The 141,028-nt window shown below is 46.0% G+C and overlaps 10 protein-coding genes and 1 long non-coding RNA gene across 23 annotated transcripts in view; 1 reads left to right on the top strand and 10 right to left on the bottom strand.

Moving 5' to 3' along the window:
* map2 (microtubule-associated protein 2) overlaps positions 1-36,750 on the bottom strand; it is a 48,127-nt gene extending 11,377 nt beyond the window's left edge. The window contains exons 1-14 of the mRNA XM_057040286.1: positions 36,657-36,750; positions 25,580-25,632; positions 21,243-21,357; positions 15,886-16,152; positions 11,206-11,295; positions 10,621-10,695; positions 9,116-9,331; positions 7,316-7,594; positions 3,422-6,317; positions 2,711-3,129; positions 2,394-2,633; positions 2,110-2,244; positions 1,280-1,341; positions 75-213 (exon numbers count right to left, since the gene is read on the bottom strand). Coding sequence (XP_056896266.1) covers positions 75-213; positions 1,280-1,341; positions 2,110-2,244; positions 2,394-2,633; positions 2,711-3,129; positions 3,422-6,317; positions 7,316-7,594; positions 9,116-9,331; positions 10,621-10,695; positions 11,206-11,295; positions 15,886-16,090 — 4,756 coding nt within the window. The 5' untranslated portion in view covers positions 16,091-16,152; positions 21,243-21,357; positions 25,580-25,632; positions 36,657-36,750. The remainder of the gene's footprint in view (positions 1-74; positions 214-1,279; positions 1,342-2,109; positions 2,245-2,393; positions 2,634-2,710; positions 3,130-3,421; positions 6,318-7,315; positions 7,595-9,115; positions 9,332-10,620; positions 10,696-11,205; positions 11,296-15,885; positions 16,153-21,242; positions 21,358-25,579; positions 25,633-36,656) is intronic.
* Positions 36,751-37,847: 1,097 nt separating this feature from the next.
* kansl1l (KAT8 regulatory NSL complex subunit 1-like) lies at positions 37,848-47,374 on the bottom strand. Its single transcript, XM_057040137.1, is given in 15 exon segments — positions 37,848-38,716; positions 39,305-39,425; positions 39,597-39,709; positions 39,794-39,854; positions 39,961-40,073; positions 40,279-40,376; positions 40,726-40,878; positions 41,704-41,820; positions 42,212-42,377; positions 42,954-43,125; positions 43,496-43,596; positions 43,823-43,975; positions 44,100-44,238; positions 46,742-46,919; positions 46,922-47,374. Coding segments are annotated over 15 exon segments (2,148 nt in total). The 5' UTR covers positions 47,175-47,374; the 3' UTR covers positions 37,848-38,506.
* Positions 47,375-48,953: 1,579 nt separating this feature from the next.
* Positions 48,954-50,477, bottom strand: LOC130529731 (taste receptor type 2 member 10-like). The gene is given in 3 exon segments (XM_057040249.1): positions 48,954-49,578; positions 49,580-50,223; positions 50,226-50,477. Coding segments are annotated over 3 exon segments (945 nt in total). The 5' UTR covers positions 50,416-50,477; the 3' UTR covers positions 48,954-49,467.
* Positions 50,478-56,116: 5,639 nt separating this feature from the next.
* On the bottom strand, positions 56,117-57,599 carry LOC130529724 (taste receptor type 2 member 1-like). The gene has a single exon (XM_057040237.1). The coding sequence runs from the start codon at positions 57,574-57,576 to the stop codon at positions 56,629-56,631; it is 948 nt and encodes a 315-aa protein (XP_056896217.1). The 5' UTR covers positions 57,577-57,599; the 3' UTR covers positions 56,117-56,628.
* LOC130529704 (taste receptor type 2 member 1-like) lies at positions 57,056-68,224 on the bottom strand. Of its 5 annotated transcripts, none has more exons than XM_057040198.1 (3): positions 65,979-68,224; positions 65,236-65,628; positions 57,056-57,276 (listed from the first exon to the last, which is right to left on the bottom strand). In XM_057040198.1, exon 1 carries the CDS (start codon positions 68,193-68,195, stop codon positions 67,245-67,247), a length of 951 nt encoding a protein of 316 aa, XP_056896178.1. In that variant the 5' UTR covers positions 68,196-68,224; the 3' UTR covers positions 57,056-57,276; positions 65,236-65,628; positions 65,979-67,244. The 5 variants fall into 5 exon arrangements, with proteins under 5 accessions (XP_056896178.1, XP_056896194.1, XP_056896204.1 ...); XM_057040224.1 differs by lacking the exon at positions 57,056-57,276 and having other exon boundaries at positions 65,119-65,628; positions 65,979-67,892; positions 68,016-68,224; XM_057040214.1 differs by lacking the exon at positions 65,236-65,628.
* A 280-nt stretch (positions 68,225-68,504) lies between these two features.
* Positions 68,505-70,262, bottom strand: LOC130529740 (uncharacterized). Its single transcript, XM_057040259.1, has one exon. The coding sequence runs from the start codon at positions 69,433-69,435 to the stop codon at positions 68,509-68,511; it is 927 nt and encodes a 308-aa protein (XP_056896239.1). The 5' UTR covers positions 69,436-70,262; the 3' UTR covers positions 68,505-68,508.
* Positions 70,263-70,401: 139 nt separating this feature from the next.
* On the bottom strand, positions 70,402-78,836 carry heg1 (heart development protein with EGF-like domains 1). 2 transcript variants are annotated; one of them, XM_057040073.1, is made up of 14 exons: positions 78,375-78,836; positions 75,032-76,028; positions 73,861-74,339; positions 73,538-73,651; positions 73,330-73,452; positions 73,152-73,255; positions 73,017-73,072; positions 72,706-72,866; positions 72,267-72,401; positions 72,138-72,180; positions 72,013-72,050; positions 71,848-71,935; positions 71,578-71,755; positions 70,402-71,418 (listed from the first exon to the last, which is right to left on the bottom strand). In XM_057040073.1, exons 1-14 carry the CDS (start codon positions 78,646-78,648, stop codon positions 71,275-71,277), a joined length of 2,934 nt encoding a protein of 977 aa, XP_056896053.1. In that variant the 5' UTR covers positions 78,649-78,836; the 3' UTR covers positions 70,402-71,274. The 2 variants fall into 2 exon arrangements, with proteins under 2 accessions (XP_056896053.1, XP_056896048.1); XM_057040068.1 differs by having other exon boundaries at positions 73,861-74,342; positions 78,375-78,835.
* Positions 78,837-79,426: 590 nt separating this feature from the next.
* Positions 79,427-90,131, bottom strand: slc12a8 (solute carrier family 12 member 8). 2 transcript variants are annotated; one of them, XM_057040117.1, is made up of 14 exons: positions 89,976-90,131; positions 89,377-89,704; positions 88,821-88,967; positions 87,997-88,188; positions 87,700-87,931; positions 84,586-84,699; positions 84,374-84,461; positions 83,604-83,691; positions 83,064-83,210; positions 81,508-82,111; positions 81,329-81,417; positions 81,127-81,244; positions 80,502-80,562; positions 79,427-80,430 (listed from the first exon to the last, which is right to left on the bottom strand). In XM_057040117.1, exons 2-14 carry the CDS (start codon positions 89,509-89,511, stop codon positions 80,262-80,264), a joined length of 2,184 nt encoding a protein of 727 aa, XP_056896097.1. In that variant the 5' UTR covers positions 89,512-89,704; positions 89,976-90,131; the 3' UTR covers positions 79,427-80,261. The 2 variants fall into 2 exon arrangements, with proteins under 2 accessions (XP_056896097.1, XP_056896104.1); XM_057040124.1 differs by lacking the exons at positions 79,427-80,430; positions 80,502-80,562 and adding an exon at positions 80,569-80,948 and having other exon boundaries at positions 81,061-81,244.
* A 237-nt stretch (positions 90,132-90,368) lies between these two features.
* Positions 90,369-98,073, bottom strand: znf148 (zinc finger protein 148). 4 transcript variants are annotated; one of them, XM_057040085.1, is made up of 7 exons: positions 97,944-98,073; positions 95,787-96,094; positions 95,157-95,282; positions 94,946-95,069; positions 94,784-94,867; positions 94,584-94,702; positions 90,369-94,401 (listed from the first exon to the last, which is right to left on the bottom strand). In XM_057040085.1, exons 2-7 carry the CDS (start codon positions 96,069-96,071, stop codon positions 92,773-92,775), a joined length of 2,367 nt encoding a protein of 788 aa, XP_056896065.1. In that variant the 5' UTR covers positions 96,072-96,094; positions 97,944-98,073; the 3' UTR covers positions 90,369-92,772. The 4 variants fall into 4 exon arrangements, with proteins under 4 accessions (XP_056896065.1, XP_056896071.1, XP_056896086.1 ...); XM_057040091.1 differs by having other exon boundaries at positions 95,787-96,129; positions 97,944-98,072; XM_057040106.1 differs by lacking the exon at positions 97,944-98,073 and adding an exon at positions 97,704-97,810.
* Positions 98,074-106,459: 8,386 nt separating this feature from the next.
* On the top strand, positions 106,460-121,871 carry LOC130529683 (dehydrogenase/reductase SDR family member on chromosome X-like). 4 transcript variants are annotated; one of them, XM_057040149.1, is made up of 7 exons: positions 106,663-106,931; positions 107,887-107,994; positions 109,426-109,494; positions 113,288-113,389; positions 114,925-115,132; positions 115,513-115,720; positions 118,125-121,871. In XM_057040149.1, exons 1-7 carry the CDS (start codon positions 106,826-106,828, stop codon positions 118,302-118,304), a joined length of 981 nt encoding a protein of 326 aa, XP_056896129.1. In that variant the 5' UTR covers positions 106,663-106,825; the 3' UTR covers positions 118,305-121,871. The 4 variants fall into 4 exon arrangements, with proteins under 4 accessions (XP_056896139.1, XP_056896129.1, XP_056896155.1 ...); XM_057040167.1 differs by having other exon boundaries at positions 106,729-106,888; XM_057040159.1 differs by lacking the exon at positions 113,288-113,389 and having other exon boundaries at positions 106,460-106,931.
* Positions 121,872-134,907: 13,036 nt separating this feature from the next.
* Positions 134,908-136,754, bottom strand: LOC130531659 (uncharacterized). Its single transcript, XR_008952169.1, has 3 exons — positions 135,669-136,754; positions 135,292-135,357; positions 134,908-135,122 (listed from the first exon to the last, which is right to left on the bottom strand). It is a non-coding gene; the product is annotated as an uncharacterized LOC130531659 (long non-coding RNA).
* Positions 136,755-141,028: the final 4,274 nt, after the last annotated feature.

Genomic DNA, 141,028 nt, shown 5'->3' with positions numbered 1-141,028 from the left:
TGAGCGTCGATGCACGCAGCTCATGTGTGATATAAGCTGTAGTTGAGCAATCGACTTGAGCAGCTGCAGCTCACATGTGGGTCTGCGAGGAGCAGTGGATCCAGAGCTGGTGATGGAGGTGGAGCTCTCCTCGTGGTCATGGCACCCACGGCGACTCAGAACGGCGCCGTGCCGCGGCACCGACCTCTTGTCAGGGCTCCATGACCCACCGTCCTGTCGAAAAAAACAAACACCACAGAAAAATAAGGAAGATCCTCCAGCGAGGCCAGATAAAGATACCAGATAAAATTAAGGAAATACATTTTTAAGAGTGATGTTTATGTTTAGTGCGTCTGCACACAGACGTCCTGCAGCTACAGCGGCACGGAGCTGCCTACCTTAGATCTGAGTCTCTGCAATACCGGGGAGCCTTGGGGCTCCGCTGAGGATGGTCGATGTCTATCTAATGAGGCTGTCGCGCTGGATATGGAGGTGGGGATCTTTGTTAATGGTGACTGAGGGGACTGGCACTGAAATGGGATGATGAGGTGGAGGCCAATGGGTGAGCAGCGCAGCAGCAAAATAAAAGACAAGGCGACAAAACAGCAAATGTTTTTTCAACAAGCTTCATCACAGCACAAGACAGATGCACGAGGAGAATCAAACAAGAAATTAGCGTCTGGCTTCAGCCGCTATTCATCGCAACAGCCATTCGCGCACGTTCGGCGTGAAATCGCCGGTAAAGGAACAGAAAGAGGAACATCTAACAGCAAAAAGAATAAAAAGACAGAGCATAGTGGTCGCCGTTCTCAAGCAAGACTTTATGATGTGGTGCAGGTCACAGTCACAGAACTCTAAATTGTAACGCAATGTGAGCTCACGAACAGAACGCTCTAATGACATGACATTTAAAAAGACACAATACTCGTCATTACAGCGGCAGAGGAGCAAAATGGAGTCGCACGACCGTCGCTGGAAAAATGTCACACGGTGATTCACCGCCTACTCGCTAAAAACGGCCCTCTAAATGGATCTATCTCATCAGCGCGATAGCGGTGAAAAATCCATTAAATGATGTAACAATGGCAAACGCTGGACAAAAACTGCGGCGGGGTCCTGACAGAAGCGTTGGGGCAGAAAGTGAGTGTGAGTTTTGTCCCCTCGGGGCAGTGAAGCAGACGAGATTCTGCTTTCAGTGATGATGGAACCTGCTCAGTGATTATACTTGGAGATGTTTTAATGGTTTTAAATGTATTAAATATTCGGAGGCTCCATCTTTGGGCTGGTGGAGGATACTCACCGATGCTCTGTCGCGTGAATGTCTGACAATGCTGAGGGGCTGACGGCTGTCGGGTGGGGTCTCTGGAGGACAAAAGGACACCAAGTTAGAGGAAAACTATGTAAAATATGTAAAAATAATAAGCCCCATGCGCTGTATGCTTAATTAAATGTTCTAGGAGAATCTGAATGTGCTGCTGGTGCGGGCTGCTTCCTGCTTGCCAGCTACTCTCTGCCAGGACTTGGCAAGATATCACACAGAATTGGAAATGTTGTGTTTTAAAGGGAAAAGAGTCTAATTATGGCAATGCGGCAGGATATTAAGCTTTCATCGCCAGTGACACAGAATTCATTTTATCGGGGCAAAATTAAGCGCAAACATCCTCTGCGACAGAGCGACGTGACGTTCGCAGTACACGGGGGTAGCGGTTGCCTGGCAACTGCAGGTTAAAACAGTTCAAGTAGATAATTCTCGAAATGGCCTGAGAGGTCAATGGCAGACGGGTTTTCACAAAAATCGACTCGGCCGTTCTTAAGAGACAACTGCCGGGTCGATCGATATCAAACGTAACGGAGCATCAAACCATAGAAAACGGTACAAAATGGCAGCAGAAACAAAAGCAAAGGGCAAGTGAAAACAATAGGATTGGAAAACGGGCACAAAGAAATGAGATGAAACGTGACGATATGGGGGGATGTCAAAGTTTTATTGTTATGAAATGAAAGAAAAAAAACCCAGAGGAACTGATAAGTGAGGGTGGAGGACGGAGAAGATGAGTGGGTTTGGGTGCTTTGGCGGCTCTCTTGACCAAAGCGCCACCTGTGAGACAGACCAGGACGATGGTGGGTCACCTGTGGGTCTCCGTCTGGGACACGAGTGGTGAGCCGGGCGTGTCTGGCGCGCCGCCGGTTTCACCGCGCTCCTCTTGGATGGGGACTGGGACTGAGCGTCCATTTTACTGGTGAACTCGGTCTTTCTTATCACAGCTTCATCGTCAGAGGACACAGCAGAAGAGACGTGACGATAACATCAATAACATTAAATACAGTCATGCCGGTTTCCCTGTTCCCCAGTCAGCCGTCACATATCAACGCAAAGAATCTATAGCATGTTAGGTAAATAAAGTTGGGAGAACCTTTTTTCTTCTTCACTTCCTCCCTGGGGATGTAGATTGGTTCTGTGCGAACAGGTTTGCGCTCTGGTGTGGAGATTCTGCCTTTGGGTCTCATCCCTTTGGCCTTTGATTTGACCATCTTTTCCTGCTTCTCGGTCTTCTTCTGTTGTTGTTTTTTCTGGACCGCGGCGGGATTCTTGGCCGGGGTGAGGACCCTCGGCAGAGGCTCAATTTGCTCCGTCGCCATGCTCCTGTCGTCGTCTGGGAAACGTAAGCTGCAGTTTGAGTATGTTCAATGAAAGAGGGAGAAAAGAACCAGACCAAGATGGGGATCTCACCTTGAGTGTCCACCCAGGAGCTGTCCAGGATGGAGTCGTCCACGGTGGTTTCATCTCTGTCGTAGCTTTCCGTGGGTGCTTCACTTTCCGCAATGTGGACCTCCACCTGAGGAGCAGCAGGAGTCTCCAGAACCTCCTCCAGACTGGCAACCTCCACATCTGCTTCTTGGGCCAATTCCACAGAGTCTTCCTCCTCCTCTTCCTCCTCCTGTTGGGCTGCAACAAAAAGGTCTCCGGCTTCAGGCGGAGCAGAGAAGCGGACGCTGTGACCCGGCTCCTCCGCTTCGTCGATTGTCTGGACGACAGTGATGAAATCGTCCTCGACCGTCACCACTGACTCGATGGCAGCGCGAGTCTCTGGGATCTCCTTCAGAGCTCCTGGCTTCTGCTGGACGTCTCCCTCCTCGTCCTCTTCCTGTTTGGCGGCCTGTCTCTCAGCAGGCTTTATGGCTATTGCTTCCTCTTCAGGCAGGTCTGCAACCGCTTCACCCACCTCAGGTACTTTCTCTTTTAGGGCCTTTTCCATCTTCTCTCTCTCTTCCTTTTCTTTGAGTTCCTTTCCATTCTTTCCTTCTCTTCCTTTTCTTTGAGTTCCCTTTCCATTCTTTCCTTCTCTTCCTTTTCTTTGAGTTCCCTTTCCATTCTTTCCTTCTCTTCCTTTTCTTTGAGTTCCCTTTCCATTCTTTCCTTCTCTTCCTTTTCTTTGAGTTCCTTTCCATTCTTTCCTTCTCTTCCTTTTCTTTGAGTTCCCTTTCGATCTTTTCCTTCTCTTCCTTTTCTTTGAGTTCTTTTTCCAGCCGTTCCTTCTCTTCTTTCTCTTTGTGTTCCCTTTCCATCCTTTCCTTCTCTTCCTTTTCTTTGAGTTCCCTTTCCATCCTTTCCTTCTCTTCGAGTTCCCTTTCCATCCTTTCCTTCTCTTCCTTTTCTTTGAGTTCCTTTTCCATCCTTTCTTTTTCTTCCTTTTCTTTGAGTTCCCTTTCCATTTTCTCTTTCTTCTCCTTCTCTTTTAGTTCCCTTTCCATCCTTTCTTTCTCTTCCCTTTCTTTTAATTCCCTCTCCATCCTGTCTCTCTCTTCCTTTTCTTTGAGTTCCCTTTCCATCCTTTCTTTCTCTTCCTTATCTTTCTGCTCTCTTTCCAACCGTTCTTTCTCATCCTTCTCCTTTTGTTCCCTTTCCATCTTTTCTTTCTCTTGCTGCTCTTTGAGTTCCTTTTCAATCCTTTCCTTTTCTTTATGATCCCGTTCCACCCTTTCTTTCTCTTCTTTTTCTTTTAGTTCCCTTTCCATCTTGTCCTTCTCTTCCTTCTCCCTTTGTATCTTCTCTTTCTCTCGTTCCATTTTTTCTTTCTCTTCTTTTTCCTTTTGTTCTCTTTCCATCTTCACTTGTTGCTCTTTCTCTTTTCTCTCTGTTTCCTCCTTTTCAATTCTAGCGTTCTCTTTCTCAAGTCTTTCCCTCTCTTCCTTTTCTTTCTTCTCCCTCTCTTGCCTCTGCTCTTTCTCCTTTTCATTTTCATCCTTCTCCTTTTCTTTATCTGTCCTTTCTTTCTCTTCCCTTTCTTTTAATTCCCTCTCCATCCTGTCTCTCTCTTCCTTTTCTTTGAGTTCCTTTTCCATCTTTTCTTTCTCTTCCTTCTCCTCCTCTCCTTTCTTCTCAGAAGCTTCCTTCTTTTGTGCTTCTCTCAGTTTTCTCTCTGGCTCTCTCATCTCTCTCTCCTCTTTGTTAATTCCTGACACCGGAGGTGAAACTGCTCTTTTGGGGGAACCGTAAGCTTCTCGCTGTTTGAGTTTGGAAGGTGAAAGTACTGGGGAGAGCAGCTTGTCATCATCAATGTTGCTGTCCACAGATGAAGCAGGTGAAGTTTTGACAGGCCTGGCAATTCTGTCTTTAGCAACCCCGGTCAGCTGGTAAACATCTTCAGCATCCACTTCCTCATATGCCTCCTGGTGGACCAGCTTGACCTTCTCTCGGAGCTCCTGCAGTTCTCTTTCCTCTTCCAAGCTGAGAGGCCTGTCTTCCATCTCCAGTTTGCGGATCTGCCGCTCATAATCTGCGATCTCAGTTTCTGACACAGAACCTTCCCTACTGATGAGCTGTTCCGTCTCACTCGGTGACCTTCCGCCTTCTTCCAGAGTCACAGTGACCGTTGGAGTCACGAAGGACTCACATGTCTGAGCAGCGGGCGTCTCACTTACAGTTTTATTCAGTTGATCACCTGCAACCTCCTTGTCCTTCTCTTCTTTTTGCTCTAATTTATTCTGATCCTTGTCTTTAGTGATGTCAGAGGCTCCTAATGGAATGCTGTTGTCCTCCACAGATGTGACTTTAACAGCTAATTTCCGGGCCTGCTCGGCCACTTTCTCCTCTAGGACAGAAGGAGTGAACCCCCTCGAAGAAGTGTCTGTGGGGCTGAAAACATCTGCAGGGGAAGGCATGGGTCCGGAATATTCACTGAAAACACAGTAGCCCATCTCTTCTAGCTGGCTGTCACTCTTTCTGGGACTTGGTTCCCCTGAAACTAAGCTACCCATTGGGTCATCGGTGAAGGTGGGGACATCAGCTTGACTTGACTTTCGGTGGGTTATTTCGGGCTCGTTGTTTTCTGAAGAAAGTCTGGAAGGGCTTCCAACGAGATCCAACATCTCAGGCAGGTCTTGTGACATTACTGTACCATTTTTAAAGGTGCTTGTAAGGGGTTCTGGTGATTCTGGAGACTGTGGTTCGGGGCTTTGTTTGGAAACCACATCAGTGCTTCTAGGAGGAGATGAAGAATCTGAAACAACCGATGCCGCGGTCTCCAAAATAAGAGGAGGGAAGGATGGAGGCTTGTCCACAGAGGGTGTGGTGACTGGGAGGTAGTCTGCTGATTCATCTAGACTTCCACTAGTATATGACATAATATCTGTGGCCAGTGGTGAGAAGGTCCTGGATCTGCCTTGGCCACTTGGATCCAAAGATCCAATTGTGATGTTTAGTGAGTAGCTTCTCTGCTCTAAGGCAAGTTTACCTGGAGAAAGCCTGCATTCATTACTCCGGTCAGGAACTGTGAACTCTCTGGTGTCTTTTGCAGGACATTTTTCCGTTTCAGATTGACCCTGGGCTAATGCACTGTACCCCATATCCTGCAATCTTTGATCATCTTTGACCTTCTCTTCTCCGCCTGTGCTTAGTTCATAATAACCTTCACCCTTGCACGGGGGAGCGTCCTCAACTTTCATGGCTGACGTTTCAAAATACGCTGACATGCCAGACCTGTCTCCGGAATCTTGAGGAGCATCTCCTCCCTGAACCTTGGCTCCCACCGAAGAAAAATCAGAAGGAGAACCAATGCTGCTGAACTCCACCACCTCCACCGATGGCTGCTTTTCTGTCACTGTGATGGGCTCCCCATACGTTGGCTGAAGCGTGACTGATTTGGCACATGTTTCAGCTTGGCTGTGAGGTACAAATGAAGGCATATCCATCGTGGGGCTCTCCGGCACAACGCGCTCACCAGCAAAGAAACCTTGGACCGGCGGCTCAAATGATTCCTCCGGGCGTTTCTCGGACCCAATGCTGTCAGGACTCATGGATCCACTTTTCTCACTGCCCTGTTTGTCCATCTTCAAAGCTGAAAGGACATCTATAAGTTGGATGTTTGCTCGCAGTGGACATGTAAAGTTTTGACATGCTGGGAAATACAAATCTACGAAGCAAGAGACTGAGAGAAGGGCTATCAAAGAGACATTCAAAAGCTTTCCTCGGGAACTTACAGCACAATGATACGGCCATCAATGAAGGAGTACGGCGAGATTATGAAGTTCACCAAGATGGATGAGAGCATTGCTTAGGAATGTGACGGAATCGGCATGAGGCGACGATGTGGCTGATTTATGAGAAACAAGCAGTCATTGATGATGTGGATATCCATGCAACTCCTCACAACATTCCTTACAACTACAAATGCACGGCTGTCATTCCTTGCGAGTGTGATCAAATGTTATGGGAATTTGACCAGTTGGAAGGTTTCCTTGAGATCAGATTAATTTGCTAAAGAACCTTCCTGATGAATGACAGAGAAGAGAAAATGACAAAAAATAACCTAAAAAAAATGAACTGCAGTTTTCTACATAAACCAATGGAGTGGATGAGAATAATTCCGGACGATTAGAATGAACAGTCAAAACCTCTTGCAAACCATGTAAACAGGATTAGAATACGAATGTGTGCAGAACCGACACTCCAGCACAAAACCATTTGCAAACATAATGAGAAAACTGCAACAAAAAAAAAAAGTAGCAGCACTGTTGCATTCAACACTGTTTCAGCAGCTTCATCATTACAATACGAAATGGCCAGCCCCAAAACCCATAGCACGAAAACAGGATATAAGCACAAAAATAGCACACAATAAAAACCAGATTTGCTTAAAAGAACGTGGCTTTTTGTCACCAACAAGCCTGTGTTGCCTTGCAGCCACAGCAGAGCGCAGAGAGGATTACTTGCCATTCAACCTAGATCGTAGTGCTTATGTTATATGCTCATGGGTTCCTCTTAATACACTCTTATATGTTAGACAACGCATATACTGTAAGACATGCAATTGGGAGAGCAGAGGGCAGGACACACCTGTCTCCTCACCCTCTGCTTCCTCCTCCTCTCTGTCCAAAGAGATTTCTGCAGCAGCACTAACTGCTTCGGCCGGCTCCAGGTCTAGATCCTGGGCCATGTCTATGGCCTCTGCCTGCTCTAAGGGCTCAGCGTGAGGGCTGTCCAGCTCGGGCTCTTCCCCGCTCCACTGCTGCTCGTCAAGAGCAGCCTCGGACTCAGCTGCCTCTGTACTCTCCTCCTCATCCTCCTCTTCCACCTCCTCCTCGTATTCAGCTGTAAGAGCTTCCATGGTCTCTTCTTCTCAAAAAACAGGATGAGAGGGGGACACATTATGACTACAGGCAACACAGACTTGGGTTATGTGAGAACATAACTAAAGATGGGACAGTTTTAGCTCTGTGAAAATAATGTTTGTGTCAGTTCATAACCATCCATATATTGCAGACTGCTTTGTGTATGTAGTTTAAAATCCATTATCTGTGTCGTGGATTAATATGGGAGAAAAAAACAACCCATTCTATCTATTAAGGTATATTATTTTATTATTATGCAGTTGTTGACCTTCTATCGTGACACTGACATGGCCAAACATTGTTGCATCAGCTTAGAAGAATTGTATTGTTTTAGCGGTTATAAAAACTGAGGGTTTCCTCTTCCAGGCTTAATGTACATAAGTAAGTATTTTCTGGATTTTTGATGACTACTTCAGATATATATATATATATATATATATGGATTTATTCCCAATTCTGAATTTTACAATTATTTCTGCCTCAAGTTAATATAAATTCCCAGCAATTACCAATATAAGTGTGTAAAGTAAGCTCTTGAATAATTAAGTGTGAACATTTGTGACAGTTATGGTAACTATATTCCTCTCCTCTCCTCTCCTCTCCTCTCCTCTCCTCTCCTCTCCTCTCCTCTCCTCTCCTCTCCTCTCCTCTCTCTCCTCTCCTCTCCTCTCCTCTCCTCTCCTCTCCTCTCCTCTCCTCTCCTCTCCTATCCTCTCCTCTTGAAATACTACATTATCTAATAAAGATGTTTTTAAGGAATTAAGTCAAGTTCGTAGCACCACCAAGAATTTAAAACTAGTTTTAAAGCTGAATTAGCTGTGCTGGTTTAGAGAGTAGTTGCAAAAGGCTGTCAAAATAAATGTTAGATGAAAAGATTTATTTTTGGATTTAGAAACCGCACAACAGCGGTAAATAAATCACTAAATAGATAAACAAGTGCCTATTTTGGATTTTAGTTTTAAAGATATTAAAATCTAGGAGGCTTAATTTGGATACAATCCTGGATAGCAAAGTTGGAGATGATCAGTACACATTTCCTTAATGGTGGTCATCAATCATGCACAGTTTCCCATAGTAGTCATAAATACTATTTGGACCTTACTATAAAAAAGACTTGATTACTGATGGAATCTCTTTAAATCCACTGCTGACTCAGAAATAAAACATTGTTTTACACAAGAGACGTCACGGCTACATGTTGGCAACCACCGGCAATGGCTGGATGGGCAGAATAAACAAAACAGGTATGCCTACTCAACCAAACATGAACCTGCTCGGTGTGAGCAGACAAACATCACAAAGACACCAAAACACACAGACGGACGAGGAGACGAGGTGACGGACACAAAGTCAAACTGACGGACGAAGAGACGGAAGGACGGGAGGAGGGAGGGATGACGGGAGGAGGTCAAATCACAGAGGAACGAGGAGAAATTGGTGTTAAAGAGGAGAGAAAAAGTGAGAGGGAAAGAACGGGAGAGGAATGAAGGGGAGAAACGGCAAAGAGGAACCATGCGTGGTTCACCTTCGATCTGTCTAAAGGCCACAGCCTGCCCTGTGGGGCGAGAGCCCGAGTGCGTCCACTCTGGGCTGAACAAGGGGTGCTCATAGTACTCCTCGTCAGAGTGGTAGGGGTCGTCCTCAGGCACGGAAACTGAGATGGAGGGGGCGAGGAACTTGCACCTCTCCCGAGAATTTTGGAAGCGGCGGAGAGGCCCCGCCTCCTCCTCGTCCCCTACATCTACAAACAAGACAGACACAAGGAGAAGAACTGCAGGGAAATCTGGAGACACGAACTGAAAGAGAGGAAGAAGTGAAGAAGACAAAAGAAAAGGTATGACGGTAAGAGACGAAATAATGTCCAACTTGAAAGTCAAATTGGAACCGACGGAAAAAGGTCAGTATTATTTTGACTTCCTTTGCTGTTTAGCGTCATATATTAATAATGTTGTTTGCTGAGAAGGAACTTTTCAAGATGGACATTTCTGTAGGAGAGATTAAAAAGGTTTTTTTTAAAAAAAAGAAGAAAAGGCAACAAGAACAGTCAGCAGAGGAGGGGGAACAGACCTTGCTTAAGAGTTAGTGAAACACAAGGACATTGACATTCAGACAGTGACAAGCAACTCAAAGGCGACAATGTTGTGGAGGTCTGACCAAATTCAACAGACAACAGTCATACACAAACTAACTTCAATGAAAACATCTCCATATACAACGCAAAAACGAAAGTGACTGGTCACCATGACAGCTAGAACAATACTGCACGTGTTAAATAAAACTAAATAAACTGAGACTCACTCTCGTGGCATTCTTGTTGTTACCAAATACCAAAACAGACAGAATGTATACTGCATAGGTGACATGACTAAAAATGACTTATTTGGAGTATTTACGCTCATCTACAGACCTCTGAAGTATGGTACGCTCCCCTGGTCCAGTATGGTTTAAAGAGGGGAGCTCAAGAATGCTTAAGATTTACGTCTCAGATCATAAGTAACTGTCAGACACACAAAGACGACAGCGGACAATGACGAGAAAAACACCATGAATCAGTGTGTGAAACATAATTTAACAGAGGCCCAACAGCCAGAGGTTGGAGGGTTACCTAAACTGGCGAGTGGGAAGGAAGCTTTGTGTGGAGGAGCAGAAGAAGAAAGGGTTGTGTCTTTTGAAGACAAGTGCTCATGACGATGGAGGTACATGTTGTTATTGTTCTTCGTGTAAGATGAGGAGGAGGAGGCAGGATTTTATTAGGAATGGACCTAAAAATGGAGGCTTGTTGCTGTTTTTCAGCACGTCTGATGTGTACTGTTTTACTGACTTAGTCCCAATGTGTTGTCTGTCCCCTGTAAGTGAGACAGGTCCTGAGACGGGGGAGTCAAACCCCCACTCGGAGGGAAGCCATATCAGTACCCAGGTGTACTGGCAGTCGTAAGCAACTCCGGGAGCATCAGTTGTGGAAAAGAAGGAAAGCACTCTCTGTTCCATTAGAGATAAGCTGTCCTAAACTCACTTGTGCTCTCAGCCTACCTTGTTCTAGGGGGCCAAAGTGCTCTGCAGCAGGTGATGGGGGAGGAGAGGGTGGCAAATTCGTGGTGTCTTCAACTGCAAAACAACAAAGAGCATGGACAAGCTTAAAGCAGCAGAAGTGCTGATATGAATCTGAACACAGGTACAATGGAGACTTTCATCAGCTCCTCTTCCAAGCACAGATGCAGCGATCCACTCTGAAGACTAACTTCCTTTTTCCTGCTATCCGCAAATGACATGTTTTAAGTTTAGGATGGTCAGGCAGCAGTTAATTTAAGGAACTGTGTGTGTTTTGTACATGCTACATAGTGAGGACCAAACTGTGCAGTTTACATTTACATTTTAGAAATGTGAGGACATGTTTGAAAAGTCAGGGTATTGGCTGGTTTATAGTTCGATTTAGATTTGGAGTTAAGTTAGGGTAAAGGTGTGTGAGATGCAATAAAATTCCTGTCAAGGAGTGTCCTGGCAATGATATGAGTACAAGGATGTGTGTGTGTGTGTGTGTGTGTGTGTGTGTGTGTGTGTGTGTGTGTGTGTGTGTGGTGTGTGTGTGTGTGTGTGTGTGTGTGTGTGTTAGCCTACCTGATGGCAGCCTCTGAGACTCTTGTTCTCCCTTCAGTACTGCAACTGCCTCTGCCGTCACTTCCTGCACGATCCGGGCCGACACTTGTTCTGAACAAAAACACACAAAAACATCAAGGATTCGTTCTGGGAGCCTGTTAACAATGAATTGTTGTGCACAGACAAGGTGATCAGGCTAACAAATGCAATAACTGGAAACGTACTGAAGATTTGAATCAATTTTTGTTCCAGACATTAAAAAATAGTGAATTAACATCTGCTAAGAACAGTCTTGAGTGTGGCTCTTTATGCGATTAATCAATTATGCCCCAAACTGGGAGTGAGGGGCTCCACCCCTGTGTGTGTTTGTCTATGTTTATGAATCGGATACAAAGCCTCTAACAGCATAGTAACAGTGGGACTGAGTGATACTTTTACTGCTGTGGTTCCGGGACCGTTTTATCGCCAACATCGCCTACACATGGACAAAAACAGGCTGGCAGGCACTTACACAATGCAGTCACACAAAAACACACATCTTCAGGGAACACACGGCACGACCCACTCACAGGCACAGAGCAGCCATTTTCTACTGGCTGAATCTTTTCTGTCGGTGAAATGTTGTTGGTTTAAAAGCTGAGACAGTTTCCCATCTGCATCGTCCTCCCTGCCAAGACCCAGTCCTGCTGCTGAAGACTGCAGGTGGTTCTTCCCATCCTGGCAGCAGCATTTTACAGTAACAACACTTTCTATAAACACAATTAACCACATTCCTGTGGAGGTGTGGACTCCCTCTTAGTCCTCTGGTGGTAGGCTGCAATAAGTTGATATATATTTTCTTCCTTTCCTTGACCACTGGATCCCTTTTGGGGTCAGGGGGAGGGGGTTGGAGCCTATCCCAGCTGCGTATCAGCGAGCACACCCCTGAATAAGTCGCCACCTCACCGCGCGAGCATGTAGGGGATTGAAGGGTGCCTCGGCAGTGGTCTGAAGGTGTCCCTGCTCTTGTGGGGAGACAGAAACCTCCTCTGCTCAGCCCAGTCCCCTACAGTCTGAGTCCCTTATATATATCATTTTAATTCATAAAATTGATACCATAGACAGCTGCACTTTTTCACGGTGCTTTCCTACATTTACAGCTACTATAAATCCCTATAGTGGTCAATATGGCACCGAGGGCACACTCCTGTCTCCAATTTGCAAATGAAAAACAACTCAAGTGCTCCCAGTATTGTAAAATGTTTGCGCCGCATGCCTTGAGTGAATAAAAAGACAAAAGCGCGAAGAGGCATTCAGAGGCACTAAGGACGCAGACAGAGGCGAGTGAGGCTTCAGTTCAGTTCAAACCCTCAGAAATGCAGCAGTGTGTCCTTGTCATATCCACAAAGCGGCTGCCAGCCTGATCAGGAGGTCTCAGCATTTCTCTGAGAGACTGAATGAACGGCCTGTCTTCCACTGACTTTGACAGGAGGATAAAGCTCGGGCGCGAGAAGCTGCGTCAATAAACGGAAGATTTCCTTCAAACCAAATCTAACCCTGCGCTCCGTCCCACGCCCCCATCTCCATCCACACCCACACACACAATAAATGAAAGCATATATTACCTTCATGACAGGCGGATTGGGGCAGAGACGCTGCCTCCGTGAGCAGAGACTTTGACTGGAAGCCCAGAGTCAACACACACACGGACATACATGCACACAATCTCTCTCTCCTCTCTTACTCTATCCCTCACTCCCTCTCTCCGTCGGCAGGATAGAGAGGGCACGGAGAGAGCACAAGCACTGTTTGGTACCAGCCTGCAACCAAAAATGTGTTAAGCCTGGCGTTACCATAGCAACAGACTGATGGACCACTCTGGTTTTGGGTCCCAGTGTAATTTAGGAGCAGACCCTCTCCTTCTCTCTGCATGTAGCTTCCAGCATAAAGGAAATGCAACTCAGATAAAAGTCAAGGATCCTGAAGCCAAGACATTGAATATTTTAGCTAAAGATGATGCACTCGATGACCCTATAGCTCTTTTTTTCAATGCAGTAGCTCTTCAATAAATAATAATCTAATTTCCTGCATGTAGATTATGCATGTGCAGGTCAGGTGAGAAGGTAAGAGGGACTCAGCATGCATGTGATGTAGGTCTAACGTTCGGTCATCGCTCCACAAACAAAGATGCCGTCACTGTAAAAAACAGGGCGACTGTTTAAAAGCTTTGTCTGACACCTTCGAGGCATTTTGAGGATTTGGGACCAATAGTGAGAAAACCGCATCATTTAATTAGAAACTGCTGCTGCGCTTGTTTATTATATTCAAATGTCTCACTGAAGACAGAAGGACTCTTAAGCACTAGGTGGTTTAGTTCTGATACCGGCCTGGCTGGCTATTTCGACTTCTGCCACAAAGGAAAGTCAAGAGGGCAATTTTGTGCTTCATTGGCTCCTTGTGCCTGAAGAGCTTTTAGCAGGGGGAGAAGACTCGCTGAGTGCCAGCATCAGCCCTTCTGTCACCCATTCTGCCCCACTCACCATCACCCTGCCCTGCTCTGAAGCTAGGCTAATGTGCACTGACAAGGCTCAGCACGGCTGTGCATCCACAGCCCTGCGCGTGCTGAGCACCTTTTTCAAGCAAACGATGGGAAGTCGGTGTTTGTGTAGTCATTTTGTCAGTATTGCAAAGTATGGGGTGTAAGGGAGGGAGGCTGTCTGGCGCGGGGCGAATTTTTAAAATCATTTTAGTCCTTTTCAAACGATGTTGGCATCAGCTTACAGGCATCTCTCGCTTTCTGTCTGATTTCTGCTTCTAACAGACTTAATGTTTGATGCATGTTGGCAACACTTGTGGAGATAAAGACAAAAAAAGATGGGGATGAACATTTAAAGTATTTAAAGCATTGAGATCACTTTCAGTTTTTTTTACCTAATGGGAGGAGACCATTTAACTGGTCTCATGTCTATGATAATAACCTCCCTGGAGGAACATGTTGGAATTGCTAATTACAGTCTGTGTTTTTATGAGTTCAGTCAGACGCTACGGACTGGACCTGCTGCTTGCGGCTAATGTGCATCCCATGTGTTTGTCTTTAAAGTCCTGGGACGTTAGGAATGCAGGTGATTTTTTGGGCACACTAATGCCACATGTCAGAGGAACACGGTAGTGTGCTGCCCTCCCATGAGGAAAGCCCAGTGTGAGTCCCAGCGTGAAGAATGTGTGTTTTCTCCAAGATTGCCTGTGTTTCCTACAGCCGAGACATGCATGTTGGCTAATTTCCTGTCACCTTGACCATGACAATCAACAAGCTAAGCTAATTTTGAAGCTAAATATAATTAAAAGGATGCTGTGCTATTGAAGTGGTCATTAACCTTCAGAATTCTATTCTTCATTAAAAAAAACAACAACCGTATATTAATGAAACTACACATTATTAAGGGAAGAATGTTACAGGCGAGCAATGTAAGTTCTTTTGTCAGTATTTGGTATTACAACAGAGTCACAACACTCGGGAGAAATAACTGTTGACATTTCCAGGCGATATTTTTCTCTGGGTATACCTGTCGACACTTCTGTTATTATTGAAGAACATCAACAGAAAAGGCATAGATGCAGAAGTCTCAGAGCTAAAGCTACAAACTGGAAGGTTTACAGTTACAGGTCTAAATCAAAAACAATAAACTGACCGGACATGATCGTTTGGCCGTGTCATCAACACTGAATGATAGACAACAATTAAAGCCTCATCAGTCTAGCACATCGGTTAATAATGCTGCCCTGGGAGGTTAATTGTCTGGCAAAGTTGCATGAACCAATAGCAAAAGAACAATATAATAAGTCCTGCTAAAGTAAATTGTAGGGGAGCTGTTCCCATGGTTACGGCAATGGTAGATTACTGTCTCCAGGGTGAGAGTGTGCGTGCAATGGAGGCAAAAGGGAGGGATTTTATGTGTTAATTACAGTATTTAATAATGCGATTCTATTCAGTGACTTACACATCTGCAGGCATGAACGAGATGTAAGAACACATGATGCGCGTTATTGTATTAACATGCTTGATCTCAAAACTCAAAAAATTTCATGTTTTGGGGGTTTTATGTATTTTAGGGGTGTGCTTAAGCCAGCCCTATATGGGCCGCAGTCCTGCACCTGACCTAAAGGTTTGAGAAAACACGAGGATACTTCTGAATTTATAAAAATCCCAATCAAATTACTGGTGACGTGAGAATTGCGATTTTATTTATATTTATTCATTCTAATTCTTTTTTCCGTCCCTAAACCTGCTTCAAGGCAATACCACAATCCCAAAAATGAAAAGTGAACTCTGAAAATTCATTGCAAGATATATAAATTGTGCCTATCTTGGAAATAGTTCACTGCTTCCTATATGCTGCTTCCTATATGCTGCTTCCTATCTGCTGCTTCCTATCTGCTGCTTCCTATATGCACATATAGAACCATCAGAGAAAGACAACAGCTACGGCGGGGGCAACAAAAAGACGTTCACCTTCAGGATAATGTTTAATCATAGCATCAGAAGCCATTGCTCGTTGACAAGGAAGCTGTAAACTGATGACTTCTGGATCGTTCTCACAACATTCATCACATATTGGGAACCGGAATTTGAAGAACCCCGACTTGCACACCTGCAAGACCGGTTCTAAGCACCGAAGACATCTCGCCTCGTGTCTGAACGCTACCAAGGGGAGGTGCTCTTACCTGCCGTCACAGCGTGGGCACCAGTTAGTTCCCCGTTGAAGCCGTTCTCTCTGGTGGAGTAGGAACTGGTATCCACGTGGGCGGCGCTCGGCTGGCAGGTCCTGTATCCGGACGTAGAGTAGCCGTTTGCGTCGCGGTTTCCTGTCGGCTCCGATCCTCCTGATGGATCCCACTGGGGGTCTTCCGGCTGTCGACTGTCCGCCATGCTGGCGCGACCGTGGCAAGCGGCGGGGGGAAGGTGGGCAAAGGATAGAGCCTTTCCTTTGACTTGGTGGGGGGGGGGGGCAGAAGGTAACACAGTGAGCTGGTCAGCGACAATGTTAGTTTCAGTTTTTAACATATACATCTGCATCTTACACATCAATAACTCCTCTCAACAAAAGCCAAAACTTCTGACTGCAGCTTCTCCCACTTTAAGAGCACATGTGGACCGGTTAAATGGTGAACGTGGAGTTTAACAGGCAGGTGACAGAGGGGCCAGACCTTGGAGTTGTGCCGCTGATGCAAGGTGTTGGGGAGGTGATGTGGGCGGGTCCGGTGTGGCCAGAACAAGTTCTATCGCTCCCGACACAGGCCATCTTTTAGCTCTCTAAATAAAAGCCTAAAAAGGAATATTCCACTGGCAAAACATCAAATCTCCAGGTTTCTTACAGAAACCCAGGGCCTGGGCCCCAAACAACTCCCTTTAAACAGAAAGAACCCTTGACTAGGACCAGGCTCATATGGGGGAACCCTCCTGCTTATGACCAGCTAGGGAATAGAGGAGGAGAAGGGTGGAAAAAAGGACAACCGATGAGAAGGAGACAGCGGATGTGGACAAAAATTATTATATGAGGAAAGAAAAAACTGTAAGCCATGACAGAATATACATCTGCATAATCATATCTGGGTATTTGCAGGACATTTGGAAACAGAAGCTCTTCAAATTCTTTGAGGGGCAGACTGTAGTTTAAGAAACGATGTGTGAAGGACCAATTTGTCATTTAGCTCTCTGGTCCACAGAGACAGGAGTCAATAACAGCAGGCTGAGGCCAGCGTAGTGTAACTGTGAGCACTGGTCACAGCACTCACTAAACATTGAACACAACGGTTCACAGTCAACATCTGCAGCGTGCAATGAAATATGGAACAGAGAGAGGAACACTCTGGCTAAAGGCTAACGAAGGCAGAACCCAGGCAAGCTTATAAAACGTATGAAAGGTGCTTGATAGCATCAATGGATCAGGGGGAGAGGTCACATGACTCAACTCTGAAAGGAACGTCAGTGCCAATGGAGTATCCAGGGAGACCGCTATCCCAGAAACAGACCAAACGTCCTCGCAAAAAAAACCAAAAATCACAGCGAGTTTTCACATCAGCCCTTAAATGTCACTCCCCATTTTGTTGCATGTTGAATTACGTGCCCCAACTCAAGCAAAAGACATCTCAAATACAGCGATGAGACTGCTGTCCTGATGGTAAACCTCAGAGACGGTGAAGGTCACTTTCAGTTGTGGTGCGGGTTCAGACCCGGTAACACCACCCTGCAGGCCAGCCAGATTCAGACCATCTGGGACAGCCACCCAGAGAGGGCAAAATGTAGACAGCAGCACTGGAAAAGGGACAAGTTATGTCCAATTAACAGGCATCCTAAGACCATCTCAAGATGTCAGGCGTTTCCAGAGGACCACAGCGCTGTTGCACTTAGCAAAGTGTCAAAAACACAGAATCTGCAGCTGGTGCTATTCCTAAAGTACATCTGCTAACAGCTAAATTAGCAATGTTATTGCTTTAATGTCAAGCTGCGTTTTGTCTGTAGCGGTGTGTGTCACAGTCTACTGAAGGTCCAGTTTAACAAGATGGAGGAGGACAGCTAAACCGTCAGTGAACGCATCAGCTATTAAACATCTGCCCACACAAGAAAATCACTGACTTAATTAAGTAGCCCATTAGAGAGTCATGTGTCTCTTATGTGTGTCGTCTTTTGTCTGATTTCTTAGCATTTTCATACCTGAAAATCTTCCTCCCACACGTTTTTCCTTCCTCCCTGTTCACCTTCCACCACCACCACCTCCTCTCTCTCCTCCCTCATCCTCCACCTCCGCTTCTCATCAGTCTTTATCATTCCCTTCACTCCGCTCTCCACGTCCTCCCTCCCACGAGCTGAGCACTTACACGCGGCGGTGTGTGCGCGTTTTGGCGTGCATGCCGACGTGTTGGTGTGTCTGTGTGTGTGTGTGTGTGGGTGTGGGTGTGGATGCAAGTGTGTGCGTGTGTCTGAGTCACACAGATGCTGCATTGCAGGGCTCTCTCCTCAAGGCCGCCTCAGTCACAGAGAAGAAAAGGAGCAAAGTTTTCCAAAACTTATGAGCGTGTGTGTGTGTGTGTGTGTGTGTGTATATGTGACATACATGGATATGCTGTGGACATGGACATGGTCAGAGATGCCACAATGGGGCAGACACCTAAGCAGTTTTCCGGGGCCCTGAGCTGGAAGGGGCCCCGAGACACAGCTGATATTGACCCACATCAATGACACAATCCGAAACCACCACAGACTTTGCAACAACACGCCGAGAATCTCCCTAATGGGCCCCGACGAGCCGGCTTTTTACCTGTCAATCTGAAGCAAAAAAGGAAGCGTAAATATCCCTCAAATTAGGGAAAAAGAAAAAAAAAAAACAAGAGGTGAAGAAAAAAAACAATTTTAACATGCATCTGATGTATCTACATTAATGAATATAGATTCATAATTAACACTGATTCCAACAACAATTTGTAATTTAATAAGTTTCTGTATATGCTGTATAATGTACATAGCAATGTACATAATATAAGAGTCTTTTTATTAATAATTTAGTAATTTCCCCGATGTGGGATCAATAAAGTTTTTTATCCTTATCCTTATCCGTAATTTGAAATGAGATATTTCTGGGAGAATCATCTTCCTGGTGCTGCTGGGCTGGGAAGGCCTCTAACAAAAAATGGATCAGGTAATCAGGTTTCTCCCTCCAAGGGTGCTGGAATGCTGCTTCTACGGTAGCCCAGAAAATATTTTTAGAAATTTATTAAATTTAAATAAATCTAAAACAACAAGCATTTGAATTTGAATCCAGTTGTAAAAATGGATTTTGTTCCTCAGCAGCCACCATAGAGTTTCCATTACTAATGAAAAATGAATGTTTTAAAGGAACTTATTCAACACTCTTATATCGTCACAACTAGATTCTGCCAGATCTTTCAGGCTGGGGCTCCTTTGCAATATTGGTAAGAAAAGATTGTTAAACTAACATAAATAACCAGCTGCAGCTACATATTGACAAAGTATGCTTTACCAAGAATGAGTTCCTATGTTTTCAGGCCCTTTTGTCCATCTCTGTAATCTTTGAAAGCTCTACTGAAGGCAGGAGTTCCTTGTGAATAACTAAGTAGTTCAGGGTCAGCTAATTTTGCTCTCAACAGCTGGATAATAAAGTTCTGCCATGCTCTAAGCCTTACAAACGTCCTTCACAGCATAAGCACGGGGGCTTTCCGTGTTTTTCTGTGTCAGCACTTCTTCAAAGTAAATTTTAAAGGCTGAATTATGTAACAGGGTTTTAAAGTCTGGTTTTGAAAGTTCTTTAGTGCCGTGCTTTAATTCAAACGCATCCCCTACAAGCTTTAAAACGAGGAACTTATCAGAGCGGCTGTCAGCTCTGGTCGGGAAGGTATCAGAAACATGTGGCTTCAAGGCACTTTCACTGAAAAATCCTAATTTCTTTCATGAAAGAAATGAAAGCAAGATGATTTTATTTGTTTGAAAGAAGCACCGAAGCCAAAAAGATTATTTTAGACACAGAATCCAGGTTTAAGTACTGCTTCAAGTCCTGACACGAGACAATAGTTGTTTTATGTTTTATTATTCTGGAATTAATCTAAAATAATCATGTTACATGTTCTTCATCCAAAGCAATAATAATATGTATTAATGATTCAGACCCGACTGGCATATTAATCCATTTAAAATCAATATTGAATAATTTTGCAATAGCAATGACTTCATTTAGCTAATATATTTCTGCAGAAGAAAAGCAGAAGGTTGAGGCTGATTGTAGACTGTAAATATTCTGTGCATCCTTCTGTTTGCTACACATTGGGTACAAAAATAGTCTCTCTACCAGAGGGGAAAAATGAGGATATTTTCGTGAAGGGGCCATTTTGGCTGGTTGCTATAACTTCAAAGGACTGATGGTTATGACATGGGTTGAGGTTGGGGTTAGTTAATTATGTTGCTTTTAGTTATTGTCTGTGAAAGTCCTTACAAAAACAGAAACATAAGAATGTGCGTGTGTGTGTGAGCGCGCGCGTGTTTGTGTGTGCCTGTTTATTTTGCCTCTCACACAGATGCTAAGTGAGAGGCAAAGAGAGAAAAATACCGCCACCAGCCCACCACATCGGATCCAACAGCTCTTCACAGCCCGCTCACTTAATGGGCGTGGCCCAGCCAGCGCTTATTTTCCATCCTGTGTGGACCGTCTCCCTTCATTCCTCTGTGATAGCGCTGATGCATAATTCCCTGAATAGGACGCGCTGCAGGAAGCACTGACACCCACACTCGGGCGCCACATTTACTAATCCCATTTCACCAAGCAAGCGCAGACCCTGAAAAGCAGGCCTGAGTGTTCCAAAGTTAGAAAAGAGAGCATAAATCACGGCGCCGCTGTGCACGTCCTCGATGGTTCGTCCACTGAATAAAGCCACTGACATTGGCTTTATGTGGAGAGACATCAGTCGGGAGAATTGACCTGTCCAACAGCGTTCAAGGATAACTCCTCTTGTGTGGCTAACTTTAGCATTAGCATTTGATTTATCTTAATGGGGGACAAAAAATATCAACAAGGTGCAAGGAAAGGTCAGCCTTAAAGTTGTCAACGTGATCAGCAATCAATTCAATGTCGCTTGCGTCGACAGGTTAATTAAAAAATAATGATTAGTCCATTTCGCTCAGACAACGGCAGGGACGCATAACAATCCTCTTTCCCCACCATCGCCAACCTCGCCGCGTTCAAACAAGTGCGGCGAACAAAGCCGAGCCGGGGAAGCGTGACTGGCTCTCAGCGAGCCCCGGCGCTGATCGTCTCACTAAAGCAGCTCTTCTCCTCCCACTCAGTACCAACTTCCCACTCACAGCTCCTAGCAGCATGCACTCACATGTACATCAGCCCACGCGGCCATTTCATCTGCGGAGGTAACATTCATTCTGTCTGACACTTATTTTGAAATGTTTTTTCTGACAGGTATCCGGCAGATCTCGACGTTGGGTACGGTGAGCTGCTACAACCCCCACCCACCCCCTTCCATGATGCTAACTAAACTACAGGTTGTATGTGTGTGTTTACCTGGTTAGGTGTTCCGAGACTCGATGTTGCGTTGAGAGGAACGACAAAGTCTTCAATTCTCACAAGACTGACGTCAGAGGAAAAATGAAACAGTTGACGGCCAATTTTTTCACACCTGGAGGAAGAAAAAAACAACGTAACCATTTGATATTCTCTTGGTTTTGGTTGATGTACTGAATAAATGAGTACAGTCCATCAGCCGGCAGAAACGCCACCTCCACCACACACTCAAGAACAATTTGTTGTTTGTGAGCTGAATACAGATGGTGCTTTCTCCTGATTCCCTGCCCATGAGGTTGATCAGACAACTGGAGAATGGCGCCCTGTCCAGGCAGCGGCGCACCACCTGCGAGTGTTGCTACAGTTTCGATGATAATCGACTCGAAAACAGTGCCCGGCGTTTCGCTACGGAGCTCAATTGAAGGCAATTAATTTAGCGTCTGCAGGCTACAAATTTAAAGAGTACTTGGGGGCTAATTAAATTTGTCTTCTTGCATTTTAAGATATTTTATTTTCACAGCTTCAGGGCACCTTTAACAAATCCAGTCCAACACAAGTAGAATAATTGTTCTACGCGGCGTTTGATGATGAATCTAGGTCTTGGATGGGAGTTTTCACAACTTGCATGAGTTTTAAAATTCCAATTTACCAATTTCTCCTGTATGATATTGTAATGGTATGGATCTGTACATCTGTACAACATCTGTATGTTGTAATAAAATAATACCATTTATCGGTGGAGTGATCTTGAACAGGGCCTGAGTCCAGGTTTCACCATTGAGAACTACTGGACATCCAGTCAGATCCCTATAATCTGATATTTTTACACATTAGATCAGATATTTTTACACATTAACCTTTGTCATTTTGGTCCATTTTGGAGAGAGAGAGTAAATTGTTCTGTCTCTGAGGGGGGCTCATCCAGCATCCACCTGTCAACACATATTTAATGCACTCAGCAGGGGGTAAAGTGGAGGTGGGCTAAAGTGGAGGTGTTTGTGATTGTGTGTGTGTGTGTGTGTGTGTGTGTGTGTGTGTGTGTGTGACATTATGTGTGACATTATGTGTGACTCTGCGTGTGTCCCAAAATCAACATTTTACTAGCAAAGTGAAGACATTTATGGGAAGTGAGGATGCACTTTATTAAGACATAAAGTGCATTTCTTTTCAGTTACTGAATGCTTTTTAATGTAAAGGTGTGTAAAACTGTACCACAAGCCTAAACATATTAATACTACATCGCATCATTTAAGGATTCCGGTATGGGAGGAAAGCATCTTTCCAAATAGGTTGATTTTTGCACCATTTAAATATGAAAACAGTGATGAAAATAGTGCAAAAAGATGAGGCAATGCAGTGAGTCGCTGGCTGACTGAAGCCATATGACACCAAATACCAAGACTAACAGCAACAAGCTGCAGGTTCCTGCTGCAGTTCCTGGAGCTTTATTACATCAGTGAAGCGGCATGTGAGCTGTCATGTCCAGTCCCAGTCACGGTAACTTCTGCTGGGGTTTATTGAAGCGCTTGGTGGCCCCTTTCAGGAGCGATCACCTCACTGCTCACGTTAGCTTGTTAAAAAGGACACATTTGAGTTATGTGCTTTAAAAAGGCTTTAAAAAACAAAAAGAAAAAAAAACCCAATATTTCATCACCTTAATCTTGAGGAATCTACATTTATGGGATGGATCTATTGGATGTTAGTCCTGAGGCCAAACTCTGGCCTTTGATTGACCTCCTGTTTGTATTCTGCAGAGTTCTACAGCTTCTCTTGGGTCCATCATCTCTTCATTTCTCTCACTTTGATCTGACATAGTGCCATCGTTCACGCTAATGCCGAAGCGCTCCTCACTCCTCCTGAAGTGTCTTGCATCAGCAGGACTGAGTGTGCACCAAAGTCCTCAGAGTTCATTCACAGGCTGCGCTAAGCTGGCTGAAGGTCGGACGGAGACGAGGAAGATTACTTCGCAGCTTTCTGAACCTTTTCTCCAAGTTTCCTGACAAACAAATGGACAAATGCGGGGCGAAAGGGACACAGAAGTCATGAAAACTCTGGAGGCTAAAACAGCAGCTTTTATACCAATTCTGACTTATATGTGTGAGCACCTTGACGACGGGGAGCCGGTGAGTGGGACGAAAATTGAGAGACAAAGAGAAGAAAAGACGCGGCGAGGTGAAGGTGGTGTGGGAGGGAGGGAGGGAGGGGGGCCGTCGGTGGGGTGGGGGTCGAGGCCATTACATCACCGCTGCAGTGGCTGACATTAACAACCCCCCCCCATCCCCAGTCACTGCCATTAACCAACACATGGTTACGACGTCCATCCCTTTTATTTCTGTGAGGATGAAACGGCATTAAAGTGCAACGCCGAGGAGAAGCTGAAATATGAAGACACAATTAACGTGTTTACTTCACCATTAATCACATGGAACACGGCGTGTGCACAGCCAGACGGCTCGCTCAGCACAAACTTTCCCCCTTTGTGTTGCTTCAGGCGTCCTTTACATTTGTTGGGCCGACATTAAATGCTGGCGAGACGTAATGCGATCAGCTCCTGCGAGCTCCTGTTCTGATATCGCAGTCACTCGACCATCTGGAGCACAAAAACACCACAATGGCTTGGATGGCGCACGCAAAGCTCTGGGAGCGTCGGCTTTCAATGGGTTTTTGCCGTTCCACCAGCGGCTTTCGAGTTATTTGCAGCACCGGGTCCGTCAGGTGGGATGAGCTTGAATCTTTAATGTGGATTTCAGGACATTAAAACCATTCTCCCGCAGATGTGACGCTGTAGCCACTCCTGATGTGAATGACAATGAGACCAGGGGAAATGTGCTTGTTGGGTGGCTGTCAGTTTTTGCTCCGTCATGTTCCCAGTCCTGCTTTATATGCTGATCCAGGCTAATGTTTGCACATTTACTGGGAATGTTCTGGTAGCCAGACTGGGAGACCACACAACTCTGTCAATAAACTGGAGCACTAGGCTGTCTGAGGGCACATATACACATTTAGTGATTTGGTCCACTCTTAACGAACCAAGGTTCATTTCTGAACCAAACAAGTTAACTCTTCTCCACTTCATGGGTCAGTTTACTTTCACTTGTCGTTCGCGTACTGTGACTGGAAATGGACTACCTAGAGAATCAAAGAGAGGAAGTAAACCAAAGAAAAGAAGTGAACCAGAGAGGAAGTGAACCAAAGAGGAAGTAAACCAAAGAAAGGAAGTGAAACAGAGAGGAAGTGAACCAGAGAGGAAGTGAACCAAAGAGGAAGTAAACCAAGGAAAGGAAGTGAACCAGAGAGGATGTGAACCAGAGAGGACGTGAACCAAAGAGGAAGTGAACCAAAGAGGAAGTGAACCAAAGAGGAAGTAAACCAAAGAAAGGAAGTGAACCAGAGAGGATGTGAACCAGAGAGGAAGTAAACCAAAGAGGAAGGAAACCAAAGAAAGGAAGTGAACCAGAGAGGACGTAAACCAAAGAAAGGATGTGAACCAGAGAGGAAATGAACCAGAGAGGACGTAAACCAAAGAAAGGATGTGAACCAAAGAGGACGTGAACCAGAGAGGATGTGAACCAGAGAGGACGTGAACCAGAGAGGATGTGAACCAGAGAGGACGTGAACCAGAGAGGAAGTGAACCAAAGAGGATGTGAACCAGAGAGGATGTGAACCAAAGAGGAAGTAAACCAGAGAGGACGTGAACCAGAGAGGATGTGAACCAGAGAGGATGTGAACCAGCATAGTAAGGGTGGTCACGTGCACACAAGCAAGCCCCAAATGTGGCCATTATCTATGAACCGCGCCACTCGCTGCAGCCTGCGGGAAATAAATGTGGACGTTTGTGATGGTGACCTGTCCTGAAAATTGACAAGCTATAATAGACCGACTCAATAAAGCGTTTCTATGTTTTCACGCTGCTGCAACCACCACATAATCAAGTTTACTGATGAGGAACCCGAGTTTTGTCTTCTGTCTTGATACCGAGCAAGAAATAAAGAAAGTCCCATTCAAATAATACAAATGGTTGCAAATCGATCTGAGATTCGAGCCACTGAATGAAGGCAAACACTTCCTCTGGGAGTGTCTGGACGACTCGTGCACATAGAAGCTCACGAGCCGCTGACGACTGAGGTTCAGCAGATCATTTGTGTATTCACACATGCTGACAGGCAGGAAAGAGACAGATAGAAACACGTCTGTTCTACAGCGAGGATTAGGGGGAAAAGAAACACAGTGACGCAGCATCTTTGCAGCAGCACCTTCATCCGTGAAGAGCGGAGCGAGAGAGAGAGGCGAGAGAGTGAGAGATGACAAGAGAGAGGGGGGATGGTGTGAGACCCACCTGGCGAGATGAACTGCTGTCCCTGGCTCCAAAGAAGGGATAACATCCGAGACCTGAATGGGTAAAACGGAGGGATAACAGAGGGAGGGAGGAGAGAGGGGAGAGAGGGAGTGGGAGAGAGTGAGTCGTTTTTGGGAGTGCAGTAGGGGGCGCTGTTGATAACACACACACACACACACACCCTGACAGACAAATAAAGGTGAAAAAGCAGCCTGGGGTGGAAGATTATGCATGTCAGTGGTGCCCGATCAGCTGAGGATGGATGATGTTTGCGTGCAGCAGTGTGACGTGACGTGTTTGAACAATGCAACATAATAATGTCCTCAGTGCTTCTTACAGACAGGGGGCACATTAATAATCTCTTGGAGTAGTACAGATGTAGTCTTAAACCCATACAGCCTGGTCCACCCCTCTAATATCGCCCCCTACTGGCAGCAGACCACATGGAAGGAAGAATAACTTTTGACGTCAGTTTATTCTGGCTCCATTGGGTCAAACTAAAGACAGACAGTTCAGCAACACGGCAGCGTATCAGGCTCGCACCGGGATCAGACACTGTCTGTCTGAGTTACCGTCATCATTTAGCACATCGTTACAAGCTTTTAGGCCACTGTGCGAAGAAGCTAAACACACAAGCTTTCTGAGGAGGAGCAACGTGAAGTGGTGTATGAAACAGTCACACAGTTCTGTTCAAACCTGATCATTAACCAAAAATCTTGGTCTCAACACAGCTGACACTACACCCTAAGAGAGATCCCTCCCCCCACTTATTTACCACCGGGTGCAAAACCAATACTCTGGAGACACAACAGGCATATCTGACAGGCTTCCCTGTCTCTCACCAGTTCTCACTGACTCATTTAGCAGGCAATAATTACTAGGCGAGCAAAAGCTGTGATGAAGTGTAAAAATACAATTTTTCTTCAGTTACTGCTGCGTCAGTGTCACGTACAAGGTGAAGCGTCGCGAAGCAGACGTTACAAAACTCCCTCTAACCTGTATAATTTGGGGATTTGGGATGAAGTCACTGGCTTCCAGGCAGTCTGTCCACAGAACAGAAAGGGGGGGCTAAGAGTGCAGATCTCCATTAGCATCCAAACTGCTGCAGTGGATTTTGGGAGGAGCCAGGTGAGTGTTAAAGCGTGTTAAACTGCACGCCAGCGGCGTGGTTATAATGGAAAAACAGTTTCTCAGGTCAGATGTGGGAAAATTCTCTTGGTGCCAGCAGGTTTGCTGTATATTAGCGCTCTTGTAAAGCAGCATTGATTGTTTTTGTGTCCGCCTGTGTTCGCTAAGACACCGACAGAACACAAGGGTTAAAAAGTGCAACAGCAATCCTCCAGGAAAAGCAACAAGAGCTCATTATGTCAGCCGGATGGACACCTCAGGAGGCACAACGGTGGAAGCAGCAACTAAAGTGACACTAGCAACGAAAGAAAAGAGAGCAAATAGTAAAACACCGGCCTTACTTTTTGTGTTGCAGACTCCAATGCTGTAAATACACAAAACTACAGTAATGACTAAATTAGGAATAAAACAGACTAGAAAATGTGAACAGTTTTAGCATTTTTATTCTTTTTTTTCCCCAACATGTGGGATATTTAAAAACAAGAGCAGATATCTGGGTCTCATTATTCAGGCAGTTTTATATCACAAGCTAATTAGCTACTTTCTGGTCAACATACAGCACAACCCTTAATTTAGCATCTGCTGCCCTAATTCAACACTTTCTCCTCTGTTTCTGCCACTTTGGCTGCTTTTAGCTTGTAACCACAAAAAGGAATCTAAATTATTTCCAAAAGAAAAAAATGAGCAATGTAAAGATGTAACTGAAGGGATAATGAATTAGATCATGTTAGACCATATTAGACCATGTTTCTTTTGATTTAGCTAATTAGACATGATTTTGATATCTGTATCACAATAAATACTGCCACCATAATACATGTGGATTTATCTAATTATTCACCCTCTAAATAGTCTTTTCTCATTTTCATAGCAGTGAAATAATATTAGAAGTATAGAAATATCAGGAATACTAAAAGGACCCCTCCATTACTGTATTTCTTTGTCATTCCAGCAGCATCTAAACGCCGTGACCGCCAGAGATTCCACCATATGGACATCAGCTCAGAGGCTTCAGATGGCGCTGCTCTTTGCAGCCTTTTCACAGCGTCTTTATGAGTCTGCGTGGGCTGCAGTATAAACAGCACAGCTCAGTAATGTTAGCGGCAAGCTGGTGATCTAGTGGCATGAACGCTCCCCAGGCTGCTAACACACACGTGCGCATGCATGTACACACACACACACTGTTCAAACACTCACATGCACTCTGTGGTTGTTTATCAGCCTACTGTTTTTCAAAACGTGTGTAAGTGTAATACCTGTGATGTTTAGTAAGTGTCATGTATAAAATGGCCATCCCTTACAGGTTTTATTGGATTCCATTTTGCCATTTCGACAGGAGGTCTAATTTATTTCATTTGTTGCATCTGGCAGCTGAGCGGATGCCTTTAGCAACAAAAGCTTCAGCTTTTCTAAAGAAACAGAATTTCTGAACAGCAAAATTGCATCAACTCTTTGTCATTATTCTCATCAACGTTTGCAAACCGAACCTGTTGTGTGAACTGTAAAGAGAATTCAGCTGTAAATTTTGGAAAATGAAACACATTAGTTTCCAGGAGAGACGTCACTGTCTGTCAATGAAAGTTCTCCACTGACAGTGATTGTATTTAATATATGAAACATAATTTTATCACTAACCAAGAGTCAGATAAACTATATAAAATCATTGAAGAATATTGACATAAATATACAGAGGTTACTTTAGTTACAAATTTGTCTTTTTCTTCCTAGAAGAAAACTCTCTTTATGAGTGTCTAATGGCACAGTTGGTCAGTTTATATGAATTTAACACAATTCTGTGATTATTTATTCACATACTCATGTTATCTTTAAATATTTATCTGGAATTTTCAAGCATGAGCTTGCATGTATATTCTGTTTTTCCTCAGAAGCTGATGAGCTGTCACAGGAAACCTTTAGAAGCTTCTTTCAGGATGGAGGAACCAATAATCAAGATAAAAGCATGGTTAGATGTTTGTTGTTATGGAAACCAGGATATATAATTAGTGAGCCATTAATTATAAAATGATCTCTCTCAGTAAGTTCACTCACGACCAGTTCTTAAAATGATTTCAGGGCAGAACTGCAGAGGGAGCAGCTCGACATGCTTTTTTTAGAAGGACAACCTGAACTGGGTGATCAGAGATTTCTTTCTTTTGAATGTTAATTGGTGGAGGAAGCAGGGCGACTCTCCATCGTTAACAACGCTACAGTGCCACTGAGAGGCAGGAGCCCAAGGTGTTCAGCCCTGAGGATGTGCTTCTCAGCCAATAATAATTTATTCCAGTGTGTGTGTGTGTGTGTGTGTGTGTGTGGTGTGTGTGTGTGTGTGCGTGTGTGTGTGTGTGTGTGTGTGTGTGTGTGTGTGTGTGGGTGTGAGTCACTGGTGGGTGTATGGATGGTTGCTATGAGCCTTGACGAGAAGCCACTCAGTTTCCACGGCAACCCTCGAACTCAGTCACTGTCTCCATGGCAACAGATAACAGCTGATTCAGCCCCAGTGGTGGTTCATATCACATAGCTTTTTAAAAAGCTCCAGACAAACACTAATGGAGAAGCTGCTTTCAAAGTCCATCTCACATCCAAATAGCAGCAAACGCCACATTTGATGGCTTCAGACGTCCACATAAACTAACCAGTAGAAATTAAAAAAACATTCCCTACAAGATCGACGAAGTAGTGATTCATTCTCACAACAGATGTGCTGTTTTTCTTGCTTAATATATGTTCACATTCACGTATTTATGTAAATACTTATCACAGGACACGTTCACACTCAGCAGTTAAACATTAAAAGTGCCCGATTAATACATTTTAGTCGCTCAAATACCATCAAAACTGAACCGAATGCGCACCTAGATGTGGGTGTGTGTTAAGCAATATGGTTCCAAACATAACTTTATCTAAAACATAATAACATTATTGTGGCATCATTCCAGGAAAGTCACTCCACACATGTCCTAATGTGATATTCAGATTGTTCAAGTATTCAGAAATGTATGCGATGGAATGGAAAAACTGGATTGAAGCTGATATAATTTGGGTTTTAGCCCAACAAGCGCTGGGATGAAGGAAAAGACGTGGAATAACACAGGAACCAGACTCTAAACCTCCACGTAATCCACAGAGCTGCTGATAATCGATAGGCGACGGCCGCAAGACACCGAACATCAACTCCAATGACGAGTGCAGCGCCGTGAAATATGAGCCCATTTTCACCAGCACAACTCGCAGCAGATGAAAACAACAACGCAACAGTTTTTAATTTTCCATTAGTCTCACTGTATTTATCATTTTAGAGCGTGCCAAAAAGAATAGCTGGGATGGGGGATGGGGAGGGGACGCTCAACACAACACAACAGGGTCACCAGAGGCTGAATTCATTGGAACACAACAATACTCTATTCTATAGCACTGTATTTTAATTGATTGTATCCACCTATAGCAAGAAACCTGCAGTCTTTGAATATCTAATGCTTAAAATGATGGAAGGAAGGTTTAAAGAAAAGGGGGTAATGTGTTGGAATGAACGTGTTATGTGTATTCATCACTTCTCTAACACATTAACATTAATATAACATTAATATATAACTATATATAAATATATGTATAGCTGTCTGAGATGGAAAAAATGCTGCTGAGGCTTTTCTGCCGAGGCGTGACTCTCTTCACGTGTTCTCGGGGGTTTTCAGATGGACACATGCTTAAAAAGACACACCTGCTTAGCCTGTCTTTTAAAGAAATACATTTTTATAATGGTAGTATTTGATTTCAAACATGAACAGAGCGTACATCACTGCATCGCTGCCAGTTGGTGCCAGGTTGCCATGGTAGCAAAGGAAATAAAAGCAGGTGATTGTGCAACGACTGAGCAAAGATAGATCGATGTGCAAGTACAACAGTATCATACGTGAGTAATCGATGGACTGATACAGCAGCTTGTGTAAAGAATAAACAAAAGGTGGGCTTAAAACATGACCTTGTGGCACTCCGGTATTCCTATTTGATAGATTGATTCCTCCTTTTTTCCCCTCCAGCAGCGATAAACACAGAATCATCTACTGGGCACATCAAAAAGAAGGTGAACTGGACGTCCATTAGAGAGCAGCAAGGTTTGCTGTTCACATATAAGGGTGGTGGGCGGTTTGAATGAATGGCTGTGAGCAAGAGGAGCAACAATCTCAGGGTTCTGTGCAATATTTTAAAAGTATCCCATATATTAAAAGAGCCACGAAGGGCACACAGCTGCAGCGTTGAACAGATGGAACTAGGAAATACAATCGATAGAAGGATGTGTACGTCCATTACCTGCCTGAAATTTGTTCCTCGGGCTCATAGCTATACCATAGAACGCTTCTAAAAATCCATTTGACTTAAAATAACGTCCAATCGCAATACACAGTTCTACTGCTGACAGGCTCATTTAAATCTACTGACGTTATTTCGGGGCACAACCATTACCTACTGTGTCAAATAGGTTACTACTACACAACAACAACAACAACAGAAAAACAAACCTCCACCGAGTCGAAAATAATGTTAACAGTGGTTTGCATATTAGTCATTTTGAACTGAAAGGCACGTTCTGTGACTGTGTTTCCATCCCATTTTCTCAGACTGGGAGGTTCCAGCTCACACATAATCTTGTAAAATCTTGCTCTTAATCCTGGTAATCTATTGACCACTGTGTTGTTCGGCTGCACTCATGTGTAGCTTCCGCTTATGCTCTTACATTTAACTTTCATGGCTTTCATTGTTATTAAGTTAAACCAGACAAAGGAAACGAGAAATTGAGAGCAGACCAACAGACGTCATGATGCTCCTCATGTTTTCAACGTGGTGTCACAAATTTCAACGAAAGAAAAGAAAAAAATCCATATGGGCAAAGCAGTTTAAGCTAACGCTGGTGCTCCGTAGCCTTGTATTTTCAAAATGAGGAATGTATAAGGAGAATACTACTTTACATGATATTCATGATCTAATGACCTAATGAATGTGAGTTATGACATGTACACTATCTTTAAATCAGAGCCTATTACATTGAATTCAATCCTGCTGGGGACCTCCTCTCTAAGAAGCTTTGGTAGCCATTTATATTCCACTCTATCACAGATTACCGCAGCATGATTTACAGCACATTTCAGGATCAGATAAACAGGGACAACTTAAGGAAGGCTGGAGAATATTCATGATGTCGCTGATATTGATTTCTATTTTACTAATTAGACAAGGCAGTGGTGGGTGGAGGGAACATGTCAGGGGTCCCACGGGAGGACACTTGAGCCATCTCGAGGGGTTAAACCCCTTGATCAATCTCCAGTAATCATTCTTTTAGGTAACACAGCAGAGGCGGCTCATTTTCATGTCCAGGTATCAAACCAGCTGTTTATTTTCTTAAATAAAAGCAGATGAAACTGCAAACACTCCCACATATGCCAATGTATGAAATATGAATGCTGATACACACACACACACGCACGCGCACACACACACATACACACACACACACAGTCACATAGGCAGTGAATAGTTTGGTAAGCTGTGACTCACCGCCCTTTTTTCCTGGTTCCTCCCACACATGTTTTTCTAAATCTCTTCTATTTCTTCCAGCACTCTTGTGCTATTGGTTGAGGAGCATATGGCTGATGCTAAAAACAAATCGCCTCCCCATTCAAAATTCCGCCCATTATTTACCATTTTTATGCAAATATATGCACCCATCCAAAAGCTGCTTTTAGAAATCAGGGAAGGTATTTGTTATTGTGTCGGTCTTATGCCAATACTCATCTGAAATTAGCATCAAATGTATTGATTGAAATAATTTCACGCAATTTTACCGGTATTTATTTTACTATTTTCAGTTTAGTTTACCAAAGCATTATATAAGAAATGAGAACCGTTAGGCTTTAGTTCCATAAACTAGACCTTTCTAAAGATGACTAAACAGCAGCTTTGTGTCTAAAGAAATGCTGTAAAGGGATGTTTTGTGTCCTGGAGTCAGCAGTAACAGAACAGAGGGAGACAGGGTGTGAGGACTCCTGTGGATTTGACTGAACACCCTTGGAATCACAGCACAGCTCCTTTGATCTCATTTTGAGACAAAGGAAAGTGAGGAACGAGGGTTGAGTGTGTTCCCAGGTATTTAAGTACTGCTGAGGCCATCGTTCTCCTGAAGATGGGAGAGTCTGGAGCCTTCAGTTCAGAGCACAATAGCATGGCTAAGGTGGTGTCCACTGATACACGTCTGCATTAATACACAATTCAAGGATCTTCGCCTTCCTCGCTGCTTTGATCTGTGACTACCCCGTTACTGTTGAGTCAGCCCAGACAGTCAGACAGATGTTAGAACTGCGAGTATCTGCTAGCGCGCCCTGTGGCACCGACGCTGCAGACACCAGCTCGGCAGCTGGTGTCTGGCCTTCTTTCACCAACCCTGACCTGAAAATGCTTCAGCATGTCAAGAACAGTTTGTTGTCACACACGCATCCTTGGCCCCGTGCCCATCAGCATGCCGCTAACTATGATAGCAGCAACCTTGTCAATGTCACGCTTTAATATGTATCTACGACCAAGATTTTGTGGCATTACAGGACATCAGGACAGCTCTAAAAGTACAAATAACAGTGTCTGTTTAGTCAAATTCATGTTATACTTGCTGTTGCTACGCATGCTCTGTCTTTGGCCTTCAGTAAACTGTAATCTGAATGTTCACAGGTGAATAGCCTGTAACCATGACGACGCAAAAGCAGCATAATGAAGGAGAATGCCACCGTCCTGCCGCCTGTTCCGTCGTTTACGTAACAGGCGGTTACAACGGCATTTTTAGTTTGTTTTTACTGATATCGCTATCATGGCTCATCGCTGTCATCTTCATTCAGTCGCACAAGAAAACCTGGAGCCATGAGAGACTCTGGCAGCAGGCTGGCAGACGGGCTGCTTGAGTGTTTTACTGCCGCTGCCAACAATTCTGACACAAGCGCGTCTCTGTCCTTTTGTGCGGAGCCTCCTCGGCACTCACACACACACACACACACACACACACACACACACACACTAACACACATTACATCAATCAGTCACTGTGACATGTCAGGCCTGCCTGCCGCGTGTGAATCCAGCTGACTAAGTATCAGGATTGGATTACCTCACTGACACGCTGACGTACACTAAATCTGACCTGCAGTACGCGGAGCTACATGTGTGAGAGGCCACTTCCTGAGGCGCCGTCTCCCCTTGTACCAAAGTGAGGGATGAACAGTTGGCGCTGGGACGCGTCGCGCAGTCATCCTAAAGTCATTTCTGAAGTCGAATGGTTTTTGGAGACGGACACGAGCTCGCGGCGCGGTTTAGAGCGGCAATGTGCTGATATGGTAACGCCATAAAGGCGAGGACGCGTCAACACGGGGACGCGTGTAGCGTACAACAATCAGAGCTCATTAGTGCTGACAACAAGTGTGATCACAGCACAAATCCCCAGTTTAACCTAATTATCCGAAGGATTTCTCAGCGGCTAAAAACAGCACAGTGTTATGTTCAGAACCTAAACTACCCACTGGTCACTGGACAGGGGAGGTTTTTCAGTTTGTAGTGTTGTTTAATCTCTGTTATAATGTTAAACGAGGACATTAATGTCCCAATTTGAACCCTTTTCTATGAATACTGACCATAATTTTAGACGTTAGTTCAAATTTCAGCATTTTGAACTTTTCTTCTTCGGCCTTATTGTCACAAATTGGAATTTGGGGTCAGAGGTCAAGGCGTCCGCAGCCTAACATGGCACATATTGTACAACCGTCCCTCCAATTGAGCATGATTTGTGGAGAGACTAAACGTCACAGGTCAAAGGTCGAGGTTACAGCTCTATCAGGAGCATCCCATGATTTTGAGCTTGGGATCTGAGTAAAGACTTGAGGATTGTGGTTCATTTCACCTAATTAACAACTTCAACGCAAAAATGAGCTGGCTTGCAGGTCTTTAAGGTCAAAGGTCAGTGCAAACATGTGTTTCTGACCATTAGAAATCAAATATTCTCAGTCAACCATCTCCACCTTTCAAAACCATCACAAATGATGCACCTTAATCATTAAAAGAACATCTGTACCGTTTAAAACACATAAATAACGCGACATGTTTTATTTTGGCTGCATTTTCACCCTCTTTAACTGTATCCTGCAGGTGGCGCAATATCTGCCAGGCATAGATCCAGCTGCTAGGAGCAAAGAAAAGCTGTTCAAAGGCCTCTGTAAAGAACGGTCACAGTTGTGGTTCCTCTATCTGATGTGCGGCCTCCTGTATGGAGCGCAGCACAGGCAGTGATTCATTAGCTCAGGTACAGATGCCCATTCATCACCCCGACATCTGCACTTTGAGCCAATCTCCCGCCACATAAATATTTATTACAGCGGCGTTCATCTAAAACAGAAACGCTTCCTCCGATGAGGGGTTTTTTTTATGTAAAAGAGAGGAAAACCTGGCTGCTTCCGGAGAGCTTCGCTCCCTTCGGAATGTGATGTCAGGAAAATCAGGCAGCAATTCCTCTGCACGGCACGACAAATACGAGGGAAGCAGGACCAGATGCTGATGCCTGGATGCTCTGAGGTGTAAAGTGTAAGGAAGCACCAGGCCTGGCCTGAGAATAAAACCAAAAAGAATCACTGTGCTGATGTTGGAAGAAATCTGAGAGACCGTCTGTGGCTTCAAGATGATCTGCCAAGATTAACTTCTTTTTTTTTCTACCTCTGTTAGCATAAATCAAATCAAATTAAACTGCCGGCATAACTGTATCAAATAATCATGGCAATAGAATGTGTTGCATTCGTTGTCCCCCTTACTAAATGAATGAGTCAGCAGTAGCACCGGAGCAACATTTGTCAGGAACGTGACATGTTTACCACAAGAATAACAGAGGCTGTTTTTGTTTGTTTTTTAAAAAAAGGAGAGAAATAAGGCTGTGGACGGCTGAAGGTCCTGCTGACGGCCAGCCTGGCTTTACAAGAGCTCGAATGCCAATTCACTCACTCAGTGAGAAGCAGCCCAGTGCTGCTGTCTCATCTGGGATGCATCAGGCATTTAAATGAGCCTCCTCCTGCTCCTGCTGCTGCTGCTGCTGCTCCTGCTGCTGCTGGAGAGCAGCAGGGACAGTGGGGATCAATACCCTGCTGCTGTATAGGACTGGCCTGGAGAGTGAGGGAACGGTGCTCCTGGAGCTCACCAGGGTGAGGCAGGAGATCAGTGGGGGGGTACCAGCCCTGCACACCAGCATCAGCGATGAATCGGGGGTCCAGCGAGAAGCTCAGGTCTTCATGGAACGACCATTTCATGCTGGATCGCAGCAGCTGGGAAACCAGTCGTGTCACTGGCCAGGCTGCACATTTGTGCACGAACCAACCGGCATGACTCAGCACGTTTTCGCCCTTTTGTCTGGCACGTCTTCACGCACTACATTCCAACATCTCTGCACAGGTCGGGATCTTTGAGTCAGATCTTAAAGGATCTGTGCAGCCTGGGTCTGACGCCGCAGCAGCAGCCCGCATCCTCCCGCAGTGAGCGCGGCGCACATTTATCCGCTTCACCATGACAACAAACCCCGACAGCGGCGCGCCTAATTGGCCCGAGAAGCACTTATCGATTAGCTGTCGTGATTATTTGATTAGGTTGGATTTTTTTCTGATCGGCGCAGCTCACCTCTCTGGCTGAAATGAGACCGCACGAAAAGCTCTGCTACAGACGAACAATGCGTCCTTTCTCCAGCCTCTCTCTCACACACACACACACACACGCACGCACGCACGCACGGAGGGACGCCTCATCATGTCAGCTTCACCGGCTGCCCAAACGCTCCTTCTGGCCGGGTTGAAAAGCCACCATGAAGGCTGACATGATGCGTTTGTCCCCATTTCTGCTCCCTCCTCCTGTGCACGCGCAGCTGAAAGGAACATAGAGGTGTTTTTACCTGTTCGGCGCAGTGTCTGTCAGTGAACTCCCGCTCCGTCGGACACTCACGCAGGTTCTGCAGCGCCGCGATTACCGTAATGACAGGAAGAGACCCACCGCCCAACTGGCCCCGTCTTCTACAGGAATTACGGTTTTGAAACATTTAAACTCATTTACATTTTGGTGAATTGCTCACTATCCAATTGTTTTACGTGTGTCACTAGAAAACGTTCTAAACGATGCTGATTCTAAATTGAAAAGCGGCACGAATAACAACTTCCATGTTTGAAGGCTGTGTTTGTTGATCCAAGCCAAATAAACAACTACAGCAGTAGAAAGTCAGTCAGTAAAAAATCAGCCAAAGGAGATGAGGGAAAAAAGTATCAGTGGCCTCAACCTGGAAAGCCCTTAACTGACCAGATCAATATCCCAGAAGTTTGACTGATAGGTTGCTATACTCTGATTAAAAAGTGTTCCTCTAATTTTTTGAGCAGTGTATATAACTGCGAAACAGCGCCCCCTAACGTTCACAAGATTAAATGATTTTCGCAGGAGAAACAAAATAAACTAATCTATCACGTCTTTACGCGTGATTTTGGCTTGTAGACTTCTTTTGTGTCTTGACTTTTGATTGTAAACAACATTTTAAGTTCAACATAATCCACGTTTGGCCATTAGATGGAACCAAAAACAGACGGACGCAGCTCCTGCAGGACAGATGAGACAATAACGTTATTTTACTTATTCAGGGTGACTTAAAGCAGCCTCTATCCTGGACTCAGTGTAGTAACTTTGTTATTTCTAAATCAACAGCCTTTCATGTATGAACCAAAGAAAGTAACGGACACACACACTTGTGTAACAGACGCCTGACCTTCACCACCATCTGTCCATCAGGGCTGATGGAGTCGGAATGCCATAAAAGGTAGTTACGCTTGTGGAATCAATGTAGAGGTCGATGTGGCTGTAGCTCTTAGTGGCGAGCGCGTAATGCTAAATCATCCAAATGACCGATATGACCTCACATTAGTTTATCCTTCCACTGCTAGGCTGGATCAGAGGCCCATGGAAGGACACCGTCCTAAAGCTCCAGCTCGTTCCTCTGGCTTCATTAATAACAGAGAATCAGAACTATAAAGCCAGTCCATATTATTGTGCTTTTTAAGTTTATCTATGTGTCAAAATGTCCCCAGTTATGCTTCAAACTAAATTGAGTTTAGTACCATTAATATTTATTTGTGATTTATCCCTCTTTATAAAAACTATAAAACAGATAGACAACACAAGCACTATCACAAATGCCATTTTTTAAAAGTACATATAAATTAGGTAAAACACAAAAGTGTATGTGCATACTCTTCTTTCTGTACAGATTTAGGAGTTAAATGTGAACAAATATGGACATCCACAAACATTGTCGAGACCTGAGGCTACAAGAGACTGTGCTGGGATATATTTCTGTACATACAGTACCTCTCGCACTATAAAACCATAAAAAAAACACTCCAACCTACTACTTAAAACAACAGATTTTGGTATTTGGGGAATGTAAAGTATCGCTTGGTGCTAGATTTAAAGGAAGTTTAGGAAGAAATTGAATATTTATGTAGGACATTCTGTATTCATCCATTCAACCAACCTTTCCAACCACTCAATCTTAATAATCCCATTAATAATTCTGTTTTAAATAACTCACAGAAGACAAACACCCCACAAATTGGGGAAAACGATACAATTTACATTAAAAGGATTTTATGTCAAGCTACCAAACCTTTTTTTTTTTTTAAACTAAAAATGGATGACACTGGAATTTGTAAAAGCAAAGGATGCCGTTTCTCAGCTTGCATGTAGAAAGGAAAGGCACCGCGCTCAGCTGTTCTTGTTTTGGCCACCAGATGGCGAAGAAGCACCAGTCAACAGAGCAGGGGAGAGCTGGGAGTTGGCGTTCTTTGGCGTGATTGGGGTTGATCCACACACAGACAGCCTCCCTGAGGGTTTATAGGTACTATTATCACCACACAGGGCTTTTTCCTCATCCTCGTTCAAAGGAAACATTCGCCGTTCCCATGGTGACTGAGGCTGCCAGAGACACAAGGCGAGATGATTTAAAAGTCATTTGATGTGTTTTAGCTTTCAGTTTTTATCAGTCCGTCATCTTGTTTATGAAATTGAAAACTCAAATTCCTTTATTGTCACTGAATCGCACGTACGGCTCCAATCCCGTTTAAGAAAATAAAATCTAAAGCTTTGTGGGGGCAATATTTGCAGCAGGGAGCGGTTGATTATAACGGTCTAATCAAGGGGCAAGTCTCTTCTCTAATCAAAGCAAAGTGGTGCCGAGCAATCATGCAAATGGAGCAGAGAGGAGACAAGTATCTGTGCAGACACTCGGGGATCTATTGAGGCTTTAGCTCACACAAAGCGACTTGGACAGAGTTCAGAATCGTGTGTAGCCTCTTTTACTGAAGCAAAACAAGATGGATTTCACTCTTTTACATCATTTTTCTCGTGGTTTAACAAAACGTGACATAATTAAACGACGCATAGACGCAGCCAGACAGAAAGCAGCACCTAAAACCCCATGTAAGAGTTATCTGATCGCATAAGCAGGATTTAGTTTCAGGTGTGGAGGGGTGGAGGATTCATCTGAAGCTCTTTTGATCTCACCAGCCACTCCTCTGAGCGTTGCTCTTCGTCAGTATCCAGTTGAGCCCAGCGCCACTCTGCTGAGCTCTCCTCTCCTGATGTCAACGTTCCGCCTCTGCAGCCAAACGATCTGTCGCCACATCTGGGAAAGCAAATTTGTAAAAAAAATGACACAGACCATCCCCGTGAACCTGAAGTCTGGAGGAGCTCTGCAGGACCTCAGGAGAAAATAACTGCTTTTCTTTAGACAGCGCTCGTTTCATTCTACGTGTTCCTCCTGCTGCGTGTGCCCAGTGTGAATGTGGGCTCCCACCTTTTAGGACGTCTGTGGCATTTTCTAGTTCCCCAGGAAGCCCAGCGGGATTTCTCTCTGTGTTCCAGCTCCAGGTGTCTCTGAGCGAAGACGTTATCGGCGAGATCCTCCTCCTGAGTCGCACACAAACAGATTTAAAGTCCTCTTCCTCATCAGACACGTTCAAGAGCCAACAGTCCAAAAGCTCCAGGCACTACCTGCCCGTCCTCATCCTCCGCCTCCTTGTGAATCAGCGATGAAGGGTCGCTCACTCGCCAACTGTAAAGAGAATTTTCTGATCCGTTTTGTTTTTCGCCCAATTAGGAGTGTGTTCTTGCGTGTGACTGCTGTGCTGAACTCCTCTTGGGACAGCTGTGCTCCATACCTGGGTGTCATTATGACTTTGTACTGCAGCTTTTCCATTTTAGCCGCCAACATGTGGATGACAATGTTGTTGATGTTGTAAACACTCTCTCCCCGACGCTTGCCCACAAACCCCTAAAAGGAAGACAAAGAGAGGAAATCTGACATATTCGATGTCTCACGTCGACAAAGTTGGCACACCTGGTGGGAAAATCCTCAACATTTAACAACGCAGTAAGCAAATCTACCTTGCTTATACAATATATTTTGTAATTTTGGACCTGCACGGTCCTGCAGGCAGGACGTGGGACAAGCATCTGCAGACTTCAGTGTGTGTTACCTGTGGGGACTGCCTGGGGGGAACCTTGGTGTACCTCTGCTCCTGAAACTCGTCCAAACTGTCCTCCGTGTCGCAAAGCTGGTAGAGGACATCTTTATCTGGATATAACACACAGTCAAAGTTCTTTTGATAAATCAAACAGTGCATGTTAGATTAAAGAGGCTTGTGGTCATGTAACAAAGTCATTTTGAATGGGGAACAGTGTGCCCTGGGGAGGTGGCTGTGGGGGTGTTATTATCTCAGGGTCTTTTTCACAAATACAACAGCACATTGGCAGACAGAGGTGCACCTGTCGTCATATAGACACACTGGTGGGACTACATTACCCATCATGCCACGGAACACCTGGGTGTTCTGGAAAGGCCTATCCTTCCAAAACTTCGGCACCTGTGACCCTGTTAAACAGGTGAAAAGAGGAAGGGGGAAGAATATAGAGTGAACACACACCATCTACTGGCCTGTGGATGCGCCTCCGTTTCCGCTTCTTCCGATTGGCTCTTCTGCTTCGACTCTGGATGGAAGAACCTGGCGCCTCGATGGGTGACAGATCCAGAACTCTGCTGTTAGATCGCCTTCTGTGCCGATTATATAATTTCTGGCCTGCAATCATAAACACACACACACACACACACAAACAATCTTACTCGTGGAGTTTAGAGAGTTCACACTTAGAGTGCAACTTAACCAAAGTAACTTCTTGTTTTCTTCTGATGTCACACTAGCAAGGTTATTAAAACCTAGCAGAGAGCACATGAGCTGGTCAAATCTGGAAAACGTTACTTTAATCATTAACCTAACATTTCAACAGCTTTTATGATTAACTTTGACTTAACACTATTAGTTATTATTCTCTGGTAATATCTAACACTTCTCTTTCAGGGTCATGTAAAATGTTAAATCCATAGTACTGATCAGATAACAAAAGCTTAAAAATCTAATTAAAACCAAAAGCATATCATACATTGTTAAATAAGGTGGATTCCACTGAGCAGCCACTTAAAGTCTGAGAGTAAACCGATTCATCATTCAACATTTTCTGCAGGTAATTAAATCGAGAAAGTCAGATATGCTGGCCAGAGATGAGGCCGATAAAAGACAAGCTGTGAATGAGAGAAAAGAGAGTTCATCTATGCTGCTGCTCAACTGGAAACATCAGAAGTCTGACGGGAGACAGCAAACAGAAGCAGACTTCAAACCCAATAATCCTAAAGACATCACACAACAACCGCATTAGGTCAATAACAGTGTTGGAAACAAATAAAAAAGACAAATAATCTACCTGCTACAACTCTTATTGAAGTAATTCCTAACGTGACAGCTAATTAACGATGACAGCAAGAGAAGAAGACAGCAAAGCGAGTCCAGGAAGGCAACAAGTGAAACAGACGGCAGAGCAGAGTAACAGCGTGAGGGACGGGATCTTACTGCGGTGCACCGGTGTGGAGCTGCGCTGGCCGTGCTCTGTTGGGCTGTACGCACGGATATCGCCTGTCAGAGGCCTGAGGGACCATGTTTCTCTGCCTGGCTTGGCCATTGCGTTGTCTGAAAAGTGAGCAGGCAGATTACAATCGGTGCCCGTGCCGCGCCCCCCACGTAAACTGGCGAAATCCCGGCGCTTTCTTGAACACTGGCGTGCACGCCTGTGCGCTCATGTGTATTCACACAGCCGTCGCAGTGAACCGTTCCGCATGGTAACTTCATTATTCCCTCTATTACCTCAGGTGAGGTTTGCTTGACAAACCATCAGCTCGTTCTGCTCTTCCCAAAAGGAAAATGATCATTCAAGTTGACAGGGAAGCAGCAGAGTGTTGGTTGATTAACACCCTCGTCAATTTCCATGTGACGTGACATGGAGCTGACAAGCTTGAGAATATTTTGGATCATCAGGATGAATTTACTGCTGTATTTTAAGTATCTGCAACTGTTCCCCTACCAAATGAAAAGCGGGAGGCAGTGGGGGCTGTGGGGTTTAAGGTCCAGGAGGTCAGGCTGCTGCTCCTGCTGCCGGAGGTGGAGGCAGGATCAGAACATGGATCGCTGGATGAACGACTTAAAGACGAGGAAGACGAGGAGAGGGGAGACGTAGAGTTCCCTGAGTCCTGAAACACAAGAGACAGGTTATTTTCATAGCTCCTATACTGCAGCCCGCCACCGGGGGGCCAATACAGTACTGCACTAGCAGAACCTTCTGATGTTTCTGATAGTGAGAACATCACAAAGTAATGGTCCCTGCTAAATAAAACCTAGAGCCTTGAAATACTTATCACAGATATCTTATTATAACTTGAAACAGATCCCAGATCTCAGCACTATTTAATTAAAAGAAAATGTCGGCGTTTTATCAGTTTTATTCCCAAGCTGTTTTCAGGGAAACGGCATTCCTCTTCTAAAAAGCCTGAGTGAGATCAGCTGCTCTGAGAATGGGCCAAGATGGTTACCTCAATCCTTTCAATAAATTAGATACATATAATTGTGTATACACCGTTCTTTTTACAGACTGACATACATTTACTTTACAATGATGTAAAAATGATGGAAATAATCAATTTACATTATGGTTTTAATGTCTTCTCAGAAGAAAATGAGAGGAAAATGCTACAGCGGTGCAAACGACTCCATAACATGATAATTCAGATGGACAGCATGTGATAAGCAGGCGAACGCGTGTGACGTACCGGTGGACATGTGGGGCTGGAGGTGTCGAGAGCGAACAGTCTGGGTTTGTGGAAGCTGACTAAGGGTCGAGTCCGGGCACACACGCATGACATTTCAGCTTTGCAGGTCCCACTTGACAGCAGTCGTCTTCTGTTAGAGCTTCTGGGCAGAAAAGGCCCATTTGTCTGACCACTGCAGGGAAGAGATCGGCCGAGGTCACGGAAATGTCAGAGAAATGACTCATGTAAAGATCACACACACCAGGAAATAGTGTTTCTCTTCAGATGCTGTTGGTCAAACAGATTTTGATAAAAAAAACAGAAGCCAACAAGAAAGTGTGTTGTTGTACCAATAAGGGACTTAAAAAGACATGAGAGAAGACCGGATATGGAGGGATTATTTACACCGGGGCAGATGGTTTGCCTGGAACATCCTTCCAAACCTGACACCAGAACCCTGAGTTTCAATTCATGAAGCTGGTTATTATAGTTCTTGAAAGCTGTTATATGTACACAGCATTGTCCACATTTCCTCGTTTTCATCTCCCACTCGTGTTCTCTACCTTAGGAAGGCTTTGGGGTGCTTGCAGCTTTGTGGTTGCTTTACCGGCGAGAAGCTGAGAGGAGGCAACAGACTGTTGACGAACTGGCTAAGTTGAGCGCTCTGCAAGAGAAGATCCATACAGCAGACGAGACAAGAGGCGTCAGGATCATCCTCGAGTGTTCCTTTCAGCTGAGAGTGCCAAAAGGATTCATAGAGAGCCGGAGTTTTTCATCAAAGTGCATCCCGTGATTAATTAGTTCAATCCTCTCTGTGTAACAGCTGTGTAATCCCCCCACTCCCCATGTGTGTGTGCGTGCGTGTGTGTGTGTGTGTTGCTATATCCTACCTGTCTCTCTATGTTGTAAAGGAGGCGTGTGGGGGAACATGGTTCATTGTCAGTATCCATTGCTGTGCAGGATAAACCTGCCATTTCTCTCAGCAGGGTTCGCTGAATCTGTGTGTCCGTCAGGGGCTGGGAATCTGCAAGCACCACTTTACCCTATGAGAACCAAGCACACACACACACACGCGCGCGCACGTTACTCTTTGCAGTTATCTGGTTGGTACATGATAGAGTGCTTACACAAAGCCCACTTTAAGAGAAGTGAGTGTTTTCCACTTACCTTGGTGGAGCAGATGTGCTTGTGCAGCTCCCCCATTTGCCGTGTCCTCTCTTCCAGATCTTCCAGCCGCACCTGCAACCAGCTCCATCTGCTGCCCAGCTCGGCTCGCTCTTCCAGCCGCCGTCTCTCCTGGCTGCCACTGCTGACCGTGAAGGAGGGGGGCGAGACAGGAGGACGGTCAGACCCCCCTCCGTATGCTACCGGCATTACAGCGAATGGGGCGCCGTGTTTATTGTCACTGTATTTTTAACTTTTGAGCAACTTTTACAGGGAGATTTCAAAAGCTTTGGACGTTTGCGGGGAACCCGTTGATCAAGCACAATACCGGGTCGACAAAAAGTTAACAGATTTATAATCGCACCCACACGGAGCCCTTTTGAAATACAACAGTGTCAGTCCCTTTATGCTGGAGGTTAAAATAAAGCTCATGTTGTGCTTAACTATACTATGTTTCCATGACACTAGACTGTTCAGTTAGCAGTTAACTCTGCGTGTGTGTGTGTGTGTGTGTGTGTGTGTGTGTGTGTGTGTGTTTGTGTGTGTGTAGGCTGGCAGGGCAATTGTTGCTATGGCAGTGCTCTTGGACCTTGGCTAGCAAATGGAAGGACCCCCCCCCCCCCCGCACATCTCACAGATGAAAGGTTAGGCCAGTCACCAAGCAGCCAAACACACAGAACCTGACAACCGCTCTCTGGAGAGGCTGACGCTAAGCTCGTCCACGTACGTGCGCTCCGTTTCACCAGACCCAAAGCTAAGACCAAACGAAAACAATGCCTGCTTCTGCCTGAGCTGATGTACTCCTGGATACATAAAAAAGCAGAGCCAGACTCTGGCGGCTCTTTTGGGCTGTAGAACAAGAACATTCCTGGAATATTTTCCAGCAGGACCTACGTCAGACCCGATAATGTGGGGCTTCTGTTAATTTACATCCATCCGCCACCCGGTTGCTGACTGAACATGTGGAGTAGCAACCCTCTACCAGGCTCACTGCTCAAGGGCAGATAAAAGTGAAATGAAGGCCAGCCCCGGCATGTCGCTCCAGGGTTTAAAAAAATGTTTCCTCTTGAATAGTTTTTGGCTTCTACGGGGCCATGAGAGTGTTTTGGGTGTGGCCAGCACTTAAACCTTCCAACATGTACCCGTTTCACCAGGAAATACACATTCAAGGACAATTCCTTTGGAGCTTTTTAAAGAAAAAAGGCAACAAGCTGTGCTCCCCCCAACAAGGACATGTCCTCTTCAAGAAGGAAGCTGCCATAAAAACTCCCCAGGGGAGGCTTACGGACACAGCTCTGGGTATTGTTCACCAGTCACTCACAAAAAGACAAGCTGACACTTCCGAGATGACTGGAGTAAAGATGGAGATCACACACGTGCAAAGCGCCCGTTCTCGTTCACGCAACGACCTTTGCTCCAAAAATACTTCTTCCAAAAGTGCTGAATGGTGGCGGGATGCGCTTCACAGATGTGTCCAGAGTGCATAAAGGCAGAAAATCCTCCCGAGTCAGAGCTTTAGTGAAGCTGCGCTCAAAACCACTCCTGTTTTTATTGTATCTCTTTAAACATCCAATGCAGGGCGGCTTTTTCCAGGATGCTCACACACGTAAAGGCAGAAATCGAGAGCTGTGGCTCATTTCTGTCCTTCAGTTCACTTTTTAAAGGGTTCCAGACTCAAGCAAGAGAGAAAAATAATAGTTCCACATGCTGACAGTCAGCAGAAAGGTAAGGCTTTGGCCATGTGGTGGAAAAGTGCCTTTGCACAATTTGCATGCATCCCTGCTGCTGTTTATTTTCCTGTCAGCAAGAACACACAGCTGGTTGTGTGTTTCAGCTGTGTTGTGATTGCGGCATGGAAAGAAAATGTGGGTGTGGTCAAAACATGTCATCAACCAAAACCCGCCACCCCTCTCGAGGCGGTAAACCCGAACCTGCAGAACTACAGAGAAACTCAAACCCACACAAAGCTGAAACGCGTTCGTAGGCACGATATTAGGCACACTGGATGCCGCGGGGTCGGTTCCAGTCGAGGACTCGGACTCGGTCTACTCCCAGTATGCTCGTGTTTCCGCTCACATTCCAAAGATACACTTTACTTACTGGAGACTGTAATTTCACCCAAGTAAGAATGTGAGAGCATGGATGTGTATCATGCATCGCTATGGTGACCCGTTTCCCAGGATGCACACGTTTATTTTCAAATTCTCTAAATATCTGGGGGGATGGGGGGGGGGTCCACACTCTATTCTCCAGTCTTTTACTGCAGATGGGTCCAGTAAATTGTACTTTAATGAGGCCTGAATGGCTCCAGCTTGGTTAGACCTTATTGATCCATTTTTATATGGGATCAATGGGTTTCCCGGTCTGACTCCGTGACTTCGCCGTTGACTTTGGCGAGCCAGGTCCACACGGCAGAGCCGTCTCCAACTGTGGGGAAGCGTGTCGCGCTGCACGGAGAGTCGGGCCTTTACATTCTCTCTGTGTTTAATTAGCTTTTAAAAAGCATTTCCAGAGACTCAATACAGGAAACAGTGATGTTTAGGAAAGTTTACGCCTCTGAACGGTGTATCCACCTTTATAACAAACTGCCCTAATGTTCGCACTAATGAGGGCTTCGTTCATTTAATCAGCCTGTCGGTACTCACAGATCTGCGGCTCCGGAACGGCCACGAACCTCCTGGGACTCGTCGTCGGAACTGCTGCTCAGCGTGGCCTCGGAGTCCAACGCTCCCTGCAGCCCTCTCAGCACCGCCTGGCTGGACTGGCTGAACTCCCCCAAGGAAGGCAAGTCCACGGAGGGCTCGGTCAGGGTGGGTAGGGGATCGGACGGGTGGAGGTGTGACTGAAGGCAGGCCCGTCCAGTTGCCTTCTCAGTCCGTCCAGCTGCTGGCTGCAGTGGCGCACGGCGTGCTCCCCCAGCAGGACCTGCAGTCTCCTCTGCAGCCTCTGAGCTTTGCCTCGCAGGCCCACCTGCCTGGAGAGTCTGGGCCTCAGAGCGTCCGTCAACATGACTCTGGGCCGCTCAGAGGTCGACCTGCTGCAAAAAGACTGTTGTAAAGGGGGAGAGAGGGAGCCCATTGGTCCCTCTTCCCCCTGTATCCATGTGGACGTGGGGACAACAACAGGGGAGTAGTCCCGCTGCTTTGTCTCTGCCTGGGAGGATACAGACGGAGCACCACAGAGAAGAGGCGTGTGCGGCACATCACCACCACCTGGCCCGTGTTTGTGAGAGGGGCGCGTCCGTACAGCAGGCGAGCCTCTTGGCAATGCAATTGCGCTCAAACATGTCCAATCCACCTGGGAAGACGCAGGCGTCCTGCTGAGACCGCGGGCTCGCGCTGGGCTGTCGGCAGAGAGGAGGAAGGGGAGGGGAGAGGCGTAAGGGAGTAGCACCACCTGATCCTGGCTCAGGGAGAACACATCCAGGGGGAGACAAGGAAGGCTGAGCGAGGGCGGAGAGAGGACAGGAGAGGCACAGCTTCTGGAGGTCGTCGTCGTCCACGGATTTCATCTCATCTGGGACTTTCAGCTCCGAGCAGCATGTGGCCGTCCCTTCCGAGTCCATTCCGGCCGAGCTGGGACAGGAGTGGATCCCAGGGCCATCTTTGAAGGCTTTTGTCAGGGCTGGCTGCAGGCCACCACCTCCCTACCTACAGATGTTCTGCTGGGAAAGAGAGACAACTTCATTCCATTAAAAAGCTCCGAGCCCTTCTTAAAATGTGGGTCATAACCTTTACTTGAGCTTTTGGAAGGTTCCTCAGCTTTCCTGAGAATGAATCTCAGTACATTTAAAGCCCTTCAGCCTCCACACAGCCCAAAGGTGCTGCAGTTAGACCCCCCCCCTCCCCCCCATCAGGTGTCCATCTTTCACAGCAGCAAAACTCTTTTCCCACTTTTAACCCTCGCACCCCTGACTGTCTTATCACCGAGCGCGGAGACAACGGGAAAAGACGAGCGAAGGTACCGAAACGGACGGAGGGAGCCCGGAACCCGGGAGGGCGGCACGCGCGAAACCAACGGTCCTAACGGGGTGGGTGGGGTGGGGTGGGGGGGGCGATTAAACCGCGTCCGGCGACGGCGGTTAACGCGTAGACGAAGTTACCTGAGCTGGAGGTAAGTCCGGCAGACATCCTCGTCCTGGTCCGCGTCTCTAGTCCGAGGACGGGGCGTGTTCCCCGGCGGATTTTAGTTTGTTCCTGAAGTGCCTGTGCTGCCGGGGACAGAGCTCCGCGGACACGAACGCCTCCGACTCCTTCACTCATCCGCGGGGACGAGAGCGGAACCCAGAGCGGGGGGGTGTGGGGGTGGGGGAGGGGGAGGGGCGGCGGTGCCTTCAGGCGCGCTCGGAAATACGGGAAACGCGCAAAAAAAACAAAAAAAAAACAACGCACAACTATAATTAAACACGTTAACAACAGTGACACTCCCATAAAGGCTTAAATAATGAAATAAATAGAAAGAAAACACCCAGGTTATATAACATGGTAGGTTTATGATCAGAGCCTCTTGGATTTGGAAACAAAGGTCAAAATCATCACATTTAATCACGCTTCCTCCTCGGCCCATGATCAACATTTCCTAAAAAATGTCGTTGAAGTCCGTTCTTCACGCTTCCACAGGTGTCACATTATGGGAATATATTTGGGAATTGGATCAGAATCCAAGGAATGATGTGCTGTAACAATGATATGATATAAACCAAAGGCACAAAAAAACATCTTTTGTATTTTCTCTATTTATTGTTGTTTTTCTATTAATGCAGCATTCCATCTGATTCATATTTATCACGGTCATTTATGTGAACACCTCGTAGCGTTTGATTTGACCTCTGTCGGCGTCTAAGAGTAAAAACAAACCTTTCAACTTTTAAACTTTTTTTATTTTATTTTTGATGCTAATTCGCTACACATTACAATAAAAATCAGAATGACCCGACACTACCAGTCACATAACATATGGTGTCAAGACAGCTTTTGATTAGAAATGCACCTTGACATAATATTGTGTCATGGCATTTAAACAAAGAAATATAATTCCAAGTGTGGCATCTGGCTGGAGCAATATGCATGAGCTACATCTCTGAGGAGAACATTCATTCATCGTGGACAATGTTAAGGAGTCCGTCTTTTGAAGTTTCAGACCCCCATCCTTTGTAGTGCTCTTCAAATCAAGCCAGCGATGGGCTAATGTGACAAATATTGAGGCATTTGCATCTAATGCAAGTCAGATGAGAACAGAGAGCAAATGTGAAAAGATCCGTGCAGGTTTTAAGCACTCAGGCCACATCTGTACAGCTACTCAGATATGTGTGATACATTTCAGTTGTTTTTTTAAAAAAAAACAATAACGGGGTTGATAGCAAAGCTCATTGTCATCCCTTTTGAGGCTGCTGTGCTCTCATGGTTGTGCAGCACCGTGCCGCTCTGTGCCACAGGTCCACAGCTCTCTGCCTGAACACGGCCTGACCCACCCCCAGATTTACAAATGGTGCCCATCATGTAGACGTTGATGACAGTGATATTGGCTAAGGTCATATACGCAGCGGGTCCGGCTGCAATGTCATAGAACAAATAGTGGGACAGAATCCACGTAGATAACAGCACGTAGAGCGCCCCCTGCAGGATGCCGGTGACAGTGACCCTCACCTGGCTTCGGAAGAGGGAGCAGGACCGCACTTTGGAGGCCATTTGACGCAAGTGTCTGCTGAGGTAGATGGCAGTGGACAAGCTGGACAGCGACATGATGAACAGGCAGATAACGAAGTAGACCTCATTCATGATCATTGTGGCTTTAGCCAGCTTTATCAGGTGGGAGGGTAATTTATTGAATACGGTATCGCTATTAAACGTGGCATTGAACGACATCAGATCAGAAATTTGACTAAATACAGAAACATCAAACATAACAATGCTGGTAACAGTTATCCCAATTATTAGCTTCTCAACCATCCAGATGCAGTAGATGGTGGCTTTATGATTCCTCTTCATCCAAAGGAAGACGGGGCTCTTCAAAGGCACAATCTGGATGAAGTAGAAGAAGTTCAACCAAACAGTGGTGGTCATGCTGGTGGACAAACTGAAGATAAAAATCCCAAAAATGGATACAATAAGCCCAATGCTGGCGTGACAAAGAACAGAACCTGGACTGACGCCTGGAAAGACAGGTTGCAGCAGAGCATGGTCCAGAGAAGGAGGCTCAGCGGCTGTTTGGGCGTTTCGCCTCGAAACGGACGCACCAGGCAGGCGATGTAGAACGCGTTGATGAGAATGTTGAGGACGATCGCACTCATGTTAACCCTCATGATATAAGCAACCTCCATTTCTATCTTTCACTGGGTTGGAGGCTCTGCGGCGTCGGACCTGTCGCCTTCCTCGCGAAGGCGTGTTTGTCCGTCGCACCGCTGAACGCCCGTCCAGTTCGCTTGTCATTTCCATCTCATTTTCCTGCTCACATTTTAAAAAGTGTTGCGAATCGGAAGCGTTTGCATCCCATGCAAGTAGAATATGATATTAGAATACACAGTTTTCATTTAAATGACACAAACACAGCAATCACTGGGAATTTTGCTCAATCATCTACAAATTTGACAATTCCCTCAGCCTCCCGTCGCTCCGGTCGTGTAGATCGTCAAATATTTGCACAGCAGGGTGCCGTAAGCCACTTCCCCACAGCCCCACGGCCCCTTGCCTGAATATAACCTGACCGATGAACAGACTGGCTGTGGTTCCTGTCATGTACAGTAAAGTGACCGTGAGAGACATCAACGAACCAAAGAAAAATGCGGGGAGTACTGGAAGCTGAATTTGTCAACGAAGTACAGAATGCTGCACATCAAGAAGAACGCTCCTGGAAGAACTCAGAGATGACGATTTGCATTTGATCGTGAATTCCCGAGGTGCTGAACCCCTCCCGGGTTATGCTTTTGATGTGCTTGAGCAGGTAGTGGGCCATGGAGAAGTTACACATTCCTATCATGGCTATGCAGCTCAGGAGGTGGACTTTGAGGAAGATGAGAACGACAGCGCTGCCGACCTCGAGTCCACTGTCGCGGAGGCCATTGCTCGTAGAGTTGGCCCCCTCAATAATCCTATACTCCAGGACCAAGGTGGAAATTTTCAGGGAAGCTTCGAAGATGATCAGCGTTTCTTGGCTGAAAAAAAACAGGTAGACCACGGACTTGATGTTCCTCTTGATCCAGATCAAAAGAGCTCTCTTGGAAGGGACGACCTTAACGTAAGCGTAGATGCTCATCCACCCCGAACACGTCATGCTGCTGTGCGTGAAGAATATTATCAGCATCCAAAAAAAATGGTGGGGGATGCTGGAGCCGTCCATTTCGACCAATATCGGACTCCAGAGAGCTAAATGGATGCTAAAGGCGGCGAGCAGCCGATGAGGAAGCACAGCAGCAGCTTCAAAGGCTGCCTGAGCTTTTGTCTGTTGGAGATCAGACAGTGGATGTAGAAGATGTTTAAAAAGAAGTTGATCCCACTGAGAGGGAAGATGATGAGCTGGTAGAGCCAGCGTTCCACTTCTATATACCGCCGTTCCATTTCTGGTCCGGGAGCGTCCAGAGGATCGAAGGGAGTTGTGTCCTGTCGTCGTGCCTCCGGGGGTTTTAGGAGTCCGGATCGCACTGTGAAGTGCGGGCCAGTACAAAATTACCTCAACACTCAAAAGAGAGGAGCATTATGTAAACAGGCATGACCACAAAATGACAGCTGAGGACCTGAGATGCGTCAGAATCCGCAGATGTAGAAGGCAGGCGACGGGGAGCGACCGGAAATGGATGATTCCAAACTCCAGATTGGAGTTGGTGTGTTCGGCCTGAAGTGGAAGACAAGCTTTTATGCCATGTATGCCATTTTAAAAGGAGCTAACGACAACAACATTTCAAAATGTCAACAGGCTACGGTGAGCATTTCTACCTGTATCACCCTACTGCAGCGGCTACTTTTCCTCCCTGCCACATATTGCGCAATGCTGGGACAACCAATGATTACGTGAGACTCCCATGTGCTAAAATGCTAAAAGCTAAAACACTGATGAAGACTTTGTTATAGTTAGCTAATGCTTTCCGTCCCCGCAGCCTATGCAACATCTAGCAGCCAAATGTTGTGGTGAGTGAGACATGTGTGTCCCTACCAAAGGCAACACGTCGTCTCCTACAGGAAAACTAGCTTAAATGAGCCATGTTATATGTAAACTCTATCTACGCCTGGGAGAACCTGAAAACATGTAGTTCTGCATCTGCCTAGAAATAAAACTGCTGTACATTTGACGATCTGACTAATACTGTCTACAGAAACGTTGAAAAATCACATAATTAGAGCCACCAACGTTGACTCTGAAATGAAACATGATCATTACACGTCGACATTTAATCATTGGTGACCTTAATTAATACATTTTAATGAATATCAACGGAACCAACCACTTTCCCCAACATCCCTTCCTAACATAGAAAAAAGAACTTAAATGATGACGACTCCAAATAAAGAACCGGACACAGAAAAAAAAAATGTGCAAAAGTTTTACTTAAATAAGCTCATCTGACTAAAACGTCAGAATCAACATCTCATAAAACCAAGGAAAGATGAAAAAAAATAACACTCCGTGTCCGAAATGGCAAAGTCATTATGATACACCTTTACATTCAGTTATTCAGTGGTAGTTACAATCCTTCTGGTATATAAAGAATGAATCCTTGCGCACACACACACACACACACACACAAAAATCTCTAAATTCAGATTCAGATTCAGATTCAGATCCTTTATTGTCCCACACGGGGAAATTTACAGTGCAACAACAGCAACAAGAGCACTCAGGGAAAATAAGATAGAATCAAATAGAAATCAAATGGAATATACAAGAGGGTGGATATTTACAATAATCCAGATAAATGGATACTCGGCCTCTGTGTACCTGTACATAGTACAGAGGGTGAATACAATATACATATCAGAATATATAATTCAGATTGTGTTAGCGGTTGTTCTGTTTATTGTGCAGTCTGACAGCAGCCGGCAGGAAAGATCTGCGATACCTCTCCTTCACACAGCGAGGGTGGAGCAGCCGCTCACTGAAGGAGCTGCCCAGTGCTGTCAGGGTGTCCTGTAGGGGTGGACGTGTTGTTCAACATGGATGACAGCTTAGCCATCATCCTCCCATTTCCCACCACCTCCACTGAGTCCAGGGGACATCCCAGGACAGAGCTGGCCCTCCTTACCAGTCTGTCCATCCTCTCCTGTCCCTGTCTGTGATGCTACTGGACCAGCAGACTATCCCGTAGAAGATGGCTGATCCACCACAATCATAGTCCTCAGGAGGTCCCTGCACTCCAAAAGAGTCCGATCAAGAAAGAGCTGGTTGCACTCCAGAGTGGCTCTGTGAACGTCTGTGTGTTGTCCCTTCTTGACCAGGGCGTCTGTGTTGTGTGTCCAGTCCAGGTTATTGTTTAGGTGAACACCCAGGTACTTGTAGGACTCCACCACGTCAACATCCGTTCCCAGGATGTTCACTGGTGCAGGCGGGGGGTTGTTACGCCTGCGGATATCCACCACCAGCTCCTTGGTTTTGCCAGCGTTGATCTGGAGGTTGTTCCGCAGGCTCCAGTCCACAAAGCCCTGAATAAGTTCCCTGTACTCCGTATCGTCCCCGTCCGTGATGAGGCCGACAGCAGCAGAGTCGTCAGAGAACTTCTGGAGGTGACATGAAGATGTGCTGTAGGAGAAGTCCGCGGTGTAGAGGGTGAACAGGAAAGGAGCCAGAACTGTTCCCTGCGGGACACCGGTGCTGCAGAGAAGGCGATCTGACTCGGAGCCCTTCACCCTCACAAACTGTGGTCTTTGTGTGAGGTAGTCCAGAATCCATGTTGTGAGGTGGTGATCCACCCCAGCTACCTCCAGTTTGTCCCCCAGCAGCCTGGGCTGGATGGTGTTGAATGCACTGGAGAAATCAAAAAACATGATCCTCACAGTGCTTCCAGCCTTCTCCAGGTGAGTGAGGGAGGTGTGGAGGAGGTAGATGACGGCATCGTCCACCCCGATGCTCGGCTGGTAGGCGAACTGCAACGGGTCCATGAAGGAGCTCACCAGTGGGCACAGGTGATCGAGGATGAGTCTCTCCAGCGTCTTCATCAGATGAGACGTCAGAGCCACCGGCCTGTAGCTGTTGAGCTCCTTGGGGTGCGATGTTTTCGGCACTGGGACGATGCAGGACGTCTTCCACAGCTGTGGCACTCTCCCCAGCCTCAGGCTCAGGTTGAACGTGTGACTGAAGATCCCACACAGCCCCTGTATCCATGTGGACGTGGGACAACAACAGGGGAGTAGTCCCGCTGCTTTGTCTCTGCCTGGGAGGATACAGACGGAGCACCACAGAGAAGAGGCGTGTGCGGCACATCACCACCACCTGGCCCGTGTTTGTGAGAGGGGCCGCGTCCGTACAGCAGGCGAGCCTCTTGGCAATTGCGCTCAAACATGTCCAATCCACCTGGGAAGACGCAGGCATCCTGCTGAGACCGCGCTGCGTCTTCGCTGGCAGAGAGGAGGAAGGGGAGGGGGGAGGCGTAAGGGAGCAGCACCACCTGATCCTGGCTCAGGGAGAACACATCCAGGGGGAGACAGGAAGGCTGAGGCGGGAGCGAGGACAGGAGAGGCCACAGCTTCTGGAGGTCGTCGTCGTCCACGGATTTCATCTGGGACTTCAGCTCCGAGCAGCATGTGGCCGTCCCTTCCGAGTCCATTCCGGCCGAGCTGGGACAGGAGTGGATCCCAGGGCCATCTTTGAAGGCTTTTGTCAGGGCTGGCGTCATGCCACCTCCCGACCTACAGATGTTCTGCTGGGAAAGAGAGACAACTTCATTCCATTAAAAAGCTCCGAGCCCTTCTTAAAATGTGGGTCATAACCTTTACTTGAGCTTTTGGAAGGTTCCTCAGCTTTCCTGAGAATGAATCTCAGTACATTTAAAGCCCTTCAGCCTCCACACAGCCCAAAGGTGCTGCAGTTAGACACCCCCCCTCCCCCCCATCAGGTGTCCATCTTTCAAAGCAAAAACTCTTTTCCCACTTTTAACCCTCGCACCCTGACTGTCTTATCACCGAGCGCGGAGACAACGGGAAAAGACGAGCGAAGGTACCGAAACGGACGGAGGGAGCCCGGAACCCGGGAGGGCGGCACGCCGCGGAACCAACGGTCCTAACGGGGTGGGGGGGGGGGGGGGCGATTAAACCGCGTCCGGCGACGGCGGTTAACGCGTAGACGAAGTTACCTGAGCTGGAGGTAAGTCCGGCAGACATCCTCGTCCTGGTCCGCGTCTCTAGTCCGAGGACGGGGCTCCCTGGGCGTGTTTTAGTTTGTTCCTGAAGTGCCTGTGCTGCCGGGGACAGAGCTCCGCGGACACGAACGCCTCCGACTCCTTCACTCATCCGCGGGGACGAAGACGGAACCCAGAGCGGGGGGGTGGGGGAGGGTGGGGGAGGGGGAGGGGCGGCGGTGCCTTCAGGGCGCGCTCGGAAATACGGGAAACGCGCAAATAAACAAAAAACAACGCACAACTATAATTAAACACGTTAACAACAGTGACACTCCCATAAAGGCTTAAATGGAATAAATAGAAAGAAAACACCCAAGGTTATATAACATGGTAGGTTTATGATCAAAGCCTCTTGGATTTGGAGAAACAAAGGTCAAAATCATCAAATTTAATCACAGCTTCCTCGGCCCATGATCAACATTTCCTAAAAATGTCGTTGAAGTCCGTTCTTCACGCTTCCACAGGTGTCACATTATGGGAATATATTTGGGAATTGGATCAGAATCCAAGGAATGATGTGCTGTAACAATGATATGATATGAAACAAAAGGCAAAAAGACATCTTTTGTATTTTCTCTATTTATTGTTGTTTTTCTATTAATGCAGCATCCATCTGATTTCATATTTATCACGGTCATTTATGTGAACACCTCGTAGCGTTTGGTTGACCTCTGTCGGCGTCTAAGAGTAAAAACAAACCTTTCAACTTTTTAACTTTTTATTTTTTATTTTTGATGCTAATTCGCTACACATTACAATAAAAATCAGAATGACCCGACACTACCAGTCACATAACATATGGTGTCAAGACAGCTTTTGATTAGAAATGCACCTTGACATAATATTGTGTCATGGCATTTAAACAAAGAAATATAATTCCAAGTGTGGCATCTGGCTGGAGCAATATGCATGAGCTACATCTCTGAGGAGAACATTCATTCATCGTGGACAATGTTAAGGAGTCCGTCTTTTGAAGTTTCAGACCCCCATCCTTTGTAGTGCTCTTCAAATCAAGCCAGCGATGGGCTAATGTGACAAATATTGAGGCATTTGCATCTAATGCAAGTCAGATGAGAACAGAGAGCAAATGTGAAAAGATCCGTGCAGGTTTTAAGCACTCAGGCCACATCTGTACAGCTACTCAGATACGTGTGATACATTTCAGTTTTTTTTTAAAAAAAAAAATAACGGGGTTGATAGCAAAGCTCATTGTCATCCCTTTTGAGGCTGCTGTGCTCTCATGGTTGTGCAGCACCGTGCCGCTCTGTGCCACAGGTCCACAGCTCTCTGCCTGAACACGGCCTGACCCACCCCCAGATTTACAATGGTGCCCATCATGTAGACGTTGATGACAGTGATATTGGCTAAGGTCATATACGCAGCGGGTCCGGCTGCAATGTCATAGAACAAATAGCGGGACAGAATCCACGCAGATAACAGTACGTAGAGCGCCCCCTGCAGGATGCCGGTGACAGTGACCCTCACCTGGCTTCGGAAGAGGGAGCAGGACCGCACTTTGGAGGCCATTTGACGCAAGTGTCTGCTGAGGTAGATGGCAGTGGACAAGCTGGACAGCGACATGATGAACAGGCAGATAACGAAGTAGACCTCATTCATGATCATTGTGGCTTTAGCCAGCTTTATCAGGTGGGAGGGTAATTTATTGAATACGGTATCGCTATTAAACGTGGCATTGAACGACATCAGATCAGAAATTTGACTAAATACAGAAACATCAAACATAACAATGCTGGTAACAGTTATCCCAATTATTAGCTTCTCAACCATCCAGATGCAGTAGATGGTGGCTTTATGATTCCTCTTCATCCAAAGGAAGACGGGGCTCTTCAAAGGCACAATCTGGATGAAGTAGAAGAAGTTCAACCAAACAGTGGTGGTCATGCTGGTGGACAAACTGAAGATAAAAATCCCAAAAATGGATACAATAAGCCCAATGCTGGCGTTGACAAAGAACAGAACCTGGACTGACGCCTGGAAAGACAGGTTGCAGCAGAGCATGGTCCAGAGAAGGAGGCTCAGCGGCTGTTTGGGCGTTTCGCCTCGAAACGGACGCACCAGGCAGGCGATGTAGAACGCGTTGATGAGAATGTTGAGGACGATCGCACTCATGTTAACCCTCATGATATAAGCAACCTCCATTTCTATCTTTCACTGGGTTGGAGGCTCTGCGGCGTCGGACCTGTCGCCTTCCTCGCGAAGGCGTGTTTGTCCGTCGCACCGCTGGGAACGCCCGTCCAGTTCGCTTGTCATTTCCATCTCATTTTCCTGCTCACATTTTTAAAAAGTGTTGCGAATCGGAAGCGTTTGCATCCCATGCAAAGTAGAATATGATATTAGAATACACAGTTTTCATTTAAATGACACAAACACAGCAATCACTGGGAATTTTGCTCAATCATCTACAAATTTGACAATTCCCTCAGCCTCCCGTCGCTCCGGTCGGTGTAGATCGTCAAATATTTGCACAGCAGGGTGCCGTAAGCCACTTCCACAGCCCCACGGCCCCTTGCCTGAATATAACCTGACCGATGAACAGACTGGCTGTGGTTCCTGTCATGTACAGTAAAGTGATCGTGAGAGCCATCATCGGACCAAAGAAAAAATGCGGGGAGTACTGGAAGCTGAATTTGTCAACGAAGTACAGAATGCTGCACATCAAGAAGAACGCTCCCTGGAAGAACTCAGAGATGACGATTTGCATTTGATCGTGAATTCCCGAGGTGCTGAACCCCTCCCGGTTTATGCTTTTGATGTGCTTGAGCAGGTAGTGGGCCATGGAGAAGTTACACATTCCTATCATGGCTATGCAGCTCAGGAGGTGGACTTTGAGGAAGATGAGAACGACAGCGCTGCCGACCTCGAGTCCACTGTCGCGGAGGCCATTGCTCGTAGAGTTGGCCCCCTCAATAATCCTATACTCCAGGACCAAGGTGGAAATTTTCAGGGAAGCTTCGAAGATGATCAGCGTTTCTTGGCTGAAAAAAAACAGGTAGACCACGGACTTGATGTTCCTCTTGATCCAGATCAAAAGAGCTCTCTTGGAAGGGACGACCTTAACGTAAGCGTAGATGCTCATCCACCCCGAACACGTCATGCTGCTGTGCGTGAAGAATATTATCAGCATCCAAAAAAAATGGTGGGGGATGCTGGAGCCGTCCATTTCGACCAATATCGGACTCCAGAGAGCTAAATGGATGCTAAAGGCGGCGGAGCAGCCGATGAGGAAGCACAGCAGCAGCTTCAAAGGCTGCCTGAGCTTTTGTCTGTTGGAGATCAGACAGTGGATGTAGAAGATGTTTAAAAAGAAGTTGATCCCACTGAGAGGGAAGATGATGAGCTGGTAGAGCCAGCGTTCCACTTCTATATACCGCCGTTCCATTTCTGGTCCGGGAGCGTCCAGAGGATCGAAGGGAGTTGTGTCCTGTCGTCGTGCCTCCGGGGGTTTTAGGAGTCCGGATCGCACTGTGAAGTGCGGCACCAGTACAAAATTACCTCAACACTCAAAAGAGAGGAGCATTATGTAAACAGGCATGACCACAAAATGACAGCTGAGGACCTGAGATGCGTCAGAATCCGCAGATGTAGAAGGCAGGCGACGGGAGCGACCGGAAATGGATGATTCCAAACTCCAGATTGGAGTTGGTGTGTTCGGCCTGAAGTGGAAGACAAGCTTTTATGCCATGTATGCCATTTTAAAAGGAGCTAACGACAACAACATTTCAAAATGTCAACAGGCTACGGTGAGCATTTCTACCTGTATCACCCTACTGCAGCGGCTACTTTTCCTCCCTGCCACATATTGCGCAATGCTGGGACAACCAATGATTACGTGAGACTCCCATGTGCTAAAATGCTAAAAGCTAAAACACTGATGAAGACTTTGTTATAGTTAGCTAATGCTTTCCGTCCCCGCAGCCTATGCAACATCTAGCAGCCAAATGTTGTGGTGAGTGAGACATGTGTGTCCCTACCAAAGGCAACACGTCGTCTCCTACAGGAAAACTAGCTTAAATGAGCCATGTTATATGTAAACTCTATCTACGCCTGGGAGAACCTGAAAACATGTAGTTCTGCATCTGCCTAGAAATAAACTGCTGTACATTTGACGATCTGACTAATAAACTGTCTACAGAAACGTTGAAAAATCACATAATTAGAGCCACCAACGTTGACTCTGAAATGAAACATGATCATTACACGTCGACATTTAATCATTGGTGACCTTAATTAATACATTTTAATGAATATCAACGGAACCAACCACTTTCCCCAACATCCCTTCCTAACATAGAAAAAAGAACTTAAATGATGACGACTCCAAATAAAGAACCGGGACACAGAAAAAAAAGATGTGCAAAAGTTTTACTTAAATAAGCTCATCTGACTAAAACGTCAGAATCAACATCTCATAAACACAAGGAAAGATGAAAAAAAATAACACTCCGTGTCCGAAATGGCAAAGTCATTATGATACACCTTTACATTCAGTTATTCAGTGGTAGTTACAATCCTTCTGGTATATAAAGAATGAATCCTTGCGCAGACACACACACACACACACACACACACACACAAAAATCTCTAAATTCAGATTCAGATTCAGATTCAGATCCTTTATTGTCCCACACGGGGAAATTTACAGTGCAACAACAGCAACAAGAGCACTCAGGGAAAAATAAGATAGAATCAAATAGAAATCAAATGGAATATACAAGAGGGTGGATATTTACAATAATCCAGATAAATGGATACTCGGCCTCTGTGTACCTGTACATAGTACAGAGGGTGAATACAATATACATATCAGAATATATAATATTCAGATTGTGTTAGCGGTTGTTCTGTTTATTGTGCAGTCTGACAGCAGCCGGCAGGAAAGATCTGCGATACCTCTCCTTCACACAGCGAGGGTGGAGCAGCCGCTCACTGAAGGAGCTGCCCAGTGCTGTCAGGGTGTCCTGTAGGGGGTGGGACGTGTTGTTCAACATGGATGACAGCTTAGCCATCATCCTCCCATTTCCCACCACCTCCACTGAGTCCAGGGGACATCCCAGGACAGAGCTGGCCCTCCTTACCAGTCTGTCCATCCTCTTCCTGTCCCTGTCTGTGATGCTACTGGACCAGCAGACTATCCCGTAGAAGATGGCTGATCCCACCACAGAGTCATAGAAAGTCCTCAGGAGGGGTCCCTGCACTCCAAAAGACCTCAGCCTCCTGAGCAGGAACAGTCTGCTGTTGCCCTTCTTGACCAGGGCGTCTGTGTTGTGTGTCCAGTCCAGGTTATTGTTTAGGTGAACACCCAGGTACTTGTAGGACTCCACCACGTCAACATCCGTTCCCAGGATGTTCACTGGTGCAGGCGGGGGGTTGTTACGCCTGCGGAGATCCACCACCAGCTCCTTGGTTTTGCCAGCGTTGATCTGGAGGTTGTTCCGCAGGCTCCAGTCCACAAAGCCCTGAATAAGTTCCCTGTACTCCGTATCGTCCCCATCAGTGATGAGGCCGACAGCAGCAGAGTCGTCAGAGAACTTCTGGAGGTGACATGAAGATGTGCTGTAGGAGAAGTCCGCGGTGTAGAGGGTGAACAGGAAAGGAGCCAGAACTGTTCCCTGCGGGACACCGGTGCTGCAGAGAAGGCGATCTGACTCGGAGCCCTTCACCCTCACAAACTGTGGTCTTTGTGTGAGGTAGTCCAGAATCCATGTTGTGAGGTGGTGATCCACCCCAGCTACCTCCAGTTTGTCCCCCAGCAGCCTGGGCTGGATGGTGTTGAATGCACTGGAGAAATCAAAAAACATGATCCTCACAGTGCTTCCAGCCTTCTCCAGGTGAGTGAGGGAGGTGTGGAGGAGGTAGATGACGGCATCGTCCACCCCGATGCTCGGCTGGTAGGCGAACTGCAACGGGTCCATGAAGGAGCTCACCAGTGGGCACAGGTGATCGAGGATGAGTCTCTCCAGCGTCTTCATCAGATGAGACGTCAGAGCTACCGGCCTGTAGCTGTTGAGCTCCTTGGGGTGCGGTGTTTTCGGCACTGGGACGATGCAGGACGTCTTCCACAGCTGTGGCACTCTCCCCAGCCTCAGGCTCAGGTTGAACGTGTGACTGAAGATCCCACACAGCTGGTCTGCGCAGGACTTCAGGAGCCTGGAGCTGATGCCATCCGGACCTGTCGCTTTCCTGGCCCTGTTCTTCTTCAGGGCCTTCCTCACCTGGTGTGGTGTGAGGGACAGGCTGGAGCAGGGAGGTGTTGGTGGGGGGGATGGGCATGGGCCAGGGTGTGAAGTGTCGGGAATGTATGGGCTGAAGTTCATGAGAGAGGGGGAGGGGGGACAGGAGGAACAGTCTATTGGGGGCACAGACAGTGGCGGGGTAGCAGCAGAGGAGACTGGGCCGGGGGAGGGGTGGTTACCTGATCAAATCTATTGAAAAACAAGTTCAGGTCGTTAGCCCACCCCCGGTCACCCGCAGGTTGGGACTTCTGCTCCTTGAAGCCCGAGATGGTCTTCAGGCCCTTCCATACGCCACAGATGTTGTTCTGCTGCAGCTGGTTTTCCATCTTCCTCCTGTAGTTGTCCTTCTCCTGTCTGATCGTCCTCCTCAGTTCCCTCTGCACAGTCTTCAGCTCTTCCTTGTCTCCAGACACAAAAGCCCTCTTCTTCTCCTTCAGCAGGGCCTTTATGTCTGGGGTGATCCAGGGCTTGCTGTTGGAGAAGCTCCGTACAGTCCTGGTGGGTACGGTGTTCTCCACGCAACAGTTAATGTAGTCAGTGATGCAGCTGGTGAGGTTGTCAATGTCCCCCCCATGGGCGTCGCTGAATACATCCCACAGGGTTGTGTTGAAACAGTCTTTCAGGGCCTCTTCGGCTTCTTCGGACCATTTCTTCACTGTGCGGGTGACAGCAGGCCGCCTCTGCACAAGAGGTTTGTACACAGGCTGGAGGTGTACAAGGTTGTGGTCGGCACGGCCCAGGGGAGGGAGTGGGAGAGAGTGGTATGCCTCCTTGGTGTTGGCATAGAAGAGGTCCAGTGTTTTATTGTTCCTGGTGTGGCATGTGACGTACTGGGTGAATTTGGGCAGAGAAGATGATGGAGAGGCATGGTTGAAGTCTCCAGAGATGAGGAGGAGGGCGTCAGGGTGTTGTGTCTGCAGCCTGCTCACTGCTGAGAGCAGGACATCACAGGCTGCATCAGCGTTAGCAGAGGGGGGGATGTACACAACCACCGCGAGGGCATGTGTGAACTCCCTCGGCAGGTAGTGAGGCCTCATGCTAACGGCTAACAGTTCGATGTCCTTACAGCAGTGCTGCTCCTTGATAGTGATGTGCCCAGGGTTACACCATCTATCGTTCACAAACACTGCCAGTCCTCCTCCCTTCCTCTTACCACTCTCCCTGCTTCTGTCTGCCCGTAAGAGAGTAAATCCTTCAAGTTGTGCGGCCGTGTCCGGAGTTAGTGCGGTTAGCCAGGTCTCCGTAAACAGCAGCAGGCTGCTCTCCCGGTACTCCCGCTGATGCCGGATCAGCGCCGCCAGCTCGTCCATCTTGTTGGGGAGAGATCTGACGTTCCCCATGATGATGGAGGGCGGGACGGGTCGATAGCGTCTCCTCCTGGCACGGCGCTCGACCCCGGCGCGGCATCCCCGTTTCCTCCTCCTCAGCTCGGGGGGCACATCGGGTCGCTCCTTGGGCAGCGGCGCAGAGCTCCGCAGGGCGAACAGCTGATCCCTGCTGTAAACAAGCGAGCCGCGGCTCCGCGAAGGGTCTCCGGACGCGGTATCAAAAAGTGAAGAAATGAGAAGAACCACCAGTGCAAACTCCATGAGTCTTACATGCATGGTGAGGGTAAATGAAACAAACCGACGCACCAAAAACAAAGGTAGTAGGTGCGGAAAAGAAGAAAAAAGTACCGTATTTTCACGACTATAAGGCGCACCTAAAAGCCTAGAATTTTCTAAAAAATCTACGGTGCGCCTTTTAACCCGGAGCGCCTTTTGTATGGATTACGGTAATATTGGTTAATCGCGGCTACCGTAGTCAGTAGGCGTGGCCGAGGTAACAGCAGTAAATTCAGTCCCAAACCATTTCTGTCTGTAAAGACCCCAAAATGGCTCCTTGCAAGAGACGCGCTTTTGACGCAGAGTTCAAACTGAAGGCTATCAGTCACGCAGTTGAACACGGAAATAGAGCAGCGGCAAGAGAATTTAACGTGAACGAATCAATGGTGCGGAAGTGGAGGAAGCAACAAGACGACCTGCGCCAGGTAAAGAAGACTCAACGGAGCTTCCGAGGAAACAAAGCAAGAAGTGGATTAACAAAGGAACTCCAGCCGCTAAATATTGGTGTCAACGGGGCATTCAAAGCTAGACTGCGAACTGCGTGGGAGCGGTGGATGACGAACGGCGAACACACGTTCACCAAGACGGGGAGACGGCGCCGAGCGTCATACGTCACTATCTGCCAGTGGATCGTAAATGCCTGGGCATCGACCGTGGTCCGAGCTTTCAGGAAGGCAGGGATTGTCACTGAAATGCCAGACAACACCAGCGACACCGACCCTGATGACGACTTTGACGAGACGGAGCCGGCCATGTTGGACGCCGTATTCGCACAACTGTTCAATTCGGACACTGAAGAAGAAGAATTCGAGGGATTCCTGGATGAGGAATGAACTGATAAAGTGATCTTTACGTGTTTCTTTTGTGTGTTTACAACTTAACAAGGCTGGTCATACTGTGAATATGGAAATTACCGTTTGAACAACGTTGTTATATTGCTATTGTTATATTGCTATTGCTATCGCTTTGCACTACTTCGAGAGTTCGAGTTACCGTAGATTGTGTTTGCACTAACGTTTGATTTACCGCAACAGTACTACGTGATAAAAATGTTGCACTAAATCGAAGATTTATTAAACTCCACTATCCACTTGTGATAAAAATGTTGCACTGCCTGTTATAACTCGCTGTTATTAAACGAACTGTGTTACGCGAAAACACTACGTCACTCGGGAAAAATAATAAAACAGCTATTTATTCGTTTTGGGAGTGAATAGAGTTGTGAGAAAGACGGTTTGTATTCTATTAATAAAGTTTGACTGATTTATCTGGCTGGTTTATTGACATTCCTTTTAGCGCAGCTCGATCTAGTGAACGCGTCATGAAACCACAGGCACTACGCAGTTTCTATGCTATGCGCCTTATACGGTGCGCCCTGTGTATGAAAATATTTCTAAAATAGGCTGTTAATTGAAGGTGCGCCCTATAATACGGCGCGCCTTATGGTTGTGAAAATACGGTAAAGGAAAAGCTCGAGGGTGAGCGGGAGCTGTTGTTACAGGCTGCCACTCGCGCGGCGCCAGGAATATCTGGGGGGATGGGGGGGTCCACACTCTATTCTCCAGTCTTTTACTGCATATGGGTCCTGTAAATTGTACTTTAATGAGGCCTGAATGGCTCCAGCTTGGTTAGACCTTATTGATCCATTTTTATATGGGATCAATGGGTTTCCCGGTCTGACTCCGTGACTTCGCCGTTGACTTTGGCGAGCCAGGTCCACACGGCAGAGCCGTCTCCAACTGTGGGGAAGCGTGTCGCGCTGCACGGAGAGTCGGGCCTTTACATTCTCTCTGTGTTTAATTAGCGTTTAAAAAGCATTTCCAGAGACTCAATACAGGAAACAGTGACGTTTAGGAAAGTTTATGGTATATACTGAGTGGTATATCCACCTTTATAACAAACTGCCCTAATGTTCGCACTAATGAGGGCTTCGTTCATTCAATCAGCCTGTCGGTACTCACAGATCTGCGGCTCCAGAACGGCCACGAACCTCCTGGGACTCGTCGTCGGAACTGCTGCTCAGCGTGGCCTCGGAGTCCAACACTCCCTGCAGCCCTCTCAGCACCGCCTGGCTGGACTGGCTGAACTCCCCCAAGGAAGGCAAGTCCACGGAGGGCTCGGTCAGGGCGGGTAGGGGATCGGGACGGGTGGAGATGTGACTGAAGGCAGGCCCGTCCAGTTGCCTTCTCAGTCCGTCCAGCTGCTGGCCGCAGTGGCGCACGGCGTGCTCCCCCAGCAGGACCTGCAGTCTCCTCTGCAGCCTCTGAGCTTTGCCTCGCAGGCCCACCTGCCTGGAGAGTCTGGGCCTCAGAGCGTCCGTCAACATGACTCTGGGCCGCTCAGAGGTCGACCTGCTGCAAAAAGACTGTTGTAAAGGGGGAGAGAGGGAGCCCATTGGTCCCTCTTCCCCCTGTATCCATGTGGACGTGGGGACACGTGGGGATCCAACAGCAAGCCCCCCCCCCCCCCATCAGGTGTCCATCTTTCAGAGCAAAAACTCTTTTCCCACTTTTAACCCTCGAACCCTGACTGTCTTATCACCGAGCGCGGAGACAACGGGAAAAGACGAGCGAAGGTACCGAAACGGACGGAGGGAGCCCGGAACCCGGGAGGGCGGCACGCCGCGGAACCAACGGTCCTAACGGGGGGGGGGGGGGGATTAAACCGCGTCCGGCGACGGCGGTTAACGCGTAGACGAAGTTACCTGAGCTGGAGGTAAGTCCGGCAGACATCCTCGTCCTGGTCCGCGTCTCTAGTCCGAGGACGGGGCTCCCTGGGCGTATTTTAGTTTGTTCCTGAAGTGCCTGTGCTGCCGGGGACAGAGCTCCGCGGACACGAACGCCTCCGACTCCTTCACTCATCCGCGGGGACGAAGACGGAACCCAGAGCGGGGGGGTGGGGGAGGGTGGGGGAGGGGGAGGGGCGGCGGTGCCTTCAGGGCGCGCTCGGAAATACGGGAATCGCGCAAATCAACAAAAAACAACGCACAACTATAATTAAACACGTTAACAACAGTGACAACGCTCCCATAAAGGCTTAAATTGAATAAATAGAAAGAAAACACCCAAGGTTATATAACATGGTAGGTTTATGATCAAAGCCTCTTGGATTTGGAGAAACAAAGGTCAAAATCATCACTTTTAATCACAGCTTCCTCGGCCCATGATCAACATTTCCTAAAAAATGTCGTTGAAGTCCGTTCTTCACGCTTCCACAGGTGTCACATTATGGGAATATATTTGGGAATTGGATCAGAATCCAAGGAATGATGTGCTGTAACAATGATATGATATGAAACAAAAGGCAAAAAAACATCTTTTGTATTTTCTCTATTTATTGCTGTTTTTCTATTAATGCAGCATTCCATCTGATTTCATATTTATCACGGTCATTTATGTGAACACCTCGTAGCGTTTGATTTGACCTCTGTCGGCGTCTAAGAGTAAAAACAAACCTTTCAACTTTTTAACTTTTTTTATTTTATTTTTGATGCTAATTCGCAACACATTACAATAAAAATCAGAATGACCCGACACTACCAGTCACATAACATATGGTGTCAAGACAGCTTTTGATTAGAAATGCACCTTGTCATAATATTGTGTCATGGCATTTAAACAAAGAAATATAATTCCAAGTGTGGCATCTGGCTGGAGCAATATGCATGAGCTACATCTCTGAGGAGAACATTCATTCATCGTGGACAATGTTAAGGAGTCCGTCTTTTGAAGTTTCAGACCCCCATCCTTTGTAGTGCTCTTCAAATCAAGCCAGCGATGGGCTAATGTGACAAATATTGAGGCATTTGCATCTAATGCAAGTTAGATGAGAACAGAGAGCAAACGTGAAAAGATCCGTGCAGGTTTTAAGCACTCAGGCCACATCTGTACAGCTACTCAGATACGTGTGATACATTTCAGTTGTTTTTTTAAAAAAAAAACAATAACGGGGTTGATAGCAAAGTTCATTGTCATCCCTTTTGAGGCTGCTGTGCTCTCATGGTTGTGCAGCACCGTGCCGCTCTGTGCCACAGGTCCACAGCTCTCTGCCTGAACACGGCCTGACCCACCCCCAGATTTACAATGGTGCCCATCATGTAGACGTTGATGACAGTGATATTGGCTAAGGTCATATACGCAGCGGGTCCGACTACGATGTCATAGAACATAAAGCGGGACAGAATCCACGCAGATAACAGCACGTAGAGCGCCCCCTGCAGGATGCCGGTGACAGTGACCCTCACCTGGCTTCGGAAGAGGGAGCAGGACCGCACTTTGGAGGCCATTTGACGCAAGTGTCTGCTGAGGTAGATGGCAGTGGACAAGCTGGACAGCGACATGATGAACAGGCAGATAACGAAGTAGACCTCATTCATGATCATTGTGGCTTTAGCCAGCTTTATCAGGTGGGAGGGTAATTTATTGAATACGGTATCGCTATTAAACGTGGCATTGAACGACATCAGATCAGAAATTTGACTAAATACAGAAACATCAAACATAACAATGCTGGTAACAGTTATCCCAATTATTAGCTTCTCAACCATCCAGATGCAGTAGATGGTGGCTTTATGATTCCTCTTCATCCAAAGGAAGACGGGGCTCTTCAAAGGCACAATCTGGATGAAGTAGAGGAAGTTCAACCAAACAGTGGTGGTCATGCTGGTGGACAAACTGAAGATAAAAATCCCAAAAATGGATACAATAAGCCCAATGCTGGCGTTGACAAAGAAGAACAGAACCTGGACTGACACCTGGAAAGACAGGTTGCAGCAGAGCATGGTCCAGAGAAGGAGGCTCAGCGGCTGTTTGGGCGTTTCGCCTCGAAACGGACGCACCAGGCAGGCGATGTAGAACGCGTTGATGAGAATGTTGAGGACGATCGCACTCATGTTAACCCTCATGATATAAGCAACCTCCATTTCTATCTTTCACTGGGTTGGAGGCTCTGCGGCGTCGGACCTGTCGCCTTCCTCGCGAAGGCGTGTTTGTCCGTCGCACCGCTGGGAACGCCCGTCCAGTTCGCTTGTCATTTCCATCTCATTTTCCTGCTCACATTTTTAAAAAGTGTTGCGAATCGGAAGCGTTTGCATCCCATGCAAAGTAGAATATGATATTAGAATACACAGTTTTCATTTAAATGACACAAACACAGCAATCACTGGGAATTTTGCTCAATCATCTACAAATTTGACAATTCCCTCAGCCTCCCGTCGCTCCGGTCGGTGTAGATCGTCAAATATTTGCACAGCAGGGTGCCGTAAGCCACTTCCACAGCCCCACGGCCCCTTGCCTGAATATAACCTGACCGATGAACAGACTGGCTGTGGTTCCTGTCATGTACAGTAAAGTGATCGTGAGAGCCATCAACGAACCAAAGAAAAAATGCGAGGAGTACTGGAAGCTGAAGGTGTCGACGAAGTACAGAATGCTGCACATCAAGAAGAACGCTCCCTGGAAGAACTCAGAGATGACGATTTGCATTTGATCGTGAATTCCCGAGGTGCTGAACCCCTCCCGGGTTATGCTTTTGATGTGCTTGAGCAGGTAGTGGGCCATGGAGAAGTTACACATTCCTATCATGGCTATGCAGCTCAGGAGGTGGACTTTGAGGAAGATGAGAACGACAGCGCTGCCGACCTCGAGTCCACTGTCGCGGAGGCCATTGCTCGTAGAGTTGGCCCCCTCAATAATCCTATACTCCAGGACCAAGGTGGAAATTTTCAGGGAAGCTTCGAAGATGATCAGCGTTTCTTGGCTGAAAAAAAACAGGTAGACCACGGACTTGATGTTCCTCTTGATCCAGATCAAAAGAGCTCTCTTGGAAGGGACGACCTTAACGTAAGCGTAGATGCTCATCCACCCCGAACACGTCATGCTGCTGTGCGTGAAGAATATTATCATCATCCAAAAAAAATGGTGGGGGATGCTGGAGCCTTCCATTTCGACCAATATCGGACTCCAGAGAGCTAAATGGATGCTAAAGGCGGCGGAGCAGCCGATGAGGAAGCACAGCAGCAGCTTCAAAGGCTGCCTGAGCTTTTGTCTGTTGGAGATCAGACAGTGGATGTAGAAGATGTTTAAAAAGAAGTTGATCCCACTGAGAGGGAAGATGATGAGCTGGTAGAGCCAGCGTTCCACTTCTATATACCGCCGTTCCATTTCTGGTCCGGGAGCGTCCAGAGGATCGAAGGGAGTTGTGTCCTGTCGTCGTGCCTCCGGGGGTTTTAGGAGTCCGGATCGCACTGTGAAGTGCGGCACCAGTACAAAATTACCTCAACACTCAAAAGAGAGGAGCATTATGTAAACAGGCATGACCACAAAATGACAGCTGAGGACCTGAGATGCGTCAGAATCCGCAGATGTAGAAGGCAGGCGACGGGAGCGACCGGAAATGGATGATTCCAAACTCCAGATTGGAGTTGGTGTGTTCGGCCTGAAGTGGAAGACAAGCTTTTATGCCATGTATGCCATTTTAAAAGGAGCTAACGACAACAACATTTCAAAATGTCAACAGGCTACGGTGAGCATTTCTACCTGTATCACCCTACTGCAGCGGCTACTTTTCCTCCCTGCCACATATTGCGCAATGCTGGGACAACCAATGATTACGTGAGACTCCCATGTGCTAAAATGCTAAAAGCTAAAACACTGATGAAGACTTTGTTATAGTTAGCTAATGCTTTCCGTCCCCGCAGCCTATGCAACATCTAGCAGCCAAATGTTGTGGTGAGTGAGACATGTGTGTCCCTACCAAAGGCAACACGTCGTCTCCTACAGGAAAACTAGCTTAAATGAGCCATGTTATATGTAAACTCTATCTACGCCTGGGAGAACCTGAAAACATGTAGTTCTGCATCTGCCTAGAAATAAACTGCTGTACATTTGACGATCTGACTAATAAACTGTCTACAGAAACGTTGAAAAATCACATAATTAGAGCCACCAACGTTGACTCTGAAATGAAACATGATCATTACACGTCGACATTTAATCATTGGTGACCTTAATTAATACATTTTAATGAATATCAACGGAACCAACCACTTTCCCCAACATCCCTTCCTAACATAGAAAAAAGAACTTAAATGATGACGACTCCAAATAAAGAACCGGGACACAGAAAAAAAAGATGTGCAAAAGTTTTACTTAAATAAGCTCATCTGACTAAAACGTCAGAATCAACATCTCATAAACACAAGGAAAGATGAAAAAAAATAACACTCCGTGTCCGAAATGGCAAAGTCATTATGATACACCTTTACATTCAGTTATTCAGTGGTAGTTACAATCCTTCTGGTATATAAAGAATGAATCCTTGCACACACACACACACACACACACACACACACACACGCACACACACACCACACACACACACACACACACACACACACACATCCCATGCACTCTTGAAGTGTGGGTTTAACATGTGTCAGGGACATGGTGGAAATAAATAAATGCCGAAATTGTAAACGTGTTTGCTGTCATGAGATCATCGTTTTGGGCGTCTGCTGAGAAAACACCTGCTTCCACGGAAGAATACAAAAACAATCACACATTCCAGGCTGGTTGATCACCTTCCCTCCGCTCTGCGGCTGAAGCTGACGTCCACTCTCGTCGCCCGGCGAGCGTCCGGCGCGGGTTCGTTGCAGGTCACAGCCTGGGAGCGGCCGCCTGCACGTTCGGAGCATTCCAGAGTGGTCTTCCATGGCGTGACGATGTAAATGACAGTCACACTCAGTGTTGACACAACAGCAGCAAAAGTGTGATTAGGTCGAGAAGAGATGAGCTGAAACATGCAGAAAGGCCGAAACGGACACGCGGCTATTTCACTTGCAAAACCGCGCAGCTTTCTGCTGCACACACACACACACACACACACACGCGCGCGCGTTTCCATCGTCCGTGACTGCACAGCGGCGCTCACGTTTCAGCAGACTGTCGGCACAAATGCGGAATTCCGTTTCGAGATACAGCAGAGGTCCGTGGCTTCATCCGTTAGAAATAGTCCCTCCTTCGCGAGTCGTCGCTGATGAACGACGGGTTCCACTGGGCCGGGTAGATGCAGGAGTGTCGGGAGCCCGGCAGACCGGTGAACTGGTACAGGCCGTTTCTCTCCAGGTCCGAGTTCCGTAAGGCGGGCTGAGGAAACGAGAAGGATCGTTTTTATGCCTCTTATTGTTCTGTAAAGCCCTCGGAGCCTTGATAAATGCACTATTATTTTTAAGTGTTTGGTGTTTGCTCTTGATTGAGAACAGATTTTTTTCCCCCAAACAGAACAACAACAAAGCTTCTCCTTACTGAGTAATATATGTCGCTCATCTGCAGCAGGTTCTTGGTGCTGCCGTTCTCCTGCATCTCTATCGCCTCCCTGCCCCACTCCATGGAGGTACGGTTACTCTTGGGGAAGTCTGCGTAAGGGGACATCTGCAAGTCTCCGCTCTTGAAGATGATCTTGTTGAGGTCGTTCTTGTCTTTCCTTGAAAATCAAAATCAAAAGTCATTAACTTATCCCTGGAATAACTGTCTCTACTGATGTGCCAACTTGCTTGTGACTAAGCTAAATCGTACTTCCGACAGGTGACGGCGAGCGCAATGACGAGGGCGAGGAGCAGTGCGCCCCCTGCTGGCGACACCACCACTGCAATCAGCTTGTAAACTGCAACATAAAACCGCGGCGTGTAAACAAGAACAGGAGCAGTAATCATTTTTAAAACCTCTTATAGGACCACTTACAGTTCCCACAGTTGAATCCCCCAAATCCAAACGTGCACCTTTAAAGACAATAAAGGAATTTCGGTGTGAATTTGCAGTATGACAGGATATGTACCTTTGATTAGAATACATTAGGTGGCACTTACGGAACACAGGTGCCATTCTCTAGTTTGTAACCGTCGCCACATTCTATAAGCAAAATAAAAACATAAATAATTATGATCATAAAAGAAACACTTTTTAGTGTCGGGTCTGAGGAGGGCTTGTGTGTCTACCTAAGCAGGCCAAGTCATCGGGATTGTGTTTGTAGTACCCCTGCAGACACTGACAGCGTGCTGTACCACTGCTGTCGGTGCAGGTGGACCGCTCCGTATCACACTGGGTCTTCTGGGCCACACATAGACTTTCCACTTAAACACACAGAAAACACGATAAGTTCTAACTCTGATGGCATGACAATCACAAACACGAGTTGTCTGGGATAGCTGCAGTAGAAATCAATGTGCTACTTTTGATTTCTAGTAAGTGATGGTGGGTAGAAATATGGGAGAATATATCGTATATAACAATGAGGCGTTACTGTGGGAAAATTTGAAGGCAAATGGCGCCATCTGGTGGCTTTAACATCTAACACCAACTATCTGCACTAATTCACAAATAGCGCCTTACAATTAATATAGTGCTGTAACGTCATTAGAACATAAGAATGTTTACCGTGATAGGTGAGCTGGTGCAGCAGGACCATCCGACAGTGGGCCACTGAGGAGCTGCAGTTGCTCAGAGACATCTGGATGCCGTCGAAAACTTCGGCGCTCGTCACATCAGTGGAAACGGAAAACATGTTGACAGCTAAGATGTGGATCCCGTCTCCTTCTCTGTGGCGAGAAAAGCCAGAGGTCATTGCTCCACATGTGCCGAAGCACAGACAGTTCATATCACATCTTCAGTGTCCTACTGTTATTGCCATGGAGACAGAAAAGTAACATAAAACACCAGCTGAAAGGATTAGAAGAGGCAGGACTTACTTCCTCCTCAGGAGTGAGCGGCTGTAACCTCGGAGGACTGACAATGAAGCGTTGAGCTGAGGCGGTGGATGTAAGAAAAAGGAATCAATGGAGATGTTTCTGCGTTCATTCAATGATAATGTTTTCTAAGCTCACCAGCTGAATGATCTCTCTCTGGATCTCGTGCACCGTGCTGCTCCTGAAGGCAACGCGGCCGTGTGGCGGCCTGTTCAGGCTGAATGTTCCCAGGAAGGTTTTTGCTGTGGAGAGAACCCAACAGTTAAGGGCCCGTCACCCTTTATCATGTGACCGAATTGCAGCTCGGGGATTTCACCTCTGGCGCAGGTCCGTCCGTCCTCCAGGTCGAAGCCGAGCGGGCACTCGCAGTCGAAGGAGCCCTGCGTGTTCACGCACCTGGAGCCGACGGGGCAGGGGCCCATCTCGCACTCGTCCACATCTGAGCGTTTAAAGCAGCTTCAATATTTCCGCGGATTTGCTCCCCAGATGTGCAGACCTGAGCAGGCCAGAGCGGACACACTCACCCTGGTTGCAGGTGGGTCCAGTCCAGGCTTGCTGACAGTGGCAGCTGAGCTGATGGCCGCTGTCGCTCACACACATGCCACCGTTCACACACGGGTTGGAAGCACACGGGTTTCCTGTAGTTTTCCAGTAAACATTAGAGTTAAACGGGCGCCCCCACACAATCCGGTGCTCAGGACGCTAGAACACAGGTCAGGTGGGCACAACTACCGTAACCCAACTGAACTAGTTCATTTTTGCACAGCTAACACAACGTGATAAAGTGACGCTAATATGGATAAAAGAGCCGAGTGATTTTTACTTCAAATGGATCTAAGCAGCTTACTGCGAGGTGGTGTTGGAGGATGTGGTGCCTGTGTTGATGTAGCGGGAGGAGTCGTGGCCACCGGCTCTGTAGTTCCTGCGTCTGGCAGCTGCCTGCTCGTCTGCACGGCCTCTGTGCTCTTAGTAGAAGCGCTGGGGGTGTCGGTGGTGGGGATGGGATGCCTCTCGACAGTTGTGAGTTCTGGAGTGCGCGTGCTCATTTCCGTCCGCGGAGTGGGGACGGTCGGGATCCCCCCCCCAGCGGAGGGCCTGGGGCTGGCAGTGAGGGCTGCTGCGCTGGTGTACACAGCCAGGGTGGAGGAGGAGCTGGGGGGCACGGTGTGGAGGACGGTGGCTGCAGTGGCCGACCCTGTGGTGGCGCCGATGACGGTCTTACTGGGCCAGGGGGACGAGGTTGGAGCTGCAGGAGACGTGACGGCAGGGGGGACGTTCGTGGTGGACGAGGTGGCGTTGATGTTGTTTTCTTCTGTTAAATAATATCTGCTAAAAAAAGTCAACTGACATGAACTGAAAAGATTTGAAGGATATTTACTGTTGGCTCAGGTTAGGTCAGGCATGGGCAAACTACGGCCCGGGGGCCACACGCGGCCCGTTAAATGGTTTAATCCGGCCGGCCAAACTTGAAAAATTAAATGAATAAACCTTGTTAATGTTATATTTTCACTGCAATTTTGGTGTTTTCCCACTAGAAAAAAGACAGTCAGGAGGAGAGTGACGGTGATATCCTGAAGGATAACAGAACTTTCAGTGCTTTAAAATAGAAATGGTTATTAATTTTTTTTAAAAAGGCACATTTTATTTATTTGATTTTAAGTGTTTTAAGACTCATTCCAAAGTCAGATATTTTGTTGTAATGCTTCTCTTCATTTTCATTTGAAATTAAAGCACATGTTTTCTCCATATCCCAAGATGTGTATTTTTTCTCCAATGAGGTGAGGTTACCAAAGCACTCCATCCATCCATCTGCTCCTGGTCCGGCCCCTTTGTCAAATGTTAGAACCCATTGTGGCCCACGAATCAAAATGTTTGCCCACCCCTGTGTTAGGTGGTAATCGGCGGTTTCCAAGCAAAAAGGAACTCTACAATCGCAGTATAACATTTAATCTCACGAGTAAATAACTCCTTTCTTTCAGATTCTCGTTCCCTAAACTGGGTTTAAAAATCAAAGGTACCTTTCAGTGGCAGTGGTAGATGTGCCGGTGTGGGTGACCTCGGTTGCCCCCGGAGTGTCTGTCACAGAATGTTGTCCGGGTGTACCGTTGCTGACTGTTGGCAGACCTGCGGTCGGTCCGAAGCTGACAGTCTGCTCACCGGTGTGGGGTGAAACCATTTCGGTGCCCTCCAGTTTCTGAGTGCTGGAGATGTGGATCCCAGTGGAGGACTCTGTGGAGGACTCAAACCGGATCTCCTGGTCCGTCCCCGAGGCGTTTGTTGAGGCTTCTGTGTGTGAGGTGACTGAAGGCGAGCTGGTCCAGGCTGGTTCTGGTTGGCTGGTGCTGGTCTCTCTCACACTCAGAGGTGGAGTTGAGTCCGAGGTTTCCTCCGATGTGGAGCTGTGCTGGTGCCGGCTCACATTCGGCTGCGTGTTTATACTCTGGGTCACGGCGGGCCTCCCCGTGCTCTCCGCGTCTGACACCAACCCCTCGAAAGGCCGAGTAACATTCTGGTCTGTGGCCTCCGTGAAGTCAGCCCTGGAGGACGTGACACTGAGAGTATAGTCCTCAGTCTCAGAGGCTGCAGCAGAGACGCCCCACGTCGAGGGGGGCTGACGAGACATGGAGTCTTCTGTGGAGGCAGAACTGCTGGAGGAGGAGGTGACGGACAGCAGGGTTCTCTCACCAGCTCGACTGATGGTGGTGGACGAGAAGGTGCCGTTGGCGTGGAGGTCGGTGTGGGCCACCGGAGGGGAAGCCTCCCCATGTCCGAGGGTTGTGGACGGATGGTCCCGGGGGACACTGTCCGTGTCTGTCTGCATCAAAGAAACAGCCTCCCAGGACACGGCCGGAGGGGAGTCTGAAGCCTGCTCTGTGCTGACAGAGGCCTTCCAGGTCCTGCTACTGGCCTCAGTGGTGACGCCGACAGCGGCGGTGGCCAGTGGTTCAGTAGACGCACCAAGAGCCTCCAGAGGCCTGGTACTCATTTCTGTGTAGGGTTGCGTCTGCTCAGTGCCTGATGAAAAAGAAATATAAAAATGTGTTACCACTGTGTACGCCACATACAACACAACGTACTACGGCCGTTTATTCTCGGGATGATTTACTAAAAGCGCATTATTCTATTCATCTCCAGCTGCAGAGGAAGCGGCAGGGAGTGACTGATTTGTTTTGAACTGGTTATGAAAGTACTGTAGTAGAGGTACTGCAGGTCACGAGCTCTGGTTCCGTGTGATCTGTGGGGTTTTCTCTTCTCCTTTGAGGAATCTTTGTTTGTATCCTTCTTCAGGCACCAACAAAGATTCACTGCACGAAAGCTCAAAATGCAAATTCTTTTCATGCTGATAGACAAAAGGAATTTTAATAAAGGTCTATTAGCATTTTTATTGGAATACAGATGGGTAAGCTCCCAAAAATGGCCGACATTTAATGGATCATCACAGAGTCATGAAGCAAAGATTAATGATCAGGGCAACATCAACAACTGAGGTAGACAGGGTGACACTCAATATTTAACGTAACATTTCTGTTTGAAACATGCACACTATACACGATTTTTGTGGTTGGCGATATTAACTATGTGCATTTACAGATGTGGCCACTAGAGGGGGCTAAGGTATCCGTGGTAGGCCTGCAAATATTACAGAGAAGAGGAAGATGCTGTCAGAAGTGCCGCTGTTTCCTGTGAAAGACAATGAGTTTTGGGTGGAGTAAAATTGGCATTGGAGCCGCTTTACTCCAACAATGGCACTGACTCCTAAATATGGCGGTGACGTCTCTGTTGAGGATCAGCAGCTTCCTTCCTAAAGCTGAGCGAGCAGAAGGCAGACCGTCACCGTGGATAAGGGTGTGAGAGTTGTATTGAGTAGACTTCAAACATATGAAGTCATAAAAACACCCAACAGTGTCAAAAGTAGAACAGGTGGTGTTGGTTTATATTTTTAGCATTTACGAGCCAGCACAGGGATAACAAACAGATGTGGAGTAGTGAGAGAACCAGACAGAAACACCCACAAACAAGCAACAAGTGTTAGTAGCTGCACAGTGCACGTTCACACCGTTGACCTCCACAACTCTGTCACTGCTGTGTTGTCCGTCGGCCTGATTTTACTACTAATCCTTCAGAAACCAGCAACCAAAGGAGCGAATGCAACTGGAGGAAAGCCATCCCGAGGGGGGAGAGCGAGGCCGGTGGCAACATCACCCCACATCATGTGTCTCTGCCATTATTTCATTTTCTGTCTGTCTCCAGAACGTGGCGTCATCATCAAGTGGCCAATATTCCAAATCCTTTGCAGCTTATTACAGCCATTGTGCAGCCATGTGTTAGCCGTTAATGTTTGCTAACGGCAGCAAATACAGACAATGATGGGTGCATCTGAGTGGTTTGTGCACCTGGAAATGTGCAACAGTAACGAGTGCCCGTTAGCATGAGAAAATATCTGCATACTCTATTTAAAATGCTTGTATTCTTTTTTTAAATCTGTAATGATCACAAACTCAAATATGTGGTAAAGTTGTCATGGCAAAAAAATCCCTAAAAAGTCTCTTTAATCACTTGGTGTAATTGAGGCCTATAAATTCTTTTTTTTTTTTTAAAAAAAGAAAAAGAAGCAGCTAAATACTAATAAGCCATAAGACTGTGTTTCTTAAGAGGACATTCAATGAATATTGGGGTGAAGAAGTAAACCAGTAGCAAAGATCTGGTGTCTGATTTTTGTCTCACTTTTATACCTACCTGTTGTTTACGTATTAGCTATTAATGATTTATTTCTCAAGAACATCTTAGTTCTCTCTGGGGTTCAGCTGTCAGGTTATTTTTGCTTTCATCACAACTGAATTCTTCTGTTATCTTTTGGAGGGGTTGATTCATAAAATAGACTGTGGATTCCACTTTTGACGCATTTGGACTGATTTAAATGCAGTTTAAGCTGCCACAGTTGCTCAAGGCGACAGATTCCTGGTCTGAAGATCCCTGATGTGGTCTGAATTTATAGCAATGATGGAGCTCCAATTTCCCAAGGCGCCAAGATGATAAAGTGACCAAAACTATGGTGGCAACCCACAAAAAAGTGCAAAAATTCACAAGTGAATTCTAAACTCCTAACACTTGGCACCAGCGTCTTAAACATCATTTATGGCCACTGCTGGGAAACGTATTATATCATTCATAGATTAAATAGACTCCTTTCATTTTCTCCCATAAAACATGAAAAGCTTATGCCTAATTTATATTTTTGTGCACTCCTCCATAATTCCAGCCTGCTTTTTGGTTTGGTTTCTCTTTGCAGGATAGAAGGTAACCTAAACTTTCCTGGTTAAACCAAGATGCTCCCGCGGGCCTCGGGGAGCGGGACCTTACCGAGGGGTCCAGCGGCAGCGGTGTGTGTTTCCGCGGGCAGGGAGAGCAGGATGTTCCTCTGGGAGGGTGATAAACTCTCGCTGGGGTAAAGAGCCGAGCTCCGGTTCTGCTCCGTGTGGTTCAGTTCATCCGTCGCGGCAGAAGAGCTGAAGCCCTCCGTCACTGCCCCCGCGCTGCTGTTGCCCGGGGTCCCGGCTCCGAGGAGCCCCTGCAGACCCAGCAGGAGCACCGGCAGAGACAGACCGAGGACGGGATTCAAAAACCACGCTCCCATTATTTCACAGACCCCCAAAACGGTCGCCGAGAGTTGCGGTGAAGTCGAGTGGAAGCCGGCGAGTCTCCCGAGGACACCATGGGAGGAGAGCCCCGGCTACTGGGGAAGTTTCGAGAGAATTGATTAAATCCTGGATCCGGTCCGGAGGTGGTCCGCTGGTCGGACGGCGGGGAGCGGAAGATAAGAGAGCCGAGGCAGGAGGCTGTTATCACGGCCGAGGAGCCCGGGCTCCTCCCCTCCACACACACACTGCACTTCTATCTTTGTGAGGACTTACAACGATAATACGCTACTATATTCTCCAGCTCCTTTCCCCAATATTCCCAATAAACCCTAAACCCGGACTTAAAGCCAATGGTAACTACTCTTAAAGCTAAGTCAGTCAGAATGTCCTCGTTCTGCTAGAAGAATGAGCATGTTGGTACCCAACACGTAGCAGGTACAACTATCCACCCACGCGCGACATTTCTATCTTTGTGGGGACCTTTATTGAACTAATGCACGCCATTGCCTCGTATGTCTGACCATCCTAAACCTTATCCCAAGTCCTCAAACAGATCTTTGAAAGCAAAATGCCCCCATTTCCCATATGTCCCCAGTTTTCTACTAAAACACACACTTTGGTACCCTGTGTATATAGCATGTACAAGAACACACAGTTGTGTGCAAATGTTTTTCATGGGTCCATGAATTTCTACAGCCTAACTTATAACAACCAAATCCATATCTGAGTCGCTGCACAACTCACCTCTGTTCAGCCTCCACCCTTAAGCACATATTAGGAAATATGATGGTTTTATTTACTCTGCAAAGATGCTTTTATACGTATGAACAGAGACTTATGGTCTGGACAAAGATAGTCATCTGCACGATAGGATTTAAATAGCAAACCTAGGACCTCGCACATGTAGAAAAATAAACACATGTGCTGCGATCCTTTTTTGGCCATATTAGCTCTGTTCAGTGTGCCGCCTAATCCCGACCTTTGACCTACTTCACCCCAACCTTAAATTGGTTTCAATCTGTAAAATAAATCCAGGAGAAATTATATTTTACCATATTAGGTAAGAGTAAATGCAGAGAACTTAAAAGACATTCTAAGTATTTGGGGGTAAATCCTTGTCTCAATAAGGGCTACATCGGAGTCTCTGGTATCACAACACCTGCAATAGCAATGATCCACTCTGCCCACGCAAGAGAATAAGGTGCATCTTTATTTACCTTCCATTTTCGGCAGACTGACATGCATCCATATCTCTGAATCTGAGGAGGATGTGGGTTTCACACCCTCGCTCCTGCACCTTAAGATGCATACTTATACTTTTTTTGGGGTGGGGTTGTTGAAGCAAACCTTTGTCTTTTTTTAATCTGCAATTATATAGGGCAAAAACTCCAGCGTGTGGTCATTTCCAAGTATGGAGAGTAACCATAGTCTCAGAGTTTGTTATATTTTCAGAAGAATAAACTCAAGACTCTTAAATAAGGATTCAGTTCATGCAGCTTTCCTCCAACCACTGTGGTAGATTTCTCTGTCACAGGTCTCTGTTTCAAAATAAGTGAAAGAGAAAGTTCCCCACGTGGCCGCGGGGGCTGCGGCGCTTGGTGGGGCTCCGTCACTGCAGCGCTGGTTGCACCATCTCATCGGCCCTGATGAAGGAGGACAGGTGATGGGGGTGGCGAGAGGCAAAATCGCTGTTTTCCTCTGTCAGCTGTTTGGTTTTCAGCCCGATGCTGGACAGCGAAGGCGTCACCACGACCTCGTCACGATGAGACATTTTCCCCCTGAGAGACAGCGAAGCGGCGATAAAGGAGGAGGTCAGGTGTAACGACACGTTAATAATGGTCAACCATACCTGAAAACGACGCTTAACGTTGATTTGAGCCACGCGAAGAAGCTGTATCGAGCTGCAATGCCTGAAATTAAAGTTCAGACTAAAACGTTAAACTATGGAGACGCACTCCGGGTGTCCATGGATGGTGCCAGCACGCAAGGACACAAGAATTCCAGCGGCAGAGCAGCACCGACCGCATGTGGGTGCTTAACACTTTCAAAGATTGTGCTCAGGAATGCGAGCCAGGCTAACGCGGCTTGATGCGCAGCGGCTAGCTGTCACATCCAGCCATTCCACACATGTCTCGTCACAACAGCTGCCAGGCTGCCTGAAGCGCGGACCACAGGCAAAACCTCCAGCAACGTTCCCCAAAAACACGATACCAGGCTACCCAAGGACTGACAGCAGGGCGGCCAGAGCTGAGAGCGACAACTGTAGCGACGGAGCCCACAGCAGAGGGGATTTCCTCTTTAACAGCCATGAAAAAGAGCAATGACAGGAAGTCCAGTACTACAGATTAGTGCTGTTAAGGAAAATAACCCCTAACAACTATTCTCATATCATTTTGCCTTGACAGTACCTCAAAAAGCCAAGCTAAGAACCCATAAATGGCAGGATTTGTAGCCAAATATCAGGGAAACATCACCTGGAGGTAGCCCAGGGTTTGTCTTCCCAATGTAGAGGAAGAGCAGCAAGGCGACGCCGATGTTTGCGACAGCATAAACCCACTGGATTACAAACATGATCAATATGGAGCTCAGGGCCTGCAAGACAATAACAGTTTCACATAGTTAGAACTTTACAGCTTCCTAAAAAAAAACAAGCGCTGCTCCAAAAGTGCGTCGTACCCCGAAAAGAGCCACCCAGTGGTTGCAGAATTTTGTGTGGAATGAATCCTGCATGGCTTTGATTTCAAAGTTCTGCTGCTCAGCTGCACCTGCAAAGGTCCAATGAGGCGTCAGGTGTGTGTCAGACTCTCAGCCTATGGTGGCCATAGTGGAACACCTGTGCAGAGTTGGAGGCCTACCCGATGAATCCTGCTCCTGGTGCGTTTGCGACGCCCTGATTTGCGTTTCTCCGGCAGGGCTCTCCTCCCGAAGAGGCGTGTCTCCGCCTGAGGCCGAACTCGCCACAGCTGCTCTCTCCTCTGAGAAGAGGTTGCTGTTAAGGTCCAGGCCAAAGCTGTCCATCAGCTTCTGCTTCTTGCTAACGTCGGTTCTCCTGCTCCTCCTGTTCGCTGGCCTCACAGAGGTCACCGAGGGGTCGACGGTTGAGGTGGAGGGAAACATCTGATCCATGTCCTTAGTGAATTCCAGCAGGGTGCCTTTAAGGTGCAAAGTTTTGCTGCCGCTGCCATAATTGGGGAGCGTGACCTCGACCAGCGGCTGGGAGCCCGGCCTGGATGACCTGCGGTGGTGCCCCCTGCCCAAGAGGGAGTCTCTCTTCTCCTTACGCTGCAGCTGGAAGGTCATGGCCACGCTGAAGTAGGAGTAGTCGATGAAGCTGTAGGTGAGCATGAAGTTGATACTGACGATAGGAGCCAGCACGTTGACCTGGCCGATGAAAATAAAGGCCAAGGTCAGCAGGCTGGTCAGACAGATGGCCGCCACCGGAGTCCTGTTGGGCCCTTTCTGACAAAGGGAGAGAGGCGAGGTCACCATACTGCCGCTGGAGCGCGTGTTTTACTGGAGTTTCAAGTTCAGAGAGTTGAGAGTGTTAAACTGTGCATAAAAGTGCTTCAGCTCCATTTATATGGATGGATTTTAAAGATTTTAAATGACCTTATCACAAAGAGAATCTCCTTTACACGTGTATCATTAAAAAAAAAAAGTTTAGGAGACCTAAACTATTGTGGTGCGACCGGAAGCTCAAAAGAACAAAAAAAAAAAAGGCCTGTGTATGATCATCTAGAGTCAAATGCAAACACACCAGCCTCTCTGTGGATGGACAAACCACTACAAGATGTGCTTTGTTAGCAGCTCTGCAGTTGAAGGAGCACCGCTGTGCCTGGCGGACCTCCAGAGAAGGCAGCACGGGGAGCAGGGCCGTGCCCTTTAGCCCCTTCCTGTGTTTGTTCTGAAGCTTTGATTCGGCCCAAGATGTCTAAGGCCTCATTCCGCTGCGGTGGACGAGGTCAAGGCGCCAGTGCGGCTGCGTAGCAGTGGTGAGTAACAATACTGTCATCCCCATCACTTCCATGAAGTAGAGACTGCAGCCTACAGTTGGGCCATGCTCTCACCACTTCCTGTTCAGGCCCTGACCCCCCTTTTACATCAAGGCAGGCTCACTTAGTGCTGACAAAGTGCTCAAACTGAGGTCCTAATCCACCTACCCTACCCTAGCCTGAGCAATGAAGCACATTTTGGAGTGAACACAACAGAATTGTCATTTCAGCCGTAACTGTCAGTCCATTTGCCTCATTTTCAGAAGGTGACCCAAACAAAAAGTAAGTTTAACTAATCTGAACTTCTCAGAGGGCAAACGTCTTTTGACACGGTCTTCTAATAAAACAACTGCTTAAGTGTGCAAAGCAAGGGTCGTCCCCCGCTCTTGCCCTTTCCAGGCATCTTTTCATGCACCCACCCCTCTTCCCAGGAAGGCCAGAGCTGGAATAACCCTCTCTTGGGCGATGCACTGGAGGATCCTGGGCGCTCCGTACAGGCCACCCATGCAGGAAGCCAGGGAGGAGATGTAGAGGCCCAGCAGAAAGAGGAAACCCACCAAGGAGACCTGGAGGAAGAGAGAAAACAAACAGAGGCTGGAAGAGGATGGGTTGTGTCGGGAGCTCACAACAGCTACGCCCAGCTCAGTTCCGCTGCAGCCAGACTCCTGTGAAAACAAGGAGCTCTGGCCGCTGAGGTGCGGAACCGGGCCGCAGAGTCACATCGTTTTCTATATACGACCGAGCGTGTGGATGAATTAAACCTCGGCTCGCCGGAGCAGCCCCGGAACCGAACCCAGGCCCACCGAAACCTCCATTCAACACCAAGAGTGAGGACATATAAGCGGTACTGGGATGGCGGGCTCTTATGTACAAACCTGAGAACAGTTGAACCATGCAGAATCCCCCATCTCACCTCTCCTGACCAGCCGGGCCCATTAAAGCGGACAGGAGGAGTTTACCTTTTCGGCTATCAAGAAGTCGTAGCGTAGAGCTTCTCTGGTGCAGATGGCCCCCAGGAGGAAGACAAAGACCAGATACAGGAACCACCTGTGGGTCCCCAACAGCCCAGCGACACAGTGTTTACCAGCACACAGTCAGGAGACTTCAGTAATGACAGGTCAGGTTATTGATCGATAGGTCAGGTTATTGATCGATAGGTGGGTCTAATTCATTTAACTGGTGCAGCTCATTCCACACACTGGTTAGCATTGGTGCTACAAGGCTAACTGCTGTCACAACCAACTCGATCAAGATGGAACACCCTAGGCAGCATGTTGGGTTCTCACTGGGAATTCTGACTACAAAACACCAATGATGGACATTGTAAACTTTATTTGGATATCTGGACACCATATCTGTTCTACACCATTAAATAAAACACAAATGTCCATATTTCCATCTGTCATGAGTCAGGTAAGTTAAATTAATCCCCTGTGAATGATCCAATTAAAAGCTTACATTGACAGTCCGAATCTGAATGCTTCATTAGGCTGAGGTGAGTTTTAATAACCTTGTGCCGTCACTTCAACATGACTCGGAATTTCTGTGTCCACCTTCTGGCCAGGTGTGTAATTACACCTAAACGCAGCAGCCTTAGTGACAGCTGTAGTCGGTGGAGGATTTAGTCTGCCTCTACAAAAAGTCTCCACCAGTAAGTGCGCATTATTTAAATTTACAAAACTGCTGTTTGTGTCCCAGACTTTGTATCTGTGCGTGCATGGGAACGTACGATGTGAAGACAGCTGCCAGTGTTCCCACAGGGATGTTGTTTTCAGGCCGCTGGAGGTCTGAGCTCATGTTGAAACCTGCCATAACCCCTATAAACACACACACACACACACACACACACACACACACACCAAATATGTACAGATCAGACTGAAAATACAAACATTATGTTGACTTTATCTATACAGCTGCAGAGATGGGCGGGGGGGTCACCTGTAGCGGCAGGAAAGAAGACCCCGAACACTGTGAAGAAATTTTCACCCGGCGTGTAATCTGGCATCGCGTTGCTGCCGAGCAACTGGGACGAGTATCCGACGAAGCCGTGGCCTGAAACAGGTGGCAGCAGTGGAAAAGAGTGAGCTGTAGCCAGATGTTTGCCAGAGGGGCGACGCATTAAACCACCAAAACTGATGCTAACGCTAACTCAGCAGCTGCATCAGCAAATAAGGCTCAACTGGCATTCGCCAAAGGCAACTCGTTCCCAATCCTCAGATCAAATCGTCTCATTTCTCTCAGCGAAAGAAGAAACGCGAGGATTTATCGACCTCAATAGTTACTAATTAATGTCCCGCAGCAACGCTGCAGATAGTGTTTTAAAAGTGATGAATTCAGCAAACCCCAGATTAGAGGAGACGGGTCTTTTGTGCAACATGGACGAGCACAGATTGTTCTGCACTGGTGGGGGCCATTTGAAACCACAACACTCTGAAGGACCCGCCTGTGTTACAGCACCGGAGATTTTCCCCTCGGTTATCTTGCGATGGGAAAGAATGTGTTCTCTCAGATTAATGACATGTTTATCCAAAAGGAAGTCGCCACCCTTTTCAGAAGCTCCGCGGCTTCCAAGTTTCAGGGAGAAGAACCGGGGTGAGCGAAAGAAGGTGAGAGAGAGTGAGAATGTGTACGCTTGAGACAAAAGCGAAGTGTTCCAGGCACACATGGGCTCCAGGAGAGGAGTTTAGCTGGGCATCAAAGGAGAGTCGCAGCCTAAACTGTAGTTCACTCCGTGACCCGGTGAGACCGCCCTCTGTCCAAACAATCAGAAACAGTGTCCATGTTTGCACCACGGGCTCCCCACCCATGTTACAACATCACACGGCAGCATCCAAGTGGGCCTGGTTCTATTCAGCCGAGGGCGTTCACGCGTCCGTGGGGCAAAACAACTGCTCTGAACCCAAGTGATCCAGATAAACCGCGAAGTGCGTTTAATTTTGAGAGCTGAGAAAATTACCTGCAGGCCTCAGTGGCAGAGAAGAAATAAAACACGTGACTGCGGGGGAAGTTATCCTTTAGTGGGTTTAGTAAAAACAGACAGGTTCTTTCTTTTGTTTGTCCCAACAAATAGAACTAAATTCGTTAGCGCGCGCCATCGTTGATGGCCGATGTTAGCGTGCAGCTAACTAGCGGAGGAACCGACGTGGTTGTAACTTACTGGCAGATTAAAGCAGCAAGTCATCCAGATATTTAGCAGAGGAGGATTTGATGGCGTTTCCTCGACAGCAGAGGTTGTGCCGAGACGAGCGTTTGAGGCCGTGCATCCGAGGGATTCAGACACAGCTGGGCCGAACATTCCTCTGATACAGAATGTGGAATGCACTGTCAGATTACATGAGCGGCTGAGGCTTCTCCCTGGGCCTGACCTCGATTCTCCCACTCTGACCGGTGTGAAGCGTTTGCGGAGCAGGGCGACAGGCTGTGGGGGTCCACGCAGGTGGACAAAGTCCCACTGATGAAGCAGAGCGTCACGTAAAGATGGTAAAGCGCTCTCTGGAGGAGCAGCAGGCCTCAGATCGCTCTTCCGGCCTTCTCTCTTTGTCATTTTTGAAAAATGTGGGTGAGTCTAGTTAACACCCAAAACCCCAGACCCAGAGAGAACGGTCCAACTTCCTGTGCTGCGAAGAACTGGCTGCACATGAGGGAACTGGGGCCGAACAAGGCGGGTCTGGCTGCTTTAATCAGGTTTGGCTGTGACAGCACGTCGAAAGTAATGTCACAGATCAACCTGACTGATTTCTACACATTTCTGGAAAATAAAAGGTCATTTCCTAAGAAAGCTGTAATGCAGAAAAGACAGCAATGAGTCACTTAACGCACCATTCTTACTTTGTTAAAAAGGTCAGCTTTGAGGTAAACATTTAATAATTCTCTTTTGTGACCTTGCAAAGTCAGTTTTGGCATAAATCTAATTATTTCTCTTTAATCCACCCTCGACGGGTCTTCACATAGGGACAGTGACACCATACAAACTCCTCACAATAAGGTCCAGAGTCGCACTCCAAACCATCAGCGAACTATGCTCAACACACACTTTTATTTTTGTAAACCAAAAAAACCAAAACAGATAATGGCCATCTCCATGTGGTTGCTTCTCTACAGAAGGTCCTGGAAGGCCCGTAAAAGCAAAGGATGAAATGACTGCAGCAGAAATCAAAACATAATCTGGTTGCTGGTGCTAATTTGGGCTATTTTCACAAGTTCCTCTGCCAAACATGAGGTCACCATGTCAGAGAGCAGCTCCTAATTGGAAAAAGGTGAAGAAGCTAGCATGGATCCTGCTCTCACACGCCTGTTATTAGGCTACTGCACCACAGAGAAGGCAGGAATTTGTGTTGCTGTTGTTTTAATGCCCAAGATTTAGGAGGAATTCTGCATTTTTGCATACATACATATGTTTACACATATATTTTAAATCACTGTTTTATTGCAGTGTAATTGATATCTTTAGTAGGACTATACTAATCTTATCAAAGAAAAAAAAGCCACAAAAATGTTTGTATCTGCAGAACCTTTCTCTACAGGGCAGGATGTTGATAATCAGTGAGAACAGGAAATGTGGGGAAGGACTTCCTGACGGGCAGCAAATGAATACAGTCTAGACAAAAAAAGAGCAACATTTCCTCACCAAAAGAGGAAAAATAATCTTCATGAGAGACATAGTGCCAGTCTCAGCCCCCGATCAAGCAATAACAAATAGAGTTCACTAAGAAAGAAAAGACGTTCAATGCTGCATAAGTGCAAAAAAAAAAAAAAAAAAAAAAAAAAATTGCTTAATTTCATCAAGCAACCGTGGGCGGTTTAGTGGTTCTACAGCGACCCCCAGTGGTGTAATCGAGTATTACACATGAAGGTGATTTTCAGATTGTTTTTCTGGACTAAAACTAAGACCACTGCAGCAGCCATTAGAAAATATTTTCTGATTTAAATAAGCTTTTCCTGTATAGACTCCAAAAGTGTTCCCTCGTATCTTTTTGAGACACAGAGACCATAATAAGCATTATTTCTAGAGGCATTAACTATTATTATCCAACCAAATACTGCTTAGCCCACCTGCATCGAGGTGAGTGAAAGTGCCGATGACAAAGTCCAGCGTGGAGATGGCGAGCACGGCCAGCAGCAGCAGCTGGAGCCTGACGATCCACTTGACCCCGGCCAGGTTGATTCCCAGCAGCGCCAGCAGCACCGCCGCCGACAAACCTCGCACCACCCACTGGCCTTGCAGCCCCAGCACCTCGGCCACCGACTCAGAGAACCCTGTGATGTACATGGCCCCGGCGACGCACTGCAAGGTGGGAAGAGCAGCGGGGTTATGCTTTGAGTCTCGCTGAGGCAAAGATCACGGCTCACCTGTCCGAACACATAGAGTAGGCCCACGGTGCCCCCCACCCTGCTGCCCAGGACGGTGGAGATCATGGAGTAGATTCCTCCGCTCCCGACGCCGCAGTGTTCAGACACCCCGATCCCTGACATCACCGTTACCAAAGCCACCACCACGACCAGGGACACCAGGAACATCCCCAGGAGCACACCTGTATTCCCCTGAATCATGGCACAGGAAACAAAACACCACTCTGTTTGCTTAATACTTCTGTCTAGAACTTTAAATGGGGCTTGGATCTGGTTTTGTTTTGGTCTAATTCTGTTCCGAGTCTTAGTAAAACAACACACATGGAACATATTTTTTGAATGGATGACGCTTTTCATGCAAATAAAAAGCAAATGTGCAGTAACCAATCCAGGAAACAAACTCCAGGAAGACTTGGAGACAGAAAACACAAGCTGGTGACTTCTGGACAAACAGTAACTAGACGGACACTCTGGAGAAGAAGACCTGCCCACGGCATGGCTGCCAAGTGCAACTGTACCGGACGGTCCAATTAAAATGGCAGGGTGTTTGGAGCTGTGATGAAGACAAGGAGTGTGTGTGTGTGTGTGTGTGTGTGTGTGTGTGTGTGTGTGTGTGTGTGTGTGTGTGTGTGATGGTTGATAGATGCGGCTAAAAAAAGAGATCAGGGCGTCTCTGGCAGAGCTCTATGAGACAAGATGTTGGGGAGAGGAGTACAGATACTCCATCAGCTACACAGTCTATAGGTTCAGAGTTAATCCCTTTATTTTCCATTGTGCTGAAGTAAATGGAGGATAAAGGTGCAGGTTGTGTACAGGATACCAACCACCAGGTAGCCTGTGCGCAGGAACAGCACCACGCCGAAGATGTTGATCATGCAGGTGGTGAAAACGCCGTCCCAGGTGCCGAAGAGAACGGGCTCCCACACAAACAGCTTGATCCTCCACCATGGCTGGCTGGACTCCTGGAAGCCCTGATCAGAGAGGCACAAAACGTTGTCAACAAACCAGCGTAGGACACTGGATACCCGCCTGATACCAGTCAATCCAGTGTTAGTGATACTGGTTTAAAAAGCAGCATTTACCACTTTCATTGTCTCATCATGAGCATTCAAGTTTTACCCCCGAGTTGCTTTGGTATGTTTGGGAACGACGTCATAATGTATCCATCAGAATACGTGGATTCAGGATAGGAGAGGCTGATCTTGTTGGAAACTCTCTGTATTTTGCATTCATTTGATATAATGGCAGCAGAGCTCCAGTCACACAAGACAACAAAGCAACCAGGGGCCACTCATCAGAGGAATAATCACCATATTCTGTATAAAACAGCTCCAATGAAAGTGCTCAATGCAGTCGAATTCCAAACAGACTCATTCCTACCTGTGCGTCTTCGTGAAACAGGTCACACACGTGTGTGACCGCGCTGATGTCCGGGTCTGCCCCCCTCAGCAGTCCTGATCGGTCCCCCTCCTGGTCGCAGGTGTGCAAAGTCCACCCTACAGGCAGGCTCTCCATGTCAGCCTGCCAGTGTAAACAGTCGTGCTCAGACGGCTTCGTCCCCGAGACTACTTTGCACAGGGAGTTAGCTCCGCTCAACCCGATCCGGTTTACACAGCAGGTGCACCGTGAGGGCACCCGGATACGACAGGGCGGACACCGAGACGCGCTCCGGGCTCCAATAAATCAGTCTAGAATCCCTGCGGTTAACCTGAACGCAGACCAATAAAAAGAAGTGGATATGTAACTTAACATCGATAAACATTGTTTTGGACGCTCAAAAATCGAATGTAGTGGTGAAAATACGAACACTAAAGATTAAACTAGAGACCTTTTCCCACCAGCTTTTACCCCCAGTTACACACAATGAGCCTTAAGATGCAATAACGTCTTCAACAGTTGATATAAAGGAAAAGCCTGACTAAAATACGAGCTTTGGTGTGTGTGTGTGTGTGTGGCGAGACAAACAAACAGATTCTTACATGGGGTTTGACGCTGCGTCTGCGCTCATGAAGCGGAGGCCGGTGCGTCCGGAGCGACCGTCCACATGGCTCCGTGTCCGTCCATGTGCGCGGGAGGAGACTGAGATTGTGCCAGCGTGACTCCCTGCGGCCCCTCCTGCTGTTAACGTGGTGATTTGTTTTTGGAGAGCGCACAGGTTAACTTCCGACTGCCGCCGTTGCCACTGGTTACCGCGGACGCGTCGGTGTTTAGTGCAAAGATCCCGGATTAGTTTTGGCAACTCTTGCGCAGCTTTGATTATAGGAAATGATCAGTTATTGGTGTGTTTTGGATGTCTTTGGACAGCTAAAATATTTGAAAAATGAACTATATTTAAGTTATAATTTGACCAGTTGTGTAGAGAAAAAAAAAGCTCAAGTCCAAATACTTTATTTCTTACTTATATTTATAAGAACACACAACAATCAAAAGAATTCCATCAGATTGTTTGACAAATCATAACATGTTGCAAAGATCTATTTGTAGGTTACGACTGAAATCAAATCAGCTACGATTAAAGCTGCACAAACAAGTTCACACGACCCAACAGGTTAGACACCATGCAAAGAAACCTCATTGTCTAACTCCAGATCAACCTTACAGCAAAGGAGACGGGCCTCCATCTTCCTCCTCCTCCTCTTCCTCCTCCTCCTCTTGGTTTGAAATATTGCGACACAAACGAATGGTACAGTAATAAAGGTGGCGACAGACTGCATATGGTACACTGTACATCTCAGTGCCGTAAATGACGTGTCAAAAAATAGTTTATCAAAAGATTCGTATTTTCTGGTTTTTTTCCTCTCTTTTTTTTTTTTATATACAAACAACAAATATGCTTCTCTGTTTCATACAAGGACACTTATGGCCAGATTATTGATGATAGCTATTTAAAAAGGAAAAGGAAATGGGAAATACAATTTACCAAAGCAGTAAATCTGCGCTGTGCTTTCAAAACTGAATACAATGATGAGCAAGTGGGAAAACTTAAAAAGGAGTTACTATATCAGGGGGGACCGATTGCATACATACAGCCACGTAGGAAAGAAACGGTAACCATGTCAACACCAAGGAATTTTCCTTTAAAGTCAGCCGTGAGATATATACAAGCACGGCGTCGTGTCAGTCAAAGTGTTTTTGGGATTGAAGGACATAAATGGCACCTCCTGCTGGGGGGGGGGGGGGGTTAAGAGCTCGACATGATCGACAAAAAGACCCAGGAACAGAAATATACAATGTATTTACAGGAGAATGTCTACATAGTTTTCTGGTGGGAATGACTGTTTCATGAGAGACGCGGACGCCTTCTGTCCCTGATTGTCAGACCTGCGGTGGGGGAGGGGGGAGGGGGGGGGGGGGGGGGCAGAGCTTGACTGTTGTTGGAGGGTGCATGATTGAATCTTAGCAAAAAATACATATAAATGCAAATCAGTTGCAGCCACAGGTACATGTTTGAGAACTTAGCAAAGGTATTATCATCTTTAATAAAGGTTATGTACCCGATACCAGGGCTCCAACAGCAACTTTATAGCTTATGTTTATTATTGTGCGAGTGGAATTGGCCTTGAAGCACTCCCTATATATAAAACTTACAGACAAGAATGAGGAAATAAAAACCTGGCACGGGAAAAATAAAAGGCACAGATGCAAAAAAATAACATAAAAATCTGAACCAAAACAACAAAAGAGCATCAGTTCCTCCTGTTTTAAAGTAAGTCTTAATAAAAGACTTTCAGTGATTATAAGGGGGTCGTGTCAAATATTTCTACTTTCCAAAACCTTCCAGGACCAAGCAAAGAGCTGTAAAACCTGCATCAGGACAGCTCCATAGCACGTGTAAAAGACAACAACCGGTGCTCCAGAAGAACCCAGCGAGGGTTTACCGAGCGGTCGCTCTGAAAAATCTCATCTGACAAAATAATTAAGCAAAGTGTTAATGCAGTTCCACCAGGAAAGTACATTCTACAATCACAACAGTGAAATGTGTGCAAATTGAGTGGAGCGCAGGCTCAAGTTAATCAAGGAAGAGAAGAATTATCCTGCAAACATTAGATGTTGCAGCCAAGTTAGTTCATCACATACTGATTACCGTACAGTCGCCCAATTCATACATACATGTATAAATTTGGGGGGGGGATTATAATTTATATATAATCTAATGTAAGCTTTGCTGTTTTTTTTAATTCAACACATTTACACGTGTGAAGATCAAGACGCGCCCACAGTTGGTCAACGAAATCTAGAAAGTTTGACTCTCAATCTAAAGGGTGATTGTATCGTTCCCACCATTCGTGATCCAATCGTAGTCTCGTTCAGTCTAACTGGAGATAAAAAGCTGGAATTTAAGGGAGGTAGATCCAGTAAGAGCATATAAATATGGGGGCTGCATCACCTTTATGCTGCATTAAACACTAAGAGCGAAACTGTCGTGAAAATGGAAAATTGATGGAGAAACGGTGGATAAACTCTACAGCGATGGTATGTGGCAACATCTGCATCGTGCTTTGGTCACTTAATCTCTTAATGTACATTCTAGAGCAATAAATATACTCAGCTTCCATCGTTTTTTACAATGGAAACGCTTAATGCCTAATTATGATTGGTAACTTCCAACATTAATACTCTCTGAGGCTCACTGAAGACAAAGACGCATAATAATGATCTGAAACAAATGTTTGGGGCGGGTGAATAAAAAGAGCAGAAATTTGGCAAAAATAGGTAACATGAAATAAAGTGCTGCTAAAACGTTGAACAGAAATGTGTTTTTTTCCCCCTCCGGCTTCAGCCGAAGGTCTCGCTGGATGAAACGTCTGGAGAAGAGTTCAGCTGCGACCTGGGCTCGCTGACTCGGACCAAGGGGAATTCTGTGAAGTCTGTGCTCTGCCCTCGGAGGCTGAGCTGTCCGTTGGCGACGGCGAACTGAGACGACGACCCGGATTTCGAAGCCTGAAAATGAGATTTGAAGTTCTGCTCGAAGGAGCTTATTTGGAACGTCTGCAGGATGCCTGGCGACGAGTCCGTCTTTTTGGAGGCCGAGACCTGCTCCAGGAAGTCCTCCTCGGCCGGGGACACTTCAGAGGGCGGCGTAGCCTCGTCCCCAGAAAAGGAAAAAGAGTGCTGGGAGTCCCCGACGAGCAACCCGAAGTGAGGTTTCTCCAGCGTGGTCCTTAGTGGAGAGCTCATCCCTGATTTGAACCTGCTGGGGGAAGGAAACTGTTTCTCCGTGGAGAACAGGGGCTGCCCGGCTAATGTGGGGTTTTCGGAGACCAAGCTGAGGCTCTGGCTGGTCAGGTAGCTGTCGTTCTGGCTGGTCCGCTCCAGCGCTTGCTGGAGGAACTTGGAATACTCTTGCAACAGACTGACCTTCTCCGTGGCGGTCTGCACCTGAGCGCTGGAGGCTCCCAGGCTGTCCACGGGGCTGCTGTCCGAAACCTCGGAGGAGTTGATGGATATGCTGGACGTGACCTCCGTGTCCGCCACGCTGAAGGAAATGTCTGACTGCCCGTTGGCTTTGTTGGAGTAATGGTCCAAGAGAGTCTGAAGAACCTCGTCCGGCAACACGCTCTTGTCGCCTGCAGGTTTGATCTCCACGCTGATGGGCTGCGGCTCCAGGATGGTGGCGGGGACCGTCTCGTCGATGACCGTGGACACGACGGTCTGCGCGACAGGCGGCTGGGACGGGATGCTGCTGCTCGTGCTCAGGCTGTAGTCCCGGCTGCTGCTGGTCACCGCCGCCTGAAGGTACCGCTTCTTCTTGAGAAACTGCATGGCGTCGTCGTAGTTTGTGCTGCTGGCTGCTGGTTTTGCTGGAAGGTTCTCCACCGACTCCAGCTCGGCGCCACCTTCCACGTCTAAGAGGCCCTGCTTGTCTACGATTTCAAAGGCGTACTGGGCGACCTTTGAGTTGTCCTCAAAGGACGAGAGCGCGGACAGGCAGGGAGAGGTCTGGTCGTTGGGCTGTTTAAGACTCCTTTTTGGGATTTTCTTCAGAACCAAGCGGGGAGGAGTGGCGCCTTCTGATGAGGCGTCTCCGTCCTGGTGTTGGGTTCCTGCCTCTTCAGGAAGCTCCACCGAGTAGTCTGCAATGACGTATTCATGTTTCACCTTGGAGGACACGGCGTAGAGAGGTAGACCTTCCATTTTAGTCGGGCTCTGCTCTTCTTTCCCCTCCATTTCCACGGCTGCTGCGGCCCGGCCGCCCGCCTGGCTGGCCGCGGACACGTCTGGACCCTTCTCGGCGCACTTCTGACGCTTTTTCTTGGGCAGCGAGCACTCTTTGGCTAGGAAGGGAAGGGTGACGGACTCCTCGTGGGGAGGGCCGGCTTTATCAGCGGCCTTGCTCGTCTTTTTCTCTCTGTTCTCGTGACACATTCGTCTGTGCTTTAAAACCCGGTCTGTTCGAGAGAAGTACTGCGGGCAGAAGACAGAACCCGTTTCATCAGACTCATCTAACACAGACTCTCTTATTCCACACACACGTTCAACAATACTATTTTTATCAGTGACGTCAAGCCTCCTGCCTGTTTATCACTAGATAAAAAAAGCTTTGTCGAGTCCTTCTCTACCATATATTTGTCTTAAAAGCAGCCCACCTGGTGACAGTAGTCACACTGGTATGGTTTTTCTCCACTGTGAGTCCTCTTGTGTCTCTCCATGTGGTATTTTTGGATGAACCTCATTCCGCACTCGTCACAGCGAAACGGCTTTTCCCCTAAACGTCAACAAAGGTCAACAATCCCTTGAGGATACTTCGGGTACATTCTTACAGCGGGATTTTCCAGCCGCCACTCACCGGTGTGGATCTTCTCGTGCCGCTGGAGAAGGTATTTCTGAATGAAGCGCATATCGCACTGACTGCAGTGAAACGGCTTCTCGCCTGGGATTTGAAGGACAAACAACATCAGCGCAGCGTCGTTGCTGTCGGCACCGTTTCCTCGGTTACAGTAATGCGTACCGGTGTGAATGAAGACGTGTCTCTGCAAGTGGTAGTTGGTCCTGAACGCAGCATTACAGTGGACGCAGACGTGACACTTGGGGTTCTGGACGCCCTGTAATCCGTCATCGTCCGGGTTGAGAATCTACAACGGCAGAGGGAGCAGAGACGTGTACGCGCGGCGCTGCAGGAGAATCGGGCGCCCACCCGCGTCAGAATCTGTGGCACGCACCTTTGCTGGAGAACACTGCTTCCGTTTCTTCTTTTTGGGACACACCATCAGTTCCTTCGCTCCTTTTTTGTCTTTTTTTAATTGGGCTGCTGGTTCAGGCAGCTTCAGCTCCTGCTTGATGTTGAACTATAAATAATAATTAAAAACAACACAAGTCCACACGTTAACACGGCGCCACTGGCTTTAAAGCACACATCCATCCAACAGATTCATAGCAGTGGCATCAGGACAGGACAGGACAGGACACTATTTGTCCACACGAGCACCTGCTGATGGGATTCACCCTCACAGGTTGCCTGTGCTGGAGTTGAAATTCATCACAAAGAAATGACAGGTCCCTCAATATTTTACAGTGCTCATTGTTTCAATAAAAGTCAGAACATTGGCCAAAAAACTCATTTATCCTCATTTCTCCACTTCCGATCACCGATCTCGCACATGTTTATCACTACATACGACTTAAAATGTCCATTTAATGGGAAATGACCTTCTATACAGATGTGGAACTAAACTTATATGCATAATTATATAGTACCAATGTAAAGTAAGATGTTCTTAGTGTCATTAAATGACACGTTTGAGCCAGCAGGGCAACTTGTTGGGTGGTTTTAGGGAGAAACGGAGCCCCACCTCGCCTCCTGCCTCCTCTTCTCCGTTTTTCGTCATCTCCTCCTGCATCATCAGCTGCTCCGGAGGGACCAGGTCGTGTGTGACGAGCGAGCCGCTGGTTAAGTCCTCGTCTTCTTCGTCGTCGTCGTCATCTTCCGCCAGGAGGGGGTGATTGGCCAGCGACCGTTCCCCGAGGGTCATCACTACCAGCCCGCCGCTGCTGACCAAACCCACTCGCCCGCCGCCATCCATCTCTCCGCTGCTGCACTTGAGCAGCATACCCTCCAGCTTGTCCTCGGTGTTCATCTTACATAGAGTACTCCTTCAGTCTGTGAAGAGGAAAGATGCTCCAAATCATCCGGCACTAGAAAAATGGATATGTGTATTTTTGGAAAATAAATAAGTACTCTGCCTTTGTGCAACCTCCCCGTGAAACACCCAAAGGGATAAAGCAGAAAACAAAAGGAATAGCAACACAGTCGTACCGGGGGGACACATTATAGCATCCCTAAAGTAAAGTTTAAATAAGCTCCAGCGCCCCTGGTTTGGAATAAGATTTGGAAAAGGAACATGTTGATCATATTAACGGCAAGTTAACACATTTGGCACCAGTCAGGTTTCAATTCCAAGCATTAAAAACTGGGTGTGACACTCAGAAATGACAAGATCCATTCACAAATGTATTTATATATTTATAGTTGAACTGTTGGCCCAAAGTTGTGATACACAGGGGCTGATGTAGTAACAACCACACTCCTCTTAATGAGCATCATTCAGCGACTGACTTGTTGCACACATCTTGGCAAATTTACAAAATTGGACACTACCTTGGGAAAGTTGTCCATAGTCCTGCTATACCTTAATTTCCTCAGCATTGCATTTTTCCATCAAATTATGCAACTAGGTCTTCTTGATTTCTGGTTTTTTTTCCTTCCTAGAAAAGGGTTGACCACTACACTTCTGTAATAACAAGGTTACATCTGATGAATAGCAAGAATCTATCGAAAATAACCCTTCGCTGATTGAAGGATTTTAAAAAAGTAACCTTAGACGATGCAGATGAATGAGTGATCGGCCAGGCGGCTAACGTCGAACACCAATCAAGACTGGCGAGTTCTCAGTTTCAACAAGGTTTTCCCAAAACTTTCCCACAATTCAGACAGGTAGTTACACGCTCTTCTGCAAAGCGTCCCTGGCGCTGTCTTTGCCAGGCGTTCCTTGTCATCCAGGCTAATTAATGATCTAGCAATCACTCGATGTGAAACAGTGACGGAGGTAGCGCTTGAAAGTCGCTAGTTAACAGGTCTGCCACCGCGTTTAATGAATACTCAACCGGGATGAACCGGAGTCGCTCGGAAGCGCGCACAGATGTCACAATCGCAACACACAACGACAACATTAACACTTTGACCCCCCCATGTAAACAGACTCACTCCGTCACTTGAGTTAAGTAGGCTACCTCATTAGCTAGCCCACAAGCTAGCTGCGGTTTTCACAGAAAATACACAGCAAAGGCGAATGAAACACCGGAAGTGCGGGATTCGGCACTACGAAATAAATGCACGACATTCAGGGTGCGATTTAAATGCGTTTAATGCGATTGCCAATGTGGAGTGTATTTCAAGTAAAATCTAAAGACTACAACTAGGGTTTTAAAAAAGAAGAGGGGGGGAAAAACCAAAAGTCTCCGGAGACACAGCTACACATAGCAACGCGATAAACTCAATACAGTATTATTTTGAAGGGTGTAACCGGAAGTTCGATTTAATTTAAGCCTAGTTCCCCATTCCACACACGTCCAGGCAGGGCCTGCAGTTCTAGCTAACTAGCCGTGCTAGCATGCTGCAGCGAACAGTGACAACTCTTGTCACTGCTAGAAACTTAACGTTAGACGTGTCTCGACACAAGCGCGACTAAAGTGTAGCTCCAAGAGCGCACCTAAACAAACCACATGGTAACGTTATAGGTCCTGTTTCTGAATGTCTCCAAACTTGTCAGTCCGGCTACTATGACACTAGCGATTCCAGCTTCCTCTGCCATTCTGCCCTATCGGCCACCTTAGCCGACAAAGCTAACCGTCCACCAACAAGCTAACCCACTATTAAGACAAAAATAATAAACTTCTTTGCAGTATACAAGTGACATGGTGACTATTAACGCCGTGTAGACCATGCTTACCCGCAGTGCGTCTTAAAGCGGTATAGCCGTCATGATAGTGAGGTAAGACCACAATGTAATGATGGTGTGCGGAATAATCAAATACACCATTCGTGAAGCTCTGAGCCTCGTTTATCTGTCGCCATCTAGCGGCTCGTTTTGGTAAGTGACCGAACCATGAGCTGCTGACCAGAGGACGATTGACGATCCCTTTTTGCATAATCATCTTCGACCAATCTGCTACAGACTGACCCATACAAAATAAATATAATGGCCTACTTGCTATAGCAATTTACAGTTGATTGCAGATTGTGAGGGCCTTGTTAAATTGTTAAAATCCTGGTGGGAAATAGACGCGCTATTAATGGTTAAATGCCATCGTTGTGTAGTGTGCCATTTAACACGAATAGTGTTAAATAGTGGTAGTAGAAGTGTGTCATTTAATACCTTTTTTTTATTTTTTTTATTCGAGTATTGCACATGTTGGTGCAGGTTTCGCGTTGGCCTCCTGTGGATATGTCTCTGGATACACACCATCCTGCCAGGAAACACACAGGCTCATCATTATTATGGCTCCCATTTATTATTTCTTTAGAAAGGGTTTATATGTGACCTCAAATCACTGCACCATTTAAAAACGGTGGGTCACTTCTGCGGTCATCTGATTATAATTGGGTTCGCAGTTTGACGCAAAGAGGAACGCTGAGAGTCGTGATAAGATCATGACCTGTCCTGCCGAGCCAACACACACACACACACACACACACACACACACACACACACACACACACACACACACACACACACACACACGCGGAATACTAATCAACCTGTTTCCCTACAAGTGCAGCTGCTCTGCGCGCAACTTAGTTCAGTCTCGACGAAGACATCCTCCGTTTGGGATTTGAACCGATGCTGTAATTTGGGGCTCACTCCGACCTCCTCACTCGGTCACTCTCTGCACTGATGTGCGACAGACAGCTGGAGAGAGTCAATCTGGGGACAGACGGCTCACTCACGCGTTGCCTCCAGCGAGGGAAGCCCCCCACGCTCTGCGCGCCCAGATCCTCGGCATAAAATTCGCGTCGAAGGAGAAGGCGTGCGCTTCATGTGCGTGTCCACGCACTGCAAAGCCCCGGGCTCCGTCCTCAACAGTTGCTACCGGAGCGGCGGAGCGCAGCGGCGGAGAGCGAGGGCGACAGCTGACTGAGGACGGACAGACGCGGAGCTCCACGCCGCTCTGCCCGGCTCCGCTCCTGACATGCAGTCGCTCATCTCTCCGGTGACCAAGGCCATCCTGGTAGCGCTCTTTATCTTCGCCATACTCCTCATCCTCTATGTGATCCTTTGGTACATTTGCAGAGACGTGGACTGTGACCACGGCATCTGAGGATTCCGTTAAAAAACGGCAATAACGGACATTTCACAATGGGGCGCGCGGAAGAGCCCAGGGTCACCCCGTAAGTATTCCCTTTGTTTTCACCAAGTGTGTGTGCGCGCGCGTGTGTTGGCTCCCGGTGCGCGTAATATTAAATGCGCTCTGGTTATAAGGTGAGGACGAAGTGCGTGCCCACCTTGTGTTCCAAAGCCCGAATAGGCGAAAACCTCTCCCGTCAACTTGTGAACAGACATTTCTCACTTTTGGCTGATGCGCTTTTCACATATTGCTTATTTTATTGTTGCTGAAACCTCAGAGGTGACACAATGTCACGATATCGAACTGGTATCAAAAAGCGGCGCGGGCGCGCGTGTGTGGTCTGAAGTCTTCACACCGCCGGTGACATTGCGGTAAACGGCGTGGGTGTCCCTTAAGGTCAAGAACAAGAGTGCTTTTACTGGGTTGCCTATGTTGTGTTGCACACCCGTCTATCCACGCACCTCACCGTCACCATCACTTCCACCATCATCACCATCCTTCTTTTTGTCTTTGTAACTGCGGCATTAGTTTATATTCAGTTCATCTTCCTCTCCGAGGGTGCTTCCACATTGGTATTTTACATCCAACAAGATAACGGGATTATCTCCATTGGCTCCTGCGCGTCTTATTCCTATAATCTGCCTTGTGCCATGTTGTTGGATTCCTAATCAGGAATGCGCCGCTAATGCTTTTACGCATAGAGCATTTATGTTCCCCTTGATAAAAGTGAGCCGCTTAAACAGCACTGCGTGCCCAGGATAGTTTGGTTACACACACACACACACACACACACACACACACGCACACACACACACACACACACACACACACACACACACACACACAGCATCTGCTGGCCACAGTTAATGAAGAGCCTCTCTATATTTCAGGCACGTTGGAGCCCAAAGTCTACATGCTGTCACATGACCAGTTAAGCTATTAAACATGTGAGGTGTGACTCTCATTTTCATCTGTGCACAACGCATTTATCTCCAGTACGCCATCAAAAGAAAGATAATAAACCAATCATGCGCGTTTCAAAGTGAATAATGTGAAGGACACACCAAGGGCAAATCACGTTTGGAACATTTTTTTGGATTGTGGGCCCAGAAATGTGGATTATAAAATGCCACCTATTTGCCTTTCCTGCCTTATTTTACATTTATGTTTTTTCCCTAAGGGGACATATATGTGTCATGTGATAACAACTGAGGATGGTCATGGAATGGCTGGCTCTTGCCATCGTTTTAAGGCACGCCAAGTCCTTAAAACACCCTAAAGGATTTTTTTTCTCCTCCCAACTCATCAGAAAAAAGGTAAATTTGCAGAGTGAAAAATTTAAACCCTCTAATTTTGAGCTACGGCCATTACAACATTCAAAAATCTATAATCGGCCCAAAGCTGGATGCATCCATATGAGGGAACCCCACAGACTCCTCCTCGGAGAGGTGGTGGGAGAACAGATGCCCTCTTTGACTGGAGTCCAGCCCTCCATGGCCTCTGACTGGACCCAGAATACCAGATCACTGCCCAAAAGAGAAACCAGTGAGCGCAGGTAATGGCCCAACAACCAGTGTGTGTGCGTGTATGTTTGTGTAAATATATGCACGTGTGACTTTGCCCACAATTGTGTGCAGGTATGTGTGTTTGTGCATTTGATTGTGCTTTTTAAGGTTTGAAATGGGGTAAATGTTCCATTGTTAGAGCGACTTGGAGCACTGGAGTGATTTACTGAAGGAGGAAGAGGTGTGTGCGCGAGTGTGTGTGCGTGTGTGAGCGTGCATGCGTGGGAGAGGGTTAAACACTGACATGCTCCAGAATGACAGATGAATAAAAAAAAAGTGGAGCAGGGAAGGCTCAGCGGCACTCAGCATGGGAGACAGGTGTATGCATGTGTGTGTGTGTGTGTGTGTTTGTGTGTGCATGTACGCACGCGTGTGTGTGTTCACTTCACTCAAGTTTATTGAAAATGTTTCCCCTCCCTAAATACCTCTCTGTGACAGTAATGATATTAATATCTGCACGGTGCATTTGGGTACTTCTACTGTGCAGGAAGAGAACAATGTAAACATTTTATTCCCATTTCAAACATTCATTTTGATTGAAATTAGTGTGAATTTTGCAGAGTATTTGAATGCAAACCCACCTGGATCCATGCCACTTCTTCTGAAATTCCAGTGGTGAAAAATTTAGGGATGGAAGTAAATTATTAAAGCTTGAAGGTGGCAGATTGGTCCACGTGTTTTGGCCAGCAATTCTTCATTAGCTGTGCGGGGCAAAGTGTGTTTGTTATTTAATAAATATAGGACTCCTCTGAGCGGTTCCAGACCACCAAAATATAAATGGGACTACAGAGGTCATCTTTTAATCGGAATCGCTGTTATGTGGTGTGTAAGGTCGTGATACAGGACTTGAGTTTTCAGCCAACAGCACAAGATATTTATTTAGTGATTGAGTGTAAGATTTATGATTGTGCCATTTTTTGGATGTTCTGAGTTAACATTTATGATTCCAGCTGGCCCCCAGGAAATACAGTCCATCTCTTTTGTTGTCAGTAAATGGGGTTTTATTGAAAAAGTTCCATTTTTTTCTGTTCAATTTCGACTCCACAACAGTGGTGGCTCGAGGTCATGTTTTTGGTTTGTTTGTTTGTCTATTTAGTTAGCAGGGCTAGGGGGAAAAAAATCAGAAATTTGTTTTGAGTTTAATGAGATTTAAATTTGGACCATGGCCCAAGGAATAGATTAAATTACATTAGGAAGAGAGTGCAGTGTTTGGGGACAGATCTAGGTCAAGGTCTATGAATTTCACACAGGCCCAAAAAACATTCCTGGATTGTTGACTTTTCTAATCCAAACAAACTGCTTTTTAAATGTTTATCCATAAATTGGCATCGTCCTTGGAAGAAAAATCAAGTCAGCCTTTGCAACAGATTGGAGATGACAAATCATCACAACCAATCCAAAGTGTTATCGCTATATTTTCCACCGGGGGGCGCTATCACGTCTGTTTATTTGCCCCCCTCCTGCCCGTCTTGTATCTGGGTCACTATTCCTTAAAAAAGGTGAGAGGGTTCACAACTTCAAGCGTAGACGGGTAAGAGTGTGAAGACAGTTTCACGTTCCAAAGAAGTAATGTTTCGTGTCCCCGTTATTGTTATGTATCGAATATGTTGACTATGACAAATACACTCAAATCTGGATCGGGCATTTAATTAAAAAATAAGCCAATACCCTACATTTAGCCTTCTACTCTTTCAAATAGTTGTTTTCTATTTGTACATATGAACTCCAGTCCTCTGCTCCACCTCTATGTGTAACGGCCAAATGAAAAGGCGAAAAGCAGCACCGCCCGCCCGGGGGGTCCTCGCCACGCGCACCTCCCTCTTTCGCTTTTCTGCATCTTTCCATCTAAGCAAACACCCCAAGACTGAAGTCATTCCAGAATTCACCCTCCAAAACCGAGCCTGAGACCGGACGACGTGACGTCACGGGCGCGTCCTCGCCGTGGTGAGAGATAGAAGCACCGAGACACTCGCGCACACCTCAAAGCCATAAAAATAGATGGCGAGTGACTCAGCCGTTATGTAAAGTCCATCTCTGATAGGGCCGCCCGGGGCTCTTTATGTCAGTTTAGCTTGACGGCGCTGAAGCCGAGGTGACACGCGTCTGTGTCCGAGCTCTCAGTGCGCACACGCTCTCACGCAACGCGCGCCGCGCCCCCTCCAACCTCCCCTTCCCCAGCGCGAAGTTCTCCTCTTTCTTCTATTGAGGCCACAGTCTGCGGCGCGTTGATGGACAGGGATGTGATACTGTCCGCATAATGCCCCCCCCACGGAATCACCCCGTGTCAATCAAACCCGAGCTCGAACCTGGAGAGAAACCGCTGCACGGGCGCTGAACCAGATGTGGTGTTCCATGTTTGTGTATTTATAGGGCTCCTATGGGGAAACATTGACCTTTATTAATTATAATGAGACATTTTAATCATCTTTCATGCAAATATGTTTCCACCCTGATTAACCTGCAGGAACGGAGACCTTTATTATCCTTTAGTGGTTTTAATGCTGCTTCAGAGGGTTTCTCCACTCTCATAAGGAGGGAGATCCAAAGGGAATGTGGCTTCAGAGTGTGCACATTTCAATAATTTAGTTTGGAAATTCGGGGTTAAAAGGTGCCAGAAGTGTTAAAGTCTTTAGGATTCATCACTGCCGTAGAATTAAACATGCAGACAAATGTGAAATTATATATTTAGATTTCATAAATCTTTAAAATGTTCTTTACATTCTATAAACACACCATTCAAATCCTTATTTTTCTCAGTTTAACATCAGAGAAGTGCGATATCCCCGTTCACAGTTGTCATTATTATTGTTTTTCAGACATGGTGCCGACTGTTTTCTGTAATTCTGTGGCGATGCAAAGCAAACTACAGATCAACACTAGCGTGACACTATTGGTGTTTCAGTATTCTGTGCGTCATCACAGTCAGACCCTGGTTCTGACCAATGATGTGGGACTCACATTAAGAATGTTAATCATCTTTTTTACCCACAACCACAAGCGCACCATAACGTGTGTGAGTGCACGGCTGAGGCGAAGCATTGGTGCTGTTGGGTTAATGGAAGCTTCGGGGAGGAAGGCTCGAAGGCAGGAGAGCAACCCCCCCAACACACACACACACACACACACACACACACACACACACACACACACACACACACACACGTGCTGTAATGACAACAGGTTACAGACAGAAGCAGTACATACACACATTTTTAGGTGATTTAAATGTCATAAAATGGAAAATTTCACATTCTGGATGAGAGACGTTCTACCCTCAAAAGTAGAAACCTGCCGGTTGTCACGTGTCGACACTCAGAGAGGTGCACCCTTGAGATACACACCAGCTGCTATTTACACAAAGCATAGGAACATTTGCAGCACACACGGACCTTTGCTCAGCAAGACGCAAGTTGGCTCCCCAGTGGTCCGTCTTTCCTGCAAATATGATACGAGCACGCACGCACACACACACACGCACATACACAGACACACACACATTCACACAACATTCTATATTGCAATTGTCAGCTGGGATTTACAGATTAAGACAAGCTGGACTCTGCAGCCAGCCAGAGGTTGTCACAGACAAGTAGGTGACTTTTTTTGAAGAGTTATTATGATGTCGTTCACATGTTATTTATGTCACACACCCTCCTGCCACGCTGTGCTCCCAGTGTGTGTGTGTGTGTGTGTGTGTGAAGGCCTGCCTCTGATATGCCTTCACCTGAAAAAGCTCCTCCATCATTTCCAGGTCTGCCTCTGACCCCCCCATCCTCCGACACTGTGGTCCAACACTCCTCTGGGGTCACATTAACAACACGTCCACATTTAAATGCACAATCTCCTCGGCTCGGTTCCATCAGAATGACGTGGCCTCTTTACGTGCCACTGCCTATTCACCCGCCCCGCGAGCAGACGGTAATAACGCGGGCCAACATCTTGTCAGTGCTGCTATTACAGGATGACCTCAACTATTGTGCAGAGGGTAAGACACAAACTCAAACTAACGATTTCACTGCCAGAGTGGGTGAAGGGGAAGTGATTGTGACTGGCCCAGACCCATCTTTAAGCCTGATGATTGTAATTTAGTTCCAATGAGTGAACTTGGAGAGTATTCTCAGCCTACTTCACGTGCTACCAACAATTCAGCTCTCCGGTTAGGACAATCTAGCACAGCGGTAGGCTGCAGCTCTACTGTACATCATACTTCCTATAGTGGCCTTGAAATAGCGCTGGGTGGGGATCCTCACTCAAAGTAATCAAATAAAGAAGCAAAAACACAAAGCTGCGATCTCTGAGACCTGAAAATTAAAAAGAATCAAGTATCATTAATCCATTAAACCCAGTTGATGGGTTTCCTGTCACATACGAGGATGATTAATGTACAGATCTTATCATAAAAAGATTAAGAACAGAAAAACTCCACCAGCTGATTATCCAAGAAGCTGCATTGTATATTTAGCATTTTGTATCGTTTCCTAGCACAAGTGGTCACAAGTCAGATACATTGATTTTGATAGCAGTTTAAATATAAACCTATAGATGCAGTCTTCTGTTAATTTCACACACCCAGGATGACTAATGGCGGTGTGGGTCCACGATGTCTGCGAGCTGAACGGTCTGAATCGGAAGTCAATGCACAACATCAGTCAACCGTTGCATCTCGTTGAATTACGGGTATTTTCCAGGTTGCTTCCATTTACTGACTTTATCACAGGCGCTACGTGAAGGTGAGTCAGGGCTGCAGGTGTCCTTTTGTGTTTGCTTCCCCCAAGAAACTAAATATTAATAATAAAAATGATGCATAAAGGATGAACAGGTTGAGTGCTGCTCTTCCTGACACGTTCTGGTAATTGAACAGTCATCGTTACACACCCTGGACTCATTTGTGTGAGTGCTTTCAGACTGAAACCATTTGCAGGCTGAGGGTTTAAAACAGACAAAACATTTAGACATATTAGATTATGGGGATGAGGTCAGAGGCTGAGGTAAAGCAATGTGTTTCTTTGCGGGAAGAAAAAAAAGACTCTGTAGATGTTTTTGATAAAATCAGTAAAATCAGACCATAACTGTTGCTACATCTTCATAAATACTTAGAGGACGCGTGAAATATCCAGACCCTGTTGAAGTTAACTAAATCAAGGCACATATGGAAACATCCAGTGCTTTTGATTGGACCTGCTACTATAATTCTGCAAATTCTATATAGGGGTCTGAAGGAAACTGTTGATTAAATCAGCAGATCACGGAGACAAGTGGTTTTCACAGCTGACATTCTGTTTGACTAATTATAACAGCAGCATGAGCAGCCTCTAATAGGAGTAGACTGGTGTGATGAACTTGGAGTCCCAGTGGAGGAAAGCTAGCAGTCAGCCAAATGGAAGCTGCAGAGGTGCAGACAGGAGCCATACTATCTGGAAGCATAGCCTCAAAGTCCACTTATCCTTGGAAATTTGATGTTAACCATGTGTAATCCTCCAATTTTTGAAGCCTGTCAGGCAACAGTTATTGAGCCAGTTGGCGCGCTGAAGGGAACGAAATGCTGAATCTACAAAAGAACGATCTCATAGAACATCAGGCACCCAAAGAGCAGCCACACGTCTCCTACCCTCCATTACACACTAATCCCACTTGCACTGAAGTGATGGATTGCTGCACGGAATTCACTTTTTGTCTGGGCGGTTTGTCGGTGAGTTCTAGACAAGTAAAGAAATGATACAAATACAAAGACAACAAATACTCTCAACTGTTGAAGCACAAGTGTCACGAGGAAGGAAACGAGGACGAGACCGGCTTCATATTGGAACGCGCCCCCATTAACCGGAACTAGCCCGGAGCTCCAGGAGCTGCCCCAGCTGCCCCTCTGCACTGTTACCCCGTTGCACTGTTACCCCTCTGCCTCTGCTCTCAACCCGGTAGAAATGCTGTCGTTTGTTCGAGTCCACCTGGTACCCGCTCTGAAGCTTTACCTGCTGGGATTTAAGGTGTTGTTGACTCAGCTGTTTAGCAAATCATTCAGGTTGCCAGGTCAGTCCAACACAGTTGAGTTGGGTGTCTTGTAAGATCGAATTTAGCCCTTTCTGCAAAGAGAATAGCTTGTTATATTAATTTCGTGAATATTGTAAATATGTTAAACCAGTACAACGAACCTTCTCCCTCGTAGCACCCATCGTAACAGTTGACGTTACGTTAACATTAGCTACCGATGATGACCTTTAATTATGATTAAAATGAATCACTGTCTCGTCTACAAATATTGCCGAATGTAACAAAAAAGCTATAAACGATTCCCCTTCTTCTCGGATAATTGCTTTTTAATTTTCAGCTTATTATATTAAGTGGTGCAGCTTTAAATTTCCCCTTTTCATGATAGGGTTTGGAAGCCACGTTGAAAACACAACTTTGTACTCTTTTTGCAATCTAATTCTGTATAATCTACATTTTCAGAGATAAAATTACTTGGACATACTCATAAAACACCCCGTTATCCCTTCTTTAATGAGTTTGTAACATGATTTAATTGACATTAGGTCAATACTTTAAACATGCATCACAAAGTAGGCTAAAGTGTTTAATGTAGCCTGCATTAACTTTAGTTCTGATGTGATATGAATATATATATAAAAAACAAAACCATTCCTATTCAACTATATTATACTATACATCCATGATTTAATATATAACCAAAAATGGAACACACACCCATGCGTATCACTGCTTTGGAGATTAAATGACGTAATTTATCCAGTAAATGTTTTACTGTCCTAAGGGGAAAATACTCGCTTTAGTTTGAAAAAGATGAAAACATTTTGTACTTTATCGCAGACTTTTTAAGACCCAGATAAAATCAGTGTGGGCTTTTGGAAACCATCCGCAGATCAAACTGAATGTGTTGTCCTGAAATAGCAGCTCCTCCTGAAGCCGCTTCCTTATCAAATGACACTGTTGCTGATATCTCTGTGTCCCCTCCTGACTCCGCCAGTGATGCCCAGACAAGACGGCAAGGTTGTCATAGTGACAGGTGGAGCCAGGGGAATCGGATATGAGGTAGTCCGGCTCATGGTCGGACTGGGCGCGCATGTTATCATAGGTACGTTATCAAGTCATGCACCGGGACAGGCAGGAAACGGAGACCTTCAAACGCTCCTGCTTGGCCTGAAAGTTGTTCTATTAAATATGATCTAATGACAAGTATGTACATTGATTTTATTTTTAAAAATAAATACATATTTTCCCACACAGCCAACCAATCTCGTTCGAAATGGAAACTGTTTCTGAAACCGTTTCTAAAATCCTGTTACCCCCCCCCCCCACACACACACACACACAACCAAAAAACAACCCGTGGGCGTTTGCCATTAAAATTTAAACACGATGGCGTCAGCTCACGATATGCAGCGATATTTATCATCCTGACACGTGGGGCCTCATCAGTCTTTGGTACCTCCTCAATTACTGCAGAAAAATGGCTACTTGTGCGGCCGTGGCCATTTCAGCTAACCTGTTTTTACTTTCAGATTTTTCCATCTTGTAGTTGATTGGTGGTGTTCTAAGCACACATAGACAGCATGCAATGAGACCACATGATGGGAGATTAATAAGGTTTTAATCACCTAACCAAATGATTATTTCATGGTATTTCATACTCTATCTGTATTCAGTTCATTTCCTGTTTTAGAAGATTGTTGAGGTGAAGGAAGATTTTCTGTCATTATTTACACTTTACGTCTTTGTTTTCTTTCTTAAAGCCACATTGTAAAAGCAACATCTACCTTTGACACACCCACGCAAATGTAGTTTATTTAAGTGCCTTCATTTGTGCTTCAAAGCTGAACACACAGCACTCTTGATTACTGTTACTCTGACCTGTTAATATAATTCATAAATTTAGAATATTTATAGCTAAGTGACTCTGATACTGGAGTGGATGCATATTTCAGGTGGAGTATGTGACCGTGTGTGTGTGAAAGTTCATATTTTGAGTCTCTGAAACGGAATTGTAAAAGCTTCCCGAATGAAAGTTCTTGGTCTTAGCCAAAGCAAGGAAACTAATGTGGTTCAGCTGGTGCAGGACACAAACCTCCTCCTCCACCTCAACCATCAGGCCAAACATGCCACACAGAAATGTACAGGGCGTGCTACCATCTCCAGAAAATTACCCATGCCTTTGGGCACAATAAAAAATATACTTGACCTTTGACCCCCTTTGACACATCACCCATCTGAGCCACGCCCTCCAGCCAGACCGAACCGCAGTACATCAGGAAATGATGCTGTGCCCTTGAAAGAAAAATCCATGTGTCATAATCCATCTGTGTGTGTGTGCAGAGGCTGACTGAGAGTGCACGGCATGTAGACGACATCACTGTCCGGCACATTTGAGAATTGGGAGGCATTTAATGTTAATTAATGTTTTGTCCATTGATGATTCTTCACATCCCAAATGACAATAAATTATTTGCCTGTACTAAGTTGGAGGAAGTCCGGATGCATCTTACTGTGTCTCTTCTTCATCTGTCAGGTGGGAGGGATGAGCAGGAGGGTCCAGCAGCCGTCAAAAGGATCCTCAGAGAGCACAGACAGGCCAAAGGTAAGATTACGACCAGCTCTTGGAACCCCCGCTTCATCTATGCATACATACGCAGCTCTACATGTGCCAGTGTTTGAATGTAAAGGGCAGAGATGCAGCAGCGTGCCCCCCCAGGCTCCCATTCTGGGTTTATAATATCAGACCTGTTGTTGGAAAAACAGGGAAGAACTCTGAGAACTCAACAGCGAGAAATAAGTCAAAAACCATCACAGAAGAGGAGGAGACGAAGTGGAAATGACAAATGAACTAATACAGCGCGGTACAAGAACGGTACGTCGGAGCGAAAATGGAGGTAATGAATGGGTGACAGAGATAAGAAGAGACAAATAATGGCAGCAGAGAGATTTGTTATAATGCTGTGCGCCTCTTTGCTTACTCCTATTTTGAGAAATTGATTCGGGCGACCTTCACAGCACCATAAATTCGACCACATACTCGTACATAAAACGACACTAAAGTTATTCATTCTGTAGCGAGCACCCAAACACCAAAATTGGAATCTGCCCAGGACCCAGGAGAAGATATTGGTTTTGTCCTGCTGCATCTTTGCCTCGGTAATTTTGTCTGCATGTACCCACAGAATGTTTTGTATTCGGCTTTGCCATAATTACATTTTTTTGATTGGAGTTTTCCTTCATCCATATTGAAAATGAGCTTTTCCTGAAATTGAAAGTGAGTTAGTTATCTCAAGAAATGAAGGTTTTTTTTTAATTTTTTTGCTTTATTTACTTCACATATTACTTTGCAGCATTAGGAGTGAACGCTAACATCAAACCACCTTTCAGTTGTAAGTTTTTTTAAAAGCATTTTTCAAATCACAAGACTACTAAAAAAAGGAATTGGGGTTTAATTGCCCCCCAAAATAATAAGAATTGGCAGGCAACAGCAAGCCTGCCATAATGGTGTATCTAAGAATGTCTTAAGTTCTCAGCCGTTCAGCACCTGCTGCCTAGAGAGAGGCGAGTTCCATTATTTGCCTTTTATTGGAGGCTCTGAAAGCTGGCTGGCCGCCGCCCTGCCTGTGTTCAAGTGGCTGCCAGGTACAGAGTCGTCTTGTGTCATTGAAGTCCATTTCTCTGGACGGGAACACGGTGGAATTGATTACTACTTTTGTAATTGGCAAGCGCTGGGGCATAGGGGACAGGGGGCTGTCTGTAGCCAGACACTTGTGCACCGAATGTGTGTGTGCTAGTTAGACGGTAATAAATGCTTATTAATATGTAAGACGGGAGCTTTAAATGTCTCTTTTGTAACGCCCTTTGGCATCCTTCCCGGTGTTTGCACATTTGTCTGTTGTGAAGGAGGGGAGATGGCTCCTAATACACTCACAGGAGTAACTGCTGTAATGTAACTCCATGTAGCCACATATCAGGAGCCCAGATAGTTGCACGATCATTATAGTGTTTTTCTTTTCTTTCTTAAATACTAATTAATTCTATCGGCCACCATTATTTTCCCTTCTCTACTCACTAAAAGTCCTATCCCTATAGCAGGGGCATGTATACTGATGGAAACAGAGACATCTTTTTGGTGAAGAGAACAAAATTCCCAAAATATTTGACACAAAATTGTAGTTATTAAGGAGGAAGCGATTCTTCATCATGCGGGAGGGTTTGTGGGTAGGGAGGGGACGGATGGTGCAGGGCGGGAGCAGGATTAAAAAATGGATGCATTGTTTAACCGGCAGCCAGTGAAGGTTCTGCCGGGCTGGGGCTCACCGGAGCAGGCGTGTGGGAGGAGTTGAGCATGGCGCTCGGGGTGTTTATTTCCTACAATACAAATTGTCACATCCCTCAAAATGAGACCACACGGCTTCTTGCGGGGTTGGCACTTTTAAATGTTAATATCGCGTCTCAAATATGGCTAATTTAAGCTATTTATAGCTACGCTGAAAAGGCAGCGACAACCGTGTCGCTGCCTTTTCACCGCTGACTTAAATAGGTCAGCATTTCAATGCTTTTTCCCCATCCAAACATTGAATTATGTCTTTCTTTGTAAAAAAACAAACAAAACAAAGACAAAGCTCAGTTTCCTCCTCGCTTCAAATATATGAAGCTCGCTTTGCCACCGCCATGTTTGTTTTGCTGATATGTCACTTGCCAGGGATACTGCCATATCACAACGGCTTCCCTCAGGAAACTGTCCTGTGTCCTACGACACTACAAGTGTGAATGTCGTCCATCAACTAATAAAAAAGGTCTGGCAGTATTCCCGGACTATAAGTGGGTATCAGGCCTCAGTATTGTAAAGACAGCAGCGGAAAAGGTGCAGATAAGATTGGTTAGATAAAATTGGAACATGACCTCCAGTTCACTAAGTTGATTCAGGTGTTTGTGCCACTTCATCAGTTTTTGTTGTGCATATTTTCAGTGTGAAATCCATTTGACTAGCAGGTATTTGAAGGTATTTCCCATCAACACCTCGGCAAGCAAGAAAAAAATGGTGTGTATGACTGTGGCGATAAAAAGGATGAGCTTTAGAAAATATCCTGGGGTTTTGGCTGAGGGCTTGCAGCAGCTGGACCATGCCGGATCGATAACGCGTCACTCCCAGTGGGCTTTCCCGCTATTATTCTTCTCTCTCCGAGATCCTGGATCTTCTGATAGCTCCACTTGTTCTCAGCTTTTGACTTTTCTTTTCTCTTTTTCCCTGCTGTCTCCCCCCCCCCCCCCCCCCCCCCCCCACACACACACACACACATGGCAGGAAGTGAGTGACACGGCTTTAGATAAGGATCAGACCATCATCAGGGATGGCTGCTCTCTTGTCTGCCACAGTGGTCTTTTCACCTTCACCAACCACCATCCCTCCTCATTCAGCTTTTCTTGCTTCTATTTGACCTTTTGTGTGGTTACCAGAAAAGCTATGACCATTTTTATACTGTAAGTGTGTGACTTGATTATTTATTTATGTTTCAGATATTTTTCACAAATGTATTCTAACAGTAAAATGTCGTAGCCGAGGGTTTGCGACGATCAAGATTCGCAGGTTCTCGGCTTCTCTCGTTCCGTGATCTTCGATAAAGACGACTCGCTTTGCACAGCTTTATAATTTCATCTTGAGGTTTTAATGCCTCCACATTCCCTTGTTTGCTGTCCTGCACCTGCACAAAAACACCTGAACTTGTTAGAGCTGCACATAGCAAGTAGGCTGTGGAGTTGTAGAGGTCTGTTTGTGTTGGGAAGCTTGGTAAAATGACAGTCCCTTACAATTTAAAGCATTGCAGCACTGAGCTAGACTTATCCAGTAAAATAATATGGCTTCCTTTTAATTTTTTTTGTCCAATCTATAGGAATTTTATAAAACAATTCATGTGTCAACATACTCTTTTCCAAAAGCTTTACTCAAAATTTGTTTAGTCCTTCTGAAAACTTCCTTCTGGTTTTAATTACTGAACTTTCTCCATATTGGCCTAAATGTAACCTGTTAGTAATTGTGCAAATTGTGACCTGGTGTTCTATTGTGCTGCATCACAGCATGTGAATGTGTGTATATGTAGGTGCACACATGCACTCACATTAAAACCTCTATAATCTGATGATATTGGCTTGGATTTTTTTTTTTCATGCGGTGTCAAATCGTTCACAAGAGTCGATAAGATCTGTGTTAAGCTTTGATGTTCTCCTATGGAAATATTAGCTTTGATGTAAAGTGCAGGAGGCGATTACAGCGTGGTATTGGCGTTATTGTCACCTAAGAACAACTCAAGATATTCTTTGATAACTTGAAATAAGAAGAAATAATCTGTTTACAATAGTAGTGATGTGTGCGCTTCTGTGTGTGCCCATTCCAGTGGAGTTCATGAAGCTGGACCTGGCTTCTCTGCAGTCCATCCGGGACTTTGTTGCGAGCTTCAAGGAGCGGAAACTGCCACTAAACATCCTGGTCAATAATGGTAGGTGGAGTTGTCACGCTGGTGCCCGTGTGGACGGTGTGCTGTGGAGGAATCATTCATTATTTGCTGAGAGGAGAGTTTTTGCCCTTTATTGGTGGTTTTTAGTATTTAGTCTCATGACTGCTGCACAAATCCATGTGATGACAGTTACAGTTACAGTAAATAGAGTCTCTTATTACTTTAGAAAGGTCAGTCGGTCTTTTAATATATTCTAAAAGTGCAGATGCACTGACGAAACGGGCTCTTGTGGAGACCGCCCAAGGAAAGTGAAACTATTATACTGTCATCCTCTGCTGCGGATGACAGTATAATAGTATTACCGGCTTCAGAAACCGCCAGTTGACAGCATCTCAGATTAGAGCCCACAGAAATGCTTTTCGGAGTTTAAGTGGGAGACACATTTCAACACCTGCTGTTCAGAGACCGCAGGAGTGAGGCCAGCACCAAGCAAAGGAGACTTCCTCGGGCCAAGACGCGAGAAATGGACGTTGGATAAACGGGGAAACTGGCGCTTACTCTATCTTAATGAGTGCAGATTTGATTTGATCAGAGATTTACATTTTTCATTCAAAGCCGCGTCCGTGTTAGCTGGAGAGAGGGTGAACCGAGGGATCCTGAAAGTGGGCTTTCCACTATGAAGATAGAGGAGGAGGGGTGATTATGTGCCACACTGTTGATGATAAACACACCGTTATGTTGTTTGGGTTGAGCATTTCTACTCATCACAGGACATCAGTAATGTGTTTTGCAGGGTGTTATTGAGGGAGGACGGCTGTGTTGCCTTTTGTTCAACATTTTAACATTAAATATACATTTATACTCCAAAAGAGGGTATGAAACCAGCATTGCATGATGTACGGTAGTGATTACCAAGATATGTACAATATATTTGTCTCATTCTGTCTGACAACGCTGCATATACTTATTGCAGTGCTCCCATGTATTCATTAATTTTTCTTGCCTTTTATCAGCTTTTTGAAATCCAGTATCCTTTCTAATGGAAAGAGAAGGAATAGCTGACGTATGCTTTAATGCATTTAGTCAAAATAAAACAGCAAATGAAAGTCAACAACAGGCTTTCAGAAACAATGTGTCCGCTGACCCGATTTCCTCAGACAGAGTTTCTCAGATAGCTTCGGGTCCCCATTTGTTGTGTTTTCCCACCTGTAGTCAAAGACAGACAAAGTGTGGACCAACACAGCCTGTATTCAAGGTCAGAAATGTAACCTGGAGAGCATCCTGATTTCTGTCCTTCCAATCTGAGCAATAGATTCTTTTTTGTACTCAGTAACTGATCCCCATAGTACAACGTTATACAACAATGAATAAAAATGATCGTATCAAAGGAAAAATCTATGTGCCCAAGAGAACTTTTGCATCAATTTAAATGTGCAGGTTTCCAGAAATCCTATTCCTATCAGGTTGACTGAAGCGTCTATATACCTCTGTATCCGTGTTGATGTTACTGTTCATAAAGTTAATATTCTTCCTGTTTAAAATTCACTGCCCTCCATTGTGTACTTTTGTCTGTGAAGCGGGTGTCATGCTGGTTCCCGAGGGCCGTACTGTGGATGGATTTGAGCAGCATTTTGGCGTGAACTACCTGGGCCACTTCCTGCTGACGTGGCTGCTTCTGGACATTCTGAAGGATTGTGGGAAATGTGGTTTCTTCTCCCGTGTGGTCAATGTGTCCTCCTCTGCCCACCGCATTGGCGAGATTAGACTAAACAACCTCAATATCTGGTATGTTCACACATACACCTCAGCATTCACAAGCATATCAGATAGTCTGAGGTAATAAGGTGTTCACTGGAGCCAGTACTGCAATGTTTCATCCCACCACGTCGTCTATGCTTCCTCTGCACTGGCTTTACCAACGTGATTCTAATTTCCTTGCAGCGTTATTGAGGCAACTGTTGACTACAATTCAGTTACATTCATGTCGCACCGACATGCTGCACCGGTGGCTCTTGTCAAAGAAAAGCGATTGCTGCAGATTCCCAGTGTAGAGCACCTTCAAATTGTAAAATATGGCCTGAATTTGAGCCTGAAGAGATTATAGGTTCTAAATCAAAATCATTCTAACCATGCTTTTTGTCTTTGTTCTCAATCATTGTGTGCAGCCAGTATTATTCAGCCCATGCAGCCTATTGCAACAGCAAGCTGGCCCAGGTGTTATTCAGTTCCTACCTTCACCAGGAACTGCAGGGGGGAGGGTTCTCGGTGAGCTCATGTGCCGTGGATCCTGGCATGGTGGATACAGCTCTATATCGCCACCTATGGACACCCCTCTGGCTGCCACTGAGCATAATTGCTCACCTGCTTTTCAGGGTAAGACTGCTCCGAACTATTTTTCCAATTTTTTTACCATTTTGTTTAGCATAAATAGGATGTCGTTTAAATATATCATAGAGAACAAGTAAGTGATCATGTTGTAATGGAGAAATCTCATCAAAGATTTTCCAGTGAAAATGCATAAAACTCAGCACGGAGCACATTAAGTTGGATTTTATAATGAGAACAAACACCAGTCGCATCTCTGAAAATGGAAGTCCTATTAAAATAAAGGGAGGCTTTTATTTTCAAACATTTCTTTCATGGCTCCAAGTGTTGGCCGCAGGCTGCTGTTAATGTCCTCATGAGCTAATGAAGTGAGACGTTTGTGTGTGTTTGAGCATTAAAATGATGCACGAGCAGTTGACCCGAGGCAACAACTTTCAAGTGTTTCAAAACCTATATGACACGTTTGGTCACAAGCAGCGTTGTCTGGCTCAGTGGTAATGGAGTCAGTGTCTATCACCGTCCCGGTGTCCTTGGAGCTCTGACAGCGGCTGACAGTTAAACAAAGGATGCTGCCGAAGCTCCCGTGGCATGAAATGCTTGTCTGGAACCAGCTGCTTATCCACTTTGGAATATCACCAACACACCTAGAGACCGCTCATCTATGGCACCACTTCGAGGCATCCCCACTGCGGAGCTCCGGTCCCTAAATGTGGGCCAGGCCCGTGCGAGTCAGCATTAAATGCCGTGCCACGGTCAGTCAACTTTATTTTCACTGGCAGCTGTCGACTGTCCACTGCTGTTATGTTCCCTGCACAAACAATCCCAGCAGAGGTCAGGTGGACGGGGCACTGGCGGTCCTCTGAATAATGAATCTGGTGTATACCATGAGAAGAACATCTGGTTGGTCCTGTAGATTCAGGATACAGGAGTTCAAAGGTCACACAGATGTTTCTATTGGGCAAGAAATGTCCACTGTCTGGTCCAGTTCATTTTAATGCCAGTATTGATCCCTATGGAGACAAAGGCAAGACCCCCCCCCAATAGAGTGGAGCCCAGTGGCATCAATGACATCAATCTTGTTTGGAGTTTCTCTTTTAACAGGGCTTGAAGTGGTTCTTTGTCTTTTTTCAGACATCTAGCTTGAGTTTGTCCTCTTCCTCTGACATTACCTGATGGTTCTTTACTCTGTCTCCTCCCCATTGTCGTCCCCTCTTCATAGAGTCCTCAGAAAAAGCCTCACTTCTTCAAAGCTGAACTCCAGCTGTTTTGGTGTGATTCCAGATTTGGAGGCTGTGATATTCCTCCTGCCGGTGTGCCTGTAATTTTTCCTGCTCGTACGAGGCGTTCAGGCGCCCCCGCTCACATCTAAGATTGTCATTTTTGTCTTGTTGCTTCAAAACCCAAACGTCTTTGCTCTCTATCTTTAGTTCATGTTTTTTAATCAGAATGTTGTTCAGCTCCTCTGCCTCCATCAAATATTCCTAAAGTTTGGCTTGTTGATGATGGAACTGGAAATATTGCTTTAATTAGGTTTAGAAACCTGCTAATATTGCTCAGTACATAATGGCTTTATTTCCTAATGATTTAATATCAACAAAACCATAATATTGATCACTTTTTTATTCATTTTTAAAAGATTATTGGCACATAACAAACATTAATCTCCTTGACTTTGAATTATTGAAATTACTAATTTAAAAAAATAATGAGTGAAAACAAAAAGATTTTGCCGCAGTGCCGCTCAGGTTACGCAATCTCATTAGGTTGTAAATGGTTGTAAAAGGTTTTGAGAAGATCAGACTGTAGATTTTAATTAAGAAAAATAGCCAGCTTTTTTTTCACAAGCTGAATCAAAGTGAAAAGACAATGAAATAAGTTTTTTTTTTTCTTCTCACAAAAATTGTTCCAGGAAGTGATGAAACCCCTTTCCTGCTCCGTGTGTGTAGAAATCGAACAACTACAAACAGCATCATAAAACTGGAGCAAGTTGTTGTTCATACTGAAATTTAATGCCCAGGAGTAAATAATAATTCATCTCTCTCTCGCTCTCTCTCTCTCTCTCTCACACACACATACACACACACACACACACAAACAAGTATAATGTTGATGCTTGCGGGATGTGATTCTTCCTCTGCTCTGAAACCTGCTTGTGATTTCACAGCTGACACTGAGATCACTGTTAAACTGCAGCAACACACACGCACACACACACACACACACGCACACAAACACAGAGCTGTTTTTTTATTTTTTAAATGACGCTAACCTTCAGTGACATCAGCCCTGCATTAGCGTTCACAGACACTTACACACACATGACGGCTGCTGCACAGATCATTTTTGGAGCCTGTCATACTGCAGTCACTCCTTTTAAACATCTATTTGCAGCATTTTTGAGTTCGATTCGTGGCTGTTTGTAAAGTATTTCTTGTGTTTTTTCTCTGTTTAGACTCCAGAAGAGGGAGCTGCCCCAGTGTTGCACGCTGCCCTGTCACCAGCTCTGGAGGGGGAGTGTGGGGGAGGCTACTGGGCCAGTGGACACAAGGAGATGACAACACCACCCACCCATGACCCTCAGCTGCAACACAGCCTGTGGGAAACCAGCCTCCATTTGCTTGGTCTGCAGTAGCATGTAACCAAACAATGGCTAACCGGGCGAAAGCTTGGACCAGTCAGCCGGCTTTTCTGTGTGTTTCCCCCACCACACATACCTCACATCGGGGTGTTTTCGTGATTTAAGTTGAAAAATGTCAAATCAAATCCCAAAATCCACCCCTGGAGTGTGAGGGGCATTTAGAGAGGCTCTTTTTATTTTATAAATTCTTGCCAAAGAAGGGCTACATGGAAAAGGCCATATCTCCTATTTTCCTTTTTATTTGCACTATGAGCAACACTTACTCATACATACATATTATAGGTATTAATCGATGCATTAGCTTTTGGGCAAAATCCTATATTGGCCTCTAGTTCCAAACAAATGTCAAATGTAAATCGAAAAAACTAAATTTCTTCAGACACTTTCAACAAAGCTTGAACATTTCTGACATGCATTTGGAACACAAAAAGCTAAATTTAGGTTTGGTTCTCCCGACTTAATCCATGCACACATTCATGAAGACGCGATGATCTTATTTTTCAAGGCACATTTTTCCACCCAAGGAAAAGGGAACGTGACAGCGTGTAAATTTCAGAGATTGTCCCAGTCTTTGATTGAAGAGCACTTTGTTTTGGTACAGTCTTGTGTTGTCAGCGGTAACTGCGATACTGTCACGCTAACTGCTGGTTAGTGTGCAATAATTCTGTCTTTTCTACTGTCTTTATGCAGTCAAGAAAGACACTGGTACGGAATGTGGGTTTGAGAGACTGATCCCATAAAACATCGGTCTATATTCAGAATAATCCCCACACAGTAGAGTGTCGAGATATTTTGGGGAAAAGTGTTGCCGTTGTCAGTTTTTGAAACCAGCATTTTCAAACGGTTCTGTTTGCTGCTGTCTGCGGTTACAAAACAGCTAGCCCCGGTTCCCTCTGTGATCTGTATTAATCAGTTTTACTCTGTGATACATTTGAGTGTTAAGTATTAAAATTCGCTTATGCTGTAGAACCCATTCATGCTGGATGGATGGCACAACAATGCCCAGCACTGAAGGGAGGATTGGAAGGAAAAGAGAGGGTGAATGCACTATTTTCCCCCCGTTTAAGCTGCGATTGTGGATGCTGCTGCTGCTACCACCACTTTCTCCTTTGGCTCAACTCCCAGTGCATTGTGGGATTGAGATTTCCCCACTGGTGAGACTCAAACTCCATCTGCTTGCTAACACACGCGCGCGGATTCAGCGTCAGTACAGCCAGGCACAGACTCCCACAATCCCAGCAAACAAACACATCTGTTAAATTCTGCAAAACGCCATTCACGCGCGCACACATGCACACGCACACACACATGCACACTGTGCCCTAATGCCATCTCCACTGTGATTAATAACTTTAGCTGTAAAATGAAACGTTTTATCTCAAATCAAATAGTGTGGGCTAAACCTTCATAACTGTCCTTCTGTGTCTGCATGTGTGTGTTTCTACTTTGAAAACTGCCACTGAGCATCCAGAGATGGTCATTATCTGCTGTACATCAAGCAATACTATCACTGTGGTAGCTAATGGAGAGTGTAGCACACAGCTAGAACAAATATGAGAATGTTAGAATATGGAAAGAATACAAACGGTGATTCGGACTTCAATTTACTCATATATCAGGAACTAAATATGTTCTCATGTATTAATGTACACATTGTGGATGTGCACCATTTTGCAATAGTTAAATATAGGTTTTTTAAATGTATTTTTTTATTCTGGGTCTAGACCCTTTGAAGGAAGGATGCAACTGACAAAGCGTCAGCTCCTCTCAAACGGGACAAGTGCATTTGTATGGTTGGTGGTCCTGTTGTCCTGATTTATTCACACAGCTGACATTAAACACGCACAATTGCTACCAAACAGCTGAAGGACAAATCATATCTCTCACTTTGATTTGTAGTGGTCCTGATGTCTGGCTCCATAATTTACAGCCTGCTGTCGGGGTAGCCTGTGTGAGAATTGCAGGTCAAAGGTCACCTTAATGGTTTGAGTTGACAAATCGATAGTGTGAGTTGATCATCATAGAATGGAATTTTGGAGTAATGGCCAGATTTGCCCTCTAATATGAGATTAAAAAATGAACCACACTGTTTTTATCACACAATCTCGTGGCTATTGAATTGAAATCCATAGGGACTGCAGAAACATACTGGTTCTGGTGCCAGTATGTACCAGCTCCCGCACAAAATGCTATGAACCCATCTGGCCTTTGTACAATTTCTTCTGCTATATCTAAAAACACACCCATCTTAGCTTCATCTGTAAGTTCACACTAGCAAAACTGGAATTATATATAAATGTACTGTGAAAGGAGGAGCTTTAGCATTGTGATGGACATTTCATCCTCAAAATAAAAACTCCATCATCAACCCAACGCGATTAGTATCGAGGCGGATGAAATAGACTTCAACGGCTGCATAAATGAATTTTTGTGTGGGACTGGACGGCGATTGGCAGGGAGACGCTGCAGATCTCGTCCTTTTGCTTGGAAACGAGCCGTTAATGCTTCAGTGCTTCCTCACTTGACTGTGTGGATCTCAGAGGCTCCTCCGTAAAAAATAACCCCAACAACTGAACGCACCAGCTAACTGCTCAGAGGCTGCCCCGTGGGATGTACCCTGCCCTGGAGCTGTTGTGGATCGCACAGGCCAGCTGCAACCAGCAGAGGAAACTGACTGTCTTTACCCATTGAGCACCTCCCACCCCCCTCCTAAAAAATAAGGTGTGCAGGAGTGTGAGTTGTTATATATTTAGCTTACTCCTGCAGTACTGCGGGTCACACAGTGAACTCTTGAATTGCAAATGTAGGAAAAAAACAACCCCTACAAGAACTGCTCCAGTAACCGTCCGTGATGTTGTCTGTGCGTGGTTTACTCGTGTTTGATTATTTAAGAGCATCGTCACCTCTGATGTTGACAGGTGGAGCTCGCACGTATAGACTGACGGTGTTTGAATAGCCATTCTTTTGTCTGCTCTGGGATTACATTTATATTAAATGTTTTGGTCCCAAAATCTGTAAAACCTAAATGTGTATATGTATAGGAAGAGAAATATAAAGATGTATATTGGGGGAAGCCAGATGAACAGAGTCCTTACTCTGGTCTTGTTTTTTCTTTGGCAACAGTTCGACCTTCCACTTGAGTCATTGCAGGGCTGCTAAAACGTTCCAACCCAGCGTAAACACTCCTTCACTGGGCCCCCGAAGATATAAGAAATGTGCAAAACGTTTTTATTTTGGATTCTAACTTTCTCGTTGTTAAGATGAACATCTTATTGCTTTTGCTGTGCCTATGAAGATCCCCTCCCCCATCTGTGCAACGGTCATTTTTCCATGTAAAACGAGCTTTGTAGAAACTGTGATTACCGTCTTGTCCTGTGCATTGCTGTGAGTTCTTTTCCCAGATTTGTACGAGGAGCGCGCGTGCCTGCGCGTGTTAAGATCAGAGTTTTCCTGTCCATTTTGATTTTTGGGTTTGTTTTTTGTCAGTGGTTGTGACATTCCAACAGCAACCGGCACCTTTTCTATTATCCAAAGCTTCTCAATAAACATATCATTGTGCCACTTTTGCCTCACTGTCACTGCGAGTGAAAAGCTGTCAGACCGATGACAGCCGGCATGAGACGGTGCGCCTCGAGCTCAGTCTGAACTTTGGTGTCTCAGACTCATCAGTAACAGCCACGCTAACACATTTGGGCTGTCAGGTTGACTCCTCACACGCAGCAGGTCAGGGTGAAAACCACTGCTGCACGTTGTAAATGCTGCATTCTAGATTGTGAGGCATCTTTGACATTAACTACAGGGTGTAGTTCAGATGACAAACTCCTGTGAGTCTCCAAAGAGAGACTGGTTTATTTGGATGCGAGAGATAACAGGTGGTCTTTGATTATTCTGCCTAAAATGTGGCCCGCCATGAGTTTCCTTTGTATCAAAAGAGGCTGCAGAAAACACGACTGAGCAGTGTGTGTTTACAGGGAAGAGCTCCTGGAATCAAACTCGCTGATCTTGTGCCCTCTGACGCCTCAGAAAGGGCAAAGCTTCAGTGAACCCGATAACAATCAGATTACTTGAAGTAATCAGGTAATTGCAACAATTGAATGTGACATGTTTACATGCCCTTCGGAAATGGGACAATCACGAGGAGCACACGCGAACACTAAAGACCCACCTGTCCACTCCCTCCGAGACAGGAAGAAGTCAGCACCCAGGGTAGGGCAAGAGACGCCCAGAGGAGCTTTCTACCCTGGAGCGGTGGCAGACTAACTCCTGCTGGGAGGACAATAACATCTGGGCCGGGGTGCCCACCTCATGGGGGGATGTGGGGCTCCGGAGTGCCCACACAGACTGACCATTTAAAACCAGATTGGCTGTGGTTGGGATTTTTTTTCTTCTTATTCTCTCTTTCTTTTTCTCTGTGTGTGTTTGTGTTTGGCTAGCGTGTGTGTTGCGAATGGGTGTGTGATTATGCATGTATGCATGGGCTCTCTAGTGCTACCACCCCTCCCATTGTGCGGGCAGCATGTGCCAGCTTGGGTGCTGCGGGGTTCCTCTCGGGGTGGGTCCTCATTCTCTCCCAGGAGCAGTCGTCTTTTCTGGTGCGTGGCGGGTCGAGGGGGTCTGTGCTCTCGGGCGTGCGGGGACTCTTGTGGGGAGAATAGTAGATGCACTAGCAGAAAGAAAATAATCATCAATGCATCTCCAATGTCCCTGACAGGATGTTGACATCAGTTAGACAGTTAATGCAACATTCAGTTCAATCAAAGGAGCGAGCGTTTAAAGGGAGAGTTTAGAAGCAAAACAACCCCTCTAAAAACAAATATGTGACAAAAGGATCCGTCTTCTCTCTCTGAGATTTGTGCGACAGGCGCAAATCTTCTGTCATCTTTGTTTTGAGCAGAAATATTGTCCAGAGACTTGATTAGGCAGCTGGGACAACATGGAGTGAGCTGTGCAGCAATATCCACGTTCAATCTCCGGGGAACTCCAAGATGGCTCATCAAGGTGTTTGAATCGCAGGCGAGCGGCGTTGCTTCCATCCAGCTTGTTGGAGGAGAGGAGGACGACGATGATGGCTGGATGATGGCGCTCATTTATGCCCCTGTAATTAACGCTCGCTTACTGGGGACAGATTACGGTTTAGAGGAGGCAGCAAATCCGCCAAGCATTCTCAACACACTTAATACACCCTCACTCAACCATTAAATGGCGGCGCTCTCTGTGAACGTGGACATCTAATGAAGTCATTGGATGCACTCATAAGACAGGAAGTGGCTAATAAGCATTCATTTATGTAATTACTGCTTAACTGACAGAGAGGCCATTATTATTCATGACCATCCTCCAGGGGGACCAGGTCCCTGAAAGTCACCTGTTATACCCTCACCGCCACAGACTCCTTTGTATTATGTTTCCCCACACCTTTATACCTATCATATGTAAAATAAAATGTTGAGTAGCTCTTCTTTTCGAGACCAGAACATGCCGGAGGGATTAGAGCTCCCAGCAGGCTCAGGCTCGCCTCCGTGTCCTCCCTCCCTGGAGGAGGCAGTTGTTGAAGCCCCGGTCGGTCTTCTGGCTACAAACGTGATCCAGCCCAGTTTAAACAGATTTCAGAAAACCTGTTTGCATTCACTGGGATAAGGCGAAATGATTTTCCACTCTGCGTGAAGCTCTTGCGAGGACCACAGAGCAGAGAAAACGTGCACTAAATGATATAAATGATATAGGGTCTGGAGCCGTGTCACCATTAATGTGTCACCGTTGTTTTTACCGCCACCCTACCTCTTCTGCCCTTGTTTATCTCGTTACACCTGCCGCGGGCTCTGTTTTGCACGTGCATCGCAGCTGAAATAAATGACAAAAATACACAGAACCACCGAGGATCCGTTTTCTCCTGTGGTGGGCCAGACAGTGTGCACGCACGCTTATTAAGAGCCTCTAAGTGTGCGTTTAAAGCAGCCATTAATCTTCCAGACAGAAGTGGCTTGTGGGGGAGGCCTGACAGCGCGGGGCTAAGTGATACATGAACCCCGTCGAGGGTCCTGATGGAGGGATGGATGGGTGGATGAGAGGGCACATGCCCACCTTAGGTGACCAACGTTAGCCCGGCTCACAGCTCTGACGGGACCCTCAGCCAGAAAAACAGTCCAATTACGGAAGCACAGACAGACGGTGGAGCGAAGCTGTCTGACGGAGTGTTACAGCGGCTGCACCTCTGCGTGTTATCTTCAGGACGAACATGTCAGGTGAGGGGTGATAAGACGAGGTAGATTTCGCTCCTGCCTCATTTGTATTCCAGCATTAATTGATTTTATGTTCAAGCGTTGGGATCAGTTTAAATGTCGACTGGTGTGGTTTCTATTGGATGTGGCAATGATGAGTGACAACCACATGTTGAAACGGTTTAATGTTTCCTTAAAAATACTTAAAAAAAAGAAAAAACGACCCTCCACTTTCCTCATTAAAGAGTGGAAGAAAAAAACGTAATCACACTTCATTGTCCTCAGTAAACAAACACAATGACTTGAGTGCTCAGCCAATGTGTTTCATTTGGGGGCCAAACAATTACCAACAGGTACAAACCAATCACTTTGACAAATAATGTGGATGTGGAACAGAATCTGTTGATTCCATCCAACTGTTACGCGAGGGGAAGCCAGAAACGGGACCCAAAATGGAGACTCAGACAAACCTGACCATAAAAAAGTTTCATTTTCAAAATAAGCTTCAACACGTGGGTAATGCGCAGGGGAGTGAGGCCGAACTGGTAGCAGTGGCTCAGCCCTGCCTCCCAGGGAACTGGGAAAGAAGAGGAAAAACCAAACAAAAACCACTGACTCCTAACACCACCATTTAAATCCAAATGGGTCTTTTTTATTTTTTTGGAGCTGAGCATCAGATCCATGTCATGCAGCCGTGGTGGAAGTTACAGGAGCCGTATGGCTGTTTCTGTGTCTGTGTGTGTGTGTGAGAGAGAGAGAGAGACAGTGTGTGTGAGAGAGAGAGAGTTGCACTCGCACGCACACACACACACACACACACACACGCAAATAAAGGATGGCTTTAATGGTCTAAATATGTCCATAGAGGAGGAGGGGTGGAGACGACAGGCAGGGTGAGTGAGAAGATATGGACAGATTGAAAGAGAGAGCAGAGATGACATGGAAAAGAGCATAAGAGGACAAGTCACGAGGGATACAGGAGGGCAGAGAGCGAGAGCGAGAGAGGAGGAACGAAGAGAGGAGAAAAAAACATCAAGAAGTGCACGTAGAAAATCTGCTGACATTTTCTAAGCCAGCCTTATATTATATATACTTGACATATATGTACAGGCACACACACACACACACACACACACGGAGGCTGAACCCATCTGAAAAGCGGATGGCACAACAGTCTCCAGGGCCCAGTGCTTCATTCCACCCACTCATCTCTGCTGAGACGATTGAGAGAAAAAAGCAGGGGGATACAGAGAGGGGGCGAGAGCTGAAAAATGGGGAAAGTGGACAGAGAGAGAGAGAGAGAGAGAGAGGAGTGGAAAAGATGGGAAAAGCAAACACAGATGAAGGAAAGAGGAAACAAGGAGGAGGCGGCAGAGAGGAGAGAAAGTGGCGCTTGTGATTGCGTCACATCTGCAGTGGAGGAGAACTGACAGTCATCAGACGCCTGCTGAATGGCAATCTCCCTCCCTCGCCCGGTTTGCCTCAGTCACCCGAAAACGTCCTTGACTCGTGTGAGGCAGAGAGATTTCGCACCTGCTGATCAATTGTTTCAACAGAGGCTCCTGCGGCTCGCGTGATGAGCCTAATGCCACGTAGCCGCGGTCGATGGAAGTATTACAGTCGGATCAATGCTAGGCAGGAAATGTGAATTGAATGCAAGGTCCACTGTTTTCTATCAACAGTCATCAGCTGTCACCACACTATAGCTTCTAGATTGTTTCATAAGTATGGGTGGATCTTAAATGTCCATTTTCAGGAGATTTAAGTAAGCACTATAACCTGTTTTTTGTATTTTGGTGAAAGAATCAGATAATACAGGTCCAGCACAGCCTAGCATTAACGGGTGTTGCCGGGCAAACCTCAGAAACTGCAAGATCATGGAACACCAGCCTATCATTTAATATCAAGTGAATTCAAATAGAATCCTCCACCCGATATTATGATGATGCGCTACTTTTTCCACAAAGGAACAACATTTCTGATCAAGAAATTCTGATTATAGATACAAACATGTACTGTGTCTATGATGTGGCTGCAACACCTGGTTGCCAAAACAGAAATATTGTAAAATCCCCAACATATTTAGAAATTAGTGAATTTAAAAATGTGAAAGTGGTAAATTAGGTCTGAGGAGCAGAAACAGTAGAGTCAAGTCTGAGCTATGAAGTGGAGGAATACATAGAGATTCAAATTCTATGACATGAAAACATGAACATAAATGTCAATAATAATAGGTCACACCATTTACGGTGGAAATACAAACACGTTTTTTCTTTTGTAAAAGATCTTTTTATGGGGTCTGAGGTTGGAAACATTCATGAAAGATTGATCAGCCAGATAGTGATTTATTTTAAAATATGATTGTTAGTTTCCTGAGAACTAATTTTGTTAAGCACAACTTCCCACTGGGTCTGGAACGATAATTGTGGCTGGTTTGGCCTATACTTAATTTGATTCAACAAGGTCACTGTGTTGCTTATCTCTGCTTTGGATCTGGGTTATAATCAAAGAGAACTGTTGTGGCTACATCCAATTTTCCATTTCACGCATTTTACTTCAAAAGAGCTGCAGGTAAAACCACAGAAACTTAGATCAGATAAACCAGAACCACTTACCAAATGTTAAATATGGCTCAACTTTGTCTTTTTCAAGGAGCCCGAGCATTTAATCAGCTTTATACCTTTCATAGCCCCAATAAAATATATTTATTAGAGCACAAACCTCCCATTTTGCCTCCTCACGACAGAACAGTACCCAGGAAAGCTTTCAGTTCCATACTTCTTTCAGCTGTGTTTCCTGGTGGTTGCTGGGGATGTGCACCGGATGCCCCGACTGCACGACATCACCTTTGCGTCTAAAGCTGCAGAAATGTCGCAGCTCCCCAGAAACATCCCGCCTCTGTTTTTTTTCGCACCTGCATACTGCATCCTAATGTTTTCAGGAAGGTTTTACACAGGAGAGGTGAGTTAATTACACCTGATCCCGGATTAATTAACAAGCTGTGAAGACAAATGGCAGATTTCTCCCTGATGTTGACGTGTCTGGATCATAACGGTGGCGCTGGAGAGGACTGTAGGGATTTTCTTCCAAGTGATGACTGAGAGTGTAATGGAAGCTCATTAGCAGGCCCATTCACACAGGTGCACCAACACAGCATGTGTAAAACAGACACCTAATATACTCTAAAGGGAACTGTGTACTTCATCTTCACGTCCTAGCATTAGCCAAAGCCTTTGGGTTTGTGACCTTTTCCAAAGGTACTGCGCTTTGGAACACTCCTGTCAATCAATATATTTAGAGCTAAAGCTACAGGTAAAAAGGTTAAAATGGATTTATTGAGGCTACTGATGACGAGGCTAGTAACTGGTGTCTGGGTGCAGGGTAGGAACATGGAAACAAAACTAAATTACGCAGCTAAAAATAACTGATTCATTGACTTACATCTTTTATTGTCATTGGATTTTTTTTATTTTTGGACAACAGATCAGTAATCAAAGTTGATTCATGAGAGCACCGTCCCTGACCTGTGGACAATTTAATACCTGAAGGAAGAGGAAAACACAGGTGCATGACACCACTGGCTCAGGTGAAGTCAGGTCAGGCAGAGGTAAGAGAGAACCCTTTAAATATATTGACTGGTCAATAGACCCCGTAGATGAACATTAAAGTAATTTATCAATCAAAGAAAAAGCTTTTAGACCCAGTTAAATGGCGCGTGTCATGACTCTGAGAGCAGGACTCTGTCTAAATGCAGACTGCAGCTTTCTGCTCATCTGCTGGTTAAACAAGCACACAAAAGCCCTGTAAGCCACTATTCTGGCAACCATCATACAGATGTTCGAGCAGATCGACACCTGTTTAAACTCTGATCAGATGCCTGAAAGCGCTACCGGACGATGTCCGAGTTTACCGCCCAAAGCTGCTGCTGGCTGAGGGATCTCTGAAGAAGACGTCACCTGTGACATCTCCATTTTCCACTGCTGATGTCAGTGAGGTGCACAGGTAATGAGAAAAGTCTGCCGTGTCCATGGAGTGATTGCGTGCGTGTTCTTGGAAACTCCAAGTACCCCACTTTAACTGTTGTACATGTCCTCTGTCTTCTCTTATGTAGAACTTTTTAAAGAGTTGGAGATTATGGAGAGATTGAGGAGATAAAGTAAAGGACAGGAAGGATCAGGAGGAAATGATATGAGCAGATTATGAATGATTGAACCCAGGAGGATAAGGAGGAGGAGAGGTGTCCATTAGCCAGAGGCTCATTTATGTTGGGAGTGCTGCGGCGTCCTTCAGCCTCGGGTCAGTAAAGCTATTAGGATACACCAGCACACTCTGACTCCATAGGTTGTCCAGGGATCCACAGAGAACTTACTCTGTGTGTTACTGTCAGGGTAAAACTCACACTCACAAGGTGACAAATTGCCTCACCACCACACACACACACACAGAATCCCTGGGGTTCCAGTTGCCAATATGCTCCCCTCACTGTGTGTGTGTGTGTGTGTGTGTGTGTGTGTGTGTGTTTTATGGAGCACGCCACCATATTTCATTGTCAGCTCAATATATGACAGTCAAGCTGTGTGAGTGTCTGGACTCTGACATGAGTGAAGACTGTGTGTCATGTGCTATCTAAGGACGTCTGATAATAAAAAAATGGTAATTTTTCAAAGCCGGGCAGGGCAGAGATCAGATATCTGGTTTTGCATGATGCACCAGTAACACACTAGTCAATATTAGTGCACGGTAAACAGAACAGACTTGTCTTTGGCGTGTTTGTTGGCGCCTAAGAGCTGCTTTCCCCCATGTCACCATTAAAATCTTTTCCCCCCCTAAGACTCTTGCTGTCACAAAAAGGTTCTATGAAAACAACAAAACAAAACCAAGAATCAGAAAATGGATCAAAAATACCAACCGGCCCTGCTTATTTTGTCCTATGCTGCCTTCTTCTACACAAGCTCCAGTCCATCTGTCATTGCTTGCAGATTCATCTTCAGTCCTGTCTCATATGCTGATAACTATTTTCATTGATTTGACTTTGGTGACCCAGCCTGGAATTCCTACTGCCAAGGAATCGTTAATTTTATCTGCTCACCCAACTAATACATAAACCTTTTTCTAACAAGCCTGCTGCATTTTTATAGAACTACTGACTGATCGTGACCTGATCAAGAGCACTATTCATCACTTGGCTATACATCCCAGTCACCCCTTTCAGACCTCCTCAATTGTTCCCTTTTGGATTAGGACGGTTTATGGATGTGCTGCTACCCCCCCATGTTTTATTGGCTTGTAGACAATGTTTAACCCACCACGGGTCTTATCTGCCCTTTCTCATCTGCCCAATTAACTCTGGACTAAATGATATATGGTAACTGTAAAGAACAAATCCCTCCACTCTAAATGCCTCACAGCTTTAGCCCTTCGCAGAGCTGCTTCTTTTTCAAGCTGGAACTCCACATCACACCACTTAAAATGAGAAACAGTGTTAGAATAGTTTGCATCTAGTTTCAAACAAAACCGAGTGAGCCCTCGATTATTTCCAGATCATTTCAGATATAAGAACATCTTTGTCCAATCTGGGCTATTGTGCTCACGGATCCAGCTTTTTTTCCAAGGATGGGCTTTGGGAAATGAACTCTTAGATTGTTTTAAATGGACTATTCTCCGTTCAACAATAACAACAATGGTACGATCCCATTGTTGTTTCTTACAGTGTCATCTGTTGGGTTTGTAGCTGTATTCATCCTTTTACACGATGGACTCAAGCCTAGCACATATTTGATCTGCTTGTAGGAGCCCGCCATTCATTCAGTTTTCTTTAATCATATTATGGCGTGCGTGTGCACACGTGCGTGTGTGTTCCCTCCTGCGGCGCCATAATGAGACACACTAGCAAGACAGATCACGGCGAAGGTCAAACCAAATTGAGGCATCGAAAAAGACGGAAGGTGTGACATGTGTGCGGCTGTGAGCCACTAATGATGAATCAGAATAAATCTTTGCTAAATTATCAGGCAGCCATCATCCAGTGATGTCCTGAGGGGACGAGATGGGGAGAGAACTGAAGGACTCACCGTTATAAAACAGCACAAATTAAATATGAGCTCCTGTTTTGGATGTGGTTCATCAGAGGGGGAACAAGCTACAATGTGGATTAAAATAATCAAGTTATTATCATGTAATAAGCTGTGATTAATATTATTTGCCCGTGGTTTAATACGTTTGAATTACACTGTATTACAATTGTGATGCTGGCACCAAAATCTTTGTTTCTTTTCTTTTTTTCTCAACCAAATGAAAATATGTTAAACGCACTATGCTGTTGGAGTTTCCATTAAATGAAATAACTGATTTCTATAACAGTCCTAAACCAGATTGCCTGTCCTGTCTTGTGTGTCTTTTCAAAATACAGCTTTATTGACAACACTTCATTAACTAGACAGAATTCAGCACACGTCAGTAATAAATCCCAAATTTGGTGATAATAAGCACGACGGAGTCCCGCAGGGCTGCATACTTAGACCCCCTATTTACACACTGTATCAGCTGCACCAGCTGTTATCCCCTCACTTCAAATGCCTTGATCACTTGGGCACCTTTCAGTTATCTTAAATTCTCACAATGCAGGACGGCTCTTGCTGCTATGGCCTGCATGTACAATGTGCTTCAAGACATCAAGAAGCAGCTGTCAGATGGCAAACTCACTTCTTCTTTATGCTTCAGTCTCTGTCACGGTGCTTGGAATTGGGTGACGGGGCTGTAAAAGAAAAAAGTTTGTTGCACTCGGGGTGAAACTAAGCATTCTGAGCAGGAATGTGCCCTGCAGGCCAACACAGACTGGACATGGACAGCCCGATAAGTCCTTTATCTTATCGACAGAGTTTGGCTCTCACGGCGGAGCTCGGTTACACTTAGATGAGAGACCGGCTGATAACAGCCCCCTAGTAGAAAAGTGAAATATTAAAGCAGGATTGAACAAACATGATTAATTAATACCAACATTAGCATAAAATACAACAGCAATAATGCCTGCTAGTGTATATGTGGATACAAACAAAAGGAAAAGTTGCTCTGCACCAGTGGCACAGCTGGAGCAACACAGCGGTGAGCTTCACTGAAAAGGGAGGAGGAGGAGGTTACAGTGATGAAGATGTTCCTGTGTGTGTTTACATGCCTAGATTGTGTCTTTTCCAGGGTGAAAACAAAAAGAGCTTCACACAAGTTTAATAAATGCTTCATAGGACATGGCATGTGAAAAATCCCAGGGAAGATTCGATTCATATGGCCGTCAGAGAGGAGAGCGCAAGAAACAGGCAGCGTGAAAGTGAGCATTATGGTTTTTACTCACCTAGTGTTTATCTCTGTGCCACACTGCAAAAATATATGGAGCTGGAATCCTCCATCGATACTCCTTCCTATACACACATTTTCAGATATTGGGGGGGTGGGGAATCACCTACATGAGGAGACTGTCCCTGCGATTGATACTTTTTGCAGTGGGCTCCCTCTATTCTCCTATTCTTCCCTCTCAGCCTGTCAGGACGGTTACTCTGAGCAGTGAGAGCCAATTACTATGGTAATGAATGAAATGGATATCAGATGGGGTTTTTTTCTTTTATATTTCACCCATACTCATGCACACACACGCACACTTGGTCCTGTCTACACCTGTTGGTGAGTGTTGATTGCCTGATTTTCATGGGATCCCTCAGTGCTGCTCATCCCATACACATTCAGAGAAGCAATACAGCTGGAAGTTTAGGATTTTAGAATGGGAGAGGGCAGTATTTGTCGCAGCGTCAGAGACTGTGCGTTGAGAGGTGCGGCTCGGGCTTTTTTTGAGGTCATCGCTCTGTCTTCCTGTGACGGATCGGTTCATGTGACGCAGACTGTGGTCCTCAAGGCATCCTGTAATGTGTTTCATCAAATGTGTCAGAAACGCTCAGGGAGGACAGTAAAGTCAGGAGTCAGGTGTATTTTAGGACAGTGAGAATTTGCGGACTTCCTCATATTCCTACATTTTAGGGCAGATCAAAGATTGTGTCTTTTTAGAAAGAAAAAATCCCTGAATAATTGACATAAGATATACCTTTAAATGGGTTTTTTTATTCTGTTTTGATTTATTGTTTATTTTTTTTATGTTTTGTTATGTTTATGGGGAAAGTCATTTTAATTTTGTTTGTTTTCCTGGGTAAAGTAATGCAAAAGTGTAGCTTCACACGTGCAAATCCACGCACACAAAGAATTCTGTCTAGAGGAATGGCACTTTAGCGCCCCTAGTGGTAGCTTCTGCTTTTATAGGCAAGACGGTAATTGCCAGCCTGTGCCAATGACCTAAAGTTCTTCGGCCTTCTACTGTGGTCCATTACGCATCAGACGGTCTCGTGCGCAACAGATCACATGACCGAGTGATTGGGTCAGCTGTGTCCTCATTGTGTCTCAAGCGTATTCTCATCTGTACTTGGAGCTGTCCACCTGGGACCGGGGCACTCAGGACAGATGATGGTTTTAACCTGAGCAGGCGAACAGAACCAGGCAGTTCTGCACTTTCAGTCCTCCCTCTGCTTTCAAAGTATCATCTGTCATTGCCAAGTAGGTACACAAAAAAGGGCAAGCATGGAGATTAATACATGTTGTCAGTGTAGCTGGTGTTGCTAGTGTGTGTTTCCAGGCTGCTCCTGATGCCGTTGTCAGAGAAAGTAATCTCAGCAAGCAAAGGATGACCTCACCAACTTTTCAGGTTGCAGCCACAGTCCCACATTTTGTCCTTTAACATTCTACATGACAAGTGATGATATACCTTTGCTCGCTGTGTGTGTGGGTGAGAGACAGAGCATCACTCACAGGGCTGTACCATGTTTTTTAGACCCTCCCTGTAGCAGGAAGCAATTTCTTTTGTTATGACTGCTCACATAATCTAAATGTTGTTTTCCCCGTCCCTGACGTGCTGACATGAAAGCTCCAATCTGGGTTCGTATGAGAAGCTATGGGATATGACACTCAACTGTGCCATCATAGAAACCTGCAGGTAATGACTGAATATGCAGGATTTATCAATTAGCTATTACATACTGGATCATCCTTTAAAAAAAAATCAGCCCTGCTGTATTAAGTTTTCATGTATACCATCATTGTTCAATGAAGGCTGCTAAATATAAAATGCCACTTTAGATGACAAGCAACAACAGATACATGAATGAATGCCATGTGCAATTTCCTTTTGCTGCATGGAGATTTGACAAGATGAAGAGCATTTGCTTCTTTTCCCATCATTTGTGATGAGACCCGAAGGCAGACGTGACAGTTGCGGCTATATGTGTGCATGAGGGGGAGGCTGATTTGCCTCTCCATCAGATTACCTTGTAATTTTGTATGTGGAAAACGTCGCTGAGGTGTTGTGGAGGAGGACGCAACCAGCTGCTTTGCGGTTTAGCTGCAGCATTATCTGTTTTCAACTAATAGAGGTGCCTCGCCACACATCTGTGCAACATTATTCTAGCCAAACATGCCAGTGCTGGCAACCATTCTGACGGAATCTGAATAGCTGCTGTATTTTTAACAATTATCATCAAGAATGTTGGCACTATGTTGTAATTATTGGGGATGAATGCTGACAAATCAGTACATTTCCTCAAATTGCACCAGACAAATTATGCAAGACTTACTGTGCTCTGTCTTCAATGTTTCTTGCACAAAAATAGTTCTATTTAATCAGGATTCGACCTTAAAACAGCTATATTAGGTATATTTCAAGAGCTGCTTCCTACCATGGATCTAATACTTTAAATCTCTGAGACTGGGTATGTCTCGGGAGGGGCGGCGCACAAATTATTCTACCCTTTTCTCACTTTTAGGCTGGATTATTGTAATGACGTATAATCAGGCCCTCATAGAAATCTCCAAAGATTCTCAAGCCTGTCCAGTGAATAGTACACGTATTTCCTTCAGACTGAGTTCTACCCATCACATCCGTCCATATTGATCAAAATCCTCCCCCTTACAGTGAAAGTCCTCAATACTGATCTCTTAAAACCCGACCAAATCACCTTGCTCTCCAGGTGCTGGGCCGGGTCTTCAGTTATCACCCTCCTCTCTGTCTGGAAGCATCTTCCAGCCTTTGGAGCTCAGGCGCTCTCTCTACATTGGGGCACAGAGCAGATGAAAACCCGAGGGCTGACTCAGGCTGGCCCCTTTTTAATAGTATTGGACTGCAGACAGACTACCCAGGATGCACTGAGGAGAGATCCTCACTCCCCAACTTCAGTGCTCCACACTAACTAGTCTTTTCTTGACTCACCCCGCAACCGTTGCTGTTGAACCCTAATAACTGTGAATGCCCATGTTTATTTTAAGCAATTTATTGAGTTACCTAATCACTATTTACTTATTTTTACAAACAATGGTGAGAAGAGATTAAGAAGGAATTGTGACTGAGGTCAGTGTCACATTGTCACAAATGTCAGCCTGATCATTAATGAGGAATACACCAAACATCAGCACTTTTGTTGAGAGCGCGGCGTGTAGCAACGAACGGTGTCAGATCAGCTGTCGTCCTCAGTAGATGAGTCAGTGGAGGCAGCGCTGATGTCACACAGACCTGAAAACCGCTGGCAATTTCATTGCACAAAGTCTGATGTCATGATTGTTAGTGTCATTTTCCAGGAAACAAGAAATATGGAATAACTGATGTAACCAAGCATAAATGATGACCATTTAGTGTCACTATAGATAAGGTGTGTTCACAAGTTTATTGAAAAGGAAGGTACCTGGAGCTGTGATTGACTGGTTACTGCAGGTGGAGCAGGGGGAGCGGGTTCTCAGGAGGCAGAAGACTGACAGATGGATCAAGAGCCACAGACGTTTAAATTATTGGCCCAGAATTGACTAAAGAAACACGCATAATCTTCTGCTAGAGCATTTCCGTTTAGAGTAAAAGTGGTGTCAATGATTTTAAATGGTCAAAATTGACTTTAACAGAAGCAGAGCACAAATATTTCAGCGTCTCCTCTGCGTTTTCTGACAGTCACCTCCTTCTCACAGTCGCCTCAGCAGCCGCGAAGCTTCAGCAGCTTGTAATGACTCTCTAATGTTTGACAAATATTGAAGTTGGCGACCGAAAACAACAAAAAAAAGGCAATTGTACCTTGCACATAAGAGCAGCTCAGCTCTGTTTGGGCTTCCACTCTGTAATTAAACTCCACATTTGTCACGGTTCAGTGAGCCCCTCTGTTGATGCACTCTATCAGCTGATGAGCACAGGAACAAAGAGCTGCAGCCCAACACTCACGTCCAGGGACCTCTGTGCGTATAAGGATTTTTAAAAAAGCTGCTCTTGTATTTGAAATAAGACTCCTGACTCCAGGTTTATATCAGAGCGCAGCAATCTACTGCATTTTAAAATTAAACTCAAAAATCACACAAAATCACTGAATTTGATTCATCACTATTGTTATTATGCATTTGCGAGTATAATTAAAGCAGCAGTAAGAAGTACTTTTTCCACCATATGTGTGTTTAGCTCACCTGTAGTCTGGGAATCACTGCTAAACAAAATCAGATGTCTGGTTTGATGTGACCATGGAATTATGCAGGATATTACAGAGTGCACATAGTCTCACTGCACAGGTGACAGATATGAATATGAGAGGTGAAGATTAGTGAGACCCCGATGCATCAGACAGGTAACTGCTCAGTGAAGCGATTCCACGGGTACTTTTTAAATAAGTAAACAAATAAATGAATGAATGAATAAATGCTAATGATCTTTCATTGTCTTTAAGCCGATATTTTTCCGCTGCAGCAACTTTTGATTGTCACTTATTGCCGACGACTCCGGCACAGAACAAGAACAAGGAATTTAATTTGATTTAGTCAAGCCTGGAAAGCCTGAAATGCAACTGCGAGCTGCTCCCGCCTGCTCCTCGCTGCACCGACAGGCAACAGGGAATGTTCCGTCTCACCCCACCGATGCTGTCTACTATCTGTCTCATTTTTCACATCTGTCGCCGTCTCCTCGCTTCTCGTGGAAAACAACGGCGACAGATCTTTTCTCCTTTGTCGCCACTGAATCTGCTGCGGTGATGAGCCGCGTCGCCTCACCCCATGCTCCATTTTTCTAGGTCTTTTGAAATGTCGTGGACGAAGCTGCAGGAAATCAACTGCACCTCTTTCGCTGAAACAAAACCATTTTCACCCTGGCTAATTGTGTGTCGAGGTGCCACACCTGTTTAATTTTGCAGTTATTACATGTTCATATTTAAGTCTTGGGGAAAAGGGGCCTGCAAGAGGCTTTTTCAAAATAAAATACACTTTAGTCAAACTGATGTGTAATAATATTCAATAATGTCACAGACGTGCATCAAAATAATTCACACTATTAGCAAGTTTATGGATACAATATTATCCTTAACTGGTTTTTCTTCCTAAATTGGCTTTAATGATGGATTTTATATGAGAAAGCATAAGGTGTCCCAAAAACATATATGCAAAGAACAACTAAAACAAGAAGTCCCAAACCTGCACTCATTGGTGCAGCTGAGAGGCTGAGTGTCCTACAGCTGCTTTCTCACGTTGGCTTTGTCTTTTTACCTTGCTTGAAATTTTACCGTGCATGTCGTTATTATCACCTCGGCTGCTTTTATTTGATCCGTCCCTGCCTTAAATTCTACCTCTTTGCTCTGGACCGATTTATCTTTCTTTTTTTTTGGTGTGGAGCGATGCAGATTCTTCTGTACAACATTTTTGAAAACGTTCCTTTGATCTTTAACATTCTCATTTACAGTGTTCATTCCTCACGTCTGCCCTGAGGTTTGTATTGCTAATTTGTAGGATATGGAGGAGAAGAAGAAAAAAACCAAAAAACAACCACAGTGGCTCTTGCAGGCTGAGCTGCCCTGGTTTTATAACCAAGTAATGACAAACTCACCAGAGCGTCTGCAATGCATGACTCATAAAGATATGATTTTTGAAATGCTAATGAGGTGAAGATTATACCAAGCAGTAGAGCTAGATAGAGCGCGAATGAGCCAGATAGAGACAGTAAGACATAGGGAGAGATTCTCTGTACGGATGGGTCTTTTCCCAAGCTGACACTCAGTCTCCAGCTGAATGTATAAGATAGTTTTAAAATAATCTCTCTTTATCGGCTTTCCTGTTTCATGACTTTGCAATGAGTCAGAGGGAGAATGAGAGAGGGAGAGAGTCGGAGTTTAGGCGGTAAGCCTGCAGCAGTGGGAGAATGCTCTCCTTGCATCTCTCTCCTTCTCTCCTCTCTTTCCAGTTCATCTCCATTGCTGTGAAACACAACTAAACAAGGTTAAAGAGAAGGTCAAACGCGCAGACGGGCGCAGCTCATCGCCCACCTGTCACTCCGGCCCAATGAGACGCGGCTCCTCCACGAAGGGCTCAGAACGCAGATATTCTGCAGTGCCGCGTGATGCCGACCGAGGTAAAACCAGGTTAATGCTACCTGACTCACCCGTGCCGTTGAGCCCCTCGCTGGAACAAAGATTTATTTTTCTGTTCTCTATCAGCCTCGTCTTTCTCCCCATTATCCCTCCCACCTCCCACTCTGCAGTCTTGCCTCTCCTGGTTTTTGTGTTCCCTGCTTTACGCACTTTTCTCTCTTCCCCTTTGTCATCTATTCCCTGCTTATAAATCTTGCCTTCCCTCTTTATGTTATTCATCACATTTCGGCACTTCTGTTCCTCTCCACCCCCCACACCCATCACCGCTCTGCCTCCGTCTATCCCTTCTTCCGGCACGTCGAGCCCGTGAAGGTCATCTCTGTGTTAGAGACGGGGGGAGGGGATGATGCAGCTATATACAGCTGCTTCTCTGAATAACTGGGAGAGGATGGATGGATGATAAGAGCAGAAGCAGAAAAGACTGGAGCGGTAGGGAGACGGAATTTCCTGCACCCTTCCTGTGCATGTTGATGAGGAGAGAGTGTGCTGCGATTCGCACGCTCATGTGAAACCTTGCACTCGTCTGTTCACTAATGCAGCTTTTCATTAGCCGTCCATCACCACGGTCGCCCCTTTAAATTATTGCAATTTGAAAGGCACTGTCACAGTGAAATTTCTCTGTATTGCCTTCTAAAAATGGAGCTCAATTAAAAGATGAAAGTCCCGTCTCACACTTTTCAAAAAAAAGGGGAAAAAATGTGTGATGAAAGTCCTGTTTTCCTGTTTCTGCCACAGCTCTGTGGAGGTAAATCATGTGACAAGGCATAACTCACCACTAAAGGGAAGAGAAAAAAGCTATCATGTGGAGTGAGGCCTACAGGCTGTGACTGAACGCTGTTAACATGCAGGGTTTTATTTAGGCTTCCCTGGCGCTGCGCTATGGAGGCTCTTTTTTTTTTAGAATCTAAACATGTTGGCAAGCGTGTAAGATAGCATGCAAAAAAATGCTTCAGCAATAGGTGAGCTGCTCTCGCTGGATTTTCAGCCCTCTGCAGTTTATTTCTGCAAACATATATCTTCTGAGGGCTTTATTGTGACAGGCTTTTATTCCCTTTAATGCACGAAACTGATGCGACGAATGCTGCAGCGGAGTCAAACCCAACTTTTATCTCCGCTGCTGAAACTCTGAGTCAAGAGTAAAGTCAGATTAGCAGCAATCTGTAGTGACAGAATACAAGTGGGGGTGCCTGTCCTTGCATGTTGGATTAGGCTCCCAGACAAACCTGTGTTTTATGGAAATGAGGGACAGACGGACGGATGGCATGCACGGCCCGTTCTGAGAGGGAGACTGGGGGCGACCCTGGCATTTACACGCTAATGAAAACAATCATGGGAAATATGTTAATCTGCCCGACTGTGGTTGGCTGAGACAAACTGTGCTCTTTCAAAAAGGCCAGATGCTCCTGTGAGTAATCACCTATGGCAACTGAATCCATTTAACCATAACCATCATGGCTCGGCACTTGACCCGTGCCTGTGCTGTTCTTTGTACACAAAGTCACATCAGAGAGAATCACGAGTGGCCTTTTCTTTTCCCCTCATCGGGTTACGAAAAAGTTGAGAGGATTTGTTTACGTCCACCATACAGCATTTTTAAACTCGTGAAAACGGCCGAAGGAGCCACCCGAGTGGCGCCGTTAAAGGGCAATAACGAAGGATAACCCCTTTTTTATTTGGGACTGGCACTTTTGAGAAATGAAAAGATATTGAACTCATATAGAAACAAAGATTCATCTCCGCTTCTAGAATGAAAGAAAAAAGACGTGCTGTAGATATTAACTCACCTCTTCTCATTGGAAACACAAACTGCTCTTTATAAAAGCGACAGCTTGTCTACGTTTCCGCATCTCCGCCTTGAATAATGATTGGTTTACATTTATGAAGCCATCACAACAATGAGCTCCATTCCTCATCACTGCCGCCACCGTTTCCCTTCCACTGGGATGTGTCCTTCATATTCAAAGCACCTAATTCATCAGGAGGCGACGCCATTGTCATCTCCAGCTGGCGTCATCTTTTCTTTCTTTTTTCTGCTCACAGAAAAAAATTAAATTTCATCTCAAGGACAGATTTTATAAACTGCAACACAGTCGGAGAGACTGGCTTTGGTTCCAGAAAAACAGCGACTCTGAGAATAACAAGGTGAGGTGAGTGTTTTCATAACTCAAATAGCAGGCCAATTATGAAATTTCAACTTCGGTTCTGCTTCTAGCATCATCAAGGCTGTAGATCAGGAGTTCAAGTCCTCCTAAAAGCATATCAACGTCATCCTGAGACTCCATCTTTCATATAATACAATCGGAACAAAGAAATCCACAGGTTGCTATGGAAAAAGTAAAAGTCTTTGGTGTGACCTTGTTACACTGTTACTCAGGCAATGCCACTTGTCACTCATTCCATTTTCTTTCAGAATAATGTGGTCAATAATGTGTGTGTGTGTGTGTGTGTGTGTGTGTAGGTGTGTGTGTGTGTCTGTGTGTGTGTGTGTGTGTGTGTGTGTGTGTGTGTGTGTGTGTGTGTGTGTGCATAACATGGCTTAGAGGAACAAAAGATGTCAAAAACAACAAGTGGGACATGGATGTATTTCTGTCCCCTGTTCCTTTTTGGGATGATAGGAGGTGGGGGGCATGTATGTTTCTGAGATTAGAAGTGACAGCATTGTGTCTCGATGTGTGTGTCTGTGTGTGTGTGCGTATGTGTGAGACAGAGTACATTTAGTAGTGCTAAAGGGCATGACCAAGATACAAAAGAACAGAACCTAGTCGGTGACGGCGTAAAGGGTTTGTGAAGTACAACACACATACACACATACAGACACACACAGGTCAGACAATTTCATGAGCTACGAATAGAGAGTAATAAAGAATGCAGGTTGGAGGCAACGGTGACGTTTGCAGCCTTGCAGGGATGATGAGGTGAATCTCCATTGTGTGTGCGTTGATGTGTGTGCATGTGTTAGTATAGCCTACAGGCCAAACGTCTATGTCTTCAATGTTGCTGTCACAGGCCATGAATTATGGAAGGGTTTGGAAGTGAC

Source organism: Takifugu flavidus, chromosome 1 (assembly GCF_003711565.1).
Source record: "Takifugu flavidus isolate HTHZ2018 chromosome 1, ASM371156v2, whole genome shotgun sequence".
NCBI classification, from domain to species: Eukaryota; Metazoa; Chordata; class Actinopteri; order Tetraodontiformes; family Tetraodontidae; genus Takifugu; species Takifugu flavidus.
The sequence above is the reverse complement of the archived record's forward strand: the minus strand, read 5'-3'. Positions and strand labels throughout refer to the sequence as shown.

Coding starts and splice junctions, on each gene's coding strand:
- LOC130529683 (XM_057040149.1), top strand. CDS start 106,826: ATGCTGTCGTTTGTTCGAGTCCACCTGGTACCCGCTCTGAAGCTTTAC. Junction 106,932..107,886: donor CAAATCATTCAGGTTGCCAG/GTCAGTCCAACA, acceptor TGACTCCGCCAG/TGATGCCCAGACAAGACGGC. Junction 113,390..114,924: donor AAACATCCTGGTCAATAATG/GTAGGTGGAGTT, acceptor TTGTCTGTGAAG/CGGGTGTCATGCTGGTTCCC.
- heg1 (XM_057040068.1), bottom strand. CDS start 78,648: ATGGGAGCGTGGTTTTTGAATCCCGTCCTCGGTCTGTCTCTGCCGGTG. Junction 72,867..73,016: donor CGCTCACTCCTGAGGAGGAA/GTAAGTCCTGCC, acceptor TTCTCGCCACAG/AGAAGGAGACGGGATCCACA. Junction 71,756..71,847: donor CTCGCCGTCACCTGTCGGAA/GTACGATTTAGC, acceptor TTGATTTTCAAG/GAAAGACAAGAACGACCTCA.
- LOC130529724 (XM_057040237.1), bottom strand. CDS start 57,576: ATGGAGGTTGCTTATATCATGAGGGTTAACATGAGTGCGATCGTCCTC.
- slc12a8 (XM_057040117.1), bottom strand. CDS start 89,511: ATGGAGAGCCTGCCTGTAGGGTGGACTTTGCACACCTGCGACCAGGAG. Junction 84,700..87,699: donor TTTCACTCACCTCGATGCAG/GTGGGCTAAGCA, acceptor CACCTGTTTCAG/GCCACGGCTTCGTCGGATAC. Junction 82,112..83,063: donor TGGCCTTCCTGGGAAGAGGG/GTGGGTGCATGA, acceptor TCCCTTTGTCAG/AAAGGGCCCAACAGGACTCC.
- LOC130529740 (XM_057040259.1), bottom strand. CDS start 69,435: ATGGAACGGCGGTATATAGAAGTGGAACGCTGGCTCTACCAGCTCATC.
- znf148 (XM_057040085.1), bottom strand. CDS start 96,071: ATGAACACCGAGGACAAGCTGGAGGGTATGCTGCTCAAGTGCAGCAGC. Junction 95,070..95,156: donor AGCAGTGTTCTCCAGCAAAG/GTGCGTGCCACA, acceptor CTGCCGTTGTAG/ATTCTCAACCCGGACGATGA. Junction 94,703..94,783: donor GCACGAGAAGATCCACACCG/GTGAGTGGCGGC, acceptor GTTGACGTTTAG/GGGAAAAGCCGTTTCGCTGT.
- LOC130529704 (XM_057040198.1), bottom strand. CDS start 68,195: ATGGAGGTTGCTTATATCATGAGGGTTAACATGAGTGCGATCGTCCTC.